Source organism: Camelus bactrianus, chromosome 17 (genome assembly GCF_048773025.1).
Source record: "Camelus bactrianus isolate YW-2024 breed Bactrian camel chromosome 17, ASM4877302v1, whole genome shotgun sequence".
NCBI lineage: Eukaryota > Metazoa > Chordata > Mammalia > Artiodactyla > Camelidae > Camelus > Camelus bactrianus.
In genome coordinates this window covers 37,681,175-37,825,353 of record NC_133555.1, presented here as the reverse complement: position 1 = coordinate 37,825,353, position 144,179 = coordinate 37,681,175, and the positions used below count along the sequence as shown (strand labels likewise).

The window sequence follows — 144,179 nt, the reverse complement described above, 5'->3', positions numbered from 1 at the left end:
TTGATGTGTCACATGTCCTTTCCCCCTGTTCAAATTCAGGCCAGTTGGAGTCCCTCCCTGGGATTCTATTACTGAAGTTGTCAAGGAAATGCTCTTTTTCCTCTCTGATCATATGGCTGTGAAAAACCTAAGTCAGGAGCTGCCTGGAGATTTGGTTCCAGCTTCCTCAGTACAGGGAGGAAGCCTGAGAGAACAAAAGTCAGCATGCAAAGAAGGCTAGATACCAAAGCTGGGGATTACCAATGACATCCAAGTCCCTGGGTCTACTTACCCCTTAGATCAACATCACCTGAACTCCTCCTTGCGCAAAGGTGGGAACCTGCAACTGACAGTCCTAATACAAAAGGCTTCATAAATGGATATACAAGTTGGGTCTTGAAGGCAGGTTAAGGCTTTGGATGCATGTTAAGAAAAAGCACGTGAGAGCTCCAGTGATGCAAGTAAAGAGGCAGGAGTGCTGCCTAACTTACTAAAGCTGATACAAGAAGAAATGAGAAATCTGAATGCCTGTATCTATTAAAGAAATGAACTATTGAAGTTTCTCAAAAACAAGACTCCAGACCCAGATGGTTTTATTAGCATATTCTATCCAATATTCAAGGAGGAAAAAAAAATCAGTCTTACACCAACTCTTTCAGAAAATGGAGGAGTAGGAAACACTTCAACTTATTTTATGAAGCCAACATTTCCCCGATACCAGCACTAGACTAAGACAATGCAGGAAAAGAGTAATGTAGACCGATATCACAAATGAACACACATGCAAAACTCCTTAGCTAAATATTAACAAATCAATGTATTGTGAGTAAATGGAGTTAATGTCCAAAATGCAAAGTTGGTTTAAGACTGAAAATCATTTGATAAAACTCCTCATATTAACATAGTAAAGGGGGGGGGGATCACATGATTATTTCAATAGATGTAGAAAAGGCATTTAATAAAATCCTACAGTAATTCATGATAAAAGAAATTAAAACACTCGGCATACTAAGAATAACAGGGAATTTCCTCAGTCCAAAAATGCATCAACAATACACCTACAGCTAACATCATACTCAAAGACGAAACGCTGAATGCTTTCTCCCTAAGGTCAGTAGCATAGCAAGAATATCTACTCTTATTATGTCTATTCATCCTCGTACTCAAAATTGTAGTCTCTGCAATAACACTAGAAAAAGAAGATACTGTGATCCGAAGAGAAAGATCAAACTTCCTCTTTTCAGAGATGACATGATTGTGTAGACAACTTTAAAGAATCTATAAATCAACCACTAGAACAGGTGAATTTAGTCAGGTCACAAAATACAAGATCAACATTGAAAAAGAACAGTTGCTTATCTATACATTAACTGAAAAACTGAAATGTAAAAACCAATCCCATTTACAATAGCTTTCCAGCCTCCCTGGCGTTAGGTGTGGCCTGTGGCCAAGCTCTGGTCAATGGAATTTGATAGAGGTGATCTGTTCTAGGCATGGCTCAGATAATCCTCCAGGTACAATCCTGTCCACTTTCCCCTTCCTTATTACCAGAAACCTCGGCAGCCTCAGAAATCTTCGTTTGACGATGACAGAGCTACAAAGACAGGTGCCTGGATCCTCAAAGCCATGCTTTAGAAGAGAGGTGCCTGCTCTTAGGAGAAACTGTTTGGTACTCCTAGTAATAAATTTATCATGTTTGATCCATTAACTATTATTACCTTAACTGATAGAGTGACTATCACTTGGGAATCAGATAAGAAAATACTCTCGAACACCATGTTGCAGTTATCTGTCATGAATAAAATATATTCACGTAGCTGTGCATACATCTTAAACAGGCACTGAGTGGAGAAAAAGCTGAGATCCATAATGTGGAACCACTTATGTAATTTGGAATACATTCCACTGTGTCTTGAGTCATGCATATATAAGAACGTATTACTAAATGCACTAGAAAGGTTAGGGTGGAATGGGAATGAATTTGAGGAACAAGGGGAAGAACATGTGACCATGAAATGATACTCAACTCAGCAACTGCAAGGAGACAACACAAAGTGAGAACAGGTTGGAGATCGGGAGCCTGAAAGTAGGTGCTGTGAAGAGGCTAAGTGTCATCAGCACACAAAGACAATGTCAAGAATTGTTTAATAGGATGTCCAATGGCACAGTGTGCTTTGCAGAAATAACAAATAACAATATACTTAGCTAAGGAAAGCATTTTGATAGTCACTGTCACACTTGCAAAATGGGATAGTGTACATTTTCTGGTAGATGCAAAAATACCGTAAGTCATGATACTGCTAGTCTGTTTTTCAAAGGAAGGGTTGTGAGAAACAGTAATACCAGGTACCATTAAGGGAAGCCTCAAATCAGTGCTGTTAGAATTGAGACCCTCTTCCACGGAACCCAAAACTCTGCTACACAACTGTCACAGAACTGCAAAGAACCCTGAACACACGTCACGTGCAATGATCACGAGCAGTGATTCATCCTTGGCCTTTAATACTCTGCTGGAAACAAACTGCTCAAGACTGCAGGACATTTTCATCTGGCACAGGTGTGACAATCTGACCACTTAATAATCCTATTGTTTTAAATTCCCATGTAAAGGAGAAGGGGCACCGTTCCAGTTTAGCCATTTAGTACGTGAATTATATATGATTTTAGATGAGGCTTTTAGACTAGAGACTCATCTCAATGTCTAACTGCTGGAAAGGGTGCAATAAAAATACATTTAAGGCCCCATGGAAATAACAACAGTCATTAAAGTTGTACTACTACTTAAAGAAAAACTTGTAATTGAATGAGATTGCTTTGGTCTCGTTGCAGTATTCACACAGAGCTAGGAAAGAGTCAGCTCCTAGAGATAACAAAATACATTTTGACTGTTAGCCTACATTTGGGGAGGTGGCCTGCAAGCTACCGATAACAGCAGGGAATACCCGAGCAGAATTTCACTTCAGAGGACATGATGGGGAAAAGGTACAGTCATAATGTTCTTGTCTTGTGACCGATTTCAGCAATAGCATCTTCCAACACACACACTTGTGGGCTCTGCACTACAACGTATCGCGAGACTTCAGTGCATATATATATATATAGAGAGAGAGAGAGAGAGAGAGAGAGAGAGAGAGAGAGAGAGAGAGAGACAGAGACAGAGAGAGAGAGAGAGAGAGAGAGAGAGACAGAGAGAGAGAGAGACAGAGAGAGAGAGAGAGAGAGAGAGAGAGAGAGACAGAGACCCCGGGCACCGTGGGAATTTTGTGAAGATGTTAAGATAAAATGCCTTACCATCACTGCCAAACTGTTGCGACTTGCTGAGGGCACGGTGATTACACTCGTCGCAGATGCTCTGCAGAAGAAAACCCAGAATTACGCCAGGTGACGGGCAGGCAGAAAGCACTATTTAGCCAAAACGAGAAACATTCACTTTGAATTTTTCTGGGACAAGGGGGGCGGGGTGGGGATCAGGAGTTTAGGAGAGGTTTCTGGCTCACTCCTAAAATTCTTCTTTCAAACTATTAGGCAGATTTTCTACACTCCGGAGCAAAACTTAAGCGCGTTCCTCGGCAGTTAGCATCCTGGTGGGAAATAGCCTTTGGCACACCGCCATCTAGTGGCGTCCAGGAAGAACTCAAAAAGCTCTTTTTTTTTTTTTTTTTTCCCCCTTTAAACTCATTGGAAGAGAGGAAGGGGGAGTTGATGCATTCTGGGCTCTCCCTGAACGGAAGACCCTCCATTGGACTTTAACGACAGCAGTGCAGAATGCCCTCATTTGAAGGAACCTAACCACCTTTCTTCATCTCGTGTGAGGATAATAGTATTTATCCCCAAGTTTGTCGCGAGGATAAAAGTGCTCACACGTGCAGCGCTTATGCCCATGCCTAATGTAGAATAAGCACTCCAGTATCTTCACCAGCAATCAGTGTTAGAGCCAGTGACATTCCTGCGCTTATAAACAGCTCCCTGGGGGAAGAGGGTATAGCTCAGTGGTAGAGTGCTGGCTTAACATGCAAGAGGCCATGGGCGCAATCCCCAGCACCTCCATTAAAAATAAGCTTAATTACCTCCCTGCCAAAAAAAATAATTTTTTTTTTAGAGAGTTAAACCAAGCCATCTGGGCTTGTCAGCTCACCCTAGCACAACCATGCACAAATGCACAAACACAGGCGGTCAGGAAGAGTGGAGGAGGCAGCAGTGCTTCCACTGAACAAGGGCAAAAGGAGATGAAAACAAACTTCCATTCTTTCCTCTGTTCTCAGGACCAGTATTCATTCCATGACCTCCAAATAGAAAAAATGGTTTTGGCCATTTTTGGTTTCAAAAACACACCTCTGAGAATCCAGTGTTTCTGGTTCACCAGAAAAATGCACACAAAATCTTAAAATCTAACATTTGACTGTGAGTGTTTCATTGACCCCCCAGGGCTTACTTCCATGAACCCCAAGGTTGCAGGATCATGTGGAAATAGGTGAGGTGGCACCTCCCACCCCCAGCCCCGTTTTGAGCCCCTTGCCTCTGGCACTGGGGGAAGCGGTACCGGTGAATACAGAGCCTACACCACCACGTGTGCGCTCATCTCTGCCCTGGGCCTGCAACTCGCCCCCTGAGAAAAAGCTGACATCCTCTAAAGTTGCAGTACCATTCAGACACCTCCTCAAGCTTTCCTCTCTCCTTCCTCCCAACCAGGAAAATGCGCTTGGAGGCTGCCCTTGGGCAGTATGACAGCTCTAAGCAGAGGATGAAATGCTTATGAAATACACTGACATTAAGACTCCAGCCATCTGCCAGGTAACTTAGAATTTTCAACAGTAAGATGAACAGTTGTCCAGGCTTGCCAGCAGGCCTGACTACCCATCTCTTCCCGAAAGTCACACCTTCTGCTAAAAAAGTGCTTAAGTAGGGTGACCAGAGCTGCAGCCCACCGGGAAGCTCAGGGCTTTCCCTGCCCAGCATCAATCACTCCTGGACCGTGGCAGCTGTTGGTTGGATCAGTGTAACTTGTCCCAACTCAAAAGTTGTGCCAGCTTTCCTATCTTACGTTTACTTCCTCCTTTTTTTTTTTTTTCTTTTCTCTGCTTTCATTGCATCACTCACTCTTTGGCTACAACTATGACTGTCCTACGTCTGTGCCCTTTATCTGTACTGTTCTATTTGTCCTTGATTCTTTGATTTCTTGCTCTTGCTGCTCACACTGTTCCTTATCTCATGTGTATTGCTCATGCCTATTGCAAGCCCTTGACCTGTCTGTTCCAGGACTTCTATTTCAGAGGGTTTGTGTTACTCAGTTTGTGGTCTTTTGTGTAATAGCACTTCTCCAGTGTCTAGTTAGAGAGGCTGTGAGCTATTTCCTTGAAGGTATCTGCTACCTTGCCTGGTGAGAGGTCCTGGGGAGGGCTGAATAAGGTTCTCTGAGTTCTGGGGAGCACACAGGATGAGCCAAGAAGAACCCCGGGCACCACAGAACCACTTATGATCTTGTTCCCTGGCAACTGTCACCTTTAAACTCAGAGAGGCAGCCTTGAGAGGAGCTATGGAACCCCTACCCATGTGTTTAGAGGTGAAGAATAGACAGGGTACAGCCCACGGGTAGCTGGTCAGTTTTCTCCTTATTTCCTCAACTCCTCACAGCAGAAAGGAGTTTGGTCTGTTTGTTGCCCTGGTGTCATCTGAACTTCACTGGGGTCTGGGTTGCTGTTCCTAGTTCCGACGGGGATGGGGCAGGCAGTGACTGCCCCCAGGCAATGAAGAAAAGGGTGTGCAGAACCAAAAACACTTTCTTCTCATAAGCACCCCTAGTCACCCCCCCCCATTTGCCAGTGGGCACCACCTCTCCCCAGGAGGTTCTCAGCTGTTTTGTGAGTTCTTAGGTTCTATTTTTCTTTCTTACTCCTCTAGGGTTGATTTTTCTTGAGAGGCCAATGGTCCACACTGTTCATTTGGATTTGATAGGAGTGACCTGCTTGTTCTTAAGGTGAATAAAGGAAATAAATATCAACACATATCCTGTTTGCTGGAAAAGACAGTTCGTATTTCGATTGAAGAAGACTGAGAATATCCCAAATTCCCAAGTACCTAGGAACAATCTGATGTTGAAATTTCAAAAGAATCGACAGATTCCCAAGTACCTTTTGGAGTCTCCAAAAACTTAATTTCATTTTCTAAAACATTTGGTAAGATTTGGGGAAATCATAGGCAAACTGCCAATAAGGTGCCTGGACTGCTGGCTGGCTGGGACTCAGCCTGCCCACTGCGTGGGAAGAAGAAATGGGACTTCCTATTTGTTGGCATTACTTGTCAGTCCCACTGACTTTCCTCCGGGATGCAGCACCCGCCAGGATGTGAGTACTTCCACACAGCCAACTTCTTTATCCTGGGGATTTAGTGGGATACCAAAGAAACGGTGTGGATGCTACTGGCAGAAGAGGGGAAAGAGGAGAAGAAAGAAAGAACAAAGGAAGGGAAGAGATGAATATGAAACCTGCTTCTAGGTGTGCTTGGTCTCAAATCCATCTCCCATCAGGCTCTGAGCCTTAGGGCCAAGATGGACTTAATTGCAAGCTCCAAGCTCTGTTACAAAATATAAGCTCTGTGTGTGCTCCAATAAAGGCGCCAGTCCATGCACAATGATTCGGATCAGTAACTCAACAGTTTGCTACAAATCCTAGTGGCTCCCAGTCCCTAGATGGAGGATTCTAGTCTCGACCAGTTGAGAAGACTCAAAGTTCACTCAGCTTACCCTCTTGACCTTAATAAAACAGAGACCCTGAAACTCCATCTCAGGACCAGCAGAGCTACAGCCAAGGATTCTAAGTCCAGCTCTTGGTGGACTGATCTCAAGTAAACCCAACGTTAAAACCAGCAACTGCAACAATGTACCTCTTGAGTAAAAATAAAGGAGATAAATGGAAAATGTGGAAATTTTGGCTTCTATTTTATGTGCCATAATAATCCAACACTTCCCCACAATCAGTTTTAGAAATGCAGTAACTACACATAGACTATATATACAATATGTGTGTGTATATATAATATATATTTTATGTGTATATCTATTTTATATATGTATATATCTGTGTGTGTGTGTGTATATATATATATATATATAATCATTTAGAAAACACTGCTCCCAGAGGGATGCAATGAAAAAAGACTCAGGATGATTTAAACCTCTATGAGCCTTAACTGAGAAGACATTTCAGACCGGGTTATAAGGATTAAAGAAAATGAATCTAGTCTAGCACAAGTCTGGCAGAGAACAGATACCAAGTAAGTTCCCTTCCACAAACTGCCTCAATCTTCTTACTCCTATTATTCAGAATGGCCTTCAGACATCTAGAAAAAAAAAGACCAAGGAATCAAACCAATAGTAAAAGGCAAGGGAGCAAACCTGTCATTCACAGTTCTATGTTAGAGAAAATCAGATGGAGAAAAATCGTGCATCTGACACAGAGTGTTTGCCATCTTCAAGGATGCATAATTCATAAGGTTATAATTAAAAGGTGATGGAGGTGGATTGAAGCTCCCCACAGAGGTGCCACTCAAAGCTCTAGCTTTAAGTGTGCCAACTGGCTCTTGGGGACCAATGCCAAGAATGAATGTGGTTGAAGGCTTTCTGCCAAAAGCAATGATAATTTAATCAACATGGAAGGGCAGACCAAGCTGGGCTCCTCTACCAACACAGCCTTTGGGATCACGAAGGAGTCTTTTAGGGTTTTCTGAATCTGTGCCCTGTGGAGACGAGAGAGATTGATGGAGCCACAGCTGGAGAGTGGCCAAAAGGAAGTGACTCCCTCTGAAAGAGAGACTGTGTGGAGAAATAAACCAGCCAGTTGGGGCCCTACCAGCTGCATCTGTACATGAAGCATTTGATTGTTAAGGAGCCTAAGAGAACACACACTGAGAACTGGAAATAAAATCCAAAGAAAACTGTTCCTATAGTCCAGGCTAGCAACTTTTTTTTTTTTACACTTTTTTTTTTTAACGTTTCCTTTTTTTTAATGGAGGTACTGGGGACTGAATCCAGGACCTCGTGCATGCTAAGCATGCTCTGTACCCCTGAGCTCTTCCTACCTCCCACGCCTGCTCCCAGGGCTGGCACTCTTCTGCAGGAAGGTGCGAAGTAGATAAAACTGAAGTTTCTCTAATTCACCACAGCTGTCTCTGCCACGGGAAAGTGGATGAAATGGGACAGCCCATATGACCAGTTTTGGCGCCTCCCAACACCACCTAATCATTAACTAATTATGGAAAACTCTTTACTTCTGGGTTTCAATTGTAGCGCCTGTAAGGGAAAAAGAGTACTCCTGTCGTTTTGCTGAAGAGCAAGAGTGGTAGGTGGGCTGGCTAGACCACCACGAAGCCCCTCTCAGCTCAGATTCTCCAGATCAAGGCGCCTGGCACATTAGGCCTGTTTTAGTTCCCTCCCAGTCAGGGTCACGCGTGGCCTACCCTTGCTGTAGCACTCGGCAGAGGCTACAGTCCTCTCACACACATACCTGCCATTTTCTGAAGACTTTCAAATGCCAGAGAAACTGCTTCTCATTTTAATCAACACTCAGAGTAGCTATTTCGCACGAGGCGCTGAGTTAATTCAGCGTGAGTCATGAGAATGTACAAACTGTTCCCTACTGTCAATGTGTTTGGCCATCTGAAGGCAAGGAATTCACTGCATCTTAAAAACTGGGGAGGGGTGGGGGACGAATTCCCTTTATCAAAAATCAAACTCAGCATTCACGACTTTTCATCCAGATCCCAAGCAGACACGGGAAAAGCCAGGTTCTTTGGCTTCTTCATTCCCACCCACCTTTTCCTAAGTTAGGTGCAGCCTCCTAAGCCAACCCAACACTGGGGAAGAGAAACAGGGACATCTCTGGGTTCAAAGCCAAGGGGGTTCTCTCACCAAACATTTTCTTTGGAGCGGTGGTGGCCTGCCATGGAAGAGAATTAGAAACAGTCCATGAGGTCTCAGTAAGTAGATGGAGCTTTGAGGCAGGACTTCAGTGAGGCAGAGTCATTCTGGGGGCTTTGGCAGACTGCACTGATGCCCCAGGCTGGGTGGCCAAGGAGAGAGGTGTTCCAGGCTAATAGGTGACCTGAATCAAGGGCCAACACACCAGAGCAGATGCCCAGGGAAGCACTGTCTTTTATTTAGTAGTGCTCGCATTTGACAGGACTCAGTCCTGGCCTGCTCCAGGTACGTTACAGCCAGCAACCAGCGTCAACACCCAACACCTGAAATGAATTGAAAACAGACACCTAAGAGTTTACTATCAACAAAAATAGCTTCCATCTGGCTTCTTTGTAGCCAAGACCAAAATTACAGTGACTGGGTGGTGTTGCCATGGTGATTCAGTTACCACTGCGGACTGGCCTGTCCCGTGGGTAGAGTGACAGGGTCCCCGTGAACCCCACATGGTCCTGCACTTTACTTCTTTTTTTCTAACCTTTTCAATTCAATTTCAAACTTCTGTTTCTAACCACAGCCTCCAGGACCCATGAAATATACCAATAGCCCAACCTCCCTTCAGGTGCCATTATCCTGGGCAGGCTACGTGGCTTAAGTATACACTAACGTTAGATGCAAGCTTTCCCCCTACTTAGGGCTTAAAAACAGAACTACGATTCAGCCTCTCAGTAACTTTAGAAAAGCCATCCATCTAAAATAGAAAAGAATAGCTTGAAACCAAAAGTTATTCCACTGAGGCACTTGCAAATACCCAGTCCCTAACATGGCACTACTCAGACACCCCACAAAAACAATCGGCTTAGGACCCTGCTTTTCCCCTTTGAAACTGCATTTTTTTAAAAAATGGTCCTGCAGAGCGAGTTTGGATGGATGGGGCTGGGGCCGGGGCTGGGGGTTGTAGTCTCCGAAGAGCAGACTAAATGCACAGAGACCAGATTTGCAGCTGACCTTGACTTTTCTTCATTCCTGGAAACTCGGCTTTTCCTACAAATCCACTTGTTCATCCTGGGCTTACCTTCCAGAGGCCATAAAGCTTCTCCTCACAGCTACCCAAGCAGCAGGTTTCAAAAAAGTCTCCACCCCACAGGCTGGCTTCCCCCACCACCACGTGCAGGCAGAGGCTGCCGCCCAGAGAGAGCTTTTATAACCTATGACTGCATTTTCTGCTCAGGGAATCCCGAGGTGGGCGGAGACCCTTAATTCCACTCAGCTGCCGCACGTGAGGGAGGCTTCGTTTGGGCATTGCTGCATTGTTTTAACCTGCAATCAACACCTCTTATGATTCCAAGGAATATGCTTGGTGGGTTCTTAAGAAAACTTGGAGTGGCTGTATTTTTCAGGAAGTGCAGGGTCATTCCGCGGAGTCAGATGTGTCACTGGGAGAAACTGCTGCCGAAACAGCACTTGCAAGCGTGGGTTAAGCAGACGGTTCTCAGACCTCACTGTACATGGGTCCCACCTGGGGAGCTTGTTAAGGTGCAAGTTCCTGGGTCCATGAGGCTTTGATTCAGTAGCCTGTGACTCTGTATTTGTATCCAGCACCCAGCTAAGAACCATGCCAGGGTTCCGTGGTCCACACATCTGAAAGCCCAACATGCAACCCCTCATTTGAGACCAAGGTTCTGGCTGGACCTTACACTTCTGCGAGCCCTACCTATGATGCCTCAGCACAATTTGTCCACTCCATGATTCGTCTGAGATACCACCATCCACTCCACTCACTCCAAGCCTATGTCCGTGCTACGAACAGTGGTGGCTCCAGAACCTCTCCACAAGGCAGGGATTCGGATGCTGGACGCAGGGACAGGGGAGCATCACTTAGGTTTAAATAATGTGCTTATTTGGGACAGCTTGCCACGGGGCTGATGCTGACTGTTGGGCAAGGGACTCTGACTTTATCACTAAAATGGCCGTAACCCACAAAGACAGCTGATTTGTACAATGGTTATAAGTGTCAATTTGTCTATCTCACACTGGATTCTAAGCTCATTGAGGACCAGGACTGGGGGTTACTCATTTCAGGGCCCCAGAAGAGCATTCCATGTAGTAGATGCTCAACAACTCATTACAATTCATTTCTGCACCTTCACCCATCCCCTAAATCTTGCCCAAATGCCTATAGGCAAGCACAGTGCCTTAAACACTAAAAGGCACACCCCAAGTATTTATGGATCTGGTTTAATGCTAGGTCCTCCTAAGTCAGAGCTGCCACACAAGGTTGCACAGGGTGCTCACTGCAAAAAGACACCACATCCAAGAGGTTCTCATTTACACTGAAGCCACTAAAGTATCTGAATAGATGTGGGCAAAATATCTGGGTAGACATTTGTCCAAAGAAGATATGCAATTGGAGAGGGGAGGGAATAGCTCAGTGGTAGAGCATGTGCCTAGCGTGCACAAGGTCCTGGGTTCAATCCCCAGTACCTCTGTTAAATAAATAAATAAACAAACAAACAAACAAACCTGATTAACTCCTCCACCAAGAAAAAAAAAAAAGATGTTTTTTAAAAAAACCCAACAAACCCATCAACCCCACTCGTAAATATATGAGTGAAAAGAAATGAAAACATGTGTCCACACAAAAACTTGTGCACAAATGTTCAAAGCAACATTATGCATAATAGCCAAAAATGGATCCAGCCCAGATGTCCATCAATTAATGAATGAATAAACAAATGTGGTATATCCATGCAATGGAATATTATTCAGCAGTTAAAAGGGGGAAAGTACTAATATACTGTACAATGTACAACATGGCTGTATCTTGAAAATATGCTAAGTGAAAAGAGCCAGACACAAAAATTGACATATTGTATGATTTGACTTTCATGGTATGTCCAATATAGGCTAATGAGTATGAGGTTTCTTTGGGCATGATGAAATTGATTATGGTGATGGTTGCACAACTCTGAATATATTAAAAAATAATTTAATTGTACACTTTTCATGGGTTGGTTAATTGTATGTATGTGAATTATACCCCAACAAAGCTGTTGTTTTTTTTTTTAACCCACTGCAATAAAATGGACAAGAAAAGGTCTAAGGGAGCAAAGTTATTCTATATTTCAAAAAATCTCTTTTGGCAGATTTGTTTACAATTAGACCTAGCGGATAAGAGATTCTTCCAAGTGTATTTCATACAAGCAGGTCCACTCTGTACAGTTGGGCAGGTTGTACGCTCAGCGGTATGTAGCAACCCTGTCCAAGCGGACTGTCCATCTCGGACTGCATACTTTCTGGCCTAGGAAAGCAGAGCTGACCTGTGCCCTTAACCCTTTGTGTCCACAATCAAATAGTGGTTATTCTTCATTTCTACTCATTCTTTCCCATTTCAGATGGCCCAACTCACCTATATCCCCTAAACAATTCCCCTTCAAATGCATGGCACACAAAAGAAGGCCAACACCAAGGGCAGAATGGATGTGAAACCCCACTCTTCCTCCTGGTTGGGTTTGAAGCATTTCTATTTGCTTCCTGAGACTGTACTGACCATCTGGGGACTCCATCTGTCTCCTCCCAGGCCCTGCAACCCTGGATTGTGATTCTTGCTAACAATTGATTGCCATGATTCCCGTTCAACAAAAATGATTTGGAGTTTACGTTAAGTGTTAAAAAAAACCTCTTAATTATCCCCTGATGGCTTAACATAGAAAACACACTTTAACTGCTAAAGGAAAGTAAACCCTGCTTACTGAACAGCTTTGTTTATTATTTTTGAGAATAAAATGAGAAGATACATGTGAAAAAACACTTTGAATGTTTATAGAGAACAAAAGATTTGATAGCTAGAAATAATTAGGGAGTTGCTAGTAAAGCACTTCAAGCTGTGTGTCCTTAGGCTAATGACTTTACTTCTCTGGGCCTCAGTTTATCCATTTGTAAATTGAGCAAAATGGTAGTATCCTTTTCATAAAGTTGTTGTGACTATTAATATATCTTAAGAGCTTTAGAAAAATATCTAGTTCCTACCTTGCTATTATTATAGTGTTTGCTATTATGATCATTTCATTATACATTCCAGATTTTACTTGGAATGAATTTTGGAGGGATCCACTCCAATGTGTTGGCTACCAATTTATGGGTTTCTTCTTATCCTGACTTCAATTTTTCTAAATAAACACTAATTAAACAGCATCATTTAGTGCTTAAGAATCTGATTTTGGAGCCAATCATCTGGATTTTAAACCTGGTTCCATCATTTCCCTATAATCTCTCTGAGCCTCAGTCTCCTCATCTGTTAAATGGGTTAACAGCAGTACCAACCATATAGGATTGTTGTGAAGGTTAAGTGAGTTATTACACGTGAAGACTTAGAACAGAGCCTGGTACATACATAGTAAGCACCACGTAAATGCTTGCTATTATGATTAGGTTAGGTTCCAAATATGGAAATATTGTTGATGGTCTTATGATCATACTTCTTACTCTTATGGGTTGCTGCTACAAGAAAAAAAAAAAAACAAAACTCCAATGATAATCAGATGCAAACTAGATCCACCCTTTCATGCCAAGGTAGACCTTACTGCTGGAGAAGAAACCCAGGTTATCCATCCTGAGTTTACAGCCCAGGATTTACATCAGGTTAAACATTTAAACAAGTTAAGCACAAAGGAAAACAGCTAATAGGAACCACTCAAGGTGGTTATGTCCTCACGCAAATTCAGATTTCAGGAACATACAAATGATCCATGCATTCAAAGGACAGTGAATACAATTATGCCCCCCACAACAGGGCAATGTTTGTTAGGAATGTGGAAGGAGGGCTACAGTTGATGATGAAACAATTAATCACACTTTTAGAACGGCTCAGTGACTCCCATTTTTCCCATTTGCACTTTCCAAGGCTCTGTTCACCCTGTGGCTAAGATGAACATCCCTCAGATGCAAGGTCATAAGGTCCGGAGCTATGAGCGCAAGTACTGTTGGGTGAGTCCTGACCTGGTGAGCCTGCGCCAGTAGGGAAAGAGATAAAAGAATAAACTTGAAAGCAAGATCAGTTTTTAAATCTTCATAATATTATGCTGACAGGTCCTGAGCACAATGACGTCTGACTATAAAAAAAAAAAAAAGAATGACAACAACCCATACTAAACAAATTTCTTCCGTATAGCACAGGGAACCATATTCAATATCTTATAATAACCTTTAATGAAAAAATATTAAACGAGTATATGTGTGTGTATATATATGCATGACTGGAACATTGTGCTGTACACCAGAAAATGGCACTTTGTAACTGACTGTACTTCAGTAAAAAAAAAAAAATCCATACTAGACCCCAGGCCAGTGAAGGACCCCAGTCCTACAGGAGTATGGTCACGAAATCTGGACCGTGGATCCTAAAAAATAGGCAATTTTCTTTTGTAAATTTTGATTAGTTTGGTTAGATTAGAAGTTGAAGGATCAGCGGGAGTTTGACAGACTATGCACACCCTCAAGGGGTTACCTCTGAAGAAGTTCTTACTGATTCACATAGAAATTATTTAACCATCTGAAAAATTTAGGGAATTACAAAAGCAAGTGGTGAATGCTAATGTCAGCCAATGATGAAGAAAAATGTATAGAAACATAAAAAAATTTATCTTGACATACTATTATGTACCTATAGTGTGCATACAAGAATTTGGACCTCCAAATTAAAATACGTGGGAAGATTTATCAGCATCCTACTTAAGGATCTCTTTATGAGCCATAAAATACCTGTTCTCAGGAAGGGGGCCTCCTTCCTCCAGATCTCTCTTCTCACAGAACAGAGGTTCTTATTAAAACCAAGTGTAGAAAGGAAAACACTGACAGATTGAACACATAAAAATCCAAATGCTTCGTTTAATGAAAGATATTGTAGGCAGAATTAAAAGACAAGCTACCAATAGGAGAAAGTACCAGTAATATATACACAACCAGGAAGATAATAATATAATAATACAGAGAATCTACAAATCCATAGAAAGAAATAGCAAAACCCTCAAATGGGCAAAGGACAGGAAGACACATTCACAAAGGAAACAACCATAATAATACATGAAATACTTTGAACCTTAATAATATGCAACGAAGCACAAGTTAAAAATAGAACATGCCTTTTTTTGGCTAATCATAAGGGGAAAAAATTTAAATATTAACAGTAACACTAAGAATCTAATGTTATATTATAATTTCCATCTTCGTTAAAATGAAGAGGATTTTAAAATCTCTTTATGACTAACTCCATTTATTCAACCAGTATTTACTGAAGGCATCTAAAGCCAATTACAGTGCTAGACCAGGCAGTAGTTAGTAAAATGAGTAAAAAGACACCTACAAGAAAACTGCAGTCTAAAGAGAGAGGCAACCAGCTGAATACAGGACAGAGGGAAGTAGGTAGCACATGAGAGATTTGGAAGATCAGAGGATTCCCAGTGGGAGACGTGTTCAAGAAGGGCTTGCGTTTATTGGGAGTTCGAGATTTGCAAATTTTAATTACTATATATAAAATAGATTAAAAAATAAATTTCTTCTGTATAGCACAGGAAACTATATTCCATACCCTGTAGCAACCTATAATGAAAAAGAATATGAAAACAAATATATGTATGTATCCATATGATTGAAACATTATGCTGTACACCAGAAACTGACACATTGTAACTGACTATAATTTTTTTAAAAAGGAGGGGGGCTGGCATTTGAGCAGGACCTGTAATACTGAGCTGAAATAATATAGGCAAAAGAAGGAAGAAGAATATTCAGCCAGAGTCAAAAAAAAACCCAAGAAAAAGAGAAGTGAAATCACAGAAGTAAAAAAGGTCATACGGAGAATGAGGCTGGTGTGAAAATGGCAGCCGGGTTGCTAGCAGTGAGTCTGGCAAGAAGAAGGTGGCTCAGTGTGGCCCATTTAAATGAAGTTCAAAAAGAGCCCAAGCTTCACTACGTCACTTACGAATAGATGCATAGGGAGCAAAAATATAAAGGAAACAAGAAATGGTTATCAGAGAGGCAAGAAAAAAATGGGAGTGGGGGAAAACTTCTAGTAATCAGGAAATGTTCCCTTTGTTGGCCCCCAGGGGTCAACAGGTGTCTGCTTTACAATTATGGATTAAAATATTCGTCTTATCTATGAATGCTACATTTCACAATTAAAAGCATAATTTTAACACTTTTAAAAATTATTTTATTTAGGGAGAGGAGGTAATTAGATTTGTTTGTTTGTTTGTTTGTTTAATGGAGGTACTGGGGATTGAACCCTGGACCTCATGCATGCTAAGTGTGCCCTGTACCGCTGAGCTATACCCTCTCCCCTGTAACTTTTTTTTTTTCAAACAGATTTGGTTCTCCTTTGTGTTCAATTTGATGAGATTTGCTTTTAGGTGTTTACATGAAGTCATTCATAACAAGTGGAAATCAGTCCTCCCTTCATGAGAATTTCAGTCTGAAACTATGGAACATAATTTGAAGTTAGGGTCTCAACACTGAAGGAAGAAGAGGGAAGAAAGATGAACTCAGAATTCACCCAGCACCAAGTTATTAACAGGCCCCATGTTACCACACCCTCAGCTGAGCTGACTCTGCTAACAAGCTGGAAGGTGGTATAAGAGGAAAGCTGAGACCACAGCTGAGGGTCTGGGGGTCCTTAGGCATAGGTGGGTGGAGCTGCCAAGAAGACAAATTCACATGTTCTTTGAAGAGGTTCAAGGAGTGAGATCAGGCCTGGGGAGAAAGCACAAAACTTGAGTCCAAAAAGAGAAAGACTCTTAGTGTCTGCATAGGAAAGGGGCTGCAGCCTTACAAAAGGCTTTCGATATAAGGTACGAGGTTAAATCCGGTGGCTCTGCAGAGATTCTGGCTACAGACGAGGTTCAAGGCTCTTTGTTAGGGGAAGGGGGATTGAATCCAGAGCCCAGTTCTCCCTTTATTCTTAGTCACCTCAGTCAACGCTCACAGTGCCCATCAGCTTGCTTCGTTGTGACACTATTGTATAAAGAGTCTTTTCTTTTTTCCTTGATGGACTTTGTTCTTTGAGAGATAAGACAAGTCTCAAAATACATCACAAAGTGTGGTCAGTAACCAAAAGGATGTCCATCAAAAAGCCTGGAAAATGGTCAAACATTTGTGGCCAAAAACAAACCAATTTTGAACCGAGTATTGGCCATATAGTACTGTGCTTCAGAGCTTGGTGTCTGTATGTCAAGCTGTCCTGAGTGTAGCACAAACACTGGCGTTAGGACTTGCCTTTCCAACATCTCTAACATTTTCTGCACTAAAAGGAATCACTTCTCTAAGCTACCTTCTGCCCTAATCTTCCGTTGATAGTATGTTCTTGCTCTGTATACTTTGACTCTTCCTTTTGACCTAAGAAACTCCAGCTTCTCTCACAAGGCACGCAGGAAGTGTTTCCTCACCCAGATCTTAGACTGTGGTTCTTAAACGTGAGCGTACATCAGAATTCCCTGCAGGGCTTGTTAGAACACACATTGCCAGACCCCAGCTTGGGATTTCTGATCAGGAGATCTGGGGTAGGTCCCAAGAACTTGGATTTCTAACAAGTCCCCACGTGAGGCTGATGTTGTTGGTCAGGGATATTTCTCACTGGCAGAAATACTGCCCAGAGGAAAGGGTAGGTAGGTAGAGATGCATGCAAATAGAAGTTTCTTCCCAAGCTTCAGTATATACAAAGACCATTACGTTACCTGAAGCCACTGATTTCATAAAGAGCAAAGGATTTCAGTTTCAACAAAGACCTAGCTCTCTGAGGTAAACTGTGTGCCCCCCGTTGTGACTACATCAGACAAAAGTTGGGTTGTGTCTGCCTGAAGTCAGAAATGTGCTATTGACCTCCAACTGGAATTGCTGGCCTTTTCAGGTAAACAGTTGTTTGACAAAGTCAAAGCGGGTACCAGAGGCTCTGGAAACTGTTTACTAATGAGAACGCTGGGCTGCTGTTTGCTTTGTCTGATGTGATGGCGATGTGAGTGAAGTCCGCCTGTCAGCACCGCATAGCGGAATACAACTTAGATAAATAGGGGATTTTTGCATGATGGATTGATTTCATTTCCTGAAACTGATTATCTGTTTTCCTGCCACTTACACCTGCATCACCAAGGACATGGTCGAGGGGAAATTGCTGCTTCGCTTTTCTACAGGTAGCGCTTGCATTTGATGACCACATTGTACAACTTACAATGTACCAGTAATATCCTGACAGCTTCCACTTACGGAACACACTACTATATTTATCAAGACATCTGAGTTGCATTTTCATGATTCCAAGTATAGCTTGTTTGTGTCTTTTCTTTATCTGAAGTGACTTTGGGAATGTTGGAAGTTCTGGTAGAAGTTACGATAAAAAGTAACATAATCAGAACTGAAGTTTTAATTGACAATATGGAATTCCAACTTTAGGAGTCCCTCTGGGTGATAGGCATTTGAATAATTTTCTAAAAATATATTTCTATATTGTTGGTATGCTTAACAAAAGGCGTGTGTTTTTTTAAGACACAGATACAAACTTTGATAACAAAACTTCGAGTACTTCCTTTAAGAATTGTACTTCTTTTTGTAATCTTCCAAACTCAGAAGTTTTCTGTCTGTTACTTGTCTGCTTAAGAACCCAGAATCAGCAATGACTGTTACCTTTACATTCTTTATGCTAACACATTATACAGCAAGATTGTCAGAATTAATTGCATAACCCACGATGTCAATTAAAGGGAAGGAAGAGTATATATGTTCACAAAGATGAAAATACATGTGTATAACATATGACCTTGGTCAAGTGTACTTCCCTTTCACTTAGTTTGAAATCTGCTCTTTTAAACATGTAACTTTTACATAGGAGATGCTAAAGTGTCAGTTTTAGCTAAGCATTCCCAGATAAGCTCCTGTTTATGGGGAATCAGGATTAAAGGGAGAGAATGTAAGAGGTAATACCTATTTGCTCTGACAATATAGACAGAGCAAACCATTAAAAGCAGAGAGAATGGAGAAAGTACATGGAAAAGTCAGCTGACTTCAGCATTCACTTTGGCGGTGATGGCAGCATTGATTTTGTAGCTCTGAGAACACAGTGTGTGCGAGTCAGGAGAGCAAATGTGTAATTATGGGATGTTGAATCTATCATCTTCTGTATCCTTGAAAGCCAGGATTCTCTATATGGAAGAAAAAAGATGAAGAGATAAGATGAAAGAAGTTAAGTAAAAATCCCATAGTCATGAATTTGAAATAGAAATATTAGTGTGAACTCACAGTATTTTTATTTAGCTTCCTCACTCTGAGGAAAAGGTCTAGAAATCATGTCCAGCCTGTTAGCAACGAGCACCCCTAGCACCCAGACTATGACCTTGAAACACCATTTTCTGTTCAAAGAAACCAGGGCTTCTTGGAGAAATGGATGATTCCAGAGGCGAGATAGTAATTGTACCAGAGGAGCCTGGAACGTCTTGTCCTGTCAGAAAGTTAAGGAAGCTATCAAAGATGAACAGGATAGTGTTTCTAAGGACTTGATGAGGTTTGTATAGACCAGAGATGAGAGAATTTACACAATAATAAAAAAAAAATGGTAAAAGACAGAAATAGTCAAATATGTAAGTCATCTGTAAATCCATTACGAAATTTTACTAAAAGGAAAAATGTCGCCTCTGGTGCACCATAGAAAACAAACTCTTTAAAAAGCAGTAAATTGAACCAAATAATTTTCCTGCTTTTTCTGTAGACAGATCCACTAGGCAACCAACTAATTGATGAGGGGAAGTTTCTACCCAGCTAATATGTAAACAAGTAATAGAATGTCACTATTTAGAATGTCACTATTTTGCACTCCCCAATGAATTAATGCACATAGGCACTAAGCATCAATGGCTAACAGTATCACAGAAGGAGAGGTGACCAGACATGCTGTGTCTCCCAATACAAAAACACATAGCCACCTATGAAATTATCTTGAGGAAAAAAAAAAAAACCTGAATAGGATCAAGTCTCAGAATTCAGAAGACAGAAGAAAGTGACAAATTACCACAGGGATGCAGCCACCAATATCCAGTCTATGGGAAATTTTAGAGGACAAATGTTTCGATTTCTTCAAATTGCAAAAGGAAAAAGGGAGGAGGGGGAAACTTGTAGAGCAAAAGATTTCAAAGACATTTATTTTTAAAAAGCAGAGCTAAACTGTTGTTACAGGCAAGGATGCATGTTTCGGGGTCAAAAACTAGAAAGAAAAGCAAGAAAGAGCTGTCACTGCACAGAGCACAAAGGGACTGCCAAAATGGTTAGCAAAAGTCTATTTCTTGACCTGGGTAATGACTGCAAGGGTATTTGTTATATAATAATTTATTAAGCTATATTTTACGTGCATGTTTTGTTCCTGTTTTACAACCAAAAAAATGGAATAAAAATACACATCATCAGCAAGCTTCATAGGCTTTGTCAGATGAAAGATTTCCTAGAAAACATAATAGAAAAATGAGCAGAAGACTCAAAGAAGCACTTCACAGACAGAGAAAATCCAAAGAGCCAATAAGCAAGACAAGTGCCGAAGAGAAATACAAATTAAAACCACAATTAGATACGGTTACATGCTCACCAGAATACATTTTTAGGGTTGGCAAGGAGGTACAGAAACTCTGAAATTGCTGGTGAGAATGTCAATTGGCACATCTGCTGTGGAAAATAGTTGGGAATTATCTGATAAATTTGAAGACACACATCCAGTGAGGGCTGCTAAATGTTACCCAGCTCTGGAGAAGGAAAGCCCCGATCTGTAGTGTTTGCTGATTTCCATGGCGTCAAAACAAGGAAGTGGTGAATCTTTTTTAGAAATATAATTAATCGCAAGTTTATGTAATTTAACTTTTTAAAGTGCTGTGTTACTTTATGTATAAAGTTCTTGAAAATTTAATGTTTGGCTCACATGAGCCAGCATGAGCGCCAGAACATTCAATGTCATGGCCACATCCTATGACCTAGAAATTCCACAGCACCCTATAGGAGCATGTTGATACGTGCACAACCAGAAACAGTCTTGTCTGTAATCCTTCAAAGTTGGAAATGACCTTATTATCCAGTAATAAATGGATTAAGTAACTTTGGCATGTTCACACAATGAAATTTATGACACAGCAAAGAAAAAAAAATATGGAGCTCCACAGAAGAATATAGATGAACTTTTAAAGCAATGTTAAGTAAAAAGTAGACACAAAAGAATACATCGTTACAATTCGGTTAAAATAAAGTTTAAAAACAGGCAATGCTATAGTGGCATTACACTGGGTGCTGGGAGAAGAGAGGTCAGTATGACACTTTCTTGGCTCTCAAAGAGGAATTTTTCTTCCTTGGGGTCTCCTGAACCTGACGCTTGCTTTCCAAGTGTTTCACTCTAACACATGGGCTGTGGAGAGGGTCCTGTGGTTGGTGCCTCCTTCCTGCAGACCTGCACGGCCCTTCTGGATCATCATCCTGAGCCTTGACTCTGACAGTCCCGAGATTCCACCAAGCCCTTCAAAAGGAGAATTTAGGCCCCACGCATCCAACAAAAGTGTGCTCAGCACTTGCTCTGGGCCAAGCCCTATTTCAGCAGGAGGGATACCGCAGGGCATGGAGAAAGGTCCGGCTTCAGCCGGGGGCTGGAGAAGACTGACAATGAATAAACACACCATACAGCTGTGGATGAAAATTACTGCCTGCCGCGTCAGTAAGCAAAGGATGCTGAGGCCATCAAGTCATCAGCCACTACTGCAGCCTCCCGCCTGGGGAACTCAGGATAGAAAAAGAACAGGATACTGGCCCCAGATAGCTAGGTGCATATCAAAGGAATGATTTCAGCGAGCCCAGGCTTTTGCATCTGGCCGTACATAGAAAAGCACTAAACTCCTTGACTTGAGATACCTGGCTTTCTTTAATTAACAGAAATCTTTTAATGTCCCGACTACATGGTCTTTGTTGCAGAACCTCCTATATCTCCTGGCTCCTCCCCTGGCTCTTTGGAGCAGTCTCTTAGAGTAATGTGAAAGACAGCATCTCAGGCTTAAGTCCTCAGAAATGTCCGCTAAATAAAATGTAAGTCTCAACTTTTAGGTTGTGAGTTTTTTGTTTTGTTTTGTTTTGTTTTAAGTCACATGTTGAAAGTGCCAGGAGGAGAATGAAACCAGGAAAGAGGGTGGAGGAATCTCCTGTCTTGGAGTGGTGACAATGTGGAAGTTTACCCTAGCTCTGCAATCCAGGAAAACGAGGAAGGTTAGCAAACCCCACTCAAACCCTTTCTGTTCCAGAAAACCACTTACTGCAAAGAACCACCTTTTCCTAAAAGACTGAGATAAGACTCACCGGTGCCTCTTATTTACCCATGACAAGGCCAAACCCTCAAAATTCCTTTTCTTTGCCTCATAAATGATTAACTGGACTGTTGGTCCCTACTGATCAACTGGAACAAAATGCTTGTTTACCAAACTTTGGTTAAGTTTGTCTTCTTCCTCCAGATTCCTGAACTTTGGTCAACCCTCACCCTGAGCCAACATACACTTCCCCCTCCAAAGAAAGACTGGCCTCAGGGTCAAATATTCTCTGATCTACTATCCAATCACGCCATCCTGTCACCCCACTACTCCACACCTGGTTCTTTCTAGCCTTATATACTCCTCTCTATAAATAAAAAGCTCTTTGAATCAATCTAGCTGTCAATCATTGACACCAGCTAGATCAGTGACGTGTTTATGTGTAATATACCAAACAACATACTTTCCCAGAATGTGAACTACAATAACACCTCATTCTACCCAAAGGTTAAAGATTAAAGTGAGGTCTCATCCTACAAAGATGAGTTCACATTTTTAAATTATATTTATGAAGATGCTATAAAATTAAAAGTTCATTTTCTCAGTTGTCCTCCCTACCTTTCAACTATTCAAGAGTTACATGTGGCTAGTGGCACATTTTATAGACAAGAGCATTTTCTAGAAAGTTAAAGTTCACTCATTTAAATGTTGAATTAAGGATAATCTAGACTGAAATATTTAAATATATTGCATAGCGCCTGCCCTTATTAAATCTTTCTGATGATTTAGGTTATTAATCTTTGAACTCTGGGTATAAATCATGGTACTGGGCATAGACATTGTACATGCAGTGGTTTCTCGATCCTTTGACAAAGTATGTTTACTGTGTTTTCATTGTTTCCCTAGAATACAAGTGTTTACCTGCTTTTAATATAATTTTCCCATCTGTGAAATGGGGCTAAAAATACTATTATCTGTCTCATAGAGTTAAATGGTAAAGTGAATATAAAACACTTAGGACAGTACCTGATACATAGAAAATACCTGATGAATATTATATATGTTTAAGTTACAGTAAATCAATTACACTTCACTAAAAAAATAAACTTGGGGAGAAAAAAACCTCTCTTTGTCAAACTCTGGAGGCGCTTGTAGAGCTTATGGTCACAGTGTTCTCCCCAACACAGTAGTCTCTTGCTCCCTTTAACCTCCCGCAATAATCCTTTTGAACAGAAGTCTCTCCTGTGCTAAGTCTAGATTTGTTTTTTATTTGACGGTCGTCGGGGAGTCTCTTTCTATGGGAACATTTCAGCAGAGACCTGAGGGAAGTCAGGGCAGGAAGAAACACTCCAGGCAGGGGAATAGCAAAGGCAAAAGCCCCAAGGGGAGAACACAATTAGCATGTTCAAGTGACAATGAGAAGGCCAGTGGATTAGAGCAGCATAAGGAGGGAGAGAGTGATAACGTTTAGGGCAAAGGGATGCCAGGGACATGATTATGCACAGTCTGTGGAACATCAGAAGGACTCTGGATTTTACTTTAAACGGGATGGGTATCCTCTGGAGGTTTGGGGGCAGAGACAACTTGCATTTGAATGAATCAACTTGACTCTCTTGTGAAGAATAGTGGGCTAAAGTTAGAAATAAGGAAATGCATTAGGAGTTTTTTAACAGGAGTCCAACAAGAAAGAATGGTGGCCTGTGTAGGGGACAGAAGTGGTGGAGATGCTGAGAAATGATGAGAGTTTGGATGTTTTTAAGGAAAGCAGACAGAGTTTGCTGATGAATTGAATGGGGGTAGGGGATCAGGCCAGTGAGAGAAAGGATTCCAGAATGAGTCTCGGGTTTCTGACCTGAGTAACTGGAATTATGGAGTTTCCATTTCCTGAGCTGAGGAATCTATGGGAGAAGTGGGGGAATCAAGCGTTATATTTGGGGCATGTGAATTTTAAATGTCAATTAGATATTATCTCAGCTTGGACAGAGACCAAGGCAAGGACCTATGGGTAAGTAGTTTACTTAGGAGGTACTGGAGGCAGCAGTAAGAGCAGGGAGAGTGAGACCAGGATGGAGGAGAGGCCAATAAAACAGTGTGCTATCAAGTTTGCTCCCCTCTGTGATGAGGGCTCCAATCTTCCAGAGATGCTGAGAACATACACAGAATGCCTCCAGGATTGTCTTTCTAAAAGGCAGGAGGAGGACCATTTATCCCTTATCTGCCCATCCCTGCTGGTTGAGGGCTTCTCCATGCATGCTTAACACCACTGCACTTTCTAGTTGTCTGTGCCCTGAACAAAGCCAGATGTCTGCTCTGGGGCACTGGGGGAATCCCTGGGGAAGGAAGGGAAAACTCTTGGTGAATGCTCCCTGCTAAATGAGTCGAAGCCTGCAAGGAATCATTTATTCCAGCCACTTGGATCAAACACACAGACAAAGGACCACAAAGCAGGACACAGGGCTAGAGATATAAATTTGGAAGTCATCTGTGTGTATATAAATATACATAATGCTCCCTCGAGTAGGAAAAAGACTAAGTAGGAGAACATTTTCCCTGTCACATTTCAAATCAAACCGTTTAGGCAACCATCCACTGTATCCGTTGGTAAGTTTGATTTTGACATAGTAGCCACTGGCATAGGCCCCTCCTCTCTGAGGTTTTCTCATACTGGAACGTGAAAGGGGACATTCCTCCAACACAAACAAATGAAATAATAGGCTACAATGATGGCCCCAATTCAACTGGAAAATTTGAGAGGCATAAATACAAGATCCCCTTACAGAGATGATAAAACGTGGGCACATCCAGCACAGACATTCTTAGACAGGTGTGCAGCGCCCCTGCAGAAGCAGCAGAATACATTTGCGCTTGCTTCACTCTCCCTCTCTCTGAGACCAGAGGTGGTTGAAGAATGGCCGCCTGGAAGTGCAGGCAACTCAGCAGCAAGCGGAGGAAATACTCAGGAAATGACTGAGTCACAGCACTTTTAAATTACTTAGCTTCTGGAGCCTCACGGTAGTAAAATGAAGAGGTTGGACTAGACGATTTCTGCGGTCCTGTTCCGCTGACAGATTCCCACCGTGTTCCACCTAGGACGTATTGCATTGAGTAATTGACCTTCCAACTCAATGACACAATCAAAGGCTCTTAAGATGAAAGAGCATGGAGTTCCTGGAGCCAGAGGATAGAGCGGTGCGTCATCCTTGGCCGCTCGGGATCTGGGGCCCTCTAGTGGTTATAAAGTTAATTGAAAATATGAAGAGGAATATATGTATGCATATGGATGACTAAAACGTTATGCTGTACACCAGAAATTGATATATTGTAAACTGACTATACTTCCATTTTAAAAATAATAAAAGTTAATTGAGATTCCCAAGTCCAGACTTTGATATATGAAGTAAACTGTTTGGGACCAGTGGCCAATTTTGAAATCTTTGATATTTTCCACTTAAGGATAAAATAGTATCAGTGATTTGTTTTAAAACATTGAAAGGATTCCAGTATGTTACTCTCCACTGAACATCAGATTGAGTGATATTTCTGGACAGAAGATTCACAATCTAAAGTCAAATAAGATGATAACCCTGGTGAAAATGTTGGAAACACTTACAAGAAAGAAAAGTGACCACATCTGCAAAGAAGTGCACATGTACTCTAGCGTTATTTAGACATTCATTTCAAGGTAACAAAAGAACATTTCCTGATACCGTGGCATAACAAAAGTCTTTCCTTTCACTCTCTTTGTTCCTTCATCCTCACTTGTAGTTATTTTAAGGGTTCTCTTACTAAGAAAAAAAGAAATTACTTAAAGTATCTTAAACAGAGGAACGTAATGTAGGAGACTGGGTAGAAGAATTGGGAAAACCAACAGGGTTTGACGAGGTGCCCAGAGATTAGGAACCACAGAAAACCACTGCCCTCTGAGAATGGAGATAAAGGGACCTGAGGGCATCTGGCTGAAGCTACACCACTGTGAGCCTGGCCAGCAAGAGATGAAGGCCTGGGGGGAGATGCAGCTGCAGTCTTAGAGGCAGCCTGAGGCAAAGAAAGATCTGGGAAACATCTCCTTTCTCCTACTAGCGTCCTCCGTTGGCTCAATCTCACCCATGAACCAGAAGCACAGAAAAACACAGGCTGAGGGGCTGGCCCCTGTGATTCTGAGCAGGGCAGAGGAAGGGCGTGGAATTGTTCTGAGTGTCAGCTGGCACAATAAAGAGTAGAAGTTATGATGTCCAAGCTGATGACTATTAGCACTAGAGAAGTTTGTCAGCCTCATCAATGTTTGTAGAAGTAGAGTGTGGATCTATCGGGCCAGCTTCATGGGCATGCAATCTTTGCAGTTGCACAGGGTTTAAACCACACTTGGTTTAATGCTTGCTGTCTCTGTCTTGAAATCCTTAATCTTTAACAGACGGCCTGCAAAAAGTGCATTTTCATTTTGTACAGAGTCCCACAAATTATGTAGCTGATCCTGAGCCTTCATCACCTACGACTCATAGCTGTAGAATGCAGAGGATGGGGCTGTGCCATCATGTTTCCAGCACAGAGCTAGGACGTGCCATGCACAGGGGACACTGGACAAACAGTGCCCTTAAGATTGACTTCAAAGGCTGGGCAGTCGTGTCAGTCAGGATCCAGGGGCAAGAGGCAAAGGGTAAAAAAGAAAAACAGGGGAGGGGGGACTAGACAAGAAGGGACTCCTAGGTACCCACAAAGGGCTGACTGTGTGCCAACTGAAAGGCAATCCAGTAGGTATGAGTAAATCTTCAGCTCCATCTTCCGGACTCCCAAGGATGTGAGATCTGCCGCTAGGAAGACTGAGACTTTTCTGGTAAACGACTCTGCCTGCTTTTCCCAGACGCTGCCAAGCACCATAGTAGGATTATGATCTCATTTCACAGACGAGAACAGAAGATGCATGAAAATCTGTACAAACACACCTAATCTCCTCAAGCTTTCTGTGAAAGCAGTTGAGCATGAAGTATTTAAAAACTGTAATAACGACTATAACTTTCTTATTCAGAACTCTCAGTGTGCTTGATTTTGCAATTTCCATGCTTCTAAGCTTTTCCCATATCTCTTTCATGCAATGCTCAACACTTACGGGCATGTCTTTAAATTCCTGGGCCTATAGCTGACTTTGAGACCATCTGGTTTTATTTAGACCAAGGAAGCTGGACTCTTGCATTTTTATCTATATTTTACTAAGATCTTAGCAGTAATGTTTATTATGATGGTAGTAAGTGTCAGAATTAGGTAGTTTATCTTCCAACACAGAGGTTTTTACTTAACAAATCTAATTTGCGTTTACAATCAGCTAAGCATTGTTCTAAATGCTTCACAAATATAAGCACATTTAATTCTCAGGAGAACTCCTTAGAGTTCTTAGAACTCCTTAGAACTCCAACTTCTGTAGCATTTCAACAAAGAACAATAAATTGGTGTGGAAATGACAGGACAAAGGAAAGCAGTTTTAAGTGTTCTAAACTGCAGGAAGGTAAATATATAGGAGGAAGCTTATAAAAGTATGTTTTATTTGCAGATTTCTCCAGTGCTATCTCTAGGCTGATAAGAGTCTAGAGCCATCTCTAGGAAAGGAGAATTTATATCTTGCCTCCAGGCAGAAAGGGGAGAGGGGAGAGCTTTTCCTACATTTGCTGCTGCTTAATTGCCTTCAGTGCAAAATAACTTTCATGTCAACAAGGCACATTTGGGGATGACATATTCTGGTTTCCTTCAGAAGATGTTCTTATTTCATTTTACAGCTGGGAAAACTGAGGCACCAAGTGAACTTGGAAAGAGCACGTAGCCTGAAATCTTCAAAATAACTTTAAAAAAAAATTCTGGTATTCTTAAACTGGCTTCCCTTTTACTGGGGTTATTTACAAGCAGATTAAAAAAAAAAAAAACCAGTTTCTAGATCCTTTACACTGCCTTAACCTGAGTTCTAGTCTCCAGAAGCTCCTAAGGATACTCCTCTTATCCAAACTGCCACGGTACTCACATTATCTGCACCATACCAACCATCTTTTAGTGCATAACACACTGTCTTCAAAATCACCCATGTCATGTTTAAACACACAAAATGCAAAGATTAAGAGAAGGTACCTTCCCTGAGGGAGACATACAAGTAAACAGTTGAAAGCATTGCTGAAAAGCCGGCCTCTATACCCCAGTAGCAGAATTGAGAGGCAGAGGCAGTTTGGGGAGGATAGAAAAGAATAGCTTTATTGCTTTGCCCAGCAAAGGGAGTCACAGCAGGCTCATGCCTTAAAGACTGTGAGCCCATCTTGGGATTGGGGTCTTGAGGTTTTATAGAAAAACTGGATGGAACAGAAAAGGTGATAATAATCAGGGTGTTTTACAGGGGCTGCATTTCTTTCAGCTTGATAGGAATTTGCTGCTGTTACGGAGGAATTTAGGAGGGTCTGCCCATTTTCTTGAGGCTCAGTCCATGACCTTTTTTCAAGACCTCTAGGATAAAAAGAATAAGTTAATCTAAGAAAAAAATGCACGGAGAGGGGAGCATGTTATAAAATCAGTTTAGCTAGAAGGAGAGGCCTGAACAAGTCAGTAGCCATCTTGTTAGTTTTTAACTCTTTCAAATGCAATGTGTTGACAGATAGAAACACCTGACTCCTACAAATGTTAAGGAGAAAGGTAGTCGAGAAGCTTCCTTGAGGGGTGATCTTTGCACTGAATCTTGAAAGGGAATATGTACGTCATCAAGCAGACAAGTGAGAATTTCCAGGACCAGCATGTAGGGAGGCACAGGCATATGGAATCTGGGGAACTTCAGTAGTAGTCCAATTGGTTTAAGTGCAGACAAGAATATATGTGGTGTTAAAAGATAGTTTTCCCCCTCAAAAAAAAAAAAATATATATATATATATATAAAAGTTGTTACCAAACCAAACTTGGGTCTGCTCGCTCAGAGCACAGCAAAGCCAATCTATTGACACTGAATTGCGGTGAAGGAAGTACAGAGTTCATTGCAGTTGCCAAGCAAGGAGTATAGCCAGCTCATGCTCAAAAGACAGTAACTCCCTGGTGGTCTCCAGGGAAGTGTTTTTAAAGGTAACACTTGCGGGTGAAGGGTGCATGACTTTCTTTTGATTGTTTGGTGGTGAGGTACCAGGGTGGTGTTTCAGCCTTCTAGTTCCAGTCTCGATTTAACATGCTTGTGCTCAACCTGAAGTCTCCATCCTTCACCTGGGTGGGGCCTTAGTTCCTGCAGAACTTGAAGATATGTATCAGATTCTTATGTACATCCCTTGAGGAGGAACTAAGACTCTACTTTATGGCTGCACTATTGTTTTTTCATCTCTGTCCCTTTGTTTCTGCAGCCCCTCACTTCCCTAATGATTAACTGTTTGACTCTGCCCTTTAGAACTCAGGGGAAGCCTGCAAACAAGAAAGGGGACACTCAGAGGCTTTTGTACCCAGGAGGGCCTGTCAAGGTCCTGCTCAATTTCAAATCATGACTCTCATATAGGTGTAAACATGAACGTGTTAAAGATTTTTCTCAACAGGCAGATTTTCTCACTGGCTCATAGGATAGCTCCAAAGAACAGACACATTTATAGGTCAGGAATATTGAAACCAATGTGCATGTGGAGGTGAAACTAGCTTCTTCCAAAGAGGGTGAGAAGACAATTGAACTTCTGTAGGAGAGAATTTGGGTGTCGATAGACCGTTATTTTGCATTGCTACCACTGATTTGCAACTTACATAGTTGTAAAATAGCTCCCATGGAATCAGAATCAGGTAATGCAGAAGAGTGATAAATTTCCACCAAGCACAACTTTTCCCCTACAGACAAAATTAAATATTCAGGGGCCATAACAGAAATACCACACTAAAGAATTTGGACTTTCAGTTAGTTTCAGTCTTTGAGCAAAGGAGGTTCATGAAGGGTCAAGCTGCAAAATGCCAGGATACCCTTTCATTGGAGGGGCAAGGCCTGGCAGCAGGTAGAAGCTGACTGGAACAGCACAAGGATGGAGGTATCAATAAAATTTAGGAGGTTGAAGCAGGAGATCAGTCAGAATCTGAGAGCCAGAGTCAAGGTGAGTGGCCAATGAACACAGAAAACCGAATCAAGCAATCTAATGGATGTGGATGTGGGGAGTGAAGTGGAAAGAAGCATATCCCCTGATGGTTTCTAGGTTTCTGGCTTACACAACTGGGTAGATGGTGGTGCATCCATCAACACAGGAGGGGCAAGCCCGTGAGTAAAGGTAAGATCAGTTCTGCACAACTAGAGCTTGAAGTGCCTTTAGGATGTCGGGAAGGCAGACAGAAAGTAACCCCAGAAGATCTGGGGTGGAGTTAGAAGCCAGTTGGTGTGTGGGGGCAACCAGGCCTCAAGAGGCAGGAAGTAACAAGGCTCCTGAATCGTTCCGGAGGTTTCTGCCCAGTGGAAGGCCACGGGGCGGGGGTAGCCCCACTCACCACAGCGCATCGAGGCCCCAGAGGCACGGGCCTCAGAGGCTCGCGGACCTTCCGCCGTTGGGCCCTCCCACCCCCCACCCCCCACCCCCACCCCCCACCCCCACCCCCACCCCCACCCCCCACGCCCCCACCCCCACCCCCCACGCCCCCACGCCTGCCCGGGCCGCGCCACGCGGGCCCACTTCCGCTTCCGGTCCGAGGGCCTAGGTGGCGGGCTGCGCCGGGGCGGGACTGAGGGCTTCAGGTGCCTTCGCGCGGCGGGTGGGCTCCTGCGAGCGGGAGTGGCGGGCCTCTGCGAGCAGACCTGCTGCCCGGGCAGATGCGGCGGCCACCGCCCTCGGGCCGCACGACGGCCCTGGGACGTGGAGGCGACACGCGAGGCTCGAGGAAGCGAGGCCGGCGTCCAGGGCCAGGCGAAGCGGGAGGCGGCGGCCCTGAGGCCGGGGCGCGTGAGGAGAGCAAGCAAAAGAGGAGGATGGTGGCCCGGGCGTCTGGGAGAGAAGAGGTGAACAGTGACCAGTCGGGTGAGGCGTCCAGGGCTGGGAAGGCCTCGGCAAGGCGGCGAGTGGAGGGGCCGGGCGGCCAAGCGGGCCCTTCAGACCAGTCGGACCAGCAGGGCCTAGAAGCAGCGAAGGAGGCGGAGCTCCCGTTGCAATCCGGAAGACAGAGTAAGACAGCACTGAGGGGTCACTCCTTGCTAGCCTTTGCACCCCTTCCTCTCCATCCTTGTTTTGCCTCTAGTGTTTCCCTTGAATCTGAGTGGGCTTTACTGATACACACGGTTGACCAGGAGAAGGGGGGAAAAAAACAGGGGTTCCCTTAAAAGGCGTTTGCCCCGTTAAGATCCCTTGGTCAGAAGTTCTGTGAGGGGAGGTCCTCTTAGTGATCCACTTTGACTAGTGTGATATGATGATAATACTAGAGGTTATTTAGCTGCCTTAGAACTTATACAGGTTTATATGTAGTTCTTTAATAGAAATTAAGTCTTTGATTTAAAAACAAATAAATGTTTCCATACAGCTATTTGGGGAAATTTAAAAAAAAAAAAAAAGGATGGCTTCACAGTGTTTTTTATTTTAAGTGATACCAATTTTTCTTCCTCAATATAAAATCTTTTGTGGTATGTTTTGTTGTTTTGCTCAGCCAAGGAAAAAAGAAAAGTTACTGAAGCCTCAAGTGATGCTCTACAGCCAGGGATTGACCTGGTAAGAAAGGAATCATTAACCAGTTCGGAATCTTTCCAAACAGTGGAATGCAATGAATGTCAAAGTATGGCTTTCTTGCAGCCTTTGGGTAAGGAAGGTTTGGTAGAAGGTATGAAAAGAAGAATTCGAATTAAAAAACTTAAAAGCTTAGAAAGCCCACCTCTCGAAATAACTGAAAATAAGACTCCACAAAATATTACGGTTGAATTTCAAGATGAACTGTACAAGAATACTCCGAAATATTCTTGTAACAGCTTGTCACCTGGAGTAGAAAATAATCCCATTTTAAAATTACCTAATTGCAGTTGTTTCCCCCATTCCAAGGGTTGTAATGATGAAAATAACCTTGCACCTAAACCTGATGGTAGATGTATACATGTATCAGAAAATACCTCAAAGTTAAAGAAAGAAAGTCCTAGGAGTCTTGCAGCTAAGAGTGACACGACTATTCCTCAGCTTTTACAAACTGAAGAAAACTTAATGGGAGATAATAAGTTATTGCTAGAAGAAAATGATTTATACCAAAGTAAAAATAATGGCTCGCTTTCCTGCCTCCTAAGTGAAAAAAATAAAAACTCAGTAGAGGAGAGCAATGTTGGGAGAAAACGCAGAAAAAGGATGAAGGTATCTGAAAAAGGAGATGAAATGGTTATTGAGATGAAGTCCTCTAATGTGTATAACAAGTCTGAGCTGATGTTACCAGAAAGCCAAACAGGTGCTGAAGGTAAAGAAGCAGAGACTTTAGAGGCTAAAAAAAGTCCTTTAAAAGTTATGAGAAAAGTAAACCATGATTCACTGTCAGCAACGGATCATTTGTTAAGTCTTCCAGGATTAGAAGGAAAAAAACCAAGTCCTGAACATCACGTAAATGCTATGTTCCAGAAAACCCTTGAGCCACTTTTGAAAGAAGAAACGAAGAATGCTTCAGAGTCCTTAGGATGTAAAGGCATGGATCCAGAAGAGTGTTCTAAGTCGATGAAAAGCTCAATAATGGAATCACCTAGCGATCGCTACCCTATTGAAAGAAGATCCTCGAGGGAAGACTTGAAGAATGAAGGTGAAGAATCTAAGTTAAGCTGTCGCAGAACAATACCAATGACTGGCAAAAGAACTTGGCCTTGTTATTCCTGTGCTAGAACATCTGCCTGGTGTTGGAAAAAGGCTTCCTTGCCACAGTCAAATTTTAACTTTCTTCCTGAGTCTCAGGAAAGTTTTAGGCAAGATGATTTTCTTAAGCACCAAACAAATCAAACTCACTTGACTGACTTAAAGTTAATGCTACAAAGTTCCATAACAGAAACAAACAGTGAGTCTTCAAGTAGAGAAAAATTGGATTCTGATTTAAATTGTTTATCTTCAGTCTCTACAGTAGAACCTACTTTAATGGTTATGAAGGAACCTATAATCAATGATGATAAAAAAATGAAGTCAGAGGAACCAAGCAGAAGTGGGTCAGAAGTAGTTTCTAATCCTACTGAAGATACTCAGTTAACCAACGTGACTCAAAACTTGACAGGAAGTGAAAAAAAAGATAGAGGGAATTTAACAAAGCCTACTTTGACAGTGGCTTCCCAGGACGGCCAGGAAGCAAATAACTCCAGAGGCAAACCTATTCATCGAAAAGCATGTATTGCTAAGCAAACACTTGTGGTTCCAGACTTCGTGAAGATATTGAACACAGGGCGGCTGACTAATTTTAAAATTCCTTTGCTTAAGAATAAAACAGAAAAAAGAAAAATAAATGCCAAGTCATCGGAGAGAGAAGTATATAGTCCCCTAGAACTTCTTGACAATTTGTCTGGAGCAGAGGTAAGGCAGAATAGGACTAAAGAAACTTCAAGACCTCAGGCTTTGAGCATACGAAGTAGTGTAATCCCAATGCAAAGCTGTTCCAACTCATACGGCAGTAAGGATTCCTGTATTTCTCCAAGCTTTTTAACGCAAGTTAGTAATAATAAACCATCTAACCACATCTTTAAACCAGGCAATATTGTTTCTAATATGGAAGCTATTTCTCTCCCAGTTGAGAATAATACTTCTTCTTGTGGTCCTGGATATATAGAGAAAAGTCCTGCCTTCGGCTCCAATGAACAAGAAACATTCAAACCAGTTTCCTCTGAAGTTAGTGGTAGAAAAATGACTAAGAACTTCTCAGAAATTAAAGTTGGGTTTCCAGATATTCTTAAAGCATATGAAGATGATGTCCTCTTAATTGATGTAATTCAAGATGACCCGGACCTCTTTGGAGTCTCCAATGAAGGGGAGCTCTCATTTACTTCAGAGGTTCCCACGATAAGCCAGGAGCCCAAGGTTGCTGAAGAGCACCAGTCAGCAGACTCCAAGCACGTGGAGCTTCCAGGAAAAAAAGAACCAAGCAATGACTTGAGGTATGCATGTTCAAGTACACCTTTTGGTGGAGATTATTGTTGGGGGTTTCAAAAGCACTTTCTGCTCTTAGGTGTCACTAATTTATTCAGTGATCATTGAAGCTCCGTTATTTTTTTTAACCTAGTTATTTATTAAATGTAATACAGTATATTATTGCTGGGACCTGGAAATGTCATTATGCTAAAACTTAGGATTGAAATAAAACAGTTATATATATATCCTTGCAATTATGATGGAGCAGATTAGCTGTTCAGAATTTTAAATGGTGATTTATAAAGTGACCTTTTCAATTACTTACATTGCTTCTTTCAAAAGTCAATTAAATATACTTTCATATGTTTTTTTAATTATTATCAATATGCAGATAGACTTATTTCAGCCAAGTTACTTATTAAGAACAGTACTGTGTATTTTAACCCATTTTCCTTGTTAGGTAAAAAACTCATTTTTCAGGGGACAGAGACGCCTTGGAAAAGTTTATTTGAATTAGGACTTGAAAGTAGAATAAAAAGTTAAACTAATTTTCAGAGGGAAAAAGTCTAACATTTTTTCATGGTTTTACTTTTAAGGTGATGATTTTAAATGATGATTTAGCCCTGAAGAGAATGAGTTTGCCTGGGGCAACTAAATGGAACCAAGTAATAAACCTTTGTGTTATTGGAACTTGATCTGCCTAGTTGCCCCAAATTTTATTTAATATTATGCCCTATTATACTAGATTTTTGTAGTTCTTCAAGCTCTGATTTATATTTGTACATCACAATACTTGAATATTGGAATGTTTTGTGAACAGACTAAAAAGGAAACATGAAAACACTTTCCACTAAGATTCAATGTTACATGACTTAAATTTCTCTGGTATTTATACATTTTAGTTAACATTTGTGATGTTATATTCTTCCTGATGTTCTTGGGGTTACAAGAACTTATAACTTACCCCAAAGGAAAGACCAAGAGCTTTATCTATTATTTTTTAAAATAGTGTAATGAGGAAGGATGATAATCTGCCTATTTTGAAGGTGGAAAAAAAAATGAAGATGACAAGTTGTCACTTGTCCATGGTCACACTACTAGTAGCAGAATCTAGATTTGAACCCAAGCCTGTCTTACTTTAAAATCAGTGGTTAAGAATGTTACCTTTATAATCTGACCTAGGTTTTTGAATCTTCCTGCCCTAGTAGCTGTGTGACCTTTTAGGTAAATTATTTTACCTTATCTGTGAAAAGGGAAAGTACTTGCCTTAGGGTTGTGAGGATTAAATCAGTGAATGGATGGGAAAGGTTCTGGTGTGGCACTGGATGAGTAGTAAGAAGTCAATAAAGGATAGTTATTAAAAGTGCTTGTAACTCTTGTTACACTGTGCTTCCTTTGAGGAATACAAAGGGAAACTAGAGCAAACCCCTCATTCAAGAGCAAACATCTCTGTTAACTAACAAGATGTTGACAATGAGCTACAGCCAAAGATAGAGACAAATGTGAACTGGGCATAAAGTTTGTTTTTTATTCTTTCTTTTCTTAGAATAATGGCTGATTTTATAAAAATGATACATGTTCACTATATTAAAAGTGTAAAAGGGAGGAAGTCTCACCACCCAAAATAACCAGTTAATTACCCACAATTTGTATGCATCATTCCAGACACCTGTCTATGCATATATGTGGATATAATCTTAGAAAAATTGGATCATGCCATTTTTTAGTAAAAACATTTAATTTTATTTCCATGTAACTGAGGGGAGAAGGGCCTGAGGTGAAACTGAAGGAATTGCTGAATCTATGTATTTATGAACAATAATAGATTTATAAAAACAATATTTTTTCCTTACTGTAAGTGGTGCATTATCATATTTTGTATTTTATTCTATTTTATTAAAAAATCCTGGTTGCAACCCATTAGATTTCATCAACCCCTTGAAAAATGCTCTGGTAGAGAATAAACTTGCTGTAATCTGTGTCATTCTCCAGAAGCCTGTCTTACTCTCCTCTCCTTTTTGCTCAGATTTTCTCTCTTGCATCCCTATGTTCTGTAGCCTCACCCAAGTCTATTTCTCCCCTTTCCTCCTTCTGCCCTTTTTTTTTTCCCCTTTCTGCTCCATCAAGGCAGAACTGTAACTTTCTACTCCAGTAATGCAAAACTGTAAAATATTTATGGGGATTGCAGTTTTGTTTATTTTTTTCTTAGTTAGGGGAATTTAAATTTTTTGTGTCTTGTGTCTTTCAAATTCAAAACAAAAATTACTTCTAACAAAAGTGACGTGCAGTTTTACCTTTGTAACTTATTCATAGTGAAATGTTTCTCACCCTTACAAACTATACCAGCAATATTAAAAATACTATCACAATACTTTGAAATTAGAGCAGTACACTTGCTGTACCTATTTATGTCTTCTGGGCTTTTTGTTTTTGTTTTTTGTTCTTTTTGAAGAATAACCTCCTGTGTTTCTGGATCTGTACCTGTTTATGAATGTAACTTTCAGGATAATTAGAAACTGCAGAAACACCCCTCAGTTCTTCTCTGTTTGTTGTCACTTATCCTATTCCTGCTATTACCTTAATATCTCTCCTGGTTTTTCCTTCCTCTCAGTTCTCACTGCTACCAACTTATTCATATTCCTTCTGGGTTATTGCAGTTAGCTCCTTGTTAATCTTCTTGAACTCTAGTAGTATATCCTCCTCCATAGTAATATTTTGAAATAGAAATTGATCTGCCAGTGACTGCTTACAGTGCTCCAGTGGCTTTCAGCCACCTGAGGGTAGAGTCTAAATTGCTTGGCATGACTTTGTATAGTTCTTTAGTGGCTCTGCATCCGTTTTCTCTTAGGCAGCTATGGTGTTGGTGGGGAGGAAAGTGAGGTGAGAGGTTAATAAAAGATAAGCAGAGCAGGCAGCTCACTGTTTCCAAAATGTGTCATACATTTGAATCCTTTTACATATGTTTCTTTATCTGAAAGTTCCTTTCTCTTCATTCAGTTGTCCTTTAAGTCACACCTGAGTTGTTATTCTAGGGGTTTGTTCCAGTAGTTCTCTTGGCACACATCTCTGTATGTTATGTCTTCTTTACGTGCACCTCTTCCAATACTACGAGTTCCTAGACAGGAAAGGGGCATCTTCATTTGGGTCTCCCTAGAGTCTGGCCAGGAGGGTGTTAGGTGCTCAATGTGTGGAGAACAACTCAACACACAGAACCTTGTTCTCACAGAGCTTTTAGTCTAGCAAGGAAGGCAGATGATTAAGCGAATACATAAAATATGGTGAGAGAAGTGCAAGATGTTAAAGGCCTCCTGGTCCGAGTGACGTTTAAGATGAACACTAAAGAATGAGTAGGAACTAGCCAATAGATGAAGACAAGTTCAGAGGAGAAAAGTGAGGGGAAGGAATAGCCTATAGGAAGGTCCCCAGGGAAGAACACGTAACAGCCGAGAGTCAGAAATAACATCCCGTGGTTTAGTGGTCAGGTGGCGAGAAATGAAGCTACCGAATATGCAGAAAGGTCCGTTGTGCAGAACTTTGTAAATAGGATAACCCTAGAACTGATCTTCGGAATTGCAAAACATTTAGAAGGGAAATGAGGAGCTATTAATAATCACTATGCCAGAATAACAGGCATGAACGGATCATCCTGGATAAACTAGAATTCATGGTGGATTTGAACTTTATCCTGAGAGCATATAGAGATTCATTGAAGGACTTTTTAAGTAAAGAATTTGATAAGATTTACATTTTAAAAATCATTATAGTCTGGTGTGGAGAATAAATTAGCAGGGAGCTATTGTAATAATTAGACCAAAAGGACATGGTGACTTCAGCTAGAAGTGGAAGTGGATTTGAGAGAGGTTTAGAAAGTGAAGATTGGTCAATCAGATAGGGGCAAGGTCAGAGGTAGGAGTTAAGGATTATATCCGGTTTCTCTTATTTCAAAGCAGGGCATTACAATTCCCTGATGAAAAGAGGCAGGATCGTGGTGGGATATTGGTCATAAGGGCAAATTCAGACATGTTCATTTGGAGAGACCTTTGAAATACTGAAATGGAGATACTCAAGTAGACATGAGTTAAGAGGTAGGAATTGGGGGAGGAAATTTGTGTATATATGTGTCTTGTTTGTGTTTTTATTTTCCCATTCTTTAAACTGTATACTTGTGATAATTTGCAACCTCAGGGGCTTCTAAATGTAATCTGAAACTGCCCCCACTTCCTCACCACCCCCTCTACACACGCACGCACGCACGCACGCAGAGGGCAGGTGGAGACCGAAGAAAGAGGCAAACCACTCCAGATTGGTAGGTGACAGGTTTAATAAGCAAGGGAAATTACACACACGGCTTGTCTTGGGAAGCTGCAAGATGAGTACATCTCCATTCCAGTCCCCTGGAATCTCAAAAGTTTGCATTGAAGCTTTGAGTGGGTTCAGCCATGTATACGATCCAGATGGTCCCAACAACACCTTACTATCAAGGCTGTGTCCTTGGGCAGCTTCTAGCATGGGGAAGACAGGCAGAACACACATCCCCAGGATGGGGGAGGGGACGGGGAGCCCCAGATTGCTTGGATCCAGCTCACAGGTCAGCTGGCAGTTACTTCCTCTCAGGTGCCTCCTCCAACAGCTTCTTATTGTTTCTAGGGTTTATGTTGAGGGAAAAAATACTTCATGTTTTCCAAAGACCTCAAAGAACAGTATATATAAAATGTTTTATTTTCTTTCTTGGCTAGGAAGTAATCCTGAACCAATGAGCAGTTGTAGGACAGGTTTAATAAAACCCACTTATTAAGTGAATAAATGGTGAGATTATGGACATTTATTATATTTTATTCAGTGTACTTTTATACATTTTTGTCATAAGTTTTTAAAAATGAACAATGTTTGGCCATTTGTTTTTGAGGGACTCCTGTAGATGTAGTTTTCATTTGTTAAGCCTATGCCATTGGCTTTGAGAACATTTTATCTCATTTAATCCTCACAATAATCTCATGGGTAGGTGGCATTCTCATTTTACAGATATGGTTAAACTCAAAGAAGTTAAATAATTGTGCTACAGTTGACACAGTAAGTGGCAGAACAGTATTTGAACCCAGCTTGGTCTAACTCTGATCTCCATGACCATAACCTTCAGACCATATGTTGTCTTCAGAGACTGCAGAAACAGACTCGAACTGCTTTCCAGCCGTCTTCTTTTTCCATTGGCAGCAAGACGTACATGCACACGCTTGAGAGTAGAAGTGGAAACATATTACATTGGTGTAATACTTTAAAAATGTTTTAAATGCTTGGCACATGCAGTCATCAGTTCTCTCTGAGTAAGAGTTCAGACGGCAGCGCTCCATACAGTTGCGGCACAAGTGATTAAAGAGCCAGATGGAGCATCTCGGTGGTGTGCTGTCCCAGGACAGACTCCCGCCTCGGAGAACTAGAGCTCGTGTTCACCAGCTGCTACAGCCAGTAGTGTATAATGTTTAAGAGGAGTGGATGGTTCTGCAGGAGTGTATTCTAATGTTTAAGCTCTGTTTGCTTTGTAATAGAGAACCTCCTGTCCTGGATCCTGGGTTGATGAAGTCAGAGATCTGTGCTTCCTTGTCAGCAGGTAGAATTCAACATTTGCACAACGTGCAATATTGAGCTATTTATGTATCTCAATTGAGGCCTAGTCAAAATGAATTCATTAAAATAGGAAGATTTTCATTTTAGAGTCTGTTAAGCACGTTTTACAGTTTGTCAGTTTTCCTCAGTTTTAATTACCTAGTTGTCAGATCAGATTTTGAGAAATTGTCTAGTTGGTTATTTAATAAATAAGCTGTTTATTAGTATCTTTAGTTATACAGATAGTATCTTTATCTACAAAAGATAGATAACTGGCCTTAGCAATTTTTGTAATCTTATTTTGAAATTGAAATATATATTTAAGCTTTACCGCATTTTAAGTCCGAGGCCTTTTTAAAATTTTTTGTAATTAACAGCTAATCATAAGTTCAGGTAACTGGATCTTTACAGGAAATAACTTAATTTGAAAGTTAATTTTACTTCAACTTTCAAGTTTTAAAAATATATTGGAAATAGCTGGACATAACCAAGAAGGAGTCTTAAATTTATCTTGATATGTCTCAATTTTGTCTTACTGGCAATTCTTTTTATACCATATAATGGAGTTATTTTGATAGAGAGGGAGGAATAAATGTATAATTTGCTGAAAACTCTACTTCATATTTGTCACATTGGACTTAAAAGAGTCTCTGAATTCTAACTCATTTTTAGAACAATCTTTAAATGACTTGGTTATTTTGTCATTTAAAGTTTCTGCAGTTGAATATTATTTCTTTTCAGCAAATGAGCTAAAACATGATTCCAAAGATGCAGACATTCCCTTAGAAGAAGTTACTAATGAGACCTCTGAAGATGAAAAACTGGGGGACTTCAGTGAACACACAAAAAGCTCAGATTTGGATGAAAAGGTACAAGGGAGTCTTTTGGGTTTGTTTTTTTTTTTTTAATTTCTTGATCCAAGTAGTGGTAAGTATAGAAGTTTATGGTAACACTGCTGTCAGATGACAAGTGTAACTCCTTTTTATTGAGGAAAAGAATCACAGCATTCTGACCATGGGATATATTGCTGGATGCTTTGCATTAGCACAGTGTTAAGAGTTTGACTTGTCTGAGAAAATGGGGTGTACTGTTTAATTATACATTTAGCTTTTTAGTATCCTGCAGTTCCTCTCAAACCTATGTAAATCTTTCTAAATTGTTAGGTATTTTCCTGCCTCATTAAACACATTTACTGAATATCATCTGATCTTGATTGAGGTTTAGAATGTCATAGTACCTGAGTGCTGTGAATACAAGCATCAGTTACGCGACCACAGATGTAAGAGGCACAGGAATTGGAGATAAACATAAGCCGATGTTGGAATGCACCACTGGTGTATGAGATGGAGAAAACTTGGGGTGTCAGTTATCTGCCAGATAATGTGTATTAACCTTTTGAAGAATTTGACTCCTAGGCAACTATTCCATACTTTCTTCTTTGTCCATATTCCTCCTCATTCATCCTCACAGCTAACAGCCTAGGTTCCTACTTCATCAAGAAAATTGAAATAATTGGAAAAGAACTTCCTAAGTTCCTGCCAGTACATTAGCCCACCCCTCTGCGTCTGTCCGCAGAACTCCAGCTTCACTTCTGCTGCAGTGGATGAACAGGCCAAGGCTGTTCTCTTCACCTATGTGCTAGAATCCACCTCTTCTCTCTCGAAATACTACTCCAGTGATTCTCCTTTTCGTTACTAGATCATTCCCTTCAACATAAGCATGCTTTTCTCCCAACTTCAGATAAAAACCAAAAAACCCTTTCATGGTCCCATTTTCCTTTTCGGCTGTCATCCTGTTTCTCCAAAGGCTTGTCTAGACCCACTAGCTCCAGTTTCTCTCCTCCAGTTTCAAAGATATTTGTCTTCACCTCCATCAAAACTACCCTTCTTAAACTCTCCAGTGACCTCCTTGTTGCTGAATCTAATGGCCATAGTTCAGTCTCAGTCTGACTCAGTCTGTCACCAGTATTAACATCAAAAGTTTTTTCACATGACTTCCAGGATAAACAAATGTGCCTGGTTTTCTGTCTGTCTGCAACTTCCCAGTTGGATTTGCTGGCCTCTCCTGATGTCCCTGATCTCTACATGTTGGAGTGACCCAGGGCCGAGACTGTGCATCTGTTCTTTTTTCCTGTCTAGAGTTGCTCCTTACATGGTCTCATCCAACCTCATTGCATTCAATGCCACCTATGTGCTAAGACTTTCAAGTTGATATCTCGAGCTTGAACTTCTTCTCTGAACTGCAGACCTTTGTGACTGGTTGCCTACTTGATTTTTCCCCTTGCATGTTCAACTAGGCATCTCACATTTAATACGGTCAAAACTGAACTGTTTTATACCCCCTTTCCTACCACAAACCAGCCCTTCCTGTAGTTTTCCCCTTTTCTATTGATGGCAGCTCTATAAATTACTTAGGCTCAAAATCTTGGGTTTCCTTACTTTCTTTTTCTCTCACTCCATATCCAGACTATAAGGAAATCCTGCAGGCTTTACCTTCAGATGATGTCTAGAAATTGTCCACTTTCCATCAGTCCTGCCCACACCATACAGTCTCAGCCTGATATAATCTCCTGCCTGAATTACTGCAGCAGCCTCCTAACAGATCTCCTGCTTCTAATATTGCCCGCTTGTAGTTTATTCTCAGCACAGCATAAATTAGGTCATGTCAGTCTTCTGCTTCAAAGTCTCCAATGGCTTTTAATACTCTGATTCAAAGCCACAGTCCTTTCTGTGACCTGCGTGGCCCTGTATCTATTGCCTTTACCCTTCCCCACCTCGTTACCTCTCTGACCTCTTCAGCTCCTCTCCTTACCCATTTTGCTCTGACCACATTAGCCTCCTTGCTGCTCTTGGAACACAGCAGGCCCTCTCCCGCTTCGGGGCCTTTGCCTTTGCCATTTTATCTCCTAAAAAATGATACAGCTAACTTGCTTGTTTCTTTCACTTCTTTGCTCAAATTTCATCTTCTCAGGGAGATTTCCCCTGGCCAGCCAACCTAAAATTCCAGTGTTCTCCCTTCTCCCAACATTTCATATTCCCCTTTCTGGTACTTAACAGTGTCTGACATTCTATATATATTTGCTTATTTATGTTTGCCTCCTCCTGCTAGAATGAGACTTTATGAAGGCAAGGATTTTTGTCCATTTTGCTTGCAAATGAATCTTTAGCACCAAGAGCAGTGTGGCTGCTACAGAGTAATAGCACAAGTGATTGCTGAATGGATATTGAATGTGAATTTGAAGGGAGTCCTGAAGTGCCGGAAGTGTCCTGTAGCGTGAATAAGAATCTCAGTGGTTTGATGGTAAGGGCCAGTATGTACTGAAGCTTTATTAAATGGCAGCCAGACACTGCTGGAGACTTAGCACTTATCTGTAATATCTGGAAGTGCTGTTCAGGGGTTCCCAAGACCACCCTCAGGTTCCATAATTTGCTAGAAGAACTCACAGAGATTAGCAAAGGTGTTATACTCAAGGTTACAATTTATCACAGTGAAAGAAGACAGTTTAAAATCAGCAAAAGATAGAGTCACATAGGATAGAGCGCTGGAGAAATTGGGCGCAAGCTTCTGATTGTTCTCTCCCAATAGAGTCATGTGGACACTGCTTGCTTCTCCCAGGAGTGACATATGGCAACACAGAATATTGCCAGCCAATGGGGCTTGCCTGAACCCTGGTCAGGGCTTCTGTTGGCCACTTACGCATGGCTGACCACCTGCATGACTGACCTTAATCACTCAGTCTCCAGTCCCTCCAGAGGTTGACCTGTTACCATGTGGCTCAAGTTCCCCATCATAAATTACGTTGTTAGCATAGACTCTCTGGAGAGGCTCAAGGCCCCTATCATAAATTACACTGTTAGTGTACACTATCTGGTGTGACCCCAGACCCCCAGGTTAACAAAGATACACTTATCAGGCAGCATATTCCAAGGGCTTAGAAGTTACCTCTGAGGAGCAGGTCAAGGGGCAAGCCTTTACTGTACAGCATATAGACAACCCAGACTTACTAAATTAATTCTTTAGTGCACATGAGGTGTGTACTGTTATTTCTCTTTACAGATGAAAAAACAGAGACTTAGACTCAAAATCTTGTCCATGGTCACACAGCAGAGTTCCTTGACTCTGTAGCAGAGGTCAGCAAACCTTTTCTTTAAAAGACTTGACAGTAAATACTTGTCTGGCTTTGTGGGCCATGTGGTTGCTGTTGCAGCCACTCAACTCTGCTATCGTAACAAGAAAGAAGCCATAGACGGGATGTAAACTGTGAATTGCTGTGTTCAAATAAATATTTACAAAAACAGGCAGCCTGCAAGCCATAGCTTGCCAACCCTTGCTCTAAAGCATTAAAAAAGTAAACAGTTTATGCTCTGTTCTTCTTAAAGCTGAAGAGAAGACTTAATCCATTCAATTCTGCAAGGACAGATTTTAGGAGACGTTTGCCAGAACACACTGAGTTTCTAACACTGTAAATATTTTAAAGATGTAGACTGTTTTCAATATTAGCTCTTTTAAAAATAATCCACAAAATCATTTAGCTGCTTCCTAGTCTGGTACTACTTCCTGGATTTGTTTAAGGGAAGGGGAATGATTCCTTTATCCTTCTGATCCCATGGTAAGCTTCAGAGTACCAACTCCAGAAAATACATGACCCTGACAACGATACTTGTCTTTAAGATATCTGTCCCCTAAATTTGGGAATCAACAAACTTATATCCATCTCTCACCTAACATTTTAGGAACTTTAGAGGGCAAATAGGTTGACTTACAGGAAGGACATAGCCTAGCCTACCCCTTTTCTGCTTTTATGTATGGTTTTCTATAAATTTTTAGAAATGTTCCCTTATTTGTCTTTTCCAAAGACCTTGTTTTTTCTTTCTCTTGTGTATCAATTATACCCAGAATCCACGTATAACAATTTTTAGGTTTGCCATGGTAGTAATTGCTTAATGATTCTAGTTTTCAGCCCCAGATGGTTAATGTTAGTGTACTTTTCAATATTTGTTTTGAAACAATTATAAATTCACAGGAAGTTGCAAAAGTACTTTTCCCCCTATGATTACATCTTAAAGCACAATATCAGAAGCAGAAATCTGATATTAGTACAGTGAGTGGGTGTAGTTCTGTATATTTTATCAAGTGCAGATTTTTGTTGCCACCGTTGCCATCAAGATAATTATTCTGTCACTACAGAGATATTCTTTATGCTGCCCCTTAGTCTCACCTCCCTCCCTACCCCAACAGCTGTAACCTTAGCAACCGTTAATATGTTTTCCGTGTCTATAATTTTGCTATTTTGAAATAAATGCCCAGGTCTGCCATTGCTGGGCTATCTGGTAATTGCTTGCTTAGATTTTAACTTGGGTAGACTCAGCCTCCAGGTTACTACCCTGTGGTAGCAGGCAGTAGAAATGTTTACTGTGTTATTTTAGTGTTAGCTGAGTTGTTTGGAGTCTGCCTTACAAAGGTGTAGTTCAAGGGTCAGTTTTAGAGATTTGGACCAAGTTGAAAGCAGTTTTGGGGGCTTCCTGCCTTAGACTCTTTCTTTTCCAGGATTCCCATCCTGTTCCCAGTTTCTGACTTTGCCCTAAATTTTGCCTTCTGGTTCTTTGTGTCAGTAGGGCAAATATTTGGCCTTCCCAAGTGGTTCCAACTAAGGCCTGCCTTCAGGAATAAAGCCAGAAAAACAGGACTGTTACCCAGTGTCATCCTCTCTTTCCAAGTGTAGACTTCCCTTCTGATTCTGCCTCCTTTTCATATCTCTCCAATGTTTTCAGACAGATTTTTTTATATTTTATCTTGGGTTTATAGTTGTTACTGCAGAAGGATTAGTCCAATAAGATGTACTTACTTGCCATTTCTCAAAATGGACCTATTAGGTATTTTTAATTTTATACAAATGATAGCATACCATTTTTTTTATCTTTTTTTAATTTAATAGATAATAGAGAATGTTTCCTTTCCATGTATGTAATGATGTTTTGCTTTTTATAATTATGTAATTATCTGTTGTATGGCTGTACTCTATTCAACAAGTTCCACTATTGATGGACACTTGGTTTGTTCCCATTTTTTGCTATTTTAACATTGTTGCATTATGCATCCTTGAGCATAAGGCATTTTGCAAATGTGCAAGCATTTTTGGATTAATTCTTAGAAGTAGAATTTTCAGATTGTCCTACATAGAGATTGCTTTGATTTATATTCCCAGCAACATCATATGAAAATGACACTTCTCTCCCCCACACACTCACAACTCAGTATTAGAATTTTTTAATTTTTGTCCATCTGTACATTTTTACAAATGACTTTTAATTTTAATTTGCTTTTGTTTTATGAGTCTAGTTAAGCATCTTTTAGCATGTGTAAAAGCCATTTACATTTTCTTCTGTGCACTTTTTTATGTCCTTTGGCCATTTTTCTTCTGGGATTTTTTTTTTTAATTTGTAAGAACTTTTCCCATATTAAACATATTTGTTCTTTGTTTTATGTTGCCATACTTTTTCCTGTTTTTCATTTATGTTTGACTTGGTTTAGGAACTTTTTATTTTGGAGGAGCTTTTTATATCTTTATTTAGTCAAATGTATCAGTTTTATTATTATGATTTTTGAGTTATGAGTCATATTTAGAAAAGCCTTCCCCATTTTAGGATTAAAAAATTTCACCCATATCTTTTTGGTGTTACTTATTATGTTTAAATTTTTAGCAGTATAAATCTAGATTTTATCTTGGGAGAAAGAATGTAAAAACAATATAACCTTTCTGTTTTGACAGATGGCTTTTTGTACTTTGTATTCTCTTAGTATATGGAAATGTTTTAAATGTTTGTATTCAAACCTGTTGAGTGGTAAAGTGCATGCTTAGCATGTGTGTGGTCCCAGGTTCGATTCCCAGTACCTCCATTAAAAATAAAATAAAATAAATGAACCTAATTACCTCACCCCCAAAAACAAACAAAATCAAAAATGTACAGGGGAAAAAAAAACCAATCTTTAAACGTGTTGATATCATAACTCACAGTTTCTGCCTTTGGTGTCAAGTCTAGGCTTTCTCCACCCTCCAGATTATATAAATACTCATCTCTATTTTATTTTTGACCAGTATTTCTTACATTTAAATGTTTAATGAACCTAAAGTTGTTTGTAATATGGTAAATTGGTACCAAGCTTATTTTCTACCCAATCAACTAGCCTCTTGTTCTGCTACTATTTATTGCATCATTTCCTCACAAATTTCAAATGCCATTTCTAACATTTTCCATTTTTAAGTATAGAATGATTCCTTTTCTTCTCTTTTGTTTCATTAATTGCTCATGGCCTGTGCCAATTACATACTGTCAATTATTTTTAAAATAAAAACAATAAGGAAGGCTTGCTTTAAAAGATATTAAGATGTATTATAAATTAAAATATTTTTGGCTATTCTTAAAGTCTTCTAAGAGCTTTAAATTCGCACTGTAAGGTAGTTTTTAAAATCTACAGATTAATTTGGGGGGAGTTAACTTTTTTACCTTTTAATATTCTCATCCGAGAACATGATATATCTTTCTATTTGTTAATGTTTTGTGTTTCTCAGTTGATTTTTGTAGTGTTCTTCCTAAACGTTGTGATAGTATGTATCATATATACCATTATTGTGAAATATGATTATGTACTTTAAAAAAGATTAGAAAGGTATAAAGTAAAATATGAGTGGGTATCTCTAGCTGCCCAAATGATGGGTGATTTAGGGTAGGGGTTTGTTTTCTTGGTGCCTGTTTTTTCAAAAGTCTAATATTGAGCTTATATGACTTTCTTATAATTAGAAAATCACAATTCCCAAAACACCAATTGTATTTTAATACAATGATGTTTAAAATACATAAAAACATTTCTAATGAAAAATAAATTTATGTTCATAAATACCACCTAAAAATAAAAGTCACTCAAAGCTTTTTTTCCTGAATGAAAAGAAACATAACTTTAATTGTCTATAATAATTTGAAATGGTAGCTTGCATAATTAAGGATGATATCAAAAGCTGAGAAAATGTATTGATTTGTATTAATTTTTCTCAACAGTGGAAATTTTTAAATCAGTATTGACTATTTTAAATGATGTAGAGTTGAACTGTTTTCTGGGTTGGCCATAAGCTAATTGTTGAATTAACATCTAATACATTCTGATCTGATAAGCCTCATAGCCTAATAATGAATGCAAAGATACTCACTTATACTTTTTAACTGTAATCTCTTCACAGTGTAGATTTTCAGACAAGGTGACGATTCAAGACGAAAAAGAAAATACTTATGAAATTTGCAAAAGGTCTGTAATGTAATTTTTAATTATATGATGTTAAAAGAGTCATTCATGTAATTTATATCTTGAGGCATATTTTTCGTTCTCTGCTGTATATGCTTGGGCTACTATGCCATAAACAGTACATGGGTATTATTTAACTAATATGTCAGGTGTATCCAGATGTCAGGTATATTGTAAGTTACCTTAAAGTTGTCACTGAATAGGTATTTTGAGCCATTAAAATATTTTTGAGAAAGGAATAGTGATAAAAGAAGAGAGATGTGTATGTGACTTTTATGAAGGTAAGAATAGCTGAAATTAGATGAACAGTGCAGTTTGCAGGTATCTTCCATGTCTGCAGTGATTAGTACTGACAGTTACAGTGCACTCACTAGAACATATATGGATACAAAACTTAGATTCAGAGGATAATTTGGAGATCATTTGATCCGTTCTGTACCCCCGTTTTGCTGTTGAGACAAGGTACAGTCGAGTCAGGTGACAAATACATGTAAGTCCCTTTATGCTAAGACGGTGTTTTTCAAAGTGTGATCCTTGGAGTACCAGCATCATGTGGGAACTTGTCAGAAATTATTTGGTCCCACCCCTGACCTACTGAATCAGAAACTCTGCAAACGGGGTCCATCAGTCTGTGTTTCACCTAAGTCACTAGCTAATCCTGCTACATGCTCATTATGTTACATAACATTATGTTAAGGAGACGCCTAGATAAGAATTAGATTGGCATAGAAGCTCAGTATGATTCATGACCATTGGAGATCTTAAAGAAAAAGCAAAGGTAGTAAGGTTAACTTTTTCTTTTCCTATCAAAAATATTTTGCTTACAGACAAAATAGTTGCAGCCTGCAGAGTTTTGTCATCACCTTGGCTCTGCCATAATGACATTGAAGTATGACGTGGGGCAAGTCACTCCATCACCTCCGGTTTCGTCTTCCAGTCAAAAATTTTAAATTCCATCAATGCTAAGTTTCAACTGTTAAGAGCGCTGGCTCCTCTTCTTACTATTTTTACTCTCCCCTGGCCCAAGGAACCCCAGCTGAAAAATCTTATTAGAATTGTTTTTAAGATAAAATATTTTAGTATCTGAATGAGGGTACAAGTCCTTCTCCAACAAAGTAAATTCATTTATATCTATTAGCTTCGAAGTACTTTTCACCTTCCCTCTTGCTTAAGTTATTTATTTTCTAGGTAAGTGACATCCAGATTAATTGGTTATGTAGGATCTCACATATTAGAATATAGTCAAAGCTGTTTAAATGAACATTCTAGAACAATACATTTCTTATACCTTGTTCCCAAAGGAAGATCTCAAGTACATGTATACATTTAATATATATACTTGTCACTTATTTATCTTGTTGCACTGTTAACAGAATTGTTGGATGATCTTTTCTGGATTCAGACACTAGTCCAGTTCCTTCTCAGACTCTTTGGCATGATCAAAAACACTTTGCTCTAATTTTAACCCCACCACCCCACTCTTACCCCTACCCCAGCCATTTAATAAGTACTGGTTTTGTAGTTAAGAAGGCAGGAACAACCTATTGAAAACATTAAAGAATCACAGTATATGGCTGTAGTATGCAGCACAGTGTGTGGAACATACATGTCATTAGGTTGCATTTCTACTTATTTGATTCTCATTACTTTAACATTTTTAGAATAAATTTAAATTCTGATTTTGTTTTTTTCTGCTCACACAGTGGTGATTCTAAAAATACTGAGATTATGGTTGGTGAATGTCATTTAGCAGCACTGGGCCCCAAACCTCTGTACTTTCCAGTGCCAGTGCCGCCTTTGACTGTAAGTGCTCATCAAGAAGACACACTGCTGAAGCCCTGGATGAATGGTACAGTTTTCTTAATACAATGCTATTGGCTTTTGAAAATAAAGAAATGATACAGGAGATTTTTCCACCAAAAACAGAAAGTTAAGAAAAAAGTTGAAACAAATGTAGGATATGTTAAGATTAGAAGATTTGTGTACCTTTGTTTAGTACTTTTGATGGAACGACTTCTGAGATATCTATATTTATGTGATAGTGGTAGTACAGGTAAGTTTATACCTAAAATATTCATATTTATTTGAGTGTTTTAGAAATTTAGAATGTACTTTAGAATTTCTTTGAGGATTTTTTTTTGATAATTCATAATGCTATGAACAAAATAAGCTAGATTGAAGAATAAGTTTAAAAACAATAAAGTTCGCTTGTGTGGCTCACACCTAGCTCTTCTGTGCCTCACATTACTGACCTCATGCCGCCTTGTGTTGTGTCCTGTAGCACCCAGCCCATGAGGATCACCTGTTTTGTCTTAAAAAGCTTTACAGCTTTCATAATGAAAAGTACCGCGCAGCTATGCAGCAGAAACTTCAGTTTGTCCCAAATTATATCTGATGCTGCCAAAGTGAAAAATGAAATCATTTAAGATAAAAAAGCATTTTTATTTGTCTTATCTTTAGGAAAAATAAATTTTAAATATCCTAACTCTCATTTTAAAAGACCAACATTGAAGGATAATGATGCCTGGTGCCGCAGTCTCCCTGGGCTGCTGTAACAAAACACCACAGACTGGGTAGTTTAAACAACAGATAGTCATTTCATACAGTTCTGAAGGTTAGAATTCCAAGATCAAGGTTCTGTTAGGTTCAGTTTCTGGCTCAGTCCTGGCTTTCAGACGACAGCCTTTTCACTAAGTCTTCACATGGCCTTCCCTTGGTGCCCATGCGTGGAGAGAAAGAAAGCTCTCCGGTGTCACTTATAAGGACACTGATCCTATCAGATCAATGCCTCATTTTTATAACTCCATTTTTTCACTTCCATAAAAGGCCCTAACTCCAAATACAGTCACATTGGGGGTTAAGGCTTCAACATCTGAATTCTGGGGGGACACAGTTTAGTCCATAGCACCTGGGTTTGTCAGTAGTTCTTTTTTCCTAAGGAAGGTTTATTGTGTGCAATATTTGTCTGTTTAACTTAGAGACAATCATTTGAATACAGTCCTCACTGCTGCCATGTAAGGCTTTTGAGAAAGTATCTTCAGGGGTAGGGTATAGCTCAAGTGGTAGAGCACATGCTTAGCATGCATGGGGTCCTGGGTTCAATCACCAGTATCTCCATTAAAAACTAGCTAAATAAATAAACCTACCTACCTCCTCCACTAAAAATTAAAAATAAACCACAGACTCTCAAGTCTCATCAAAAAAAAAAAAAACGAAAGTATCTTCAGCTTATAATGAATTTAAAATGTTAAATTCAGATCTAGATACTTTAAAGAACACCTGAAATGTAAGTTATCCTGTGTTTCACAGGAACACACCGTAGTAGCAGTCTGTGAATTTAGCATGAGTAGTCCAAAGTGAAACTTTAAAGCAGATAGTAGTGGTCATCTGTTTCATAGTTATGAAAGGAGTAAGTTGTGACATATTGGAGTGTAATGACATTCTTAATGATTTCTAGATTTCAGATTTCCAGGAAAACATTCTCTCCTAAAGCTGCAGAACCCTGAAATTTGTGAAGTATTTAACAGGGAAAAAAATATAGGGGTAAGTGCCCCATTAACAAAAAAAACCTTATAAAGCAGATATTTTGGGGCTTTCTGGTTGTATTTCCCTATCATTTTTAAGCAGTTCTGGACATTTTACGGATTTTTAAATTGGGGTTGGTGGTAAGAGGAAGAAAATGAGTAGCATTTCAGAGGATATTCACAAACAGTATAAGAGGTTTAAGGCAGAAGGGTAGAGGTTGGGATATTCAAAACAAAATACAAGATGAATAGTTCCCTGTAATGAAGGAGGAAAGCTAGCAATATAAAGCAGTCGATGGGAATAACTTGCCATAAAAAGCTTTCACTCATTTGCCATTTTTTTTTTTTAAGTTTGGTTGATTTACTGTGTTGTGTTAGTTTCTGGTGCACAGTATAGTGGTTCAGTCATAAATATATGTACATATTCTTTTTCATTATAGGTTATTGGAAGATATTGAATATAGTTCCCTGTGCTATACCGTAGGAACTTGTTTGTCTTGCCTTTTTCTGTTAATCAGAAAAGCTAAGGAAATTTTGGTTCTAATAAATGCATCTGAAATATGCATATGATAATAGAATTAAGTTTTTATAAAAGTAAAGGGCAGGTACATGAGAAGGAGGAGGGAATGTATAAACTTCAAAACATGTAAAGTAAAGCTAGTAACTTTGGTGAAATACAAGTTTTACACTAAAGAAAATTGCAGAAATTCAGACAGATAGCTTTAAAGTGTGTTCTTTTCATTATTTTTAAAAATACAACTTGATTGGAGTTTTTGTTTTATCAAGTTGGCAAGCAATTTATCATGATACTGTTTTAGGTATATAATACTTCTGGTTGCTTCAAATACTTTCTCACTTGATCGTAGTAAGTGTTTTACAATTAACACAGAAGGAAAATTTGTCTAATTTCTAGATGTTCCAGAAGCCCCTAGGGTTGATGATACCCCAGAGATACTGCAAGTTTCATTTTAATACATTACGTGGCTGTGAGCGATTACAATGCAAGTTTGCTCACGTGCCTGAGCAAGGGGATGAAAAGGTAAAGTATGTTAGGTCATTGAAGTAGAGATTGTCTTAATAACCATCTCAGTCATACATTTTAATTTAGATTTTCATCAGCTCCTAATCGATGAGCTTTGCCTGGTTTTGTGTTTTATATAAATGAAATTTTACAATCTGTATTCTTTTGTTTCTGGCTTCTTTTGCTCAGTATTTTTGAAATTCATCTGTATTTTTTACCTAATTGTAGACATTTCTTTCTCATTGCTGTATAATATTGAATGTTCTTTTGTGAGTATATCAAAATTTATTTTGTTGATAAATACTACTTTTGATGGGTGGTTTCTAAATTTGGTAAATTCAGTAGTGGTGCCATTGGAGCTTTGCATGTCTTTTGGTGAGCATATGTACACATTCTGATGGGTTATACTTAAAACTACAATTACTTGATCAAAGAGTCTGCATATGTTCAACTTTAGTACATACTGACAGATTTCCAAAGTGGTTTACCAAATTACACTCTCCAGCAATGTCTGAGAGTTCTGGTTGCTTTGCATCCTCACCAGCTCTTGATATTATCAGCCTTTTAATTTAAGTCATTCTGGTGGGTAGGGAGTGATCCTTCCCTGATTGATGAAGCTGAGCATCTTTCAAAATGTTTATTGGATGTTTGAATATCCCCTTTCTGTAAATATCCAAATATTTTGCCTAAATTCTGTAGGATTGTGTTTTTCTTACCCATCTTAATAGTTCTTTATATATTCTGGATACAGACTTGTTGTTGGAGATATATATATGTATTTTGCACCTCCCTTCCTCAATTGCTTGCTAATCTTGACTGTTTCCTTGACTATTTCTTTGACAGGGCTTCTCTAAATAAGGTTTTTGTAATGAATTCAGTATGTATTTCAAATCTTAGGTAACCTAACATCATTTTCCATTGTTTTAAATTCACTTTAAAAAATTGGAATAAGCATAAATATAGGACTGAAATTTGTGTAGTTTCTGTGAAGTATAAAAAGGTAATTTCATATTTTCCATGACTTTTACAGGTTTGCATGGATGTGTTTAAGAAATATATAAGTATCGACGAGCTGTGTTTGCTACAACGTGCAGGTATGAGACACTGGAATGATTACTATAAATTCATTGATGTGAGTGTTTCACATAATGCGCTATATTGTCTTACAGTTTGGAAGTAAATTCAGTACTTTTAAGTATGAAAACTGAATGCCTTAGAGTGACTCTCATGGTCTTCAGATTAATAGTAAGTGTGGCATTTTGGTTAATAAAAAATTATAATCCACGTAGCACTATAATTCCCTTATATACTAATATTTTCATGATATAGAAATTTTATTTACAGAAAAGAGGATATTGTTAATTGGCTTAAAATCTTTCTGAAGGGATCTTTCAGAAACTGGATCTTCCCTGCTTCTTTTCTCCATCCTTCTCTTTTTGCACTTACCCCTTATAGCCGATGCACCATCCATCATTCTGTACAGTTCCCAAACAGGCCAGGCTGCCTCTCTCTACCCAAGATGCCTTTCTTTCATCCGCTTTGCCCATAGCAAAGACCTATTCATGTTTCAAAGCTTAGTCATAAGAAATAGGATTACCTCCTCTGTTAGGCCCTTATCTGACTCCATAGCCTCATCCCATTCTCTGCTCCCATCTCCCCTACTGCATGATGAGTCCCAAGAGGAAGGGACCAAGCTTTATATTTGTCACCCTGACACAGCCACCAAAGCCACATAAATGGTAATAGAACACTTTAGCTTTATATTCATCTGCTTAAAATCTCATTTGGCTGAAAACAAAATCTCTGACAAGTTTGTTTTGCTGGTGATACTATCTCCCCAAGGATTAGAGGAAGCATCTGAGGAAGCTGGTGATATGGACCTAATCCAGCTGTAACAAGGAGGAAGTAGTTGAGGTGTAAGTAATAGGAGCCTGTATAGGGAATATATCTGTCACCTGAGGGGTTGTGATAGTCAAGCAGAAGAAGCTACACATGATTAGATGTGGATGAACGTTTATATTCCAGTAGTAATTCCATAACATGAGATGTGGAAGAAGAGGGTGACATGGAAAAAAATGCAAAACTCCCAAAAATATAATTCTGATTATATAAATATCCAATACAAGAATAGGAAAAATACATGTGAATTTAGTTTTAGAACAGCAAATACAGAAAACAAAAACCCATAATGAAAAAATAAATGCAGGAAGTTAACAAGAATCTGTGTAAATTATGTTTGATGTGAAAATAGAAACTTAGATTAGTGGAACAGATAGCTCAGAATAAACTCGACATTATATAAAAAGATGTTTAGTGTTTAGAAGGACCATAGAGTTTGGGAAGGAAGACTCATTTTATGAATGATGTTAGGTTAACTGGATAGCAGCTTAGAAAGAGACTCTAAATACCACTGGTATAAGGTGTAGTTACAGAGAGCCCTCAGGAACCACCTAGTTCACAAGGGGGGGTACTGAGTGGGTAGGACTCCCCATTCCCCTCTGTATCCGTGGGATCATTTCTGTCTGTTTATATTTGAATTTCCACATAAAATTTTTTCCAGAAGTTTTATGACTAAAAACATTTGAAAAACTACTACTGCTTAGCATACTTCAAAATGAATCAGTATAATATATTGGTAATTCAGTAGAAAGAATTAAGATTTTCTCAGATTTTTTTGAAAGTTGATCATTTCTATAGTTGAAAGTAACCAAGGGAAGCACAAAAGATACAGCTTTGATCATATAAATTTAAATTTAAGAAAGCTATTAGCTTCAAATATTTTAAATTTACCATTGGTGATATACACAACATATTCTAATTTTTAATAACAAGAGTCCAGTCAGCTCTTTACAGAGGCATGAACATTATTTCCTCTTATGAGAATTAGAAAGAGATCTGGAGAGGAAAATCCAGTGTTACTGGTTCACCAGAATTGTGTACTGCTAATCAAATGAGAGAGTCGTTCTTATAAGTTAATCAAAGTGGCTTTATGAATTGACAAAGCTTTTTAAAAAAGCACTGTAGGAAGACGGCAGAGTAGGTAGCACCAAGAATCTGTCTCCCCATCTAGACAACAGTTGCACTGGCAAAATCTGTCTAATATAATTACTTTGGAACTCTGGAGTCTGTTGAAGGCTTACAACTTCCGGGGGAAAACTTGAACAGTAGGTTGTTAATTTCAGTCAATTTCTACTCTTAGCATGGTAGCAGCTACCCATCCCTTAGCCCCAGCCATGTGACAGGCAGTTATGCCTCACCTCAATTGATATTCAAAAAGCATTTGAGAAAATTCAACACCCTTTCATGATAAACAGACACACACACACAAAAATAACTAGGAAGAAAAAGGAAACTACCTCAACATTTAAAAAGCCATATGCGAAGAGCCCACACAAACACCATAGTTAATGGCGAAAGACTAGATAGAAGCTTTTCCTTTAAGATCAGGAACAAGGCAAGGATGCCTGTTTTCACCACTTCTGTTCAACATAGAAATGGAAGTTCTAGTGTGAGCAATTAAAAAAGGCAAAGAAATAAAACACATCCATTTTGGAAAGGAAGAATACATTATCTGTTTGCAGATGATATATGACCTTGTATGTAGAAAATCCTAAAGATTCTGAAAAAAAAAAACCTGTTGGAGTTAGTAAATGAATTAAGCAAAATAACAGGATACAAAGTCAGCACGTGAAAATCAGTTGCATTTCTATACACTGAAAATGAACAATCTGAAAGGGAAATTACAAAAATAATTCCACTTATATTAGCATCAGAAAGAATGAAATACTTAGGAATTAACTTAACCAAGGAGATGAAAAACTTGTACAATGAAACCTACAAAACATTGCTGAAAGAAAGAAGACATAAATTAATGGAAACACATCCCATTTTCACAGGTTGGAAGACTTAATATTGTTAAAATGTCATTATTTCCCAAAGTGATCTGCAGATTCAATGCAATCCCTATTAAAAGCCTACTAACCCAGTAGAAGTGAAAAACCCATCCTAAAACTCATGTGGTATCTCAAGGAATCCTGAAAAAATCTTGAAAAAGAACAAAACTGGAGAACTCATACTTCCTGACATGGAGACTTATTACAAAGTTACAGGAATCAAAACAGTGTGGCACTGGTATAAAGACAGACATATAAACCAATGGAATAGAATAGAGAGCCTAGATATAAACCCTCACATATATGGTCAGATGATTTTTGACAAGGATGCCAAGACCATTCAATGGGGAAAGAATAGTTCTTTTTCAACAAACGGTACTGAAAAAAGTGGATATCCACATGCAAAAGAATAAAATTTGGACCCTTATCTAACACTACTTACAAAAATTAATTCAAGATGAATTGAAGACCTTAATGTAAGACCTACAACAATAAAAATCTGAGAAGAAAACATAAGGACAAAAATCACAACATTGGATTTGGCAGTGATTTCTTGGGATATGACACCAATGACAGGGGCAACAAAAGAAAAAAGTAGACAAATTGAACTTCATGGAAATTTAAAAATTTTGTGCATTAAGAGGCAAAATCAGCAGGGTAAAACAGCAGCCCATAGTATGGGAGAAAATATTTATAAATCGTTTATCTGGTAAGCAATTAATATCCAGAATATATAGAGAACCCCTAAAGCTCAACAATAAAAAACCCCACCAGATTCAAAAATAGGCAAATTACTTGAATAGACATTTCTCCAAAAATATACAGTTGCCTGATAAACATATAAAAAGACACTCAACATCACCAATCATTATGGAAATGCAGATCAAAACTACACTGAGATACCACTCAATCCGTTAGGATGACTACTATCAAAAAAACAGGAAACAGCAAGTGTTAGTGAGGATGTGGAGAAATTGAAACCTTTGTGCACTGTGGACAGGAATGGTAAATAGTACAGACACTGTGGGAAAACAGTACGGCAGTTCCTCAAAAAATTAAAAATAGAACTACTGTTTAATCCAGTAGTTCTCCTGGGTATATAGTTAAAAGAATTGGCAGCAGGATCTCAGAAGATACTTGTGCAGCCTTGTGCTGATATTTATAGCAACATTAGTCATGGTAGCTAAAATATGAAGCAATCCAAGTGTCTATTGAGAAACTGCTTTTGCAAAGGAAATTAATCAGTGTTATAATTTGTAGTAGAGTGTTCATAATCATAAACTAGAATAAAAAATATCCCCAGGTCAATTTGTTGGTGGAGTTAAAACACCAAGAGGGGATATGTGTCAAAATAGTCTACAGCCATCCCCAAACAGGCCATTGCCTGAAGTCCCTGGGAGTGTGGCTCCCCAGGAGTTTGTATTGAGACCATGATGTATGAGGCAATTTGGTCCCAATTTTTGTGGATAGCACATGAGTTAGCTCCCAGTCGAGTGCCTAACAAGCCTGGTTGATATATTACTGCCAATAACTTTGGCTTTAATTTATTTCTGTCAAATATTTCGGATACTGGAAGTATACCTTTTAAGAAATTGAATTTATAGTATTCAATCTTTAAATGTAGAAAAATTGTCTAATTTAGGAAAGATGAATATCTTAAAAGCAGCAAATGATCTTGATATATATTTCTTCATTTTCAGTAAACATGTTTATGGAGTACTACAGAAAGTTTCCTCCGGGCATACACTTTGACTTACAAGTGCTAAATGATCTTCTAAATTCTTTACTCAAACATTGTTTATTGAAAGAAATATTTCAGGTAGTGAACCTCAGCATAATGGTTAAAATGCTGGTAAGTAACCTGAAAATGTTTTTTTTTAATATTTTAAGTTAATTTCCCTGTTGTATTTGTTTCTATAATTCAGCAGTTAAATTTGTTTGTTGAATATTTCCTAGAGAACACTTGTGTTTTTCAGCATAAACGAATTTGAGAAACTTAAGTGTACTGAAAGAAGACATGAAAATGAGTGTAATTTTTTTGTTTTATCCAGCCTGCTCTGAAAATATTACTAAAAATATTTGAGCATGTGGCAACTATGAAATTAAGGAATGCTGTACCTGCTTTAATTGATATGTTTTACAAGGTATGATTTTATTTTACCCTTTTATTCTCTGATAGTGAATAACCAAGAAAATAATTATTTCTGCTCATAGTCTTAAGTTGCCATTTATTCACATTCTTTATGCCAAATAATTCTGTTTTCAGAAATGTTCTTTTTCCCCTGAAATAGAGTTTATAAAGACTCCAGTGACTTACAGGTCTTCACCTTAATTAAATAATTCTAAGCATGCCAGGTGACTTCTTTCAGATTCATGAACTATCCTCATCTCTACTCCTTCAGGATAATTAAAATTTTCCTTTTCAAAAAGATTTGAAGTCATTTATAACAAAAATAAATACACAAGTCACTATATAAAAAGGAAATCGTTACCAAAGTGGATTGATAAAAATATGGTGGCAAGGAGTTAACTTTATATTTGGCATTAAACAAAAAGAAAAACAAGGACTTTTCTGGCATTTTAAAAGTATATTAAAATTTTTACTTCTATTGAATATTTTCTAGTATTTGGTACTACCCAGCCATTCATTTCAGAATAACCTAATAGTGAGAAAACATCCCACTTCCTGCCCGTTTTCCTTAGGAAGCAACAATGGAACCATTCTAGCAGTTGAACAAATATTTCAGTGAATACCTTTAGTTCCACATTACAAAACTTGACAAAATTACTTGCCTGAAAGTGTTTCAAATCAGAAATTACACAAACTTCCCAGTTAACATAATAAGTGAGACACAGGGATGAAATGTACAGCATGGGAATTCAGTGAAGAATAATGTGGTATCTTTGTATGGTGCCAGACGGTAACTGGACTCATCATGGTGATCGTTTTGTAATGTATGGAAATACCAAATGTCATGCACCAGGAACCAGCATAGTGTTGTAGGTCAATTATACTTCAGAAAACAAACCCATAAAAAGAGATCTTGTTTGTGGTTACCAGAGGCAGGAGGGTGGGGAGTGGGAATTGGATGAAGGTGGTCAAAAGGTACAAACTTCCAGTTATATGATAAGTAAGTGCTAGGGATGTAATGTACAACACGATAAATGTAATTAACACTGCTGTATGTCATATGTGAAAGGTGTTAAAAGAGTAAATCCTAAGAGTTTTCATCACAAGGGAAAATATTCTTTTACTTTTATTTTGTGTCTATATGAGATGATGGCTTTTCACTAAAGTTATTATAATCTTTTCGTGATGTGTGTAAGTCAAATCATTATGCTATGCACCTTAAACTTATACAGTGCTGTATGTCAGTTACATCTCAATAAAACTGGTAGATAGATAAATTAAAATTTTTTTTAAGTTGCTACTAATCACCTATAGTAGTTGTAAAACCTCAATTTGATACTTCTCAGGAATTTTACCATCAGGAATATGGTGTAACCACCAGTGCTAAACTTACTAAAAGACAGAATGAGTACCCAACAAAAGGAAGTACTACTGATAAGGTGGTTGAGATACCTTGGAGAAAGGAAGAATATTCAAGTTTGAATTCAAAAGTATTAGTTTCATTTTTGCTTTAAATTCTTGAAATAAGGTATCTTATTGTGGTTCTCAAATATTTGAAGAAAAATACACTTCAGATTTTTTGAAATGAATTTTAATTCTAATTGTCTTCATGTTTCACTTCTTCCATCAGTGTTAGTTTTTTCACACATACTGGTTTCAATGCCTTCATACTTTTCTAAGAATGAGTACTTTTTTCTCTGTTATACAGCTTGTTGAAGCTGGGATGGTGCTTGACCCAGAAGACTTTAACTGTATCGTTAAGTGTTTATACCAAGTACAGGCTTCCAAGCAAGAAATAACTATAGTTCTGGAAATGAAATCCAGGTAAGAAATATCATTATAATTAAGGCTAAAATATATGTGTTTTGGTGAGGACTTAAAAAGGATGAAGGCAAAGCACTTATGTTCATATGCCCAAACATCTAGATATTTGCCCACCCTAACCCTTCCCCGTCCCTTGGCTGTGGCCTGGCCCCACTGTCATCAGCTGACTCTAGCCAACCCTCCTGGCCTGCCTCACCAAATCTTTTTTCAGTGCCTGATTTCGTCTCAGTGCCTGGCAGATCAAACATAAAAGAAGTTTCTCTTGCTCTGTTTCACAGCTTACGTAATTCTACTTAATGCACTCTCTTGTATGTATACAGATTACCTTAATCCTTCTTTCTGTTTCATTTACGTCTTGTCATGTTAGCTGAATACACTATTTTAATGCCCCTCCTTCATTCTTTCTCACACTTGTTCACTTTTAAAAAAATATAGATAGTTATAAGAGTAGTATCATAATATACCTGCATTGAGAAAAAGAAAAGCCATGAAATGAATTTTATAAAAAATTTTATTAAATTGTCACATACATAGAGAAAAGTATACTAATTTTAAATATTTAGATGAACCATGACTTTTTTTCCCATTTTTGAAATCTTTTTATTGAAGCATAACACAGACTTGAAAAGCCTACAAACCTAACATGTACAGCTCAATGAATTTTCTTATTACGGGAAATTGAATATAGTTCTCTGTCCTATACAGTAGAACCATAACTTTTTAATGAAATCGAATTTGATAAAGTGCAAACAGTAGCAGCCACCAAAGTCCTTGAGAATGCCCCGAAAGCTCCTTCACAGGAGCTCCCACGGTTGTTTTTATCTCATTTCTCATTGTCTTCTAATACAGAGGTTTCCAAACTTTCTTGGTTCACAGTGTCCAGAGGCCAAAAGGAACCCATTAACAGTATCATTTATTAAATAGTTAGATCCAAACAAGTTAATAGTAGTTTGACAGTGTCTGTCAGATGTCGCTTGAAAACATGAAATAACCTGAGGAGCCCCTGTGAGTTTGCGCTAGTGCCCTCGGCGCCATGTGCAGCTAGGGACCTGCAGCTCTGCGTGCTGCTGCTTTCCTTCCAGCCCCAGCGTTGAAGACACAGTTGAGTTCTTCAAGTTCTATGATTCCTTTAACTAGTGATAATTAATAATCTTTATTTTGCCTATTAATTATGACAGTTTTATCTAATTTGGCTTAAATATCATGACAATTATGTCCAAAATTATGATAATTTATTTGACATTCCCTGATTTTGGAAATTGTATCCTTATACACTCTGCCCATTCCTATGTGCCTACTTTAAAGCAATTATCTAGTATTTTTTAGGAGGTATTAACATTGGTGACCTATTTAATGAAGGAGAAAATAAAAAAATAACTGTAGATAGTTAAGGGGTGTTGATGGTTGGGAATGTGGACCCAGCCCCGGGGCAGATGGGGAAAAAAATTATTATTTATTATTTTATATTTGAATTTTCCTGATATTCTTTAAAATAATTATCCTTGTCTAGACAAGGAAAATGAATTTTAATGGTTATTCTTAGTTTGATTTTGGTTATAGTTTTTAATTAGCTAGTTTATAGTTCATTTGAAAGGCTTTTACTTTCAGTAGATAAGGCTACTACGAAGAATTCTAACATTTATATTCAAGAAATCTGAGAATTTAGGTGTGTATATAATCTAGGAAATTTGTCAACATACACTTAATGACTTAATTGTATTTTGAAATAATCTTAGATTTACAGAAATATTACAAAAATTAGTGTAGAGAATTCCCATGTACCCTTCATCTGTTATGTTCATGTTAACATCTTACATAATAATAGAACCATTATCAAAACCAGGAAGTTAATTTTGGTATGAGTCCACTAACTCGCTGCAGCTCTCATGGTATCATAGTAGGGTGTACATGGTTCAACGTGTTGTATTACTGGCTAAGTTAACCTTGACCAATTAGTTAAGAAGATGATCTGCCGAGCAAGTTTCTACACTGTAAAGTTACTCTTTGTCCCACTGTGATTAATAAATATCTCGGGGAAGAGACTTTAGCATTATGTATTACTCCGTTTCTCCTCAAAACGTCATACATTAATTTTACTATTCTTCAGTGGCTCTTTATTGCAACTTTCTACTATGATATTTTCCACATTTTTTCTACATTTATTAATTGGAATTTTTCAGTAAAGAACAGCTGTTCCTTCTCCATTTATTGTTCAGTAATTTATATCAGTATGAACTCACGGCTATTTATTTTATTCTATAGGTTATTTATGATCTAATTCTGTCATTATTTATTTTGTTGCTCAAGTTGTTCCAAATTTGACCTTTGGAAATTCCTTCAGGTTGGTCCCATCCTTTCATCATGTTTTCTTTATCTTTCCACTACTTGTTATTCCAGCCACAAAGTTAAGTCTCATCTTCTCTTTTCCCTGCCCCAACATTAACAACAAACACTCCTCTAAGGAGCTCTGGTTCCTTTTATTAGAGAACAATATTTAAAAACCAAGATCTGAATGTGTTCGTTGCTCCTAGAGTGTCATGGCAGTCACAGTGTCCTTGCAGCCAGATCTTCTCAGCGGACAGGGCTAGGAAATATATATGTATGTATACAGAACATACATACACACAAGATACGTATTTATTTCTCTAATATTTATGTACATTAGAAGAAACATGAGTATATACTGATAGCTTGATTCTAATCTGACATCTAATCTGACATCTAATCTAATGTTTATTTTAGCCTTTTCTTTTTCTTATTTATAAATTCTTTCTCTAACGGTGAGAAACCTGACTCATATTACCTGCAATATGTTTGTTCACTTACTGTTTTGCTATCCATATAAAGTAGTTTCAGAACTGCTAACCCATACCTGTATGGGGAAAAAAAATCTACCTAGAGTACATTATTAGTATAAAGATATTACAGTATTCAGCCAAAATATTGTTTCCTAAGTTACTTAGGTTAGTTCTTTTTTCCCCACACCCATTCACTGTGGTTATTCATTTGTAGACCATTTAGGTTTTTTTGCTTTTTTTAAATTTTTTTTTATTGGTTTTGCTTGTTTGTTTGGGGGCGGAGGTCACTAAGTTTATTTATTTACTTATTTACTTATTTATTTTAACAGAGGTACTGGGGATTGAACCCAGGACCTTGTGCATGCTAGGCATGCACTCCACCACTGAGCTATACCCTGCCCCTAGGTTTATTTGCTTTTGTTTGTATTATGTTTTGAGTTATCCCACATCCAGTCAGTTTGAATTATTTAGGGAAGTATGTGAAACATTACTAATTGTTCTAACAGTCAAAGCTCTACTAAAAAGATGCGCAATGACAAGTGTTGCTCCCCCTTATTCCTACTCTGCCATTTCCATTTCCTTCTTTCCATCCCTTTTCTACCCACCTACTGAAGGTAACCAGTCTTTCAGTTTCTGGGGTTATCCTTCTTATAATGAGCAGATATGTATGTATTTTCTTATATCTAACTCTTTACTACATGAAGTGTAGCATATACTAAATACTCTTTTCAGCTTTGCTTTTTTCACTCAAGCAGTATATCCTGGAAATGAGTCTAAATCAGTTCATAGATAATTTCATCCTTCTTTTTTAACTGAAAATACTCCATTGTATAGATTCATACAAATTACACTTCAGATTATTCAATCAGTGTATGGGTATTTAAGTTGTACCTAATATTTTGTAATTAAAACTAATGCTGCTGCTCTTGAATTGGAAGAATTAATATTGTTAAAATGGCCATACTACCCAAAGCAATCTACAGATTTAATGTAGTTCCTGTCAAATTACCCATGACATTTTTCACAGAACTTGAACAAATAATCCTAAAATTTATATGGAACCATAAAAGGCCCAGAATTGGCAAAGCAATGCTGAGGAAAAAGACCAAAGCTGGAGGCATAACCCTCCCAGACTTAAGACAATACTACATAGCTACAGTAATCAAAACAGCAATTTTGGATCAAATTGGACTGCTTTCTTACATCATACACAAAAATAAACTCAAATGGTTTAAAGACCTAAATATAAGACATGATACCATAAAACTCCTGGGAGAGAATATAGGCAAAACAATTTCTGACATAAATTGTACCAATATTTTCTTAGCTCAGTCTCCCAAAGCAAAAGAAATAAAAGTAAAAATAAACAAATGGGACCTAATCAAACTTAGAAGCTTTTGCACCTCAAAGGAAACCATAAACAAACAAAAAGACAAGCTACAGACTGGAAGAAAATATTTACAAACAATATGACTGACAGGGGGTTAATTTCCAAAATATACAAACAGCTCATACAGCTCATTATCAAAAAAAACAAACAATCCTATCAAAAAATGGGCAGAATACCTAAATACACACGTCTCCAAAGAAGACATTCAGATGGTCAGTAGACACATGAAAAGATGCTCCACCTTGGTAATTATCAGAGATATGCAAATCAAAACTACAATGTGGTGTCACCTCACACCAGTCAGAATGGCTGTCATCAAAAAGTCTACAAATAATAAAGGCTGGAGAGGGTGTGGAGAAAAGGGAACCCTCCTGCACTGTTGGTGGGAATATAAACTGGTACAGCCACTATGGAGAACACTATGGAGATTCCCTAAAAAAACTAAAAATAGAGTTACTGTATGAGCCAGCAGTCCCCCTTCTGGGCATATATCTGGAAAAGACAGACTCTAATTTGAAAAGACACATGCACCCCAGTGTTCATAGCAGCACTATTTACAATAGTCACGATACGGAGCAACTTAGTGTCCATCGAAAGATGAATAGATAAAAATTAGGAACTTGTCCTTTTTAATGCTCTGGAATAATTATAAAGCATTAGAAGTAATTATCAAAATTGGCCCCATAGCTGGCTGTTATACAATATTTTTAGTTTAATGGCACCCTCTCCTTTCCCCCCCTTTTCTTATCTTCCAAGTTGCCAAAGGGTACCTATCCATTCATTTTTGTCTTTTATCTTTCCCGGAAGCTATGTATTTCACAGATTGTTGCCTTTAAATCATACAAACTTTTAAGTTCCTTCTGTGTGTTTTGTGTTCTCATCTACCCAGACACTTTTTTCTCTTAGCATTTTCAAACTTAGTGAGGACTTTGTGATGGTAATTCTTAATCAATGTTAAGTCCCTTTACTAGTTCGCATTTTTGGTTTGTTTTGGTCAGTCTGCTTGCCACAACTCTTTGTGGAACAGTGAGGATGGAGTGGGAGCAGTAGAGATCAAGGGCTCATATTAATATTTTTTTCCTCTCTTTGTTCACAATTGTTTTGAAGTTTTGACATTCTGTGTCTTCAAGTTAGGCTAAAGGTATGGTTTCCAGTGGAATTTGCTTTTTCCTTGTTGCCTATCATTTGGGAGGAAATAGTATGAGTTACATATCTGTGCAGTTGCCATTTTCTTCAACATTGAAAATTTTTATAGTGTATTATTGTCTCTCCAGTCTCTTAGGCATAAATTATAAAACAAATGAATTAGGAGCAACAGTGACTTTTTTGGTGGGGGTCAACATAATTAACTGTTTTCTATTGTTAAAGGTTACGGATGAGGCAATTTAAAAAGAACTGGAAGTATGATTTAGAGTCAGCCTTGAATGAAATAGAGGTATGATACTTATTAAATAAGTTAATGGAATCTCTGAAAACCAATAACAACAAAGAAGCTTGGAATAGTAACCCAACTTTAGAAAAAGTTTTAGAAATGTGGCTATATAGGGAAGAAAAGAAAGTTTTATTTTCTTACTACTTAATGCTTTGAAATGCAAACATAATTTTTAGAGTTGTGAACTATTCTAAAAATAATTCTAGAAGTTGTTCAGTTTAAAATTAAGTTATGTTGAGGTGTAATAATCTGTAGTTTAGCCTTTAATTCTTGTCACTGGGCAGACTCACTCAGTGCACAAGTTGGCTTTCTTGTCATGGTCCGTGCATAGCTGCAGGATGTGACCTGACTGAGTAAAGCCAAGGTCACGAGCACTCTCCAAGCACTTAATGTCTGAATAAGAGATAGAGGACTTTCAGGATGATTTTACTTTTTAATTTAAGATCATTTTTGTACTCATGCTAGTAATTGTTGGTCTAGTCTAACTTAGTATTTATACCCTTTAAACAGTTTTTGTTGCTGTGGGAAACTTCCTTAGTTTAGAAGATAATAGAAGACAGTAAGTTTACTGAAATTTACTTGGTAGCCCCTTTTGTAGAAGAAGTATAATGCCCAAGATGATGTGTGGGTCCCAAATCATAAACGGCCCAATAACTGTAAAATGTAGTCTCTAAAAGTAGTAAAATAACACATTGCTGTGGAGGCAGCTCAAGTCATGTTGCTAATCATCTGTTTTCCACAAAATCTATCTTCAGTATCTTATTCAGGTTTGGAGGTGACATCATTAAGTACATTAGGAGCTAGATACTTAAAACAAGTGAACGCTGACATCTGGAACTTACGGAGGTTTTGCTATCATCAGATTGTACAGTAATATGTTATTGGCGTAGCAATTGTTAGTAAGTTTGTAAGATTTGCAGAGATTATGTCTAATTAATTTCTGTTTATCTGATGCCTGCATGTGCCTACCCCATAATATATTTGCATAAATGAAAGCTTGCATTTGTTTTGTTTTGTTTTGTTTTTAATAATTCTCATAGTGTTGTAAAGAAAAAGGTGACTGGACCAAATTGGGAAATTTATACTTAAACATAAAAATAGGCTGTGAAAAATTTGCAGATTTGCAGAGATTTTGCACTTGTATTGCTGAAACACTAACAAAAGACTGTGAAGAAGAGAGACCAGGTGTTCCATTTTGTGAATTTGCTGAAATAGGTAAATGTGACTGTTTTGATCTGAGTATTGTGTGCTAGTGTGTTACAGTGTTCTTTCTGATTGATTGATTGTAACCAATACAATGTTCTTAGCATATAAAGCTCTTAATACTCTCCATGTTGGGGATAAGTTGATATTGCAAGTTTTAGATACTTTCCCTTCTCTTTATAAGTTTTTCCATCCATTTATTGTTAAATTAGATTATAATGATATAAGGTCAATGTAAAATCAGATATTTCATGTCTTTATTTTTCATTCATATTGGTAAAACTATTACTAGCAAGTTATGGTGGAGCATCTAAATTTTTGAATCATTAAGTTGTTACTATCTTCACTATTACAAGTCAACAAAATTCGTATATTTTTAGACCTTTTTTTTTTTTTCCCGCATGAGCTCTTCACAGCTATATTCTCTGTCAGAGTCAGCAAACTTTTTCTGTAAAGGACCAGATAGTAAGTATTGTAGGCTTTGTACACGTGACATATAATCTGTGTCACATAATTTTCTTTTCAAACAATCCTTTGAAAATAAAAGAACTGTTCTTATTAGCTCACAGGCTATACAGAAATGGGCCACAGGACAGATTTGGCCCATGAGCTAGAGTTTGCTGACACCTGGTCTTTGTGGTAGTGTCACTAATTCCATACTAAATTTGCCTTTTCCTTCATTCTAAGTGACTGTTTCACTTTCTTTCATACACCTACTTTGTGTTTCAGTTAGCAAAGATCCACAAAACAATGAAGCAGATAAAACTTTGCTGGGAAGAGTCGGAATCAGTGCTATGTACTTCTATCACAAGCTGTTGCAGTGGTCCAAGGTACTTCATTAAATTTTCATTTTGGCTTGGTTTATAGAAAATTAGTTTTAAAATTTTGAACAGAATATGGATTAACCCTGCAAATTAGGAATTTGCTCATAATCATTGCAGGTGGCAAATTGAGACCCAGACACTAAGTGAATTATTTGGTGGTAAATCAGGCAAGTGTGAAAAGGAGGTGGCAGGAGACGGGCTACTATGAAGAAGCTCAGTATCGGGAACACTGAGGAAGCTGTGCTAAATATCGTATTTATTTGAAGTACCTTTTAATTCAGAATTTATTTTGCCAGCTCCTGAGTATTGGTAGCATTGTAATTTTGGAAGACCTTTCTTAAGATGAACCCAGGATTGACACAAAATTGTAAACTGTCTATACCTGAATTTAAAAAAAGGAAAAGAAAAAAAAAAAGGTGAACCCAGGATACTCAGAATTAACAAAACTCCTTTAAAATCACCTCTTAGGATTCCCTGCTGTGTGTCTTCATGTCTTCCTTTGAGGCTTAGCTCACCATTGAAGCGGTGTAGGGATTCTAGACCATGCTGTACTGCCATTCTTTAGATTTCCCTGAGGTGGCGGGTGGAGCTGTAGATTCAATAAAGTGAAGTAAAGTAAAGGCCAGGAAAATGTAAAATAGGAAGTGCTGAGGGATGGAGTAATACAGAGAGTAGGGTAGTTGAGAGTGGGGTTGCTTTAGAATCAGCTACTGAAATGTGACTTGTATTCCTTTTTATAAAGAGGATAGTTTACAAATGAAATAACATTTAAGTAAATGGTCGCTTATATACATTAAAAATTCATGAATTTAAAAAAAAAACCACCTTTAAGTAATCATTGTACAGGGGGGAGGGTATAGCTCAAGTGGTAGAGCACATGCTTAGCATGCATGAGGTCGTGGGTTCAATCCCCAGTACCTCCTCTAAAAATAAATAAACCTAATTTACCTCCCCCCTTGCCAAAATAAAATAATAATACAATAATAAGTAAATAAAAATACCAAAAAAAGTTTTTAAAATTATTTTAAAAAAAAAAGAATGAAAGAAATCATTGTACAGAAGTTTCTCCAGTCTCCAAGGTCTCCAAGAGGTTTAGCACTTATTGTGTAGCAGGCCTGAGATGGGCAGAGTGTACCATGTCCCTGCTCTCACAGTACAGCTTAAGGTTGATCATAGCATTAATTTCTTGGATATTTAATGCTTGAAAATTTTAGGACTACCTAGTAAGAAGACCCTTTTTTAAAACTCATCCGATTTTGCTGAAATTTTAGAGTATATTTTAATTTTATTTGGTTATTTTTATTTCTTAAGATATAAGAGGTTGCTGAATTTGTGCCTGTATTTTAATTTTTAATGCTTACTATCTTATTTAGTATGAAAATTTTATTATCTTAGCATGAATTTTTTCATGAGACTTACTCCTTTTCGAACATTAAAGTAAAACTGTTGGAATTAATGTACCCCTTGGAAAATGCGCTCATTTATACAGTCACGTTGAAAATACTCTGATATCATAATATGCATCTGACTCAAAACAGCATATATAATACAATACAAAGCAAGAGTTCTGTAAACTAAAAGCCAGATCTGGCCCACAGTCTGTTTTTATACAATTTGTGGGTTAACAATTTTTTTATCACAGCAAAAAAAATGTGACAATATGTATGTTCATGTATAACTGAAAAATTGTGCTCTATGCTGGAATTTGGCACAACATTGTAAGATGACTATAACTCAATAAAAAAAAGTTTTTTAAAAAAAGAATTTTTTTTACATTTTTAAAGACTTAGAAATTATAAAACAACCAAAAATAATATGCAACTGACCAAATGTGACCTGCAAAGCCTAAAGCATTTACTGTCTGGCTGTTTATGGAAAAATTTTGCTGACCCCTGGTATAAAATAATAATGTATGTCCCAATTTCTGATGTCTACCCTAGAGGCAGTCTTTATGTAAAATATGTGAAATAATTAATCTATTGAACAAAAAGAAACCAGTTTTCAGCCAACAGTTTTACCTCTTTTTTTTTTCCCACTATCATTCTTTATCTAAATTTGATAATATCTTTTTTTCACTGACTCTCCCTCCTGGATCTCAGGGTGATCAACAGGAGAAGAGCAAAACATATAACAGGTAGTTTTCCACATTAAGGCATGAAATCCTTTTTCCAAATGAAATCTTTAGAGGAAGCACAGCGAATAAAACGGATGAAAGGAGAACTGCTGAAAGGGGGCCCAGTAGGGGCCGTGGCTAATATGAGGCAAAGCCCTGCTTGCTCCCCTTCCTTCCCATCTCTGTGGTTGAGCAGGAAAGGGCTTAAGGAGAGAGTCTTGGAGCAGTTCAGCTGTCAGTCTAGAATGGTGATTCAAATTGCATAACTGGCTTCTATATAATTATTGGTGACTCTGTATGTCTATAATACTCTAGATGATTGATACTCAACTAGTGCTGGTTTTTTTCTTTTTTTTCCTCTAGGGACGGAAGGTCTTAGACAAACTGTATGAGTTAAAGATACATTTTACAAGTTTAAAAGGACTTATAGGGCCTGAGAAGTTAGCACCAAGATGTCAAATTGTGAATATTGCAGCAGAAATTTTTCTAAAAAGTGGAACCCTAGATGGTGCCATTTGGGTCTTAAGGGGTAAGTTCTGATATATGCTAGCATAAAATAATTTGTTAAGCTTGTTATAAATTCTTGTCTTTGTATTTGCCTCAAGTTGATAGTGAATTGTGGGTAATAATTTGGTCTAAACTAGTAATCATGTGGGTAGGAAAGGTTGTTGTGTAAAATGAAAGGAGAACATTAACCTCACTTTAAAGAAGAAACTATATGAACCTTTGTTGAAAGGTAGTTCTTACTTTGGCCTAAGCACCATATAAATGCTTTATGTGATTATCTCAATTAATCTTCATAGAAATCCCATGAGGTTGGAATTATTACAATCCCCACATTATAGATAAGAAAATGTTACCAGAGACATATTAAGCAGCTTGCCCCAGATGACTAACAAGTAAGGAGTGGAGGCCAGATTCCATCCTGGACAGTCTAGCTTTCAGAGCCCAAGCTTCAGCTGCTGAGACAGGGAAGTCCCTATTGCAGTCTGCATAAACTGTATCTGTACATGCGCAGACAGGCATGACTTCAAACCAAGACAAGTAAAGCTTATTTTCCCTGGTAAGTCAGTTCATCTAAGAGAAACGACAGTGAGATTAAGCTAGCAGAAGCTACTTAGTTTGGTATGAGGTAAAGGAAAACGTAGATGGCACAGTAGCCGCACAGCATCTAATGGTAGCTTTGGCTACGTGCACCATCAAGCAAATCTTATTTGATAAAATGGGATGTACAAGACTGAAGGAATCTCAAGAATCTCAGAGTTTTGGTGAAAGACTGAATAAATGCGTGAGTAAATAAAATAGAAGTCCTTTACACTAACACTCAAGACTAGCATGCATACATATTCATATGTATGTATATAAAACACCTGTATTTGTTCACTGCTGAGGGTTTATGGAATATGGAGGTTCTGATTGGACTTCGTGATCAACAGCTTGTTGGAAAAGGTTTTCTTCAACTTAAACATAGCCAGTGAGGTTTCCTAGGAGAGGAAGAACAACCAAATAGAAAGATAAAATACAAAATAGTAATAGAAAATACAAAATATACAAATACAAACTAGAATGTATATAGAAATAGGAGGTAGAAAAATGCAAGCCAGAGCTCACCAGCTCTGTGAGAAAGACGAGATGCAGCAAGAAATTAAAAGGGTAAAAATCATTGGTAGAAGTGGGCTTGGTGATCTTCTGCCTTCAAAGTTTCTGGCAAAACCAGTCTTTCTGAAAGTAGAGGCTGGGGAGAGTTTGTGGTAGGGGCGAGGAGTGGTCTATGGAGATTTACAGTTTTTACAATTTTGATGCTTCAGTTTTGAGATTATCTTTTAAGATTCTGTCAGTTATAAACACAAGATTTCCTTTTGCAGTGACCATGTCAATTGAAAGTCATTTTCATAAGTAAAATTTTATTTCTTCCCAAAAAAGACCCACAGAAGTATGTTAAATTGTCCCCAGAATTTTTTTGTTCTGCAGTGAACAGGCCATTCTCAGGAAAGCAAATACAACTGCCTTGTAATAAGTGAGAGCAATACTCAACTTGTATTAAGAGGTAAAAACATTAAAATCCTAAACACCTGTCAGACCAGCAAAGGTTAAAGGTGTGTGATATGCCATTTGTGAGGGTAGAAAGAAACAAGCCTTCACATACGTTGTCTTTTTGATAAAATATCTGTCAAAATTTAGTAATGCTAATTTCCTTTATCTATTAACTCCATTTTTAGGAATTTTTCCTACAAACACATTTACATCTGTATACAAACGTATGCACTGTAAGTTATCTGGAATCTTTTTTTAAGCGTCAACAGTGATAACAAAGAATTCCAGATAACTTAAATGTCCATTAAGGATGTACCAGTTACTGAAACTATGTGATAGCCATATGATGGAATGGAACGAGGGACATCTGCAGGTACTCATTGGAATGCTCTCCAGGATCTTTTACCAAGTAAAAAAAGGGATGTGCTGAACAGCGTACACAGATGCTACCATTGGTATAAAAAAAAGCAAATACATACATATAATCTTTATACTTTTGAAATATTTGTATGCACAAGAAACTAGTAATAGTGGGTGCTTCTGGGAAGAGGAATTGAGTGCTTGGAGGGCAGGAATGAGAGGCACGTTGCCTTTTCACATATTTTTCTATACTTTTTCCTTTTAAAAACACATGCCTTTATTACCTATTAAACTTTTTTAAAATGAAGTTTGAGAAATGTAGAATATTTTATACATTTCTTATTTAGTGGGTGGCAGACTTTACGGTGAGAAGAAATCAATTGTTTTAGCTTTTCACATTTTCACTTAGCCATTTTAAACTCTTTCTCAGCACTGATACCTTGCACCCTGGCAGATAAGCAGCAGATTCCTACCTTGCTTTCTCCCCTTACCAGCATTAAAAACAAACGAACAAAGAAAAAAACAATCCTTAAAACCATAACTTTATAGTCAAGATTTGGAGGCTGAAAAAAAAGTGTCTTAATGTTCTAGAATACAAATTTTGTTTTAAAAATGCTATGTTATTTATTGAGAAACTGCCCTTGAATTTTAAACTTCTGTTACCTTTATAGAGGTAGTACATAGTCATTATAGAGACATAAGAAGAGATGAATAAGCAAAGATGGTGGTAAAAAGTCCGTATCAAGCCACCTGGAAATGAGTGTGTAAATTAAATGGATACATTTGTTACTGACCACTTTAGTGATGCTCTGCAGACTCCTTAGTGCCTTGCATTTTCTTCAGGCAGCTGTCTTCCTGTGGACATCTTTCTGTGAAAGGGAATATTTCTCTACAACATAACTTAATGGGCTGCATGGTTTTCCTTCTTATGAGTAAATATAGATAAACATAGAGACAGATCCATGAGTCCCCTTTTCTTGAACTAGCTGGTTTTTAAATTTCTATGAACAATAATCCCTGCTAAACGTCCTTGCTAAATCTTTGTTATGTCCTTAGGATAAATTCTGATGAAATTACTGTATTAAAGATAAGGGCAGTTTAAAGCTTTTTGGTAAATGTTGTCAAATTTGCTCCTGTTGCCATCCAGATTTGCAGCAAGTTATTTTGAGTTTTTTAGAAAGCCTCCTTTTGTGAGAAAATCCTTAGAGAACTGTTGCATAAGGATCTTCTATACAGACACTGTCCTATTGGGACCACAGGTGCATATAAACTGTCCAGATGTTAGTGCCCAATAGTACAGTTTTTAGTTACCAGACAGACAGTGCGCTTCAGTTTAGGCAAACCCTAATCAGCTGTTCAGTACATTCCATTCCGGGTCTTGCCACTTTCTCCAAAAGATATTTTAAAACATTAGTTGTTATTACACTGTTTAGTGTAATGTTCACGGTGTTTGTACTTTTTTCTTTTTGTAAGAGTCAGAGTGGATCATCAATACACCGCTGTGGCCTTGCGATAGACTGGATGTGCTCAATCGGCATAATCTGCTCTGTACAATTGCACATGAAATCTTAGCAAAGAGCCTTTACAGACAGACATTTGAAGTTTTACAAAATCTACCAGGTTTTCAAAATTCTGAAGGTATGTTTTTTGAAAGTCTAGCTTAATTATCTCTGGCCCATCTGGTGTTTAACTGTTAATAAGAAACAGTTCTCCACCTGTTTTGGTTGAGTTTTATATCCCAGCACATATTTTTAATGATGTTGTTTTTTGTAAAATGTGTTCTCTGCAAATTGAATATGCTTTCCTGATGGTTTAAAAAAAATCAGATGCTTATCTTTGGATTGTCAGCAGTTCCTAAAAGGAGCATTTCCTGAATCCCCTTTTCCTACCTCTGTCAAGTCATGAGCAAACAATATGTTAAGTGCCCCCAGCAAGCGTCATACCTTAAAAGAATTCATTGCATTGGAAAAATTAAGAATACTTTTTCTTGTATCACTTAACAAATATAGAACTTATTTTCCATTACCTTGGAACATAGGAAAACATGGAGGAAATGGAGGAAATTAAGCAGATGACAAGTTCAGAGAAAGAGAATACCACTGTGGGCAGTGGCAGGTAGTGCCCTTGAGTGCTTGCAAGTCACATGCAGGCAGCAAGAGAGAGTCCATGTCGAGGGAAGCGGCAGAAGCTCTGGGTCAGGAATGAGCTGAGGGATGGGTCACAGTCATGGGTTAATGTTTAATGAAAATGAAAACGAAAACGTTAACGTGAAGGCCTCCCCTCAGTGCTTTATCAGTGTTCATTTTCCCATTTATTCCACTGGCATATTGCAATTAGTGTTCTTAACTGTTTCTCCCTCTAGACAATAAACTCCTTAAAGGCAGTGATATTTTCTTTATCCTGGTATCCCTCGTACAATGGCTGCTGTAGAACAGGCTTTTGATAAATAATTATGCTATAATGAAACAAAGTAATAATAGTGAGATTGAGCAGACGGTTGTGCCGGACTTTGGAAGATCCTGAATGGCAGACTAAACAGACCTTCTCTATGTGTAGTAAGGGGTCGCTAGAGTTTTGGGGACAGGGAGTGATGTAATCAAGTTGGTGTTTTAGGAAAGTTCCCTGGTGGTAATGTTTAGAAAGAGACTAAAAGTAAGGAGATAAATTTCCTAATTAGGCCTAGACCACTAAAAAATCCTAAAGTGGTAAGACCTGGAGTCTAGGCACTGACCCACCTGACTGGTTCTAGGCGGTAAAAGAGTTGGAAGTCTCCGAGGGGGCTTCACTGTCTTCGAAGTAAAGAGCAGAAAGGAGTAGACATACACAGTAAAGGAGGTTTTTTAAATTTTTTAAATATTTTGGGGGGAAGCAATTAGGTTTATTTTCAAGTTAATTTATAATTAGGTTTATTTTTTATTTTACTTATTTATTTTTGGTGGAGGAACCGTGGATTGAACGCAGGGCCTTGTGCTTGCTAAGCATGGTCTCTACCACTGAGCTATACCATCCCCACTGAGTTTTTTTTTTTTTAACTTGAGAGTGAATATTTATGAGGGGATGATTTATTTTAGTCATCGGAAGGAGATGTCTGAGGTATGCACTGTAGATAGAATGCAAACAGAACTGTGCAGTGATTCATCAGAGACCCTGCACATGCAGTCACCTTGTGAGGACCATGGACAGAGGTGTTAATGCAGCCTCTGAATTCACGTTCCCTTCACATTTCTCCATTACACAGTAAATGAACGGTTTTGCTTCTGTTGAGTGCTTTTTTTGTTAACTTAGACAACATGTAAGATGATTGCATTTTAGTGACTATGACTTCTGTAGTGAGTAGGAAGGGGCCAAGGAGACCAGAGGGGAAAGGAGAAGCATAAGAGGGAAGTTTAAGAGATGAAGACACATCAGCTTCATTATGTCAATTATTTTTTCTTTTCAGAAACTGTGGAGGTCTCACAGTATAGTCTTCTTTTTAATAAACTTCTGGATGCCTGTATAGAAAGCAACAGCCTTGGCTTGTCATCCTCCGTAGCAGAGTTCATGATTTCAAAGAGCGTCCCTGTTGATTTTTCCTTTCTTAGAAGATTGATTACTTCTTTAGGAAGGAGTAGTTTATGGCTCAAAGCCAGAACCCACTACAAAAGTAAGTTACATTTTAAAAATTAAAATTTGATATATTGGTTTTTAATTTAATTTTCTAAACCTAAATCCATGTATGATATTTACAATGATGCACTGAATATATAAAAAGAGCAGTTGATACACAAAGACAGTGGTCTAAACAGATCTGTACTCTTTTGAAACCTGTTACTAATTACTATATCTTGTTTCTAATTACTGTATCTTTTATTTCTTTGTGTATTAACATGTCCACTGGATGATGTGAAAAGGAAATAAATGACACAACTTGAACCAATTTGGTATATTTTATAAACAGATAGGAGTTAAACAATTGGTAGAATGAAGTTCAAGAAGTAATCACACGTCTATCGCTGATCTTTATGGTAGAATATTTTATAACAGTCCGCAGGAGGTACAAAGGCTGCCGTTACAATGCAGCATGACACGTAACAGTTTTTCATGTGGCTCCTAGTCATAGAACTTTGTTAATCTGTTTACAATTGTTCCTCTCTAATAAGTAAGCTTAGAAAACTAACGCTTTCTCTAGTCCCAGCCTCTTCACAGGTATTTTAATTAGAACACAATTTTGTGTAAAATCTAGATCTAGAAAGGAGTTCTTTTCTGCCTTCAGGCAGTAATTTGTCTTAAATTTTCCTTTTTACCACTGTCATCCACATAACAAACATTTGAGGACCTAGTGTGTGTCACCCCTGTGCCACCCCTACCGGCACCAACAAAAACCTCTCTCGGCTTGGAATTGTTTTTCTCGTTGCCAGCTGTGATCAGTTTAGCAAGTGGTAACTTTTTTTTCCCAATGAAATGAGAAAGAAAATATTAGCATGCATTACAGATAGTAAGGTTAAGTATTATTTGATAAAATTTTCACTTCAGTTACATATATTCATATATGTGTACTGGGTCATTATGTAAAATGTATTTCAATCAAAAGAAATTTCAAAAGCAGAATTTTTTTTAAGATGATCAGAAATTTTGAGGAAAGGTAGAATAGTTTGTTCATAACACTTTATTTCACTTTTGTGGTTATGTTTCAACTCCTTATACTATTTCCTTGAAGACTGCTAGGAATCACACTGCAAAGTATATAGGTACTATTTGGTGTAACTTCATGATTTTAGTTTTTAGAATTGATGTTAATGAGGTCATTTTTTTCAAATGTGCAGTTTGGGGGAAGTGCCATCGGAAAGCATTTGTATGCCACAGAAACAAGTATTAACTTGGAAACATTTAAGTGAGATTTCTATGAATCTTTCTGTTTTTTAGTTGGAAATAAAATTTTGTATTAAAACAGCTAAACTTAATCATTTAAAAATTTGTATTAGCAGCTTTATTGATATATAATTCAAATATGAAGTTCACCCATTTAACATGTACAATTCAATGGCTTTTAGTGTATTTACAAAGTTGTGCAACCATCACCACAGTCAATCTTGGAACATTTTCATCAGGCCAAAAAGAAACCCCATGTGTATTAATAGTCACTCCCTATTCCTCCAAATTCTTCCGGCCCTAATGATAATTTATTTTTTTAACTTTTTTTTTTTTTTTTTTTTTTTTTTTTTTTAGTGTGTGTTAAAGCAGTTAATGCCTGGGTACAATTCAGTACCTTTCTTATTAGCATTCTTCCTTTTATCTAAACACACCTGTGCCTAATTTTATGTGCAGTAGAACTTCTGGGACTTACGCAAGTAAGGTTATAGGGTAAAGAGTGTTTTTGTTTTTATTTAATGTACCTGAGTTATAAAATGAAATGAGTGATTCATAGTCACTGATCAGTCTTCAAAACATCTCATTTCCTGAGAGTGTTGACGTTAAAGTATCAGTGGAACTCTCTTTGATTTACCTTCACACAAAGCTTACCACAAGCTAGAAAAGACTTTCAGTGCCTCATGATTACATCTAGAGCTACGTACTTAATTCTGAGCTTATGGTTAATTCTTCTTCAAGGCACTTATGTTACGGCTGTGGTGCCAGTGCCTTTGTTTTGCTTTAAAAAAAATATGTTTACAGCTTTATTAACATAATTTCGCATACTATAAAACGTATGCATGTAAAATGCACAGTGCATTCATTTTTATATTCAGAGTTGTGCAGCAATCACCACAGTCTAATTTTAGAACATCTTTAACACCTCCAAAAAAAGAAATCCGAAACACATTTGCATTCATTCTCCATTCCATGTATGTTCCCCACCCGACCCAGCCCTAGGCAACAATTCACATCTCCGTCTCTATGGATTTACCTGTTCTGGGCATTTCGCATAAATAGAATCATTCAATACATGGTTTTTTGTGACTGGCTTCTTACACTTAGCATAATGTTTTCAAGGTTCATTCATATTGTAGCCTGCATCAATATCTCTTTCCATTTTATTGCTGAATAATACCCTATTGTATGGAATTTGTTTATCTGTCCATCAGTGATGGACGTTTGCATTGTTTCCACTTTTTGGCTATTAAGAGTAACACTGCTCTAAACATTCACATACAAGTTTTCATTTCTCCTGGGAGCAGAATTGCTGGCTCATATGGTAAATCTGTGTTTAGCATTTTGAGGAACTGCCAAACTGTTTTCCAAAGAAGCTGTGCTGTTTTACATTTATATTGCCACTGGCCATGCATGGGACTTCCGGTTTCTTCACAGCCTCACCAGCACTTGTTACTAGGTTTTTATTTTAGTCTTCCTAGTAGATGTATAGTGGTGCTTCCCTGAGGTTGTGATTTGTATGTTCCTAAGACTAATGATGTTGAGCATCTTTTCATGTAGTTACTGGCCATTTGTATATCTTTGTGGAGAAATGTGTGTTAGATCCTTCACCCATTTTTTTCTTTGTATTATTTTAAATTGAGGAGTTTTTTGTTTTTTCTTGCTGAGTGTGCAAGTGGAGGGGTACTTATCAGTACACTTATGATATGCATATACATAAATATACACACCCACATTTCAGATATAAGTCCCATGTCAGATATATAAATTCATGGGGTTTTTTCTGTTCCATGAGTTGTCTTTCACTTTCCTGATGCCTTTGCTTTTGTCCCCAAACTAATCAGAAGGAAATTGTCCAGGGACAGCAGAGTTGCCTTCCTGAAGCTCCTAATTTGCTACCTAGTACTAAAAATACTGCTTTTCTCTTGGAGCTAAAAAGTCAGGAAGGGGAGATGTTAGTATTTCTTTCTATTACTTTCTGCCCCTAAAGCCAAATGGAGTATTTTTCTTTTCATGTCTGATTTTAGGGGAAAAAGTAATGTGAGTAAATTTCTACTCAGTTTATTGGCTTTGGTTTTCCTCTTCTGCTCAGAAAAGTAAAACAGAAATGCACGTAAATTATATCTACCGATAGCTCGGAGAGTTAACAAGTCAGTGATTGGTTGGTCCTGGCAGTGGTCTAGGGAGATGGGACTACCCAGAGGTTAGGGTTCCAAAATCTGGAGTCAGAAGGCCAGGGTGCTTACATACAGCCCCCCCCCCCATCTATAATATGGGCATTGTTGTGCCTAATTTCAAAGTTGGTAAATTGTCAAGTTAAAATTAGATAAAACCTATATGTACTTGGCGAATAGTAGGTCCTCAAAGATTAGTCATCATCATCCACAGTAGAAAGATTTCTTGAAGAAACTTACCTTAATAAAACATTTTAAGCAAATTTTACACACAGATTTAAATTGGTTTCAGTAAAATATAACAATGTAATATTTCCCATATACAATTTGGATGTCCCAGGACTTATGTATAGAAGATTTCCCTATGTATCACTTGTAATAAGCACATAAACATTTTAAAAGAGTTTAAATCTCTTCTTTAGGAAAGGGAAAATTTCAGAACATGAATTGGTGAACAACACATTGAGTGCCTACACGATGGAAATGTATTTTATTCATTTTTGTATCGCATGTTTAGCACACTGCCAGCGTGTAGTAGGAACAGCACACATTTATTGCACAGGCTGTAACAGCACTATAAATAAGCGTGCTCAAAAATACTGTAAAACTATGTGATACAAAGTAAAATCTTCAAATTATATTTTCCATTTTCTTTCTACATTTTGGATTCATAATTCTTTTTTTTTCACATTTTTCATTGAGTTATAGTCATTTTACAATGTTGTTTCAAATTCCAGTGTAGAGCACAATTTTTCGGTTATACATGATGGATTCATAATTCAAGATAGGGAGTTATTATAAGTATATATATAGTTGCTATTAGACCCAGGTCCCACTAAAACAACACCCGAGTAGCTATTTCTGATTTTTTAGTTATTCTGAAATTATGTTGGGTTGACTGTGGCTTGAAATAAGTGGGAAGTTGCTCCAATGAGGCTAAAAAGTAATTTTTCAAAGGGTTTTTTTAAAGTTTCTCATTTCATATTTAATGTTTCAAAAACATTTTACATAGGATGATTTCACATGTACTAGGATAAGCTCACTACCATATAATTTGTGCAATAAATCTGCTTCTAATGTGAAGAATTATTCTGTAATAAAAGTAATTATCATCTCTAGATATTTTGCAAACCTGGGTTTTCACCTGTTGGGGTTTTAGTAAAGTCTGATCTGTTACTTGATTTTCAGGTGCTCTTTCATTGGGTTGTTACCCACCGTTGGAGGGAAATTTATACCGAAAAGTTCTACTGATTCCTTCCTATTTGTCTGAGATCGAAATGCTTTTAGCTGTTGAAATCTTCCTGGTATCTAACGCTAGTAGTATTCAGAGTCCTGGAACTTCTACACAGATGCTGCAGATAGTTTTAAAAAGGTTGGTTGAAATAACTTTTAACTGCATCCTGAAAGCAGATTGTGGCTCCCTACACCTTCCCTAGGATGTAAATGTTTTATTTATAACATTTGTATATATAACATATGTAAAGCATTTATATATTTATATACTTGTGCATGTATAGTATTGACAAACTTTGGTAACATTTATATTGAGAAAGGATTTGACCTATTTGAGACTTAAAACCGAACAAGTTAGTACCTTTCAAGAAACACTTTAACAACTTCAAAGATCTTGTTAGTTGGTCATAGAGACAGATCTTCTTTAGGTATGGATCTTTCTTGTGTACTGATAGTTTTTATATAGGAACCTAGAAGTTATTTATCTTTATGGTCATCACAGAAGATCTAAGAACCAGGTGTAAAAGGGAACTATATGATAATTTATTAGGTTCAGTCAAGAATCCTCTTGAAACTAAAGCCATCAGCCTAGTCTCAATATTTTCAAATGTTGTTATAAATGCATAAATATTACAACATAGCTCTTGGACCAGAGTGGCATCCCTTCAAATAATTTTATTCAAAGTCCAGAATTTAGGTTTACAACACTCCAATTTGTCAGCTTTATCCAGGAAACTTGTAATATGAGGATCTCATGGGGTTCCTATTTTAGAGTTTTTTTGACCAGAGTTTTCTTCAGTTTACTGGTGGTACAGACCAGATCCTCAGACTGAATAGTCTGTTAGTTATCTGTTTTGGTTTTTGGATTATCCCAAAACTTTGTGGCTTAAAACAGCAAATATTATCTTAGTTTCTGTGGGTCAGGAATTTTGGGAGTATCTTATTAGCAGGATGGTTCTGGCTCAGTCTCTCGTGATGTTGGAGTCAGGATGTGATCAGGACCTGAATCACCTACCTGACAGCTTCACTGGGGCCAGAGGATCCGTTTCCCAGCTGGCTCACTCACATGCCTGTTGGCAGGAAGCCTCAGCTCCTCGCCACATGGGCCCCTCCATAGGTTTCTTAAGTGTCTTCATGACACGACAGCAAACTTCTCTCAGAGTGAGTGATCCAGGAGAGAAAGCAAGGAGGAAGCTGCAGTGCCTTTTAGGACCTGTATCAAGAACTCTGAAGGCTCTGAGATCTCACCCTATTTGGAGGCTACAGGTCAGCCTGCTACAGTTTCAAGGATCCTGGCATAAAATACAAGACTCCTGGGTCGGAGACAGGACTTTATTACTTATGGCACAGCAAGCAGCATGATTATCTGCATATTTGTATCTCTTCCTCTTGCTCCCAAGTCCCACAGATGGGCCAGGATGGATACCTGCACATGCAGGGGGTTCCGTTACCCAGGAGAGGAGTCCTGAACCTAGGAATCCAAGTCCTTTATAAAGGGATAATAAGCATGCCTGCCCTCCTGCTCTTCAGGAAAATACTGTCTCCACCTTGTAAGGCTGTAAGCAAACCTGTCTTTTGCTGCAAAAGGGGAAACTCTTTGTCTTTCAAAGTTGTTCACTATATTAGACATTCTTGTAATCTGGAACAAGGGGTAGTCAGTGTATTTGCTCTCAAAACTTAAAGAAATGCAAGGGGCCATGAAAAATTGGTATCTAACAACCTAGTGTCCTAAGTTGTACAGTGTCATTTCTGCTCTATTTTTGATAAACAAGTCATTCAGCCCAGTCCATACTGAAGGGGAGGAGAATTGGGAAATAATTTATTTTAGGTCCACTTTTTTTTTTTTAACCCAGTAAAATTAGCTTTTTTGTTAGAGCTCTTTTATGAGGGCTTCCTCTTCACCACTGTGCCCCCCAGTGGCATGACGCATTTGGGCTCCTATCGCCTCCAGAGGATTTGGTTTTCTCATAGCTTTCCATTCCCCACACATGTGCAGCCTCTGTATTCAGTATTGAATTTGTGATGCTAGTACCTAACAGTGGCATGCCTGGATCTTTGGTTTTGTCCAAACCAATGTTGTTTTCTCTATTATTATTATTATCATATTGAGCCCTGCCTTTACCTCTGAGAGAGTTTTATTCATCGCTAGACTTTCAAAAACTGCATGTAGTTGGCATACGCCCAGTCTATCAGAGTTCAGGCACTGATTCCTAAGCCAGAGTGTACTAGAAGGTGCCTGACCAGTCTGCTCTTTTTGACCACTGGTTCCTGTTCCAGGTGGAAGTCCTCACTCCCACCACTCTGTAGACCACACTGTGGTGCTAATGCGGGTAGGCTCACCCTCCAGCCTTCTCCTGGGCCCTCTGGGTACCAAGAGCAGGACACAGGAAACACCAAGAAAAAGCGATGCCTAATGAGGGCCACATCTCTATTTTAAATACTTCCTATTCCCTGTCCTATAGGAAAATGGAGACTGGTAGAAAAGTTACTTTAAAAGTAAATTCTAGCACTTTAGTGAAATACTTTTAATTAGGACTGAAGAAAATAACTGGAAATTTAGTAAAGGCATATAGCTACAATTTCTATTACCAAATGTGAGCTGCATATTAAGTATATGCTTATAATTTAAAAAAGCCATTTCAAGGTAAAACACATGAATGTTATTAACTTCAAATTTGATTAAATTTAATACTCTATGCATTATAATAAATAATTTTATAATTATTAAACTTCAAAAATAGGTTATTAGCTGTGTTGTAGATTATTGTTTCCAGACTGCGGATTGTAGCCCATTTGTGTAGTGAAATTAGGTTAGGGGGTTGGAACCATTTAATTTTTTGAAAAATGAAACCGAATAGAAAATACAGTACATTGTCATAAAGGTAAGTCTTGTTCAGTTTTTATATATGTGAGTGTATATAAAATGTCTTTTATAGTGTATTATAGTCAAACAAGTTTGAGATCCACTGTTAGAATGTAGTAAAAAGACTGTCATAGCTTAGAACCAAAAAATGTAAATTACTATCTTTTGAAGAAACTATATAGCTTCTTTTTCAAGATTCTGACTCTGTGAGGTGTTCACTTTGTAGATGTGAAGAAAACAAATCTCGGAGCCAGGATGATTATCAAGCTGCAGTGGAAAGATTAATCATGGCTGCTCGTATATCCGATCCAAAGCTTTTCATTAAGCACATGACTGTCAACGTTAATAAGGAACAGGTTTATAGTTTGGAACAATGTTCTGCCCTGAAGTGGCTGAAAGAGAATATGAAGTGGGCTGGAAAGGTTTGGCTTTTCAATAACCATTAGTTATTAAAGGCTTTTTTTTTTAAGTTCAAGTAATCATTGTTGAAAATAAAAGACACTAAAAATAAAGACAGTTTTCACCGTATTCAGCTTGTGCTCTTTATTGATTTATAGTAAGTTAATTTTCAAACACTAAAGATTTTGATTGATGTATGCAATTTATAACAGTTTTATCCATACTGAAAATAATTTTTCGAATTACTTTTTGACTTCTCTTTAATTTAGGTAAACCTAAGTGTCATGAATCCTAATTTATTCTGAAATCCAAACAATGGAAAATCACAAACTAAGTATTGTGCAGCATTTAATAGAGGGAGACATAAAGCAGAAATATGCAAGCAGGTGTCTGGAGCTTTCAGAAAAACCTTTAGTGGTATGAGGTACATCTCGTGAACACTCAGTCCACTCTCTGAAGCATAGTCTACATTTGTATTCTAGAATAGTAAAATAAATTGGAAAATGACTCAAACACCGAAAGTCCAGAGTACCTTCTGAGTTAACCAAAATTTTTCAATTATTCTCTTAAGTTTTCCTTTAGTGTATCTTAGAATACTGTAAGTATCTTGAAAATTTGTAATTTACGTACATCACATTAGCTATGACTAAAGAACGTCTTTTAAACAAATATATCAGAACTTAAATATCCAAACAAGGATTGTTCCTTCCAACCTTATTAGGTTAAGCTCCTTTTCTGAAGCCATCTTCAAAATCTATAGCAGTCATTCTCCATGGTGGTCATCCTCAATCCTAAATTTGATACTTTAGATACTTTAAACCATAATTTAAAATCATTTAGAGAAAGAGTCTGAGTAAGGTAAGAAAATAAGTGGTGACTAGGGGGACTGAAAATATTTCTTAAAGGAGTTCCCAAAATAGGGTGTTGGCAGCATCATTGGAAAAATCTATAACCTCACAAAAATAAAAAAGTTAAAACCTAGCACTTTAGCAAAATGCCTTACTATGATAAAATGTGGAATGAATAGTCTTGTGAAGGGGAGATGGGAAATAAAGCAGAAGGAGACATCAGGAAAGAGGCCCAGTTTTCTAGTATGAACAAACTGGGTGACTGTCATTACTGAAATTCAGCATCTAGGAAATAAATTGAGTTTGGAGATTATTACCATGAGTTTAAGGTGCCTTTGAGGACAAGTGGAGAACAGTAAGTGGGCAATTATAAATCAGTCTTTTCATAACTGAAACCCAAAGAAAAGAACTAAAGAAATATGAGACCATTTAGATGCTGGTGGCAAGGACACATTTGAAAGGATGAAGATGCAAGAGATGATAAATTAAGCTTTTAGGAAAAATGGGTTTGGATGGAATGGATCACAAGTCGACCAGATTGTTTATAGTAAGAAGTGAAGAACCCTTGGGGCTGGAACGAGACGAGGTGTGTGTGTTTGTTTGTTTTCGGCTCAGTCAACAGTGCCAAAAGGTAGAAGAGGGAAAAGAGCGGTAACTATATTTGCCTATTTCTTCCGTGGCAGTTTATGGGGGTAAACAAAAGCGAAATACCGCTATTAGTAAAAAAAAAAAAAAAAAAGCTGATGGTGGAGAATGCTTAAGGTTTCAAAGTGTCCAGTTGTTAAAGGGGCCAAAGTCAAAAGGAAAATGCGACCCAGAGAAAAGAAAAAATTTTTAATTAGCTATATTTATGTAAAGAAAGCCAAAGGACAACCTTCAATAAGACCTTTAAAGTCTGAAGCTCTCAGCTCCGAAAGCTCGCGGGCTGATCCGTCAAGCCAGCCTCGTCCCTCCCCTGCACCCGGGGATGGGCGACCCGGGCCGGGCTATAGAACGGGGCCCGCGCATGCGCGTGCCCTCCAGCCCGACTCCCATCTCCCGGCTTCAGCGCGTGCCTGCTTGCCTTTCTTTCCCCGCCCTCCCCACAGACCCTCAGGCTAGGCCGGGCCACCTGCCGCCCAATCCTCTTCCGACTCCCCCCTCCCCCCCAGCCTCGTCCTTCATATCCCGTAGAGCTCTTTCCCGTCTCCCAAAGCTTTCAGCGGAGTGCGCGTAGCCCCCTCCGGACAGGGAGGTAAGAAGGCGGAGTGGGGGCAGGGGCGCGGGGGGGGCTTCTAAGCTGCGGGGAAGGCGGCGCGGTCACCCGGCACCAGCTGCTGACGTCAACCCGGGGCTGAGGACCGCTAGGGTTTTAACCCGCTTCTCGGGCCGCGCGCAGGCGCCGCAGAGGAAGACCGGCACGCTTCAGCCAATGAGGGCACGGTCTGTGGCCGGGCCGAGGACCTGGGCTTCTCTCGAGCGAACCTCCGCGGCCGGCGCCGACGGCCGGGTGGAGCAGTGCGCCCCCAGCTGAGATTCCATGGGTGGGGCTCAGGGAGCACAGCGGTAGGAGTCTGTCGTCAGGTGGGGCGAGAGCTGGCGGGAGCGCCCGGCCTGGCGGCGCGCCCTTGTTGGCTGCGCTGGAGCCTCGGTGCGCATGCGCCCTGCACGGCCCTGCGGGAGGAGCAACCGTCCTTACTCCTGGCGTCTGGTGGGAGGTGGAACAGGTCAAAGAGCGGCGCGCGGACCCTTGCAGGAATGTAAGTAGCAGGAGGAGTGGAGGGGGGTTCCGTTTGTGCCTTCGGGGCAGAAATGGGGGTCTTTGCGGGCAGGGCTCAGAGTCACCTTATCTCGTCGGGTTAAGTTTTGAACCAAGGCAATGCCAGGGACTGGAGTACCCGTATCGCATCTGTTTTAACTTATTTTGAAATGAGAGACCTAAGACGATTTAACGTTTTATTGTTTCCAACTATCACATTTCCCCGGTACGGTAAGCCTTTGACTTACCGTAGGAAATTGCTGTGATTCACATCTCATAGCAAAAGATTTAGAAAAGGAAGCTTAAAAACCTAGATACTTTGCTTTGCTGTAACTTACTAATTTTTTCCAAAGGGCTTCCTGCTTTTGCTGAGCTTTTGCCTTTTTCTCTTACCTAAGAAGTATTAAACTGAAAAGCAGTGAATGCTTTTATCTCTCCTTGATAGAACAAACTACTTTTTAAAATCTTACAAGATAGTTGCTAAGAAAAGTCACAGTTTAAATGAGAGCCGCCTGAGGCTATTAACTCTGTTAAAATAAGTTACTTTCAAATAAAAATTGTGCCAAATGGCCAAAGATCAGTGCGAAGACCTCTGTTTGGCAAACATTGTTTCTATAAAAAGTAATTTAAACAAAAGTTTTTCTTAACCTACTCATAATTTGGCTTTTCCACCAATTTAGATATCTCTACCGAATTTGACTTGAAACTGCACAGATTTAGTGCTTCCCTTTATTTAACAGCACAGAATTTAACAGCACAGTTAAAATCAGAAATTTTCATTTTATGAAATAGAACGTAATTACACTATTAAGTGGATTACAGCAGCCATTTACGATGGTTTGTAAATGAACTGCATCCTTCCAGCCCTCCAGAGGTCCAGAGGATACCATCTCCTGGGAAAAACCTTCCAGAACCCAGCCGTTCTAAGTGTTATCAGCTGGGAGTTTCCCCGCGCACTCTGCATGGCAAAGTCGTTTCACTTGCTGCAGTGTTTTATAATTGTCTGCTTTGTGTGTTCTTTCACTCCGGCTCTCTCTTCTAGTTTTTGGAGAGGTGGGACTGTCTTGATGTTTTTCTGTTCTCAGTACTTGCATAGAGCCTGGCACATAAATGCTTGGGTAAATGCCTGTTGATGAGTTGGGTGAGTTAAGGCCCCAGAGTTTCTCCCAGGTGTGGTTAAGACAGAGGAAACTTTTTAGTTATTTTGTAGTATGCCTGAGGCCTTTTCCTAATGGAAGAATAGTGGCTGCCTTGAATACGGGCAAGAACCACTCATGTATGAATTGAAGACCAGAATCTTGCAGTTGACCTGGATGCCCCAGGCGTTGGGACTCTCTCACTAGCAAATGGGAGCCCCAGTTCAACTCTGAAGCAGTGGCTCTTCAATCTGCTGATAGTAATTTGATTTTCTGTGTAGCTGATCCTGTAAGGAAAAGAACCACAGATCTGAATCTTCTGGCCTTTTTAGCAATTATATTTCTCATAGTAAATTTAAAAGTTGACATTGGTAATTATCAGTCAGGCCCCTTATCTTTCGTCTTCCCAGGGCCTGTTTATTTCTGGCCAAAGTGATAAAATTGGGTGCTTGGTCTTGTAAAGATGAGGACTAACCCAAGATCTGTGGCACAGGAGAGGGCAAGCAGCTGTGCCTGCCCGCCTTTAACCTTATTTACGCTTAGATTTTTTTTTTTTTTTTCATCTTAAAAAATGGGTAAACCACACAGGAAACAAAGAACGAGTTCAAGCAAAACTTAAAATCTTCATTTGACTTTTAGCATACAATCGGGTATCTAAAGATCTTTTCCTAAAATTGTATTAAGCAACTGTATTTAAAGAATTAAAGCTTAAAGGTTTCCTACCAGCCGCTTCCGTCCTATAACGTGATAGAATCAGGATTCCTTAAAGCCAGTGGTTCTCAAGCTTGAGAACCACTTGCCCTAAAGGATGGTTCCTTCTCTTTCTTGCCTTCTTATCTCTTCTGCCTTTTCCAAAACTGAATCCTGATCTGATCACATCTTCCCTGTTACTTAGTTGTCAGAGCCCACTTTTAAAGGAGAGCTTATGGGAAATAACCAGTTTTTTCCAAGAATTTAAATAGGAAATGGTCATCCTAGAATAATAATTTATTTGAGTGTAGATCAGAATTATTAAATAAATGTCTTTCTTATTATGTATGTAGGCATTTTTCTATAGAAATACCACTGCTGGGTGAGAAGGGAGGGTTGTTGGCAAAAAGAAGTCATGTACCCTCTCCTACTGGCCCTCCACCTCACAGTTGAGAAACAGTGTCTTTAAAAAACCAATATTAATTCATAAAAAAGGCGGTTGCCACGGCACAATATGCTTTATTTTACCCACTTCGATTCTTTTCCATTTTGAAATGAGAAGTGCTACCACTGTGAAAGCTTAGTGTTTTTATTATTAAGCAAGTGCTAACTTTCTTTGTCTTTGAATAATAAGCCGTATTTACTTGTTTGGGGGTAGATTCACTGTGTTAGCTAAAGTTTGTGAAATTAAATTGTTCATTTGTGCATTTTGACTTGTCTGTAGCCTTACAATGTCTTTCTAAGACTTTCAGGCATCGATCCCTTATTGCAATAATTCTGAGTTTTCCTATCACAAAATTTGTTTTCAGGGAAAATGTTGCATTTAACTGTGTGCTCTGTCTATAGATGAGCTCTCATTAGAAGGGGAAAAAAAAGAATTCTGCAGGTTTTTATACGCTCTGAGTTAAGTAACAACAGTTACCACTTTTACGAATTTTCTGTTTGTCAGATGTTGCTAAGTCACTTACGCACATTATTTTGCTTAAGTTTCACAAAAATCCTATGAGAGAGGTAACACCTACTTTCACATGATGTCCTCCTAGAAACGTGTACAAAAGTCAGATGCAGGATTCCATATCCAGAGAGCTCAAAAATAATTAAAATGTTCAAGATTACATTTCACCTTTTAGAAACAATCTTTAATTAATATTTCCAGCATTTTAAATCTGTCTTGCAGCCTTTTTTTCTTAAATACACAGTCCAGATACCTTCAGTCTAATGAGCATCAGATAAAAGCCAACAATGATACACATATTTATTGCTGTTTCATTTGTAGTAAGTTTGTTAGTCCTTGTTCTCAATATTAGGATTGTCATTTTTCCTTTTTTATAAAATCAAGACAAATTTCAATAAAATTCAGTAACTTAGTAGACATTTTCTACAGCAAAGACAAAGTTTCTGAGCAAACTACTCCTGCCCAGCTGACTATAGTATGACATACTATAGTCAGTTTGTGGTGATAGTACATACGACACAGGTATTTTTCCTGTGATATATATGCTGGAAATCTTGGCATTCTGCACACTAATACACTAGCCAAGGCTACCATTCAAAACAAGACATGTGGAAATTTCTGGGTTTTTCATCTGCACTGGCAGCTTCCCAGATGGCTTGATGTGGAAAAATGCAGACACAGTTGAAGCCACTAACTGTCTGCTTCTTAAACCAAAGGAAAGAACTGCTAGGGGACATTCAGGTGTTTTTTCTATTAAGTGTTTTGTAATTGTAGAAAGCCCACCTCTGGTCATTTCCAATCATTAACATGCTGGGGAGAAACATGCATGTAACATCTCTCCCCCTGCTTACCAACGACACACAAGTTAAGCTAATTCATCTTAAAGAAACCAACTGCTCCTGGACCATCTGTCTTATTTACTAGATGAGGAAACAGACTCAGGAAGGTGAAGCAATTTGTCCTTGCTCACACAGCTAGGCAGTGATGGAGTCAAGATCTGAATTCAGATCTTCCAGGCTCCAGCCTCCCTAACCATTGTGCGGACTGCCTTCTCTGACAATGTCGTGTTCAATTTGCCTTGAATTGGCCTACATCAACGTGGTCCAGTAGAAATATAATGTGAGCCACAGATGGAATTTAAAGTTTTCTGGTTGAAAATTAAAGACAGGTAAAAGCTGGTTGTGTTTTGCTTTTTTTTTTAAAAAAGCAAAAAGTTCAAGTGAAATTAATTTTAATAAGTTACCATTTTGACATCTAATCAGTATAAAAAATTATTAACGTGATACTTTGCATTCTTTAAAATCCAGTAGGCACTTTACACTTAAAACACATCTCAGTTCGTAGTGCTCACCTGTGCTAGTAGCTACCTTACTAGAAAGCAAAGCGTAGTTTCTCATTCTCTTTACTGCAGCGTGAACCTTTTTTTAGGAAATAGCCTATTTACCAAAAAAAGAGGCAGAAAAACACCTAACTCTTAATCTATAATAGCCTAATTTTTTAAAATTCTTTATCTGGAGACCTTGATTTAACATTCAGACTTGTATTTGAGAACATTTTATTTTCTTTGGGAGAATCTCTTGTCACACTTCCAAGTATTAATGTTCTTTATTAGTCATTGCTCAGTACTAAGTTTAATTATCCCTATGAATACAAAGTAACAGTGAATGAGTAATTTTTCTGGGCAAGTAAAGACCAGTACTTTGAACTACAAAACTTTTTGTTGTTGCTTTGATTATTTTTGATGGAAACACTTCTAAAACATGCTCTATAATTCTCTGCACAACATATTTTATGCTCAGTATTTGAAAGTCATTAAGGATAGATACCCTAATTTTTGCAACTTTGCTGTGAGTGACTCTTCGGAGACTAATCCTCAAGTAACTCCAGATAAATCTTGTAAGTGGCTTTCTTGGCTCAATCAGCCTCTTACCAGTTTTTATTCATAGATGTTTAGCTCTGTAAACTCCTAAGCAGTATAACTTGGCTGCCTGCCTCTCAAATTCTTTGTGAATCAAATTTGAGGCAGTCAGTCTTTTCTAAGTTGATTTCAAAAAATTTTATTACCTTTTTAGTATACTTGAACTTTTAAACTTCCTAACACCTCTTTTATTTCAAATCAGTGATCGTGAGTTTCTTTCCCCCATTTTGTTTGTTTTGATGCCTTGCTTTTGAAAATCCGGCACGGAGCATGACTGTTGGACAGCCTACATTTGCACATCGGATGGAGACATTTTGATTTCATGAACTTCTAAAACATTGCTGCAAGAGACCGATAAAACAGGTTACTCTGCTGATGTTGTAATCGTAGGCCTAAGTGCTTCCTTCATTGTTCAGTCCTTCTGACTTCTCAGGGCTGCTTTTAGGATCATTTTCTGCCGAAAAAAGGATTTTGGTTAGAGCTTGGCTGCATTATTCTTTCATCTGTTTCCCACTTGTACTCGGGTGATCATGTGCCTCTTGAGTCTATTCCTTGTTTCTTATCCACAGTTTTAGCTCATTTATTGGTATTTTTGCAATTAAGTGGCATAAATTTTCTTAATAATGTAAAAAAATGGAACATCATTATGTGTAAGTAGGAAAAGCTGTTTTCTTCTTGAGCTAGATTGCGACCATCATCAAGGACTGTCATTGGACACATTTCCCAGAGCTGGGGGCCTGTCTTAGATACTGAGTGAATGACACTCGTCCCTGCTGGATTCATTTTTGTCATTTAATTTTGTGTGTTAGAAGCACTGATTTTTTTGTTGTTAATTTTTAAGAACGTACTCCACCTGTTCATTGTAAACAGACTAGGCAATAAGAAGAAAAGGGAAAGAACTTGCTACCTATCACCTAGAGAGAGCTAGGTCTGGACTGGGCAGGGTTGTGCTTCTCATCTCTTCTTTGCAAGCTTCCAGCCTTGTACCCGTGCCGTCTTACCTAAGTGCAGTGTTCAGTTACTTTGTGATGACCTTTGGTGAGATTTCAGTTCGTCATGGGCAGCACTGAAACGTTAATCAGAATGGTTCTTTCTTCCTCAGTGTGTCTCCATTTATTCTCAGAAATCTTCCAAATGGGAGGAGTATTTCTGGTGTCTGTGTTATAGAATAGCAAGTTGAATGGTTAAGTAAAAATCACCCTTTTAAACATTTAAATGAATGCCTGTGACACAGTGTATCCACAAGACTCTTGCCGCAGCAGTCAACCAGAAGATAAATACAACTATGCACTGTTGCTTGAAAATGCACTTTTTTTTAATAGGCCGTTCTTGATTTTTCTTTAAAATACATCTTCCTATCATTCTATTAATGACAGTTATGTTTCATTACATTACCTTGGTTCAGATATATTAATTATGAAATTATTTCATTAATTATGAAAATATTTTTTAAAAACATGTTTAATGTGTAAAATTTGACAGAACAGGACTTGAGCCCTTTGGTTTGTTCTCAATGTGTATACTGCTCAGCAAGTCTGTGAGAATGGAGGCATGGAGAAAGCTCAGAGCTTCAGAAGCAGGGGGCAGAAAAGGACTTTTTACCTGGTGATTATTGTGTAAATAATAAAAGGCTTTTCAAGACTTTTATAAGAGACTGCTCATAGGATTTTTTAAATCACTTGGTCAGTTGACGTTGGAGATTATAGTTTCATTGAAATTCTTGCTGAAGCTCTAAATTGTTGGAAAAGTTCATGTGATTCAAATCATGTTCCTTTTACCTACTTAACCTTTTTAAAAACTAGACTTTATTTTTTAGAGCAGTTTTAGGTTCCCAGCAAAAGTGAGCAAAGCGCAGAGTTCCCACATATCCCCTCCCTGCCACACACAACTCCCACCCCTTGTGGGGTACATGTGTTAAAATCAGTGAACCTATAGTAACATCATTATCACCCCAAGGCCATAGTTGACATTAGGATTGCCTCTTGGTGTTACACACCCCAAAGGTTTGGACACTTGGACAGTGACGTGTTATCTACCGTTGTAGTGACTCTGCCCTAAACATCCTCTGTGCTCCACCTCTTCGTCCCTCTTCCCCTCCAAACCACTCATCTTTTTACTATCATCATAGTTTTGCCTTTTCTAGAATGTCATATAGTTGGGATCATACAGTATATAATCTTTCCAGATTGTCTTCTTTCACTTTTTTTTTAATATATAGTTTTATTGAATAGTCATTTTACAATGTTGTGTCAATTTCTGGTGTGCAGCACAATGCTTCAGTCATACATGCACATACATGTATTCATTTTCTTTTTTTTCTTTGATTCTTTCACTTATTAATGTGCATTTACATGTCCTCCATGCCTCTTCATGGCTTTGAGGGCTCATGAAATAATAGTAATAGCACTGAATAATATTCAGTTGTCTGGATGTACTGTAGTTTATCTGTTTACCTACTGAAGGATATCTTGGTTATTCCAAGTTTTGGCAGTTACGAATAAAAGTAAACATCCATGTGCAGGTTTGTGTGTAGACATAAGTTTTCAGTTCATTTGGGTAAATACTAAGGAATGTGGTGGTTGGGTCATATGGTAAGAGTACCTTTAGTTTTGTAAGAAAGCACCAGACTGTCTTTCATAGCGGCTGTACCACTTTTCATTCTTACCAGCAATGATAAGAGAGTTCCTGTTGTTCTGCATCCTCACCAGCATTTGATGTTGTCAGTGTTTTGGATTTTGGCCTTTCTATTAAGTGTATAGTGCTATCTCATAGCTGTTTTAATTTGCATTTCCCTGCTGACAAATGATGTGGAGTGTATTTTCACATGCTTATTTGCCATCTGTATGTCATCTTTCATGAGGCGTGTTTGGTCTGAATTTTTAATCGGATTGTCCATTTTATTGTTGGGTTTTAAGGGTTTTTGTTTTGTTTTGTTTTGTTTGTATGTTTTGGAAAGCTTCCTTTGTCAGATACGTGTATCTTTTGCAAATATTTTCTCCCAAATAATTTCTCCCGTAGTTTGTCCTCTCATTTTCTCTACGTTGTCCTTCCCAGAGCACAAGTTTTTAATTTTAATAAAATTCAGCTTTTCAGTTCTTTCCTCCATGGATCGTGCCTTTAGTGTCGTATCTAGAGTCATCTGTCATACCTAAGATCATCGAGGTTTTCTCCTAGGTAATCTTTTAGGAATTTTATGGGTTTGTATTTTACATTTAGGTCTTTGATCCATTTTGAGTTAGTTTTTGTGAAGGTCTGTGACTGGGTTAGTAATTTTGCTTGTGGACGTCCAGTGGTTCCAGCACCATTGGTTGAAAAGATTATCGTTGCCCCATAGTATTGGCTTTGCTCCTTTGTCACAGGTCAGTTGGCTGTATTTTTGTAGGTCTGTTTCTGGGCTCTCTGTTCGCTTCCACTGATCCATTTGTTCTTTCACCAGTACCACACTAACGTGATTGCTGTAGCTTTACAGTAAGGCTTGAAGTCCAGCAGTGTAAGTCCTCCAGCTTTACTCCTCTTCAGTATTGAGTTGGCTATTCTGAGTCTTTTGCCTCTCCATATAAACTTTAGAATGAGTTTGTTGATATCTGTAAAAGAACCTGCTTGGAATTATGTTGGGATTGCATTGAATCTGCAGATGAAGTTGGAAAGAACTGATGTCTTGGCAGTATTGAGTCTTCCTGTCCATTAACATGGAATTTCCACTTATTTAATTCTTTAATATCTTTCATGAGAGTTTTATAGTTTTTCTCATGTAGATCCTATACATATTTTGTTAGATTTATAACTAAGCATTTCATTTGGGGGGGCATTAATGCAAATGGCAACGTGTTTTTAATTTTAAATTCCACTTACTCATTATTGGTATCTGCTTAACTTTTTCAGCAATTGATGGGTGCCCGGGAGTTGATCTGCATATGTACTCAGAAATGTTTTGCCACCTGAGACCTGTGAGGAGGTAAGTTTCGTGGTTCAAGCTGTAACTAGTGTAGGGACGGGGTGGAATCTGTTATGTATTTGGCTAATTTCAATTTATCCTAATTTATCAAATTCTAAATATTTTGTGGATATTATGGTGGAGGGCAGGAATCAAAAAAAAAAATTCATGTGCATATCCAGATCTTTCTTCTACGAGTTCCATTTGGAATAGAAGGTGAAAAGAATACCATCTTTCAGGACAGTTCAGTGTGAAAAGTTTAAGATAGAAAAAAGGTAGAAGTTTGTCCTTAGCACAGTTCTTATCACATCGCCCGCAAGCCTATGGCTGTCGTATAGAAAACCACTTTACATTGGAATTGTGTTATAAGGTCATCTGACTGCTACATTTGCTGTTCATGTGTGTATAATCTAAATCCTATCTAGCACTTCGAGAAAGGATTTAAGGAGTTCAGCAGTAAAATTTGGTTGGCACAGTAACAGGCACATGTAGGGTAATCAGAATAGAGACCAGATGCCCTGTAGAGAAAGGAGCTCTTTTGTTAAAAAAAAAAAAAAAAATAGAACTGATCAAACAATTACTTATTAGATTTCATTCTGGCTTCTTGATAGTCAAGTCAAAACAGGTAAATAAAGTATTTATTTTATTTTATTTTTCAACTGAAGTACAGTCAGTTACAATGTGTCAGTTTCTGGTGTACAGCACAGTGCCCCAGTCATGCATATATATACATATGTTTGTTTTCATATTCTTTTTCATTAAAGGTTATTAGAAGATATTGAACATAGTACCCTGTGCTATACAGAAGAAATTTTATGAAACCTGTTTTTATATATATTGGCTAACATTTGTAAATCTCAGACTCCCAAATTTACCCCTTCCCACCCCCTTTCCCCAGTAACTGTAAGATTGTTTACTATGTCTGTGAGTCTTTCTGTTTTGTAGATGAGTTCATTAGTGTCCTATTTTTTTCTTTTCTTTTCTTTTTTTTTTTTTTTTTTTTGGATTCCACATATAAGTGATATCATATGGTATTTTTCTTTCTCTTTCTGTCTTCACTTAGAATGATGATCTTTAGGTCCATCCGTGTTGCTGCACATGGCATTATTTTATTCTTTTTATGGCTGAGTAGTATTCCATTGTATAAATATACCACAACTTCTTTTAAATAAAATATTTATCTGGATCAGAGTATATAACCAAAATAAAATTTGATCTGTTGAATAAAAATGACATGTGAAGTTTTAAATTTCTAAAACATATTTGGCAATAATTAGTGCCTTTAAATGGCTATTACGTACATGAATATCTCAGTAAATGGTCACTGTTAAAAGGAATTTCTTTAGGAGGAACAACTCAGTCTTTCTACCAACTCAGTTTATGGTGAGAATTACCAAATGTAGGGAGACTTGCTCTGATTGAATTTATGACAAAAAATTGTTAAAAAGGAGAGAGAGAGAAACAGAGAAACTGAGATCCTAGAAAATGTCCAGAAAGGTTGTTGGTCGGATGTTGAGCTGTTCATCGTGTTTAGCTGTAGAACACCAGGAAAAGTGTGGTGTCCTTGTGCTCTGATCCGCAGGAGCCAGGAGGACTGGGCTTTAGAACACTTCCTGGGCCATTTCCTTCAGGGCCGCCCACCTCCTCAGCCCCACGCCACCGATAGTGATAGTACTTGTGTACTGGAGACACGCTTTCCCAGCTCCTTTGATCCTGGCCTTCAGAAAACTATATTTTAATCACAACTCATAAAAATAAAAGTTTCTTAACAGGAGTTACCCTTGCCACACACAGTATCTGGTAATATTTTCTCTTCCGGGAAATATTCTCTGGGGTTTTTTGTTTTTTAACGTTGGTCGTGGTTACTATGTTGATTTCACAACTGAGCTGATTGCATGGACCGTGTGTGTAAATGAAGTTTGATCTGCCCCGCCACACTCCTTCATTTCTTGCCTGTGGCTGCTTCCCGTGTGAAAAGCCTGAAACTCTTGTTCTCTGGCCCTTCACACAGGAAGTCTGCTGTTCTACTGACTCGTTTTTCCAGAATCTAACCCTTTCCTAACACCTCTTTATACATCTAGATGTACGCATGCCAAATTTGCTCAATCTAAAGTGACACAATATTGTATGGGGTTTATTTTTCCTTGATTTAGTTTTTCTTGTTTGGCTCTTTTCCTTTCATGAAACACTGTGTATTCATTGTGCACACATGAGCAGTAATGCACGTGCCAGTCCCTGTGGTGGTAGCTGCTGAGCCCCCCTGCCCCTGTGGGTCCACACGGATTTGCCCTGAGGCCCTCAGTGGCTCAGCAGGGCAGGAACACAAAGTCAGGCTCCCTCCAGCAGGACACAGGGCACCTGCAGTGGGGGGCTTTGGCTCAAGGACTCCCCGTGGCATGGCTGAACCCTTGGGATGGGGCTGCAGCCGCAGACCCCCCTCAGTGTTCCTTTCTCCCCTTTCTCCTCTGTAGGCGTCAGGCCTGCACCATGGTCTGAAAGCTCTTCCTACCTTCTGCCTTTCCCAGGAATCCTCAGCCCCTCTCATCCTGTCATGGCCCCTGCTCTCCAACAGACCCACACTGACCTCCCTGACAGCAGTAAATCCCTATTAACCATGTTCACTGTCCTCAGGGATGCAGTGGTAGTTGAGGAAGAGTCTAGAGCATTTCCATATTGTGGTATTATGTTCCATGTATATGGGGCACACAGTTTCTTTTATTAGAGTTTAGAAGAGGGAAAGACTATTTATAATGAGGATACAAAAGAGGAGTTCTAGGGGAAGGGCCCATGGCCTCCTGGCACACAGTAGGAAGGCAGTAATGAGTGAGCGAGTGCAATTTGGACCAGGGGAAGTGGGCATGGGGAGGGTTTATTAGGACTTAGAAGTGATAGAGAAGGGCAGGATGAGGAAGATCACAGGGGGCGGAGCTGAGGGTTTCTGCAAGGAGTGCTTGGAGATCAAGTTGGAAGGATAGATGGGGAGTCACTGGAGAGCACTTGACGTACCAGGCTGAGTGGGTCTTAATCTGCCGGAGCTGAAACGCCGTCACAGGTGTTTCAGTCAGGAATACAGTGATCGTGGGATTTTAGGAAAATCAACCTGTGCACAGTGTGGCTAGGGAAACAAAAAAGGAGAGCGTACTGATCGTAAAGCCACGTAGTCCAATTCTGCGGTGGTCATTGGTGGCAGAGAAAATGGGAAGGAGTGATTTCAAGGGACATTGTAAAGCGAGAGGACGCAAGACTTCAGGAGTGAAAACAGGGAGGGGGCGCTGAGCAAACTGGGGCAGTGGTAACCCTCGGGTCCTGTGCGTGAGCAGCTCTGAGAAAAGCGGCACCTCGGTAACAGAAGTGAGGACGATAATCCTGGATAGAGCCGTCTAACTGCTTCCTTGCCTTTTGTATCCAGGCCGAGCTGGGAAGGAAATGATGACCTCTGCTCCTTTTTTTAGACACATAACATTTGAGAGGCTGGCAGGACAGCTAAGTGTCCATCAGACGTTTGGAAACGGGGACTAAGGCTCAGGCGGGGAGTGAGTGCAGGTGTCACCAACGTTCACTTACACTGCCTCCCATCGAGGACTTTGCTCATTTCCTTTACTGTTAAACTCCTGTTAGAATCCTTAATGCACAGCCTATATGTTGACTTTATAAAAGGTTCAAGGACCTGTAAAAAGGCAGAAAACAAAAGGTCATCTGAAAATCTGATGGTGATCTCCCAATTATTAAAAAAAAAAATCTTCAGAAATGATTCTGTAACCTCAGTCGTTTCAAAAACGAAACACTTTTCCAAAGACTGGGTACATTTACCTCACATACGAGACCAAAACGTGCACAGTATCCTTCATAGTCCATCATAGAATGGAAAAGATAAATTACCACATTCAAAATTAGATGTCATGGAAGTGCTTCCCGGAAATTGCAAATAATTTTATTTGGACTTAAAACTACTTTTTTTAAAAAAAACTCCCCCGGGTGAGTTATGCCAAAATTTAAGGACAAAATGTTAAGTTATCCAACTAGAATAATTTTAGCATACTAGTAATGAGGAAATGAACTGAGACGTCTTGTACGTCTTGCTAAGTATTACAATTCTCAAAATATTTTTCACTGTAAAGAAAAGATTACACTATTGATACTGGGGTTTCTTTTTAATCTGAAGAAGAAAATGATTTAGAAAATCGTCATTTACAGTGAAGCCAGTTAATAGTTCAAGGCAGACTTTTGAGGGGAAATTTTTTTATTATTATTAAATATTATGTTCTCATATTGCATCATCATATTGCATTAGAAAACATGTGGCACTGACTGCTTGTTAAAACTTCTGTGGATTTCAGAAAACCACAAAGTTTTACACTTTGGTTTCTATCTTGTGTCTGTGGTATTTTCCATACGTAGTCATTTTAATGTTACTGTCACTTTATACAGTCAGGATTTGTGTGTATCAGCGCGCTGGTGAATGACAACTCCACATCTTTTTAAAAGGTTATGTCTGGGGAAGATATTTCCATACTGGTTTCTGTACTCGAGAGCCTTGTCGGGAGCTGAAGCAGTCAACGCCTTAAGGCCTTTCTATTTTGCTGTGCATCCAGATTTCTTTGGACAGCACCCCCGGGAAAGGGTAAACATTTATTTATTTATTTACTAATGTTTAGTGTATGCATATTTAGGTTATTTACCTTTGACCTAGCATACAACGAAGAGTTCTGTAAATTTGCGTTGATTGTCATGGTGGTGTGATCAGTGCTTTGAACTGTAGATATGAAAATTAAAACTAAGACTTGTTTTTTTTTTAATTTAAAAAGGCTTGTTCTTTTTTTAATTGAAGTATAGTCAGTTTACAGTGTTGTGTCTGTTTCTGGTGTACTGCATAATAGTTCAGTCATACATACACATATATATATTCATTTTCATATTCTTTTTCATTGTAGGTTACTACAAGGTACAGAATATAGTTCCCTGTGCTATACAGTATGAACTTGTTGTTTATCTATTTTATATATAGTAGTTAGTATCTGCAAATAGAACTCCCAATTTATCCCTCCCCACCCCCTTCCTCCCCTGGTAACCATAAGTTTGTTTTCTGTGTCTCTCAGTCTGTTTCTGTTTTCATAAATCAGTTCGTTGATCTGTTTTTTGTTGTTTGTCTTTTTTTAGATTCCACATGTAAGTGGTGTGTGGTATTCTTCTTTCTCTTCTGGCTTGCTTCACTTAGAATGACATGCTCCCAGTACATCCACATTGCTGCACATGGCATTATTTTTTATGGCTGAGTAGTGTTCCATTGTACAAATATACCATAGCTTCTTTATCCAGTCATGTGTCAGTGGACATTTAGATTGTTTCCGTGTCTTGGCTATGGTAAATAGTGCTGCTTTGAACATCGGGGTGCATGTGTCTTCTTGAATTAAGGTTCCCTCTGGATATATGACCACTAGTGGGATTGCTGGATCTTATGATAGTGTATTTTTAGTTTTTTGAGGAATCTCCATACTGTTTTCCATAGCGGCTGCACCAAACCACATTCCCACCAGCGGTGCAGGAGGGTTCCCTTTTCTCCACACCCTATCCAGCATTTATCGTTTGTGGACTTTTGAATGATGGCTGTTGTGACCGATGTGAGGTGATACCTCATTGTAGTTTTGATTTGCATTTCTCTGATAATTAGCGATATTGAGCGTTTTTTCGTGTGCCTACTGGCCATTCGTATGTTTTCATTGGAGTATTGCTTGTTTGTAGGTCTTCTGCCCATTTTTGGATTGGGCTGTGTGTTTTATTTCTTATTCAGTTGTATGAGCTGTTTATATATTCTGGACGTTAAGCTCTCATCAGTCTCATCTTTTGCAAACTCCCTGCAGGACCATTTCTGCACCGATTTTTTCTTTTTCCTTTTTTCTCTCACTATTTTGTGAGAGTCCTCCTGTATTTCGAAATGAGAGACACTCTGTCAGAGTTCAGTAGGTGTTCTGTGCGATTCAGTGGGTTTGTAGATGTAATTCTTGGTATATTTGTGGGAGAGGGTGAGTTGCGAGTCTCTCTACTCTGCCATCTTGGCTCCCGCCCCCAAGGATTTTTTCTTTCTTCTTTTAACAATATATCCTGGAAATCACTCCGTATCAGTTCCTAAATATCATTTGTGTCACATTCGTTCCTTCTTTTTTTTTTTGTTTTTGGGTGGTGCAGACTCCATCAAAAGAATATACCATAATTCAACCAGTCTCTGGATGTGTGTCTTAAGACCTTTACACAGAGAAAAATTAGCTCTTTGGTATGAAAAACTTCCATATATTTTCTCCCAGTTTTTGTCTGTAGACTGCTTACTGTGTGTATGTGTGTGTGTGTGTGTCGTTCTTTTTTTAATGTGTTCTGTTTTACATTTTTTAAATTTTTATGTAATTAGATTTATCAGTCATGTGTTACTTTGGGACATTCGGTCATAGTTAGGCTTTTTCCACACGTAGGTTATAAAGGACAGAGCTGTGTTTGCTTCTAGTACTTCCTGGCCACATTTTCTTAAAGAATTCATTCTGTCACCTGCTGTCAGATGTGAATACAGTTTTACCCTTCACCGAGAACGTATGGCATCCCAACATTTTTTTAATACTAAATTCTTTAATACACTCAATAATGTGTTTAAAATGTCAGGAGAGAATTTATGATGTGTCCTTGTTCTATTTTGTGTGTAAATGCCCCTTGATATTTTTTTCCAGGAAGTCAATGAAAATTCTCTTAAGAGATTAAGTGCCTACTTAGAAAACCTCCAGAAGCCAGGCTTCAAGTCTTTGAAACCAACTCAGCTCATGTTTTATGTAAGAGAAAGAGACCAGAATTCCTCCGATGGCCAGGAGCACTTTAGCACTTCCGGTACGTGTCTTATTTCTCGTGTGTCCCTTGCAAGCTTCGTGTGATACGTGTCTGTTCTGTCTGACAGTGCCAGAATAACTTTGGATTAAAGGCTTGGGTGTAGAAAATAGTATCATTTAATTGAGTGTTTTCCTAGAATTAGATTCTAATTCTGGCTGCCTGTGTTTGATAAGCCTTTTTTTTATGTTTAGTTTTCTTTTTTTACCAGAAAACTGAAGTGTTCCTATTTGTCCCCTTCTTATTTCAGTTCATTTTTAAGCATTAAACATGTAGATAACAGTTTATATTTTTTTAAAATATAGCTTATGTTTTTTTATTTAGTCCTCGAAGGATCTGTGAGATGGGTAGTATTTGCCCACTTGTAACTTAGTGATGTCCTGGGACCAGAGTAGAGATCTTTAACCCAGGTCTTTTAACTCCAGCCTCATGCTGTTTCTAAAATCCAGTCAGTCTTAATATACAGCCTTCTATTTGGTCCTTTGTCACTAGCTTTAGCCACGATCCAGTGATATTTAAAACTAAGGGCAAATATGGCTCTGTCATTTCTGTAAACATCCATCCTTTTAGTGATCCTTGAGGAAATAATTTTATTTTTAGCAAGAACTTTAAACCAATTTAAAGATTTACCGAGGGCTTCCTGTGTGAGTTAATGCTGAAACAAACAGTTGTAGTCAGCTCCAGCTAACAGAAAAATACTTTGAGTTGATGGTTAACCTTGAATCATTTATTAAATAAAAACAGATTATAAAAAAATAAATTAGAAATGTGAGCAAACATTCAGCATATATGACAACAAGATAATGTTAATACATAAAGAGTTCTTAGAAGTCAAAAAGAAAACAGTAGCTCTGTTACAAAAAATGGGCAGTGACTTGACAGTTCAGGAAAAACACACATAAATAGCCAATATGCATATAAAAAGATTTAACCTGAGTAATCAAATGCAAACTTAATTAGGTAGTATTTCCCAGTAAAGACATGTGCGATCTGGTACCGGCATTCCACACTGTATTGCAGCCTTTGCATTGCATTCAGTAATTAATGGGATTGATAAGATAGAAACTAAGATTTATTCCTTGACTTATCTCTTCTAAGGATAAACTATTTCTTCCTAACATCAAATGCAGGAATTTGAATTTTCTTTTCCTCTTTCACCAACTAGAATAATTCTCCAACTAGTATTTCTCACTTTACTGGCAGTGATTCAACTAAAAAATCTTTCTCAGTTTGCTCATCATAGACGCCATAAATCTGTGTGGTGAGCATGGTAGGTAGCTCTGAGACTGGTGTAGACTGTGATGTCTGTCACCAGTGGCCAAGACAAGACACATTTCAGCCTTGTGTGGAACAGTGAAAAATTAAAATCAACTTCTATGCACATCAGTTTCGGAAGTAGTGAATGAATCATGCCACATTCGTTATATAGATTAGTGTGTAGCTACTAAAAAGAAAGATGTTGATGTATGCATACAGACATGGGAGGGTCGCCAACGCTCAGTAACAAAAGCAAGTTCAAAGTAATGGATCCAGGCGGGTACCATTTATGTACTTAAAAGGAACAGTTGACACCAGGGTGTGGGTGTGTGCAGATACATGAGCATATGTGTCGCATGAAACGTAAAGAGCACAGAAAAGGGCAGAGCAGGGCCGTCCCAGAGAACTCTCTGTGGTGATGTAAATGTCCTGTATCCGCGCCGTCTGGCACGGCCGGCACTAGCCCCGTGTGGCTGTTGAGCACTTGCATGCAGTATGGCTAGTGTGGAGCTGAATTTTACATTTTATTTAATTTCAATTACTTTCATTTTAAATAGCCACGTATGGCTAGTAGCTATCAGATTTTAGATAGTGCAGATCTAAATGCTTGTGTACCTAACTTAATAGTGTTATATTGAGTGGAAGTGTGAGGTTGTGTGCCTGTCAACAGGAGACTTGACTTTATATAATTTTGCAATAAGGATATACTTATGTAATACTTCTATAATTTTTTAAACCAATTTAAACAGTTTTTGGGAAAGGGAGGGCATAGCTCAGGGGTAGAGAGAATGCTCAGCATGCACAAGGTCCTGGGTTCAATCCCCAGTACCTCCATTAAAATAAATAAATATATATATACATACATACCTAATTACTTCCCCACCCCACTCCCAGTTTTTTTTTTAATCGGATTATGAAGCACTAACTTTTTTTAAAATTAGGGAATTTTGAGTCGCTTCTGAAAATAGTGAGTCACTAGCTAGTTGGATGGGGAAGCATGAGGACAAACTCAGAGAGGAAAGTTGAGATGAGTTTCTGTGACCACTGAGCCTGAATTGGCCCCTCTCCTCTGAACCACTTTCACAGGATAGCCTCCCCCTCCCTCCGCCCTCCCCTTCCCTCCCCCTCCCCCCTGCACTGAGCGCTGGAAACTGTCTTGGGGGACACTTGCTCATAGGAAAGCTTGTCCATCCCTTAGACTGTAGAGACCAAATTTATGAAGAGCATTGAAAATATGAATCCCCCTCATGGGCTGGGGTGGGTCTGGCCACTGGTGCTAAACTAGAAAAGGGGGTTAACAATTCAGGGACTTCATGAAGCTTAGGGTAGTGTGGCACAGTTTTGGAGAAGGGACAGAGTTTTCTATTTACAGCTGATTTGCTAATAGGGTGAATTTTAATCGGTAATGGAGTGTTTTTAAAGATTTTGGTTCTATAAATGTTATATTAAAGAATGTTTTTAAAGTCAAGCGAATGACCCTCTGTATTAATTGTTTGGGGGAATTATATTCTCTAGGGTTTCGAGCAGTCAGATTTACTTTGCACACCAGAGATCTGCTAAGCACAGTATTGTATATTCTCAACTCCTGCAGTTTATCTACTGAACATGTCCAAAGCTTGAATAATAATGTGCATTCCCAGCCTCTCAAAGAGGCCAAAGGGATGTCTGACAGGCCCATCAAATGGGACAAGTCTTACTACTCCTTCACTGGATTCAAGGACCCAGACGAAGACCTCGAGCAAGTCTGGAGAACGGAAACAACCCTAACGTATGTAAGAGTTTTTATTTAACTAAACGTACTTGCGGTCATGTTTAAAGTCTAATTTTCCAGGCAAAGTAATGCTATTAAGTATAGCTAATCCAGTAACCATTACAAAAAAGAAATTTCATGTTTCTTACTTAAGGTTGCCGGAATACTTCTAATTGTATTTGATTTTTTGGCCTTTTGAACTTTTGATACCAAACACATGCAGGAGGTTGTTTTGTTTAAGTTTTAAAAATTCTACTCCCCAAGTTACCCCTGGTAAAGGGTCTAAGGACCCAGAACTCAGACTGCGCAACTGGCACAGTAATGAAAATGGGTGGAAACTGAAGAGCCAGTTCACCAGGATAAGTGGGGTCCCACCGGGTTCCTTGTCCAAGCTGAGTATTTATCGTGTCCTTATTTGTATGTAGTTCATCCTGTAAAACTCCTCAGTCTCTAATCAAAGTACACTCTTTTCCATTGTATTATATTACACTATACTAGAGAGTGGGTTTTTTTGTTTGTGTCTTTAGAGGGGGAGGTTAATTAGGTTTTTATTTTATTTTATTTTTTTATTATTTATTTTAATGGAGGTTCTGGGGCTTGAACCCAGGACCTCGTGCATGCTAAGCACACGCTCTACCACTGAGCTATACCCTCCCCCTTAGAGAGTTAGCTTTTTAAGAGTAGGACACATGTTTTAATCATCTCTCTTTCTGCTAATCTGCTTCATAGATTCGTAAAACCCATCCAGCATTTTGATTACACTGAATTAAAGGATTTTTGAGTAAGTGTGGATGCCAAGTGCTGGAGGCTCGGGATGGAGAACTGAGGTTTCAAATGGAAATGTGAAGTAGTTTAATATAGATGGTAGGGGTAGAAGTGACCTGGCAATGATGTAGAGGGCCGTTTTTTTTTTTAAATAATACCTCTGTTGATTTCATTAGTGTTTACTGAAAAACATCTCCTGTTTTTAGCAACAGTTGCTTTGTCTTAAGGAAAATTTCTGTGTAGAGATGAGTTGTGTTACTATGAATTCTTGATTTCCTCCAGAGGTGTACTTTGTTTTAAATTCAAGTTCTCATGTTGACAGTTAACCAGGACAAGCTCATTTGGATTTGTCCACTCTTAAAGAGGATAGCAACATGAGTTAAATAGACCACAGCTTTAGAAATTGAAATCAGTGGAAATTTAACTTTCTAATGTACTGACCATCATTATCCAGATCCACTTGTCAGTAGCTATCTTCTCAGACATTGAAACAAACCCATTATTAGCCAGATAGAACCTTTCTTTTCTTAGCTTCGCCAGATAAAACTAACAGTGGTGGAGCATTACATGTTTTAGCCTTGTTTAAAACAGAAATCTTGCATTCGCTTTAAAACTGTGATTTCAAATTAATACAGAATTCTCCTAAGTGAAACAGACAGCATTCAGAGTTGCTTACAGAAGAGCTGGGATGGGGTTGTGGCTGGTTCTTGGTATAATGCTATGTCCATATCTTTTACTTCCCTGCATTTTTCTTGGGCTGGAGAGGATTGAGAGTTGACTGGTATCACCTTCAGTCTTCCTCCTCAATGTCTGTCTTCTAAAATCTGCTAGTTAGAGATTTCTGTTTTGTTTAGTTTTTAATTCTTAGACTAGAGGCCCCTGGGTTTGATTTCTTGAGCATTGCTATTGTCTTAGTGACTTTCCCGAACCAGATCATCACACCTCGTGGAGTCTGAGTTTAGCTTACTGAGTGTAATTTTAGAGCGGATAGTCCAGGCTGGGTAGGATGGGAGAGGGTGGCTCTGCAGTGAAAAGGGCAAGAGGAATACATCCTGCTCTTTGGGCACGTTGAGTAAATTGTCACGGAGATAAAATGCTGCAGAAAAATCTGTGTTGCCTTTACCAGCGTGCCTTCGAGTGCCGATGCCCAGTAATGAGAGTTGTACAAATTTGGGAGATCTCATCTCTTATCTCCATAGCCTCACCCGGTTTCCCTGTTCCAATGTGTTCACATAGGCCCAGAGCCCCTTCCAGCCAGTCTGGACATTTTCCCAAATGTGGACCTTGCCCAGTTTGAGGGACCCCCTGATGAGGTTGGTCCAGCACTTTGTTTCATGTTAAGTTCTTCCCAGTAAGGATTCCAGGAATGTATGTTATCAAAGCCAGAATGGTACCTTGTTTTATTAATTTTTTAAATTTTTAATTATTTTGCAAATAATTATAAAATTGTTGAACTATATGAGAGCTTCCAAATCATATGAGTCGATTGACTGCCCCCTCATCAGATTGAGGGTACCTGTAACTCGGCCAGAACCTGTTCACCACCGTGGGCATTCTGGTCAGTTTGTCTTTATTTTCATTCTTGTATTGTTTGACTCATCTGTATTCTATTTGCAGTTTATAGAATAGGCCTCACAAGGAGCACATACTAAATGATGATGATTCTGCAAATTTACATCAAACTGATCTTCACCTGATTTACAAATTGCATTCACCTGAGCGAAATTTATTCTTGAAAGCATACTAAGATATTTCTAATATCTCAGAACGTAATGTTAAAAAATATAGCAGTATTATTTAGTGTGAACGGTCAAGTAATTTTGCTTTTGTTTCTGCAGAGAAGTGCAGGCTGAAATTCTCTCACCATTTTGAAATAAAACACAGAAATTGTGAAAGTAAATCAGGTTTTTTTTAAAAAGATACCACATAGAGGAATTACCAGGTCATAAAAAGCTCCATTTAATCTATTTTCTCACTGTACCTGGTAATTACATTTCAGTCTACATCCTAGGACATGTGTGATTTTGAATTTCCCAGCAAATTGTGCTGTATCTTACTGCAGAATCACTTTATACTGTATAAAAAGGATAAAATGAAATGTTTAACGCTTCAAGTGTTTTTTTAATTATATGCCAGTCTAGAAAATTTACCAGTCTAAAAATAAAGTAGGAAATGCTACTCTGTGTTGTGACTTTTAGTATTTCCATATTTTGCATATATTCTCTGATTATCAAATAATATAACAAAAATGTATTTTAATGGTAGAATTTGTATCTGGAAGGACCCAACAGGATCCGTATGTATCTAAACAAAATTACCCCTTGTGTAGTGTCTGTCCCACTAAGAACAGGGTGTCATGGGACTAGAAAAACCATCGAAAACACTGTTCTGCCAGCTTCTGCCATGTCAGTAAATGTCAGGCTCCCATTTTTTCCACTTAAAGTTTATTCAGGTAGTTTTACTTCACTCTCAATGTCTAAGTTCTGAATCAGCCCGAATGTCCAGGAAATACCACGTTGGACGACTGCAGCATTGGAATGACTTCTCCACAACGCTGGGGAAGTTTATGATCGTGCTTTAACTCCTGTCAGGCATTTATTCACGCTTCCTCTTGTTCATAGGCCAAGTCAGTGTCCTTCAAACTGCACGTCGTAACTTCAGTGTCTGCAGTCTCCTTTCATCCGGAATGGTTCCTCGGTGTTTTCTTGTCTTTTATCACTGTGGTGTTATTCTGTAGAATGTCCCTCAGCTTGAGTATTTTGAGTTTATCTGATAATTTCTTCATAATTAGAGCCAGATTATGCATACTTGGCAGGTATACCCCCAAAGTGACGTGTGTTGTTTTCAGTGGATTATGTCGGAGGCATATGATGTTGACTGAGCCTATTACTAGTGATACTGACTTGAACCATGTGATTAAGGTGGTGTCTCCCAGTTTTTTCCACTGTCTTTCCTTTCAGTTAGTTTCTTTTGAGGAGCTACATAGGGCTGTGATAAAGTATGTGTCCTTCTACTTGCCACATTTTTGCCCCTTACCTCAAGTATTCATTGATGATTTTCGCCCGAATCTCATATTGTGACGGTGGTTCCAAATGATAATTCTCTAATCTTGTCATCCCTTCCAGCAGGCTCCTCTGTCCCCATCATCCTCTGAGGGCTCTCTCACTCTCTGGTTCACCAGGATATTCCAGGCTCATGTGGACTGTCCCTGCCATGCAGTGTTGGGTGGAGCCATTTTGCCGAGAGGCCCTGGTTCTTTCTGGTAGGGAATGATTTTTAGAAACCAGGATCCGGGTGCTCCCTGTGCGCGACGGCTGCTGACTCCCCAGGGGTCAGCTGGAAAACATGTCTTTATCTTTGTAGCTAGGTTTAATATCTGCATAGACAGGTAGAGAATTAAATACTGTGTTTTGAACTTTCATTTTTATCTCATTTTGTTAGAAACAAAACACAAAAATTGTTAAACCAGACCACTTAAATTTTATACACGAAATGTAAAAATTCCAAAAATCAGGTCATGAATATATAATCATCAGATTATATTCAGTCTATATTTTAAAACATTTGGTCCACAAACCAAACACAGTATGCCATTTGGTAATTCATATGTCAACAAATCATCCTTTTTCTTAAATGATTTAAAGTAAATTGATTAACATGTATTACTTAATAAATGAGGAAAAGGTTGAAAAATTATGATAGCTATTAGTAGTCAGTGATATAAAGTAAGATATTTTTACTTATTTTCTTATTTCTCACACATGCAGAAATGACAGAATCTTTACCAGTATTCTTAAAGAGGGGTGGGAAGAATTATTACTGACTACACACAGTTAGTGAATCAAAAACATGTTCCTTAAAGGAACACCTTTAAGCTGGTGAGGAAAGGATAAGTTAGGAGTTTTGGATTAGCAGAAACAAACTATTACATATAAAATAAATAGCAAGGTTGTACTGTATAGCACAGGGAACAATATTCAACATCCTGTAACAAACCAGAATGGAAAAGAATATTTATATATAAATATATATATAAAAGTGAATCACCTGGCTGAACACCAGACACTAGCACAATAGTGTAAATCAACTATACTTAATTAAAAAAAAAAAAAAAGGTGGAACACCTTTACCTGGAGGGTAAGTTCCCAATTCCTTTCCCCAGTGTGCAAGACCTTTTATGGTCACAGACACAGAAGCCTCTCCGGTCTCATCTCATGCCCCCTTCCCTCCAGACATCATGTGATCTGGGCACGTTGGTTCATCTTACAGTTCCCTGTGCACCAGCATGGTTGGTGTTCCCTTCCCTGTCACCAATCTGCCTGAAAAAATCTGATCCATCTCTCAGGTTCCAGGTCCCATATCACCTGCTCTGTAGAACCTTCCAAGCAGACTTAATTCTTCCTCTGTTCTCATAGAAGCTTGTACATTCTGTTCCAGCTGCTTATCTCTCTGTTCCTTACTGCAGGTGTCATCCTCGTATTCCCAGTACAACACGCTGTTAGGCTTTCAGGAGAAAGATTTGGTACATACAGATGTTTTGGTTGGTTCTGTGAGTCTTGATAATTTTTTAAATGTTGTAGATCACAACATCTAAAACCTTTAAGATGACTATTAAAAGGAACCTTTACAAGGCGTGTTTGGCACGCATTTCTGAGATGGACGTGAGCCCTTCTGCAGTGTTACTTGTTAACGGCCAACCACCCCGACAGTATCCCACAGGAGATGTCAGATGTCCCGGGATGGGTGCCGCACAACATGTGCGTGTTCCCTCTGTAGACTGTTTTTCCTTTCTGCTGAGCCTCTTATATGGTTGATGGGGAGCAAATAAAAGAGGGGAGGAGGTGATCGTAGGCTGAAGTGGCTGAGATGAGCCGAGAGCTGGCATTCAGTTGGGTGTGGAGAAGCAGAGGGGTGAACGGACCCACTCGAGGGGTGCGGGTGGTTGGAGACTTGGAGATGGGTCAGATCTGAGCCGCGGAAGGATGGGATAGAGAGCTGAGGGAGAAAGCGGGGAGAGCTCGGGGCACTAATAGCCAAGGTTAAAATAAAGGAATCCACAAAGTAATCTTCACGAGTTCCTTCGTCAGGAAACATTGCCTTTTAAATGTCGCCTGCACCCTGAGATGCTTCTCCGGATTGACTTTGTCGCAGCCCAGCTGTACTGAAATGGCATCTGCTCGTTTGCTTCAGTAGGAGGAGGGCGGCCGCCCTGCGTGTGCGGGACTGAAGTAGTGACCATCTCGTGTGGCCTGCTGACAGTTGCAATAACCATAAGTGAGGTTTGAAGCATCTCTAATGTTTTTAAAAATCATCCCACCTCTGGAAATCTAGTGACAGTTTTGGCATAGTTAAAATCTGATTTGTTTGTCATAACCAGAATGTGATTTAACAGCTGCTGGCAGTTCTCTAAGAGACCTGTTTTAGAAGTAGGTATTTATTCTACATGAACAGACTTGGTAAGAGTACTTAAGTTTCAGTAAAATGTTTGACTGGAAACTCAGTTTACATGGGGGCTGCTTTAAGGTGCTGAGCACGTCTTGGAGTAGTAGAAATGTTCCCGTTACAGTTAGTACTGCAAAGTGTGTGTCTGTTTTCCCTTCTAGGTCCTGGTTAGATAACAACGGGGAAAGTGCTGTTAAAAAGCTGAAGAACAGTTTGCCGCTTAGAAAAGAACTAGATCGTTTAAAAGATGAACTGTCCCATCAGCTGCAGCTCTCAGACATCAGGTAATGAAGGAGAGAAAACCTAATTTAGAGAGTAAAATAAGCATGTGGGTAAAGGTTTCAACAGTTAAATATTTGCATCCTTAATTATTCTGGTAACTAAATATTCTTCAGTTACCTTTTTATGAAAACAGTCAAATGTTTATTTAAGAAAACTGTTAGGAATTTCTTGTTTAAAATAGTGAAGTAAGGTTTTGATACTGACATTTTTAGCATAATAACTGGTTTTTTACATAATAAGTTTGTAAGAAAATATCCTTTTCCATATGCACATAATGTATAAAAGATAATTATTTCCCCATCATGTAAGATTGGTATTCAAGTTTAAAAAGAGGAAGGGAGAGAAAAAATGTTGTATTCTTTGGTTCTGTGTTACATAGCATGACTTTTTTTCTTATTTTTAATTGAGGTATAATTGGCGTAACAATTCGGGTGTATTACATAATAATTCATTGCTTATATACACTGCAAAATGATTACAGTAAGTCTAGTTAATATCTGTCACCATACATAGTTACAGAAATTTTTTTTCTTGTGATAAGAACTTTTAAGATCTACTCTTTCAGCAAATTTCAAAAATGTAATACCGTGTTATTTATAGTCACCATATAACATGACTTTTTAAGTAAGTTTTTATAAACCTAGATATCACACGTGCTGAAGTTTATTATAAAAAGTTTTAACAGCTGTTACGACCCTAAGGAAGGGGAAAGGAGGGGTCACGTGATTGTCATGCCAACCCCGCCCCCAAGAGCCCTGAGATACTGTCATCTGGTCTGAGTGCTTAAATTTCTATTACTGTTCGCAGTAGCCTGTTTTGTTGTTTTCAACCCTTATTATCAAGACTTTTTTCTTATATTGAACCAAATGACTGGGCACCATGACTGCACCTTTCTCCTGTGCTTGCAGAATACGGATAGTACGCATATGTTCTGTTCTTGTATATGCAAATCATAGTTGTCTAAGCTAATTCAGACTTCGCAGGAAAGCGTTTACACTGGGGACGTGTAGGGTGTCTGTAGCCGCTCTCTTACCATCGCATCACTAGTTTTAGGCCGAGCTTTGGTTACAGGGGCTCTTCCAATTCCACGATCTACTAACATAGCCTTTTCTAACTGAAAACCAAATAAGATCCTTTTTGAAGATTTGTAAATAAACAAATTAATATGCATGAAAATAACTTTTTATAAATAAATTTTAAGAGATCTGTCAAAGCAGACTGGGGTTAGGAAAATGAAAGGGTTTCTTAAACATAAACAGAAATAAACATTGTTTTACAATACAGTGGAGAAATTCCTCAGCTCAAATTCTTACTCTGGTAAATATCAGTAGCTATAACCCACATAAACAAAAGCTCTTCGGGGCTCTCAGTTTTTAAGAGTGCAGAGGGGTTCTGAGACCAAAACGTTTGAGGACTGAGGACATGAGAGTTCTCCACTTACTGGGAAATTAACCAAGTCTCCAGCAAAAGGAAGCATTGTGACTGATGACATTGGGGGTTAAAGGGAAAATATTAAAAGCCATTTTCACTTTATTAGAAATGACATTCTTCAGAATTGCTGTTAGAACAAAGAAGGAACCTAAGTTTTTTTGAGAGTTTGTTTGAGTGCCTTCCTTACTCCTTACATGTGTTTCACCCTTTGATTTGCACTATCTGTGCTGTGGGTAATGTCCCCACTTGGCACATATGACAGAGAAACCGTAGGAAGACTAGAAGCAGTTTGTTCAAGGCCACAGAACTAGTAAATCACAGGATTACAATTCAAAGGTGGGGTTTTCTGATACCACTGAATGCCCTTTACATGTCCACAGCAGGACCTCTGTGACATCATTGGAACACCAAGTTCCACCTGGTCACTGAGATTTAATGTTCATCTGTGAAGTAAACAGATTACATGATGTCGTACACTTGATCTTAGCCGAAAGGCCAAGAAGTGATACATGATGTCATAAAAATCACTTGCCCTCGAATATGATAAAAGGGCTCTGGTAAACTATCTGGAATTCCTAATTGGAACTTAAATCTAAGACAGAATCATCATCATCAAACAAAGTGGAGAAGAAAAAGATTGTTTTCCAAGTTTTTCCCATTTCAGCCTCTTATTTTAAAAGAGAAACATCGTGTGTTTGCTAGTTCTAAATCTTTGGATAGCTGAATATAGTAGTAATATTTTTACCCTCTAGTAAACAAGTCATTTTCCATTTGGTTGCTTCTTGAGAAGTGAGTTCATTTGGAAACGGCTCACTGAGTGAGTGAGTGTGCCGACTTGAGAAAGAAACTCCAGCTTTCATGGGGATCGGGCAGCTGCGGCTGAGCACAAGCTTCCCCCTGCGGGGACGCGGCCTCACGTGCTGTGTGCTCTGTTGGACCAGGTGGCAGAGGAGCTGGGGCATCGCGCATCGCTGTAGCCAGCTGCACAGTCTAGGCCGCCTAGCCCAGCAGAACTTGGAAACACTGAAAAATGCAAAAGGTAAACGATTTCCATTTGCTTTTTTTTTCCCTTCAATTTTTATGAAGTATAGTCAGTTTACAATCTTGTGTCAATTTCTGGTGTACAGCACAATACTTCAGTCACATAGGAACATACATATATCCATTTCCATATTCTTTTTCACCGTAAGTTACTACAAGATACTGAATGTAGTTCCCTGTGCTATACAGCATGAACGTGTTTATCTATTTTACATTTATTAGTATCTGCAAATCTTGAGCTCCCAATTTATCCCTTCCCACTCCCTCCCCTGGTAACTGTAAGTTTGTTTTCTATGTCTGTGAGTCTGTTTCTGTTTTGTAGATAAGTTCGTTTGTCTCTCTCTTTTTTTTTTTTAGATTCCACATGTAAGTGATACCGTATGGTATTTTTCTTTCTCTTTCTGGCTTACTTCACTGAGAATAACATTTTCCAGGGACATATATGTTGCTGCAAATGGCATTTTATTATTTTTTATGGCTGAGTAGTCTTCCATTGTATAAATATACCACAGCTTCTTTATCCAGTCATCTGTTGATGGACGTTTAGGTTGTTTCCATGTCTTTGCTTTTTTTTTTTTTTTTTTTTTTAATGGAGGGACTGGGGATTGAACCCAGTACCTCGTGCATGCTAAGCATGTGCTCTACCACTGAGCTCTACTCTCCCCTCCATTTGCTTTTAAAATATATCTCCCTTAACTGCTATACACATCTGTCAATTTTAAAGGAAGACTAAGTGTTACAAGTCTGTATAGATATGACTTTATCACAGCTGAAGTTTTACATCTGTTACTCTGAATAAAAGTGACAGAAAATCAGCCTTTAAGCTTATACCAAATTTAATCCTGAATTTGTATACTAAATTTCAGTATTTGCACAGTGCTAAAAGAATGAAGCCTGTCTGGACTGTGACCAGAGGCTCTGTTGCTTTATCATCAGGATGTACAGTAATATTCACAGACCGGTCCGGGGTGAGTGCAGTGGGCCACGTGATGCTAGGAACCATGGATGTCCATCATCACTGGACAAAGGTAAGAAAAAGCTCTCAAAGCAAAAAAAATCTCTGATTTGTCAACAGACTTTTGTTTCAAACTAGCATGTGCTAATATGTCAGTGAACTGAAAAAAATTTGTAATCATAGTTTCAGCTGTTTGTAGATCAGATGTTTAATTTTATGTAGTTAGAATTCTTCTTAGAGGACTAATTTTTTTAAGTCCATTTTTATTTGGAAATTTAATAGTCTTTTCTGAAGGACAGCTTTTTAAGGCCTGCATTCTGTTGTTTTGTTCTGAACAGATTTACTGTGGTATAATTGACAGTAAGCTGCACATATTTAATATGTATAATTTGATGAGGTGTGACGTATCTGTGAAACCATTACCATTATCAAGATGGTAAGCACACCCGTCACCCTTTGTAAACCTTCTCCTCCATCCCGCATCCCCTCCCGAGGCAGCCACGGCCCCCTCTGTGTCCCTGTAGATGAGTTTACATCTCTAGAGGTTTCTGTAAGTAGAATCAAAGCGCAGGTTGGGGGACGATCTGATTGGTTTCACTCAGCTTAATTATTTGGAGATTCATCCATGCTCTTCCACGTATAAAGAATTTATTCCTTGTTGTTTCCACGTAGTTTGTTTGTCCATTCACTTATTGATGGATGTGGGGTTATGTCCATTTTGGGCCACTAGAAATAAAGCTGCTGTGAACACTTACCTGCGGATGTTTATGTGGACATATATTTCCTTTCCTCTTGGGTAAATACCTAAAAGTGGAATAGCCAGATACATTTTAAGAACTGCCAACATTTGCTGTGGTTATCTTTTTCCCTTTAGCTACTCTAATAGGTGTGTGGTATTACCTCATTGTGAGTTTAATTTGCATTTCTCTAATGGTGAATGATGATGGGCATATTTTCATGTGCTTATTTGCCATTCATGTATCTTTGATTAAATGTTCAAATCGAATATTTGTTTAAAAAAATACTTGCAAACCATGTACCTGACAGTCTTATCTAAATATATAAAGAATTACATATCTAAGTAAAGAACACTCCAAACTCAACAATTAAAAAAAAATGCAGTTAGAAAATGGGCAAAAGACAAGAACAGATATGTCACAGACGAGCACATACAGATGACAGAGGCACATGAAAAGCTGCAGAGAAATGCAAATTGAACCTGCAGTGAGATATCATTGTGCACCTGTCAGGATGTCTGAAATGAAAAATAATGACACCCCCAAATGCTGGCAAGGATGCAGAAAACTGGATCTCACTCATCCATTGCTGTTGAGAATGTAAAATGGCACAAGCTCTCTGGAAGAGTCTGGCAGTTTCTTATAACCACTTGCTTACCACGTGGTTCGGCAGCTGCCCTCTTGGGCGTTTCCACTAGAGAAGTGAAAAATTATGTTCACACAGAAACTATACACTAATGTTCATGGTGGCCAAAAACTAGGGGGAAAACCCTAATATCCTTCAGTGTTTGAAGGTGGTACAAACTGGCACCTCCTGCAGCAGCCCACCACCCAGCGACAGGAGGCGTGAACTGCCGGTACAGCAGCAGCCCGGGGGGATGTGCTGAGTGAAAGAAGCCAGTCTCCCGAGATTGCCGTGCTGTACGAGTCCATTTACGTAACACTCTTCAAGTAATACAATCGGGGTGGGGGGAGTGGTTGCCAGGGGTCGGGGAGAGGGGAAGCAGAGGTGTCCGTGGCTGTGGAAGTGTAGCAGGAGGGGTCCTTGTGACGGAACCGTTCTGCATCTTGCCTGCGGTCTGGCATGCAACCGCACACGTGATAAAACTGCATACACTTAAATACACAAGTGCAAGTAAGACGATGAAATCTGAATGAGGTTAGTGGATTGTAGCCACGTCCATTTCCTGGCTGTGACAGTATATGGTTTTGCAGGATGTCACCACTGGGGAAACTGGATGAAAGCTCTATGGCTGTACACTTCTCTCAAAAGTTTTTACAATGTAGTTACCATTTACACACAAATAACCCATTGAGAGAAAAATTGAAAAGTAGGTGGTAATTTTTCGCAAAGTGTTAGAAGTATATTATAAATGATTTGTAGAATTTTGATACTATTGCTCTTATTATTGCAGAGTTTTTGATCCCTTTCACCTCCTCTGGAAGTTGTCTAACCGCAGCTTTCTGTGTGAAATCTGAGCCCTTGACGTAGTGCACCAGGCCCTTCCCTGACCGCTCCGCCTGCCCCTTCAGCCCCGCCCCTCCGGCCACAGCAGCCACCTCTGCTGTCCCTGTGTGTGCTTCCACGATGGCACGTGCTGTTTTCTTCCCCTGAAACTTTCCCACAAGCATCTACGCTTCTCTAAATCCTGTTTGTCTTTTCATATCGATCGCATTAGACTTGCTTAGAAACTTTCGCTTGAACCTCCAATCCCTTCCCCCTGACCTGGCGCCGAGTACGCTGAGTGCCGTTTGTTTTGTGTCCCTGCACCCTGACCCTGAGCCCCTGGCAAGCAGGGACATGGACTCGGGTTTGGGGGTTTTGTTTTGTTTTTTTCTTGAAATATCTTGAAACAATGTGGCAGTTTCTGGTGAACAGCACAGTGGCCCAGTCTTGCATATATATACATTTATTTGTTTTCATATTTTTTCACTAAAGGTTATTACAAGATACTGAATATAGTTCCCTGTGCTATACAGCAGAAATTTGTTCTTAATCTATTTTTATATATAGTGGTTTTGCAAATCTCAATCTCCCAAGTTTATCCCTTCCCACTCCCCTTGATGAACTCATTTACAACCTCTCCACACCAAGGGCCCAGTTGGGTGCTAAAAAGTATCTGGTAGGGGCTCCATAAATGAATGTAGCTGAATTAAACTCCAAAGAAAAACAGGCTTGGAGTTGAAATACATATGCTTTATTTCTAAAACGTTCTTTATTCTACCATTTAATCTTTCTAACCTCATTTAAGATTCTTACCTGAATAAATATTAGGACTTATTTTTGTTTGGAACATATTTTTTTCCTGCAGGCTCTTCAACTCCTATCTAAAAATTCCTAAAATTTACAGTGGTTTGTTTTGAATATTAGTATTTCCAGCATTACATAGTCTTTTTCTTATCACTAACTTAAACATTTCTTTTAGGAAAATAATTTTCTTGTTAAAATTTCTCAATACCATTTATTGGAGTCTTAAATTTTGGCTATTAAAGTAACAAAACTAAATATTGCCTTTTTTTTTTTTTTTTTTTTAACACTGTAGCTTTTTGAAAGATTACCAAGTTACTTTGACCTGCAGAGGAGGCTGATGCTTTTGGAAGACCAAATAAGCTATCTTCTAGGTGGTATCCAAGTTGTTTATATTGAAGAATTACAGCCAGTGTTGACACTTGAAGAGTATTACTCCCTCCTGGACGTGTTCTATAACAGACTGCTGAAAAGCAGAGTTCCTTTCCACCCCCGAAGTCTGCACGGTTTACAGATGATCCTTAACAGGTAAGTATCTAAAACCAGAATTACTTTTATTCATTCACTCAGATCAGCTGTGAGTGTAACGTGCCTTAAATGCTTTTATAATTCTGTGTGTGACTCTTTGGAATTGAAGGAGTGTCTGCCTCTGTTGGCAACACTCGAGAGGACTGAAAGATCAAGTCACTAGAACATCCTGTAAATAGAGATTGTGAATACAGGCCTTACCATGAGAAAGGTCACAGGGCCAGGAATGTGTGGTCTTCCTGATCGGGTGTCTCTGGGGACAGCAAAACTTCCCATCAGTTTTGCTTTTTAAAGTGGATTTTCCTTTAAAATTGGTTTTCTTGATGAATTCCTTTTCCATTAATCAGACAAAATTGATTCTTTAGGGGTGGACTAGGGGCTGGAGGGCTTAGTGATTCTTCTTTTCTGTTTGATTGCAGTGACAGATACGCCCCAAGCCTGCACGAGCTTGGGCATTTTAACATCCCGATCCTTTGCGATCCAGCAAACCTGCAGTGGTTTATTCTCACCAAAGCCCAGCAGGCCAGAGAGAAGATGAAAAGGAAAGAAGAGTGAGTGCCGTTAGCCCCCCTCCTGTCTTGTCCTTCAGTCTAATCTTTAAAAATTGAGGTATTCAAAGCTCGTAAGTATGGGACGTTAAAACTGTTAAACTTAGGAAATCAACTGTTAAACTTAGGAAATCAACTGATTCATGGATATTCCGTGTTTGTTTATTCCCCACCCTGTGCTGCCAGGGGTTGGATGTGGCCATTTTCTCAGTATAATAACCTCAGACTGCATAACCATCACGTACCTCAATTTGAGAAGAGGGGCTTGTTCCTACAGAAGTCAGCTCAGGAGCAGAATGAAAGATAAGACTATCAGAAATTCTCCAGATGGAAAAGGGGGGCAACAAGGGGGGGAAATCAGTTACTACTTGATTAACAAATTTTCACTGCTTAAGATTTTGAAAACTACTGCTAGAAAGCAAGCTTCATCTGCATTTTCATTAAATTGAGCAGTGAAAAGGTTTTTTTGTGTGTGTATATATATATATATATATATATATGTATTTTTTTTTAATTGAAGTATAGTCAATTTACAGTGTGTCAGTTTCTGGTGTACAGCATAATGCTTCAGTCATACATGAACATACATACATATTTTTTCACAGTAAGTCACTATAAGATACTGAATATAGTTCCCTGTGCTATATATATTCCCTGTGAATATAGTTCCCAAGCATGAACTTGTTTATCTGTTTTATATATTAGTATCTGCAAATCTCTAGCTCCCAGTTTATCACATCCTACCCCATTCCCCCACTGGTAACCATAAGTTTTTCTGTGTCGGTCTGTTTTATAAATGTTTGATTTTTTTTTTTTTTTTTTTTTTTTTTAGATTCTACATATAAGTGATATATGGTATTTTTCTTTCTCTTTCTGGCTTACTTCACTTAGAATGGCATTCTCCAGGGCCATCCATGTTGCTGCAAATGGGATTATTTTATTCTTTGTTATGTCTGAATAGTATTCCATTGTATAAATATACTGTAACTTCTTTATCTAGTCATCTGTGGATGGACATTTAGGTTGTTTCCATGTCTTGGCTGTTGTAAACAGTGTTGCTGTGGACACTGGGGTGCCTGTATCTTTTCGAATTAAGGTTCCCTCTGGATATGTGCCCAGGAGTGGGATTGCTGGATCATACATTAAATCTGAGTTTCTTGAGGAATCGCCAGACTGTTTTCCATAATGGCTACACCAAACTACATTCCCACCAGCAGTGTAGGAAGGTTCCCTTTTCTCCACAGCTTCCCCAGCATTTATCATTTGTGGACTTTTGAATGATGGCCATTCTAGTATACGGTGATACATCATTGTAGTTTTGATTTGCATTTCTCTGATAATTAGGGATATTGAGCATTTTTTCATGTACCTGTTGATCATTTGTATGTCTTCACTGGAGAATTGTTTAGGTCCAGAAGTGAAAAAGTTTTTTTGTTCATAAGCAGTGCTTTCTTCGTATCTTTGAAGGAATCATGTATTATAGTCAGTTTTGTAGGCAGGAGGGTGATACTTCATAATGTTTTATGTACCTACTACAAAGAAAAGGCACAGTATTAAATTCACAAGAGGGTTGTTTTTCTAAATGTTGCCTAAGGAGGTTTGGTTACCATGCATTCATTCATTCAGCCATCGTTTGCTGTGACTGTCAAAGCCACTGCTGGTAGAAAGATGAGGGCCTGGTCCCCAGCCTCCTGGAATTTGTTTCTAGCAGGAGATGTGAGTGCAGTCAGTGGACTGCAGGGGGAGTTGGGTGAGGAGCCCAGGCTGATAAGGACGTGGGGAAGGCATCCCTCTGGTTACTGCTTCTCCCCCCTCCCCTCCCTCTTAGTCTTCTCCCTCTGCCCCACCTCTGACTCTGGGCTGAGTTTCCCTTCCCTCTGTTTCTCTCCTCCTTTACCCGGTGCTCCCTCCCTGGTAAAGCCTCCTTTATTTCATCCGCTGGCTTGTGGCTCCCTTTCCTGAGTTGACACTTGCTCTTTGAGAGCAGTTTGCAGACAGTTCTTAGCTGCATCTCTTTAAAGTGCATTCTTAACTGGAAACCCAATTTATAAACAAGAGACAAGCTCACAGGTGCTCTAGTTACAGAGGAAAGGAACTAGAGGCCATCCCCCCAAGGGGGCCTTCTGAGCACCTCTGCAGGACCCTCAGCTTGCCAAGAAGTTTAAAAGCCACAATTCCACGCTAATGTCTGGTTCGCATCCATCTGGACCCCACAGGCCCCAGACCCCATCTAGACCGCATGACTTGTCGCTCTGTCTCTTACTGCTGCTGCCCAGCGGAAGGTAGGAAGCGCGCCCTCTGTGGAATCTACTCCTCAGGAGCTGGTCGCACCTCTTCCAGCTCTCATGTCCAGGGTGATAAGCTGGGCTCACCGGGGCCAAGAGAGAAGTCATCTGTCCCTGGATGGGCTCTCCTTGCTGTCGGCTTCGGTGGTAACTCCATATTTTCTCCTGTCCTCTGCTCCCTATTTCACATATAAAAATCACTTAGACAAATTGGAAACAGTAGAAATGTACAATAATATAAAAATGGTTAAATAATTTCAGTATTTTCATATAGCAGAAATAAACATTTAAAAGAATGTTCATGGGAGAGAGGAATAAATTAGGAGTCTGGGATTAACATATACACTACTGTATGTAAAACAGATAACAAAGACCGTCCACAGGGAACTGTAGTCAGTAGCTTATAATAACCTATAATGGAAAAGGATCAGAAAACGAATGTGTGTATATATATATAGTACACTTTTCTGTACACTTGAAACTAATACAACATTGTAAATCAACTATACTTCAATTAAAAAAAAATGTTCATGTAGTCAGCTAACATTTATTGAGTATTTAGGTGCCCAGAAAGTACTTTTTTTAATGTATTTATTTTACAATATCATATTTAAGTTGAAGTATAGTTGATGTACTATATGTTACAGGCATGCAATACAGTGATTCACAAATTTTTATAAAGGTTGTACTCCACTTATAGTTATAAAATACTGGCTGTATTCCCTATGTTGTACAGTACTTTGTAGCTTTTTGTTTTTGATGTTTTGCCATTTGTGGCCCTTCATTCACTTTTTTTTTTTTCCACTTCAAAAACCAGAATTTTATAACTGGCATAAACATTTCCATTGCATCAAAAACAACAAAATACCTAGAAATAAACTTAACCAAGGAGGTTACCTATACTCTGGGAATGGTAAACATTGATGGAGCAAACTGAAGATACAAAGAAATGGAAAGACATCTTGTGCTCTTGGATTGGAAAAATCCACATCATCAACATGGCCACGCTGCCCAAAGCAACGTACAGGCCCAGCACAGCCCTTGTCAGAATGACGTTCTTCCCAGAACTAGAACAAACAATCCCAAAATTCATATGGGACCATAAATGACCCCAAACTGCCAAAGCAATCTTTTGTATGTCTTTTGTTTTTTTCTTTTTCTTCTTTTTGTTCTCTTTTCTCATGGCTTGATGACAAGAGAAGTTCCTTTAACATTTATTGTAAAGCTGGTTTCGTGGTGCTGAAATCTTTCAGCTTTTGTTTATCTGTGAAGCTTCTAATTTCTCCATCAAATCTGAACTAGAGCCTTGCTGGATAGAGTATTCTCGGTTCTAAGTTTCCCCCCTTCCATCACCTTAAATAGATCATGACCCCCTATAGAGAGTTTCTGCTGAAAAATCAGCTGGTAACCTTATGGGAGTTCCCTTGTACGTAATTTGTTGCTTTTCTCTTGCCAATTTTAATATTTTCTCCTTACCCTTAATTTTTGTCAATTTGATTACCGTGCCTTGGTGTTTCCTCTTTGGGTTGACTTGGGTGAGTGTTTCCTTTCCCAGGTTGGGAAAGTTTTCAGATATTGTCTCTTCAAAAGTTTTCTCAGGTCTCCTCTCTCTCCTCTTTCTGGGACCCCTGTACTGCAGATATTAGTGCACTCCATGTTGTCCCAGAGTTCTCTGAAAAGAAATGAGGATAGTTTAATTCTTTTTTCTGTTTTGCGATAGTGATTTTCACTAATCTGTCCTCTAGCTCCCTGATCCATTCTTCTGCCTCATTTAGTCTATTCTTGGTTCCTTCTAGTATGTTATTCATTTCAGTGATTTTATTCTTCAGTTCTGTTTGGGTATTTATATTTTCCAGCTCTTTTCTAAAAACTTCATTCTGTGCATCTGTGTTCCTCTTAAGTTCTCTGAACATCTTGGCCATCATTACTTTGAACTCTTTTTCAGATGAATTGTGTATCTCCTCATCACTTCTGGGATTTTATCTTGTGCCTTGGCCTGGGAGATATTCCTCTGCCACCTCATATTGTCTATCTTTCTATTTGTATTTTTAGGTAGCTTAGTTATGTTTCTCGGCCTTGGAGAGAGGTGGCACTCTGCGGGAGACGTCCAGCAGTACACTCTCTTGTCACCCAAGGGCCAGGGTCCAGCTGGTCCCAGTGTAGAGTCAGGCCAGTGTTTGTTTTCTAATTTCTGGTATCTGCCCCCTGGTGGGTGAGGCTGGACTAGAGGCTTATGCAGGTTTCCTGGCAGGAGGAGCTGGTGCCTGCCCACTGCTGGGTGGAGTTTGGTCCTGGACCTCTGGTGAGTGAGGCCTTGTCCCCTACCTCCCCAGGAGACCCTCTAAAATCAGCAGGCAAGTCTGGCCCAGGCTCCAGTGAAATCACTGCCTCTGCCCTTGGACCCGGCGTGTACACTTCCCAAGAGGATGAAGTTTCTGTTCCCCCAGCCCTGTGGGGCTCCTGGAGTTCAGCCCCACTGACCTTCTAAACCAGATGTCCTGGGGTCTCTCCCAGTGCCAGAACCCTGGGCTGGGGAGCCTGACGTGCAGCTCAGAACTCACTCCTGTGGGAAGGCCTCTGCGACTTTATTACTCAGCTTGTGGGTCGCCCACCCCAGGGTATGGGACCTGATTTAGCGAGCGTGCCCTTCCTACCGTCCTGCTGTGGTTCCCTCTTTCTGTTTCCAGTTGAAGACCTTTTTTGTTAGTTTCCAGTCTTTTTTTTTCCCCAGTGGTTGTTTAGCAGCCAGTTGTGGTTTTGCAGTAGTCGCGAGGAGAGGCGAGCTCGTGGTCCTACTGCTCCACCGCCTGGACTGGAACTCCAGAAAGCACTTGTAAGTCACGAACAAGAGACAGTGGGAACAGGCAGATGCCATCGTGGAACTCACACTCAGATGTCAAAGACAGTAGTGCAACTTCTCACTGAAAAAAGCAGACATAACTGTGTCAAGGGAGAGACAGGTCACCCCCAGGAAACGCCTGGCCATTTCTCAGCATCCGCAGGAAGCGGGAGGACGTCCCGCCAGCCGCACTCAAGAGGCACGATGCTTCTCTTGTTCAGGCTGTCTCCCTTCTCCTCTTGTTTTTTGTGGTACGAACATACTGAAGCAAAGAAACCAGAAAGAAGGCCAAAAGCAATTTTTTTTAAAGATTTTTAATTAGTCTGCTGCAGACAGCAGAGGCACCCAAGGAGGGAAGGGCTGCTCCCTGTGTCTCCTGTGCGGGGCCCGGCCCTGAAGAGCGCCTGAGCACCTCCCAGACCCGCGCTCCCCCAACATGGCATCCCAGGGGCTGCCGGGCCCTCCTGGTTATGGATCAGGGAAACCCAGGGAGGAGGCCGGAGGCTTCTCGTGGAAGGAATGGAAATGTGGCCCCTCCTTGGTCAGTAGGAAGACGTGTCGTTGTAGTTGGCGCTGCTGGGCTCTCGTTTCTAAGCCAGATAATTAGTAGCCATTCCCCCGCCCCCTCTTTTTTTTTTTAAGCAAGGGAAAAAAGCCCTCCACAGAAAAAAATTGGCAACCCCTACCACTGATGGTACCTTAGGGTTCTTCCTGCCAAATCCTGGTTGAGAATAAACTGAGAACCCTGTCCGGCCTAACTGCTGTCCGCCTGCTTGACTCTCTAAGCAGCACTGTGCAGGAGGAGTAACCTTCTAGGAAAAACCAGAGCACCCACCCGGACAGGGTTCTGGGTCCTGCTGAAGAAGGGACTCAGTATGCTGGCTGCCTTGCAGACGGGCTGCAAGGACCGTTTCTGTTTTCGGGTATTTTTCTGGTAACGGATATGCTATGGTGCTTGCTTTTCTCTCTTGTGCAGAGAGTAAGGGTGGCTCCGTGGAGCCTCTGAGGCATTTCCAACCCACGCAGTCCTGCAGCCAGCCCCATTTGGGAGCCCTTGCCCGGGCGGTTCTGCTTTACTCACCTTCTCCGTGGCTTCCCAGGTGCTGCACGAGCTGGTCGGGTCCTCCTGTGAGCACGGGACAAGGCGGGGTCGTCCTGCACATGTCCCGAGGTTGGGGGGACAGAACCATTTACTCAAACATCATAGACCTTTGCCACCTGCTGACGAAAGTACTGAAGACACTGAGCTCAGCTCTGAGCGGTTTACTCTGCGGGCCTAACTTCACTGAAGCCGTTGTGGAGCGGGGGCCGTTGTGGCCCCACAGAGGGGAGGCGCTGCCCGGCTGGCCCTGGGTCAGGGTTGGACTCCGGGCGGCCCCCGCAGCTGGGGGTCTTGCTCTCAGCTCCTGCTTTCCTCAGTCACCAGCTGCTGCTCACGGGGCAGAAAAGCCTTTTAAACAATGTATTATTTTTACCTCATTACTGCTAAAAACAGCTTTAACAAATACTTGTGGAGATACATGTGGAAATAACTTAATAGGTGCTGCATGGTAACGTGGGCACGTCCTCTGAGCCTGTCACTTGGGCTTTGCGGGTACCGTTTTCAGGGGTGGAAGTAGAAAGTTATAGCGCCACTATATAAAAATGTATTTTACGTTTTATGTTCTTTTATTTGGCTCTAGCTTGTGGCAATAGTATCTTTGTTTTTAACGTGACAGGTTGAAGGTCATTGAAAACGAACTGATGCAGGCTTCAAGGAAGAAATTTTCTCTGGAGAAGTTTTACAAGGAGCCCAGCGTTTCCAGTATACAAATGGTGGACTGCTGTAAGAGGCTTCTGGAACAGTCCCTGCCTTACCTGCAAGGGATGCACCTCTGTGTCTCCCACTTTTACTCCGTTATGCAGGACGGAGACCTCTGTATTCCTTGGAACTGGAAGAATGGAGAAACCATTAAGTAACACAGAAATCTGTATTATTTTTTAAAGAAATAAGAAACTCTTCAACTTATTTAAATCCACAATTTGATATAACAGTATTACATGTTATAAGAACAAAGTTTCTAACTGCTGCTTTAAAAGTAGACATTTTCTTAAAAAATAAATTCTGCTAGGAAACTTGTTTTAGAAAGGTGGTATCTCCCAGTCTTCTGGTGGTTCTTATCTGATTGGCAGGACTGAGTGAAAAGATGTTAGAATGAAAGAGCACGTGCAGTGGTTCTATGAAATGGGGGATTCTACTGAGTAAAAGAGATTTTATATGTATGAATGTTGGTATCACCAGGTCTCGTTCAGCAGAGCTCTGAAGTCAGGGAACTTATGCCCACATGTAACACAATTCAGCGTGGACTCTACAGTCACATCACATGTGTTGATACACATGTGTACTTTGCAGCCAGTAGTGGACAGTCTGATGTCCAAAATACATGATTGATGGGTAGCAGAAATTCATTAACCAAATTTTGCCTAAGGAGTAGACAGGAAAAAGCAATTGAATGGGTATATGATATTGACACTGTCACAGGGCGTCTAAGAAAGTCTAAGTATCCTCAGTGACAGTGAACTTGAAGTTTTCCTATCCATTAAGATACTGTAACTGTTGGTAGCCTGAAACCAACAAATAGTGCATTTTTTTTTGAGTCACTGAATAAGGTGATTCATTCGTTTTCATCAATAAACACTATCCAGGAAAATCTTTGTTTCCCAAAGAGTTCCAGCAAGTAGGGTCAAGTTGCAATGATTCAGACCACTCAGGATCTCTGTCACCTCTCTCAGCCCCTGGCTTCCTGTTCCTGCCAGTGATGTGAACACTGGGTGTAGCCCCTCCAAGTCACCCCTTGCCCTAAAACAGCGCCCAGCCCAGCCCCAAGCTCTGTAAACACAGGGCTTCTCTCTCTACAGGTGTTTCTTTTACCAGATCCAAAACCGCTTCAGCATGTTCAAGAGGACAAGGTGACACCATTTTTGAGGCTCTTCCTCCTGAAGAAATAAGAATTTTCCACAGTGCATTACAAAAGAAAGGTGTTAAAAACCATTCTTGAAGCCTATTTTAATTTTATCTGAAACACTGATTAAACGGTTTAAATTCAGAGTTTCGAGTAAGTATTGATTTGTAATTATAGTTTGTGCCTATCATCCCTTTTAACCTGTGCTTAACAACTGTACTTAATTTTTTCCCCTAATGTAAAAATGTTATTACTACAAAGATTTTCCAGAGCCAGATGATGAGTGTGAGAAGTTTTTTTAAGGTTACATAAGAAAACTTACTGAAAAATAGGTTTGGATTATGCCATTTCTAAAATCAACTAATATAGAATCCTCCGTAACTTTTTGGACTTTGTCTCAGAATTTATTGTTGCATAATATGTTAACCAGGTCATTGTCCTCTCTTGTTACTCATTAATCGTTTACAACTAGTGCAACATAAAGGAATTTATGAAAGAAGCATTGGTGACTTGTTCATGCCTGTTTGACTTCCTCTCCCAATCTAACAAAAATTCTGGAAAATTCTTTCCCATCACTGAAAACTGGCACAGGATAAGACCTCTCTCACCTCAAAGCCTCAGGTCAGAAACCTGAGGTCACCTGGGGGCCGTGCTCTCTGCCGGGCTGTCCAGTGAGGGAGGCATCTGTCCAGAGCCACGTCTGTAGACAGGTCTCTGCAAGACTTCCTTTCTCTCCTCAAGGCCTCCACCTCCAGGCAGCCTCCCTGAGCCTTGAGGCATAGGCAGGTGGAGCCAGAGGGACCAGGGCTACCTCATGAGCTAGCTCACCTTTGGAACCTCTAACCCACCCTTCCCTTGGCCTCAGTGAGTCTGTCCCAGGAAGCCAGAATCCTCCCTTGGCTGGTCCTTGGCTGCCAGCCCAGCCCCCTTGCGCTCCTTAACAGCTGGACAAGGAGGAGGTGGAGCAGACCTGGGTGGAGCACGCCCTGGAACCCTCTTTCCTCAACACCCCTGCTACTGCAACCTAGTTGTACTGGTCCCTCAAAACCCTTCCCTTGTGGGGACTTGCCTGTTACAGAGCATTTTAGGGATTTTTTTCCATAAGCTAACCAATGTTACATATGGGTAAACTGAAGCCCAAAACGGAAGAGACTTGTCCAAGGCCCTTCTGCCTGCTGCAGGCTAGAGAGGTGGGGTGAGAACCCAGGCATCCCGGGGGCTGTGAGGGGCCTGTGCAGGCAGAAGCACCCCCGGCTCTGGTGGGAGTGCACCCCCAAGCCAGTGCCAGGGGTTGGCAGAGCAAGTCAAGATTAGATGGGCCCATTGAGCAGCACCGCCCCATGGGGGCTGGGACCACAGCAGGGGCCGTGACCTTGGGGTCAGTGCTGGCCATTCTGGTGCACGAGGATCAGCAGGAGGCAGGGCTGACTGCTCCCCTCTGGGGACTGTTGTGAGAACCAGGAGGATGGCACCCCTCCTGCTCCTCCTGAGTGAGCTGGCAGTGGCCTCAGCCTCACCCTCCAGCCAGACTGCCCAGGCAGCCCCTGTTCTCCCCACTCCAGCCGGGCCAGGGCGTGTGCTGGACCCCAACAAGTGCCTATGAGGACCATTCTGGAAGCAGCATTTGTACGTGTGCCCCAAAGTCCATCCCAGCAGCTCATTTTGGGGGAAGCTGGCCCCAGCACAGGGTGCGGCCCAAATGGGGGTGGGCACTGGATTTCACCCTCAGAATCTTCAGGAAGTGGTTTTTCTTTCTGTCACCGCCCCAGGCACTCACCTGAGCGGGTGTCAGCAGGACGAGCACAGCACCCTCAGGAAGAGCCATGCGACAGAGAGGCAGTCCCCGCAGACCATCCACAACACACCTGCCCTGGTACCTCACTTCATCTGCACCAAAAAAAGCAGGATTTTTGAACTTTGGGATATATCTTTCCTAAGAGATTTCCTAAGATTCTTCCCTTATTAGTCATTCAACACAAACTCAGCACCTACTGTGTACAGGCTCTGTCCTCGATGCTGGGACACAGCAGGGACCGAGCTGGCGATATTCTGCTTTTGAGGAACAGGGCACTGAGCATCATTTATCCTTCCTTGGTGTATCTGTTTCCAGCAGCTGATGTAAGAATTTGCAAACTGGGTGGCTTAAAACAGAAGGTTATTCTCTCAGTTCTGGAGGCCAGAAGTTCAAAATCAAGGTGTCAGCAGGGCCACACTCCCTCCAGAACCTCCTCCACTCCTTTCTTTGCGTCTTTCAGCTTCCGATGGCTACAGTGTTCCTTGTCTGGTGGCCACATCACTTCAGTCTCTGCCTGTCTGATCACATCATCTCCTCCTCTGTGTATACCTCAAAACACTCCTTGCCACTCTCATCTCATAAGACATGTTGCGGGGCAGAGATCAAGACGGCAGAACAGGACGTGGAGCTCACCTCCTCCCACAAAGACATTAAAAATACATCTACACGTTGAACAATTCTCAGAGCACGTACTGAACTCTGACAGAAGACCTCATACAATCAAAGCTGCAAGAAAGATCACCACTTAATCAGGTAAAACAAAGGCAAAAAAGGAGTCTGGACAGAACCTGTACCCCGGGAGGGAGCTGTGAAAGCAGAAAGGTTCCCTCAGCCTGGGAACCCCTTCAATAGCTGGGAGATCAGCTGGGACAGATAGGGAGCCTCAGAGGTGAGGGTAGCAGCCAGCTTGCAGCAGGCAGAACAGAGAGACCAGTACAGGGGGTCCTGGCCACCTTGCTGGTGTGCACAAGGGCTGGGTGCTGAAACAGGCTTCAGATGACAGACCTGGGGAGAGGATCAGGGCTGGATGCACAGCAACACCCAAGAGAGACTGGACTGTGTCCCAGGCTGCACCTGGAAGAGTACACGGGAGGGAGCCTGGGTCCACCACAGAAGCCCTGTTGTCAATGCATGCTCAGGGAGGGACCGACCGCCACCACAGCAGCCTCATTCTCCATGTGCTCACATCAGGTATGGCTCCGCCACTATGAGCTCTGGGAGTATGCAAGTGCTGGCGGACTGCCCACACAGAGATGCAGCTGAAATCTGAGACGATTCCTGGAGGCTGCTTGACTTTGGTGGATTTATGCTGCTGGCGTATTTCTCAGTGAAGCACCTGCGGGACATCTGAGCAGATCACTGGTGCTCCAGTGGCTGGGGCGCATCCATTGTTAGCAGTGGCAGGCTTTGTGGGCACATGTGCATGCGGAAGCAGGGCTGGGGTCTGCACTGACTCCCGTAGCTTCCATGGCAGGTCTGGGGGCATGACTATGGGGGATCTGAACCTGCACTGTGAGCACAGTATCTGAGGGACATCCAGGCCAATTGCCTTCTTTCCTACAGCTGAGGTGGGCCAAGGGCAATGCCAACAATAGTACTTTGTGAGCTCCCGCAATAGGTGACAGGCAACATCACAGAGCACACTTCCCCGTGGACAGCTCCTGTGGAGGAATACTCAGTGGCTCCTCTCCCAGTAGAAGTGCTCCGGTCCCTTCTACCTCTCACTACAGCTGAGAACCAGACCTGGGGGCTTCTACCGCAACAACTGGGAGGCAGACCAAGCCCCTAACAGGGCTGTGACAACCACAGAGCAAAGAGGAGGCCCTGCCCAACACCCAGTGCAGGCTCACCACAACACCGATCATACCCGCATCAAGGGGACCACAGCCACCACAGACGGAGGAAAGACGTGGCAGTCATCCGTGCTAAAAAGAACCCTCACACCAAAAATACTAGACTCATTCAGTCTACACAGGGATGCTCCCACATAAAAACAGCCCTTCAGGACCACAGTAGATAACTGTTACCCCTAAATTCATAGAGTCAGAGAAATGTAAGTAAAATAAAGAAGCAGAGGAACCACTCCCAACTACAAGAACAAGAGAAATCCCCTGAAAGAACAATGAAATAGACCTCTCCAGTCTATCAGACCCTGAGTTCAGAAAGGAGGTAATAAAAATACTGAGGGAATTAAGAAAGGCTATTGATAGAAATGCAGATCACTGTAACAAGGAACTAGAAACAAATTACATAACTCAGTTGCTGAGATGAAAACCAAGCTAAAGGAATTACAAACAAACTAAATAATGCAGAAGAACACGTAAGTGATCTGGAAGGTAAAATAATGGAAATCACCCAATCAGGACAGTGGACAAAAAGATGGGAAAAAAAGTGAAAGCAACAAACAAGATCTATGTGCCAATATAAAGTGTGCAAATCTAGAGAAAAGGGGATTGAAAGTGTATTTTAAGAAATTATGCCTAAAAACTTCCCAAACCTAAAGAAGGAAACAGACATCCCAGTACAGGAAACACAGAGGGTCCCAAATAAGATGTACCCAAAAACACCTACACCAAGACATACTGTAATCAATACAGCAAAAGTTAAAGATAAAGAGAGGATTCTAAAGGCAGCAAGAGAAAAACAAGGAGGTAGTTACAAGGGAATCCCCATAAAGCTATCAGCTGATTTCTCTACAGAAACATTGCAGGCCAGAAGGAAGTAGCAAGATACATTCAAAGTCCTGAACAGGAAAACAGTCTAACTTAGGATATTCCACCCAGCAAGCTTATCATTTAGAACAGGACAAAGAAAAACATTTCTCAGACAAGCAAAAACTCAAAACAATACAGCAATACTAAACCTATCCTAAAAGAAATACTAAAAGCTCTTCTCCAAATAGAAAAGAATAATCTATAGGAAAGAAAAAAATCACAGTAAGAAAGTAAATCACTTAAATAAGCCAGTACATAGATTTTTTTAAAAGTGTGAAAGTGATTATAACTAAAATGAATGGCTAAAGGATAAATATGAAGATGTTTAAATAGGATGCCAAGAATCATAAAATGTGGAGGAGGGGAGTAAGAAAATGTTTGGTTTTTAATTTTTTTTTAAAATGTGCTTGAGCTTATATGACTACCAGTCTAAAGCAAAGTACATACAGTAATGGGTTAACATACTCGAAATCCAGGGTAACCACAAATCAAAAACATACAACAGATTCACAAAAACAAAAAAGAAGAGAGCTCAAGCATAATACAAAAGAAAACTATCAAACCGCAAAAAGAAAAAGGAACAAAGAAGAAATATAAAATCAACTGGAAAATAAGCTTTAAAATGGCAATGTATACCTATCAATAATTACCTTAAGTGTCAATAGACTAAATCCTCTAATCAAAAGACAAAGTGGCAAATTGGCTAATAAAACAAGAGCCTACAATATGCTGCCTCCAAGTGACCCACTTTAGAACAAAGGACACACAGACTGAAAAAGATATTTCATGCAAATAGAAATGACAAGAAAGCAAGGGTAGCGATACTTGTATCAGACAAAACAGACTTTAAACAAAGGCCATAAAGAAAGATAAAAAAGGACACTATATAATGATAAAAGGAGCAATACAAGAAGAGACTATTATGCTTAATAACATATATGCACCCAATATAGAAGCACCTAAATATTTAAAACAAATGCTAACAGACATAAAGGGAGAAATTGATGGGAATATGATTAATAGGAGACTTTAACACTTCACTGACATCAATGGACAGATCTTCCAGACAGAAAATGATTAAGGCAATAGAGTCCAAAATGACACAACAGTTAGACTTAATATTTTCAGGATATTACATCCAATACAATGAACACACATTCTTTTCAAGTGCACATGTAACATTCTGTAGAACTGACTACATACTGGGACACAAGTATCAATAAATTTAAGAGAACACACTATTTCAAGCATCTTTCTGACCACAATGGCATGAAATTAGAAATCAAACACAGAAAGAAACAAGGGGAAAAAATTACATGGAGACTACACAACATACTACAATGATGAAATCAAACAGGAAATTTAAAAATACTTTGAGGGGGTAAGGGGGAAAGCTCAGTGTTAGAGCATGTGTTCAGCACGCACGAGGCCCTGGGTTCAATCCCCAGGCCTCTGTTTAGGGAGAAAAGAATACCTTTAGAAAAATCACAATGAAAATACAATGAAACAAATCTACGGGATGCAAAAGCAGTTGTAAGAGGGAAGATCATAGCAATACAGGTCTTCCTCAAAAAAAAAAAAAATTTCAGATGAACAACCTAACTTAAACACCTAAAAGAATTAGAAGAACAAACAAAACCTAAAGTCAACATAAAGAAAGAAATAATAAAGATCAGGGAAGAAATAAATAAGAGATTTTAAAAACAATACGAAATAAATCACCCCAAGAGCTGATTTTTTGAAAGGATAAACAAAATCGACAAACCTTTGGCCAGGCTCACCAAGAAAAGAGAGATGACACAAATAAACAAAATAAGATAGGAAAATGGAGACATTATAATCAATACTGCAGAAATTTTTAAAAAACTGTAAGACAACACTATGAACAATTTTAAAACAAACTGAACAACCTAGAAGAAATGGACAAGTTTCTAGAAACATTCAACTCACCAAAACAGAATCAAGAATAGCTAATTTGAACACACCAATCACTAGAAGTGAAATGAAATCTGTAATTAAAAAACAAAACAAAACAACAACAACAAAAAACCTCCCTGAAAACAAAAGTCCAGGACTGGATGGCTTCACTGGGGAATTCTCCCAAACATACAAAGGAGAACTTCAACCCATCCGTCTCAAACTCTTCCAAAAGATGGAAGAGGAGGGAACACTCCCGAAGTCATTCTATGAAGCCACCATCACCCTGATAGCAAAATCAGACAAGAACACTACCAAAAAAGAAAATCATGAGCCACTATCTTTGATTAATATAGATGCAAAACTCAACAAATATTAGCTAACCAATTCCAGCAACACCTAAAAAATATTATACACCATGATCAAGTCAGATTCAAACAGGATCACAAAGATGGTTCAACACAGCAAATCCATCAATGTGATACACCACATCAACAAAAAAGACAAAAACCACATAATCATCTCAACAAATGAAGAAAAAGCATTTGATAAAATTTAACATCCATTCATGGTAAAAAAAAAAAAAAAAAAAAACTCTTACCAAAGTGGGTACAGAGGGAACATATCTCTGCATAATAAAAGCTATTTATAGGAGGAGGGTATAGCTCAGTGTCAGAGTGTGTGCTTGGCACGCATGATGACCTGGGTTCAATTACCAGTACCTCCTTATAAAAAATAAATAAATAAAATAAAACCTAATTATGCCAAATGCATAGCCAGCATAATACTGAAGAGGGAAAAGCTGAAACCCTTCCCAGTAAAATCAGGAGCAAAACATGGATGCCCACACTCTCCACTTCTATTCAACACAGTATTGGAAATTTTAGCCATAGCAATCAGATAAGAAAAAATTAAAGGTATACAAACATGAAAAGAGGTAAAATATACAGATGATGCCATAGAAAACCCTAAAGACTCCATACAAAAAATTGTAGAACTGATAAACAAATTAAGCAAGGTAACAGGATACAAGATTAACATATAGAAATCTTTTTCATTTCTTTACAATAACAATGAAATATCAGAAAAGCAAACAATCCTTTTTAAAATAGCATTAATAAAATACTTAGGAGTAAACTGACCAAGGAGGTGAAAGATTAATATGCTGAAAATTATAAAACATTGATAAAGTTAACTGAAAATGATTCAAGAAATGGAATGATACCCATGGTCATGGACTAGAAAAATTAATATTGTTAAAACGGAGATGCTACCCAAAGCAATCTACAGATTTAATACAATCAATAGCAAATTACCTGTGACACTGTTCATAAAACTACAACAAATAATCCTAAAATGTATTTAAAAGCACAAAAGACCCAGAATTACCAAAGCAATCCCGAGAGAAAAGAACAAAGCTGGAGGCAGAATCCACAGACTTCAGACAATACTACAGAGCTAGTTACTGAAAGCTTGGTATTGGCACCAAAAGGACTTATGGATCAATGTTACAAAATAGAGAACCCAGAAATAAAAACACAGAGCTACAGCCAATTAATCCTCAACAAAGGAAGCACAAATACATAATAAGGTAGATAGTCTCTTTGGAAAATGGTGTTAGGAAAGCACAACAGCCCCAAGTACATCAATGAATTTTAAACATTTCCTCATACCATACAAAAAAATTAACTCAAAATGGCTTAAAGACTTAAATATAAGACATGATACCATGAAGCTCCTAGAAAAGCAGAGGCATAAATCCTAACAATGTTTTCTTAGCTCATTCTCCCAAGGCAATAGAAATAAAAGCAAAAATTAAAAAATAGAATCTAACCAAACATATAAGCTTGTGCATAACTAAGTAAACTATAAACAAAATGAAAACTCTACGGACTGCAAAAAAATATTTGCAAATAGTGCGACTGGCATAGGTTTAACTTCAATCTATAAACGGCTTACACAACATAATGAAAAAAACAAAGCCAATCCAAAAACGAGCAGAAGACCTAAACCAATTCTCCAGTGAAGGCAAACAAATGCCCTAGAAGCACATGAAAACATGCACAATGACACTAATTTATCAGAAAATGGCAAATCAAAACTACAATGAAATATCCCCTCACACCAGTCAGAATGGCCATCATTAAAATGTCCACAAATGAAAACTGACAAGTGAAAGCTTGTCAGTAGCTACCCAATCAAGCAGATAAAGTGTGTATATGTACATAAATTGTAAGTAACTTTAACTCCATTAAGCAGTGCCTTTTTGATGTACCCTTTTCTAAAAACTCTCTGAATTCTGCATATACATATTACATATACATGATATAATGTCATAGAAATATATGTATCATATATGTATTTTTCCAAGGGATATCTGACACCTTTGCATTTTCTTATGGAAGTTGAAAGAATAAGAAGTATTTTACCTCAGAATTTGAAGTTAAATTTTTAAAAAATTCTTTTAAGTAAAGAAAAAAAAAAAAAACACTAACCATAAATACTGTAGAGGATGTGGAGAAAACGGAACACTCCTACACTGTTGAGGGGACATGTAGTTTGGTGCAACCATTATGGAAAATAGGATGGAGATTCCTCAAAAACACTATAAATAGACTTACCACATAATCCAGCAATACCACTCCTAGGTTTATATCCAAAGGGAACTCTATTCGAAAACATACGTACACCCCAATGCTCATAGCAGCACTATATACCATAGCCAAGATATGGAAACAACCTAAATATCCATCGACAGATGACTAGGTGAAGAAGTTGTGGTATATTTATATAATGGAATACTAGTCAGCCATAAAAATAATAAAATAATGTCATTTGCAGGAACATGGATGAACCTGGAAATTGTCACTCTAAGCAAGCCAGAAAGAGAAAGAAAAATACCATATGGTAACACTCATATGTTAACTCTACAGTAAAAAAAAAAAAGACACTAATGAAGTTGTCTACCAAGCAAAAATAGACATGTAGACATCGTAAACAATCTTGATTGCTGGGAGAAAGAAGTGGGAAAGCATAAATTTGGGAGTTAAAATTTTTGAAAAGTTAGCCACTATACATAAAAAGAGATTTTTTTTAATTGCTACTTCTGTTTGGCAAAGGAACTATATTCAGTGTCCTGTAGTAACCTTTAATGAAAAAGAATATGAAAACAAATTTTATATATATATATATATGTATATGCATGACTAGAACATTATGCTGTATACCAGAAATTGACATATGGTAACTGACTGTACCTAACATAAAAATAAAATAAAATAAAATAAAATAAAAACTCCCTTATACCCTACACAAAAATTAACTCAAAATAGCTTAAACAATTTAAAATAAGACATGATACCATGAAGCTCCTAGAAGAGCACATAGGCATAAATCATACAAATATTTTCTTAGGTCATTCTCCTAAGGCAATAGAAATAAAAGCAAAAATTTTTAAAGGAGACCTAATCAAACTTTAAAGCTTGTGCATAGCCAGGTAAACCAGAAACAAAATCAAAAGACAACATAAGGTCTGACAGAAAATATTTGCAAATGATGTGACTGACAAAGGTTTAATTTCCACAATATAAAACAGCTTATACAACTTAATGACAAAACAAAACAAAACAAAACAAAACAAAGAACCCAATCCAAAAATGGGCAGAAGACCTAAATAGGCAATTCTCCAATGAAGGCAAACAAATGCCATATAGCCACATGAAAAAATGCACAATATCGCTAACTATCAAAGAACTGGAAATCAAAACTACAATGAAGTATCAGCTCATAACAGTCACAATGGCTATCATTAAAACGTCCACAAGTGAGAATTCACAAGTGAGAGCTGAATTCACTAGTCATCCACTTAAGCAGAATACACTGTGTTGTGTACACAAAATGTAAGGAATCTTAACTCCATTCAGCAGTGCCTTTTAGATGTCCCCCTTTGTATACACTCTTCCAATTTTGCATCAATATGTATAATATACATGATGTAATGTTATAGAAATATATGTATCATATACATATTTATGCCAGGGGTATCTGATACTGCTGTATATTGTTACTGAAGTTGAAAGACTATAAAACATTTTACCTCAGAAACTGAAGTTAAATTTTTAAGATTCTTTCAAGTAAAAAGAAAAAAATCCACAAACCATAAAGGCTATAGATGGTGTGGAGAAAATGGAACCCACCTACAAGGAATGTAGTTTGGTGCAGCCATTATGGAAAACAATATGGAGATTCTTCAAAACACTAAAAACAGATACACCATATAATCCAGCAATCCCACACCAGGGCGTATGTCCAGAGGGAACACTAATTCGAAAACATACATACACCCCAATGTTCATAACAGCCTGATATACAACAGCCACGACAGGGAAACAATCTAAATGTCCATCAACCGATGACTGGATAAAGAAGCTGTGGTATATTTATACAATGGAACACTACTCAGCCATAAAAAAGAATAAAACAATGCCATTTGCAGCAACACGGATGGACCTAGAGATCGACAACCTAAGTGAAGTAATCCAAAAAGAGAAAGAAAAATACCATATGATATTGTTACCTTGTCCAATCCTATGCTGCTCGCAGGACAACAGGCCCATAAATCGGGATACAAGATGATGGGGCAAGGAATAGTGACTTTATTCAGAAAGCCAGCAAACAGAGAAAATGGGAAACTAATGTCCTGGAGAACCATCCAATTCAGGCTCCTTTTATACTAAAAGTGTGAGGGGCTATGCTTGGTTGTTGCAAACTTCTTGGTGTAGGAATTATTTTTTCTTTGAATCCTCTGTTTTTGCAGCTGTCCACAAGGGTCAGGTCATGGTGTCCCTGTAAACCTCCAACAAAACAAATGTTATTTTCTATTCTGCAACTTGTTATCCTTATATAAATGGGAAAGTGTTAATATATTAAAGGTCAGAGCCTTGAGAATAGACTATCCTCTATAATTTCAGCCTATAGGCTACATTATTTCACAAAAGGTGCAGAACCAGCAAGACTAAGCCTGGGAAACAGAGCACAGGGTTAAAGTCAAAGGAACAGATCTAATATGGAATCAGATTTGTTCTTTTCTACAATTCCCCTCCATCAATGTCCATCCCACAATCTTGTGGGAAAAGGGGTGACTGCCTCCTGCTGAACAGGGTCGATGAGGGCTGATCATTGTATGGAACTGATCAGCCTTGGACAGGGAACATTTCTTAGAATCTCTAGTCAGTCGTACAACCCTCTTTCCTTCTTTATCTACTTGAACTTGATGAAACCCCTCAGTACTTTGTTGAACTTGAGGTTCTTGGTTCCAGTTCCCAATACAAATCTTTGAGGCTGTGCCATAATTACACTATTTTCCCTGTGCTCTTTACTTGAACAAGATTAAACAAGTAGGTTGACCTTTTTCCAGCTACAATGAAATTATAATCTTAATATTTATCTTTTTTAAAGAGTAACCTTACGTCTTCCAAGGGTTCACAAACCCATCGCTGCCCAGGCCTCTCAGGAGTTGGGTCATTTTCTGATTCCGATGATGGTGGTGCTGCTTTAATCTGCTTGTGATGAGACGATGGCTTTACCCCAGCTAACCTGACAGGCGACTGCGTGGTAAATAATACCACGTGTGGTCCTGTCCACCTTGCAGTCAGCTGATGTTCAGACCCTTGTTTCCTACGGGTTTTAAGCAGGACTCAGTCTCCGGGTTGGGAAGGATGTAAGGCTATTTCAGTTGGATAGACAGACCTGTTGGAGGCAAACTCATGAACAGAGGTTAGTAGAGTGCACAAAGTTTCAACATAACTGGCAAGTGCTAGGACTTTCAGAGCATTTATAGATTCTTCTGCGTGGGGAGATGCCTGGAATGAATGGCCTACCACGCAATATTTCAAAGGGGCTTAATTTAAGCCTACTTCTGGGCGTCACTCTAATCTGTACCAGGGAAACTGGCAAAGCCTTATCCCAAGTTAAATTTGTCTCTTGACATATTTTAGCAACACTCCTATTTAATGTATGATTCATTTTCTCAGCTTTTCCTGTTGATTGTGATCTCTGGGATGAATGTAGTACCCAGTTAATTTGCAACATTTTAGACACTTGTTGGGTTATGCTAGAGACAAAAGCAGGTTTGTTAACACTTTGAAGAGCATTAGGCAGTCCAAATCAGGGGACAATTTTTTCAAAAGGGCTTTAACCACTTCAGACTGTGTCCGGTATTTCTATAGTACATGTAACCTTTGTTTCCCTTCATCTATAAATGCCCATGAAAGCTCAACAAAAAAGTACCTTTTTATTAATAAAGTAAATCATTGTTATTATTTCTAGAAAAGAAAGTTTAAAAATGTTCAGCCTTCATGTTAATGTAGGTTATGCCACCCAAAAGAAAAAGCAGAGTTAACATTAAGTCATGGCTCCACTTATGAGATACAAATACAAGATTTATGGGACTTGATAAGAAAAGACCAAAGTAAACTGTATTTCAAATTCATTTATATAAAAATATATTAAAGATCACTTTAAAATAGTGCCCATCTTTTCTTTAAATGAGGATAGACTCACCTGCAATCATGTACAAATACGACAAACTTAACTAACAGCTCTCTTAGCTTTTAATAAAAATAGTTCCTTCTATATGTAGCCCAACAAAATAATATAAAGTGGAGTTGCTAGAAAAATATGGACTTTTCCAAATCTATACTGCATTTCTAATTTAAGTTGGAAAATACAGTTCAGAGCATATGAAACACATGAATTTCAGGTTTACAGATTAACTGTATCTTATAGAATATTAGCTATGGTCCTCATTTTAGCTGAAATGCAAAATATAATTAATTTATCAATAATAGATTAGTTAAAAAATACTTTCCACTGACAGCAGTGCCAGTCCTAGAACAAAATATAAGCAAAATGTATTTATAAGTCATTTGTCTTTTTAGTGCCCCAAGTATGCAGATCCTAACACTAAGCCCTTAATATGCATCTGCAAGATGACCGAAGGGAAAGCTCACATGTCTGGGAAACTGTAATTTAAACAATCCTGTAAACGGTCAAAATTTGCTTTCAAAATTCAAGTCAACTTTGCATATTTGATTTAAACTAAACTTACAGTTAAATTAACTTATGACACATTGGATCATAACCACTAGACATGTAAAAGGCTTTTTAAAAAACCATCCATAAGCAAAGATGAATCTGACCTCTAAGTGGTGCACACTGAGGACCCACTCGCTGCAGCTGCTCTTTGGTTTGGCACAGTGACAGTGGTCAGACACCTCAGGTACGGAATATTCAAGTACACACCCAGGTAAAACCAAGTCTCCTGTCTAGTTTGTTTTAATGGCAGTGACAAGACCTGAAATTCAATTTTATTTTTCCTAAAGATCTTCACAATTGTTCAAGTGTTTGAAGGACTAAAGACAGTACTAATAAATTTTGACAGGGCTTCATTTCGGCCATTTCTCCCCAAAGAGTTGATAGCACTACTCAATACCAGTTGAAATACCAAAGAGGCAGCCTTTCCCGGATTCCCATTCCCCTTGTACCCCACTGTCAAAGTTACCCGGGGCTCCTGTGGGGAAACTGGAATTGAGGGCCTCAAGTCCAAGGGAGCCCCTGGGCCTCTTCATCCATCAGAGTATTCTTCTCTTTTTATCGTATGAGAGGCTCCCATCCTTTTTAAGTGTTTTCCTGGATCAGACCCATAAATATGTAAAATGCACATGTTGATGGGTAGAACTGTGTATCCCAGAAAAATAAAAGGCCCTGCATAGGCAAAGGACTGACACAAGGGGCCACCTAAAGGAAGCCCCAGCATTGGTCTCAGTCCAGGAAAAGTCTCAAGACTTCCCAGTACTGCAGCCACCATGTTTGGAAATGTCTTTGTAAGGACAGAAGAAGATGCAGTTACTGCTGCAGCAAAACTTACTGAACCAGTTATTTCCATTAGAAAACAGATAGCAATGAACACTGGTCCTCTTAGAACTTGGTCCAGTGCACCAAAGAGAACTGTGATTCCTCCTGAGGCAAACAATCCTGTTACAAACATAAATTTTGCTCCAATATGTACTTGATATTTTCCCAATGCCAAAGATGCCAGCAAGTCCAACAAAGGGTAACATCTAAAGATCATACCCATAACTGTATTGCTGGCTCCTTTCTTCTCAGCCTCCTTGGAGGAAAAAAGGATCCAAGGATACAATAGCACATCACAGAACCTAAGTTACTGGAAGCCGCTGCTATCAATACAAAAACCTGTTCTCTTAAAAGCTGCCTGAGTGTCTCACTTTCTGGAGGGCCATCACCTCTTAATGTGCAAGACTGGGACAGGCTCTAAGAGCATGTAGCATCCTGCTGTGACTAAGTTTCCAAAAATCAGAAGCCATTTTTTTAGATGTGGCATTTTATCACTGAGAAGACCCAATGGTAGTAAAGAAATGGCATAGGATACCAGTTCAACGAATCCAGCTGGTATATTAAACTTCTTTATGAAGTTTTTTTAAAAAAGGAACGCATGTGGCTGCATGCAGGGCTCATCAGATAATCTAGACAAGCACCTCCTCCCAAGATCTTTAACTGAATCACGTAACTTGCTATAGAAGGTACTGTTAACAGGTTCCATGGATGAGGACATGAACGTAACCTTTGGAGTCACCACTCAATCCACTGCACTTGGTGACAGGATCACCATTACAAACCCCGCTTGCTTTCATTCTGCCCCTGAATGACTCTGCAGAGAGAACCCACCATCTGTGGGCATCGTGCCTAGGCCACCTGAGACCCTGGCATTATCTGACCTCCACTCACACCCCCAAAGACAGGGTCTCCTGTGACCCCAGCCCCTACCCAGCCTGCACTATTCACTGGGCACTTGGGTTCGTTCCAGCCTCTCACTTTTCTAATCTGCCTGCTGGGAGCTTTTCTCCTTGGTGGATGGGTTCCAGGACAGAGCTGTGTGTAGGCCTTCTGTGACAGCTCCCCCTTTATTGCTGCTCAGCCTCCAACCCACCCTTCACACACGCTCTGCAGTAATAATGAACAGGATTCCTTTAAGTTTCTGTCCTTCAGAGTGAGCATGAAGGCAAGCCTTTCCAGTAAAGGGCCTCAGAGGGACACTGCAGAGAGAGGGGCCTTTCTGCTAGTTCTGGAGGCTGCAGGGTGGTTTGGTCAGAGTGTGGTGTAATGGCATCTGGTGCAGACCTTCCCAGCCACAGGCCCAGGACACATGGCCTTGGCTGGGCCTGCTGTCCCTCACAATGCAACAGAGGAGAACAAACCTGGCTCCGTATCAGATCTGTTTTTTTCACTTTAGCTTTTGTATTCAATTGCTTTTGCTACGAGTTAATCCTGAAAGGAAGTGGCCTAGAAGCTTAAATTATACATAATGGCAAATCTCTGGGAGCCCTGCCAGAGATTACCCAGGTAATGAGCATTAAACTAAAATACTTTTGTTCACCTCACAGGAAACATTCTGACCAGGCCCACCTGTGAATGGCTGCAGGAAAGAAGAAATGAACACCACGCCCTCCCCTTTTAGCATAAAAGAAACCTGAATTCTAACTCAGGGAAGATACTTCCTTGGGACACTGATCTACCATTTTACTGGTTGTCTGGCTTTCCGAATAAAGTCCCTATTCCTTGCCCCAACACCTCATCCCTCCATTTACTGGCCTGTCATGCAATGAGCAGTATGAGCTTGGCCTCAGTAACACCCGCAAACTGCAAACTCCAAACTCCAGGCCTCCTGCCCACACTGGCGCCCTAATTGCTCTGCTTGTCCACAGGCCTGGCCATCTGCTAACGTGCCTGCACCTGGTCTGTGCCCCAGAGAGCTGCTTCCTGCTGACCCAGTGGCTGGAAAGCCGTGGCCGAGGCAACCCAGCCAACTTCTCTGCACCCGTTGAGGCCTGAACACGGGGCCTCGAGTGGGGACCCCTTCCAAGCTTCTCCTTCCTCCCGGGGTCTCTCCCTCAGCCCTACGGACCACATAGAGTTTTACTACATCTTAGTCATTCTTTTATCCAAGTCGTTGGGCCGCACCCCGCAGGCTGGCAAGCCCTGTACTTGCCCAGACTCAAACCCTAAAAGAGAGCCCAAGGTCAGCGACAAACACTTCAGTGGCTTAATGGACAGGGGACTCTTACATGTGTGAAGCAAGGTCCTGGAGCGACACCCCACTGCGTGCGGCAGAGAGCGGGCAGGACCTGGAGGCGGCGGCGGCGGCGTCTTGCCGCCCAGCGGAAGCGGAACTTACTTACAGGGGGAAATGACGTCAGACTGGCTCGCTGGTTGCCAGGGAAACCGGCAGAGGAGCACGCCCCTCACTGCCCCTTTGCTAACCTATCTTAGTGGAGAACGTTCTGATTAGAACAATCACCAGCTGGGCCCAAGGGCAAGTACTGGGGCATTTACTGAGCAGGCTCTAGGCTAAGAGGGAAGGTCAGTCATGTGAGCAGGAGC

General features: G+C 39.2%; 2 protein-coding genes and 1 long non-coding RNA gene across 4 annotated transcripts; 2 read left to right on the top strand and 1 right to left on the bottom strand.

The window, feature by feature from the left end:
• Positions 1-30,914: 30,914 nt before the first annotated feature.
• Positions 30,915-84,284, top strand: TOPAZ1 (testis and ovary specific TOPAZ 1). The gene is made up of 20 exons (XM_074344126.1): positions 30,915-31,310; positions 31,786-34,234; positions 39,752-39,813; positions 40,551-40,678; positions 48,043-48,107; positions 49,808-49,953; positions 51,562-51,647; positions 52,542-52,667; positions 53,680-53,743; positions 58,243-58,394; positions 58,594-58,686; positions 60,382-60,497; positions 66,054-66,120; positions 67,158-67,332; positions 68,050-68,150; positions 70,621-70,786; positions 74,125-74,289; positions 76,091-76,294; positions 80,859-81,042; positions 83,993-84,284. Exons 1-20 carry the CDS (start codon positions 30,962-30,964, stop codon positions 84,210-84,212), a joined length of 5,118 nt encoding a protein of 1,705 aa, XP_074200227.1. The 5' UTR covers positions 30,915-30,961; the 3' UTR covers positions 84,213-84,284.
• A 1,765-nt stretch (positions 84,285-86,049) lies between these two features.
• On the top strand, positions 86,050-127,439 carry TCAIM (T cell activation inhibitor, mitochondrial). 2 transcript variants are annotated; one of them, XM_010945928.3, is made up of 11 exons: positions 86,050-86,247; positions 95,333-95,405; positions 99,870-100,005; positions 102,095-102,248; positions 105,018-105,270; positions 111,621-111,743; positions 114,114-114,211; positions 115,150-115,241; positions 118,449-118,681; positions 119,101-119,232; positions 126,072-127,439. In XM_010945928.3, exons 2-11 carry the CDS (start codon positions 95,365-95,367, stop codon positions 126,310-126,312), a joined length of 1,503 nt encoding a protein of 500 aa, XP_010944230.1. In that variant the 5' UTR covers positions 86,050-86,247; positions 95,333-95,364; the 3' UTR covers positions 126,313-127,439. The 2 variants fall into 2 exon arrangements, with proteins under 2 accessions (XP_010944230.1, XP_010944229.1); XM_010945927.3 differs by lacking the exon at positions 86,050-86,247 and adding an exon at positions 86,391-86,752.
• A 489-nt stretch (positions 127,440-127,928) lies between these two features.
• LOC141573790 (uncharacterized) lies at positions 127,929-143,944 on the bottom strand. The gene is made up of 3 exons (XR_012500049.1): positions 138,298-143,944; positions 129,288-129,436; positions 127,929-129,182 (listed from the first exon to the last, which is right to left on the bottom strand). It is a non-coding gene; the product is annotated as an uncharacterized LOC141573790 (long non-coding RNA).
• Positions 143,945-144,179: the final 235 nt, after the last annotated feature.

What these genes read in the sequence shown, in the direction of transcription:
- TCAIM (XM_010945927.3), top strand. Translation starts at nt 86,650, where the DNA reads ATGCGCCCTGCACGGCCCTGCGGGAGGAGCAACCGTCCTTACTCCTGG. An exon ending in GGAGCACTTTAGCACTTCCG is followed by an intron (nt 102,249 to 105,017) that starts GTACGTGTCTTA and finishes TATATTCTCTAG; the next exon opens with GGTTTCGAGCAGTCAGATTT. An exon ending in TTACAGATGATCCTTAACAG is followed by an intron (nt 118,682 to 119,100) that starts GTAAGTATCTAA and finishes GTTTGATTGCAG; the next exon opens with TGACAGATACGCCCCAAGCC.
- TOPAZ1 (XM_074344126.1), top strand. Translation starts at nt 30,962, where the DNA reads ATGCGGCGGCCACCGCCCTCGGGCCGCACGACGGCCCTGGGACGTGGA. An exon ending in GAACCAAGCAATGACTTGAG is followed by an intron (nt 34,235 to 39,751) that starts GTATGCATGTTC and finishes GCTTTGTAATAG; the next exon opens with AGAACCTCCTGTCCTGGATC. An exon ending in TGCCATTTGGGTCTTAAGGG is followed by an intron (nt 70,787 to 74,124) that starts GTAAGTTCTGAT and finishes TCTTTTTGTAAG; the next exon opens with AGTCAGAGTGGATCATCAAT.